The sequence below is a fragment of the Pangasianodon hypophthalmus genome, chromosome 2 (assembly GCF_027358585.1).
Source record: "Pangasianodon hypophthalmus isolate fPanHyp1 chromosome 2, fPanHyp1.pri, whole genome shotgun sequence".
In the NCBI taxonomy this organism is placed as follows: Eukaryota; Metazoa; Chordata; class Actinopteri; order Siluriformes; family Pangasiidae; genus Pangasianodon; species Pangasianodon hypophthalmus.
Window position 1 is genome coordinate 27830098 of NC_069711.1, and position 113796 is coordinate 27943893.

General features: G+C 39.2%; 10 protein-coding genes and 1 long non-coding RNA gene across 21 annotated transcripts; 4 read left to right on the forward strand and 7 right to left on the reverse strand.

Moving 5' to 3' along the window:
• Positions 1 to 6937: 6937 nt before the first annotated feature.
• ino80db (INO80 complex subunit Db) lies at positions 6938 to 17550 on the reverse strand. 2 transcript variants are annotated; one of them, XM_053231158.1, is made up of 11 exons: positions 16565 to 17550; positions 15423 to 15502; positions 14590 to 14836; positions 13830 to 14506; positions 13662 to 13752; positions 11948 to 12166; positions 10950 to 11047; positions 9965 to 10098; positions 8316 to 8548; positions 8077 to 8234; positions 6938 to 7806 (listed from the first exon to the last, which is right to left on the reverse strand). In XM_053231158.1, exons 3-11 carry the CDS (start codon positions 14805 to 14807, stop codon positions 7097 to 7099), a joined length of 2538 nt encoding a protein of 845 aa, XP_053087133.1. In that variant the 5' UTR covers positions 14808 to 14836; positions 15423 to 15502; positions 16565 to 17550; the 3' UTR covers positions 6938 to 7096. The 2 variants fall into 2 exon arrangements, with proteins under 2 accessions (XP_053087133.1, XP_026789026.3); XM_026933225.3 differs by lacking the exon at positions 15423 to 15502.
• A 143-nt stretch (positions 17551 to 17693) lies between these two features.
• Positions 17694 to 29188, reverse strand: ndufs1 (NADH:ubiquinone oxidoreductase core subunit S1). Its single transcript, XM_026933227.3, has 19 exons — positions 29034 to 29188; positions 26937 to 27019; positions 26530 to 26621; positions 26317 to 26424; positions 25502 to 25578; positions 25319 to 25400; positions 25086 to 25216; positions 24056 to 24241; positions 23778 to 23912; positions 23515 to 23629; positions 23220 to 23365; positions 22936 to 23064; positions 22560 to 22689; positions 21394 to 21554; positions 20892 to 21046; positions 19906 to 20081; positions 19143 to 19277; positions 18152 to 18224; positions 17694 to 17986 (listed from the first exon to the last, which is right to left on the reverse strand). Exons 2-19 carry the CDS (start codon positions 27013 to 27015, stop codon positions 17895 to 17897), a joined length of 2202 nt encoding a protein of 733 aa, XP_026789028.2. The 5' UTR covers positions 27016 to 27019; positions 29034 to 29188; the 3' UTR covers positions 17694 to 17894.
• A 621-nt stretch (positions 29189 to 29809) lies between these two features.
• Positions 29810 to 33112, forward strand: eef1b2 (eukaryotic translation elongation factor 1 beta 2). Its single transcript, XM_026933061.3, has 6 exons — positions 29810 to 29971; positions 31478 to 31600; positions 31803 to 31935; positions 32127 to 32190; positions 32467 to 32592; positions 32917 to 33112. The coding sequence occupies exons 1-6, from the start codon at positions 29892 to 29894 to the stop codon at positions 33069 to 33071; spliced, it is 681 nt and encodes a 226-aa protein (XP_026788862.1). The 5' UTR covers positions 29810 to 29891; the 3' UTR covers positions 33072 to 33112.
• Positions 33113 to 33253: 141 nt separating this feature from the next.
• Positions 33254 to 41033, forward strand: zdbf2 (zinc finger, DBF-type containing 2). Of its 2 annotated transcripts, XM_053231150.1 has the most exons (7): positions 33254 to 34317; positions 34631 to 34728; positions 34827 to 34871; positions 35244 to 35277; positions 35642 to 35741; positions 36746 to 36876; positions 38322 to 41033. In XM_053231150.1, the coding sequence occupies exons 3-7, from the start codon at positions 34835 to 34837 to the stop codon at positions 40633 to 40635; spliced, it is 2616 nt and encodes an 871-aa protein (XP_053087125.1). In that variant the 5' UTR covers positions 33254 to 34317; positions 34631 to 34728; positions 34827 to 34834; the 3' UTR covers positions 40636 to 41033. The 2 variants fall into 2 exon arrangements, with proteins under 2 accessions (XP_053087125.1, XP_053087129.1); XM_053231154.1 differs by lacking the exon at positions 35244 to 35277.
• Positions 41034 to 41154: 121 nt separating this feature from the next.
• adam23a (ADAM metallopeptidase domain 23a) lies at positions 41155 to 58495 on the forward strand. Of its 5 annotated transcripts, XR_003403829.3 has the most exons (27): positions 41155 to 41686; positions 42341 to 42564; positions 43344 to 43420; positions 43860 to 43923; positions 44001 to 44083; positions 44385 to 44448; positions 44549 to 44621; positions 44761 to 44846; positions 44948 to 45013; positions 45273 to 45341; positions 45482 to 45648; positions 46084 to 46168; positions 46298 to 46385; positions 46493 to 46544; positions 46690 to 46789; positions 46920 to 46991; positions 47170 to 47256; positions 48801 to 48881; positions 49007 to 49057; positions 49220 to 49283; positions 49387 to 49492; positions 49604 to 49723; positions 51391 to 51559; positions 52620 to 52731; positions 54781 to 54871; positions 56140 to 56336; positions 57083 to 57214. XR_003403829.3 is itself a non-coding variant. In XM_026933203.3 (26 exons), exons 1-26 carry the CDS (start codon positions 41608 to 41610, stop codon positions 57126 to 57128), a joined length of 2376 nt encoding a protein of 791 aa, XP_026789004.3. In that variant the 5' UTR covers positions 41155 to 41607; the 3' UTR covers positions 57129 to 58495. The 5 variants fall into 5 exon arrangements, 4 of the variants coding, with proteins under 4 accessions (XP_026789004.3, XP_026789003.3, XP_026789006.3 ...); XM_026933203.3 differs by lacking the exons at positions 54781 to 54871; positions 56140 to 56336 and adding an exon at positions 52931 to 53021 and having other exon boundaries at positions 57083 to 58495; XM_026933202.3 differs by lacking the exon at positions 56140 to 56336 and having other exon boundaries at positions 57083 to 58495.
• A 247-nt stretch (positions 58496 to 58742) lies between these two features.
• dytn (dystrotelin) lies at positions 58743 to 68460 on the reverse strand. 3 transcript variants are annotated; one of them, XM_053231196.1, is made up of 14 exons: positions 68190 to 68460; positions 66267 to 66341; positions 65045 to 65234; positions 64859 to 64953; positions 64589 to 64689; positions 64098 to 64169; positions 63858 to 64021; positions 63049 to 63160; positions 62661 to 62794; positions 62419 to 62587; positions 62267 to 62340; positions 62018 to 62168; positions 60515 to 61001; positions 58743 to 59834 (listed from the first exon to the last, which is right to left on the reverse strand). In XM_053231196.1, coding segments are annotated over exons 2-14 (1938 nt in total). In that variant the 5' UTR covers positions 66268 to 66341; positions 68190 to 68460; the 3' UTR covers positions 58743 to 59646. The 3 variants fall into 3 exon arrangements, with proteins under 3 accessions (XP_053087171.1, XP_034167205.2, XP_053087167.1); XM_034311314.2 differs by having other exon boundaries at positions 62419 to 62605; XM_053231192.1 differs by having other exon boundaries at positions 62419 to 62605; positions 64868 to 64953; positions 68190 to 68459.
• Positions 67450 to 74156, forward strand: casp20 (caspase 20, apoptosis-related cysteine peptidase). Of its 2 annotated transcripts, XM_026933213.3 has the most exons (7): positions 67450 to 67939; positions 70261 to 70365; positions 70485 to 70557; positions 70668 to 70693; positions 70910 to 71018; positions 71625 to 72153; positions 72728 to 74156. In XM_026933213.3, exons 2-7 carry the CDS (start codon positions 70336 to 70338, stop codon positions 72879 to 72881), a joined length of 921 nt encoding a protein of 306 aa, XP_026789014.1. In that variant the 5' UTR covers positions 67450 to 67939; positions 70261 to 70335; the 3' UTR covers positions 72882 to 74156. The 2 variants fall into 2 exon arrangements, with proteins under 2 accessions (XP_026789014.1, XP_026789013.1); XM_026933212.3 differs by having other exon boundaries at positions 67456 to 67939; positions 70261 to 70557.
• A 2057-nt stretch (positions 74157 to 76213) lies between these two features.
• On the reverse strand, positions 76214 to 84128 carry casp8 (caspase 8, apoptosis-related cysteine peptidase). 2 transcript variants are annotated; one of them, XM_026933210.3, is made up of 10 exons: positions 83970 to 84128; positions 79842 to 80183; positions 78952 to 79051; positions 78676 to 78844; positions 78453 to 78502; positions 78233 to 78263; positions 78017 to 78099; positions 77801 to 77918; positions 77119 to 77611; positions 76214 to 76468 (listed from the first exon to the last, which is right to left on the reverse strand). In XM_026933210.3, the coding sequence occupies exons 2-10, from the start codon at positions 80129 to 80131 to the stop codon at positions 76339 to 76341; spliced, it is 1464 nt and encodes a 487-aa protein (XP_026789011.2). In that variant the 5' UTR covers positions 80132 to 80183; positions 83970 to 84128; the 3' UTR covers positions 76214 to 76338. The 2 variants fall into 2 exon arrangements, with proteins under 2 accessions (XP_026789011.2, XP_026789010.2); XM_026933209.3 differs by having other exon boundaries at positions 78453 to 78505.
• Positions 84129 to 87779: 3651 nt separating this feature from the next.
• catip (ciliogenesis associated TTC17 interacting protein) lies at positions 87780 to 95621 on the reverse strand. The gene is made up of 9 exons (XM_026933211.3): positions 93470 to 95621; positions 91353 to 91538; positions 91167 to 91222; positions 90892 to 90978; positions 90526 to 90693; positions 89107 to 89231; positions 88855 to 88931; positions 88684 to 88772; positions 87780 to 88056 (listed from the first exon to the last, which is right to left on the reverse strand). Exons 1-9 carry the CDS (start codon positions 93567 to 93569, stop codon positions 87826 to 87828), a joined length of 1119 nt encoding a protein of 372 aa, XP_026789012.3. The 5' UTR covers positions 93570 to 95621; the 3' UTR covers positions 87780 to 87825.
• Positions 95622 to 95769: 148 nt separating this feature from the next.
• pnkd (PNKD metallo-beta-lactamase domain containing) lies at positions 95770 to 107165 on the reverse strand. The gene is made up of 9 exons (XM_026933214.3): positions 102559 to 107165; positions 100827 to 100942; positions 99984 to 100096; positions 99618 to 99676; positions 99275 to 99367; positions 98940 to 99106; positions 97094 to 97180; positions 96808 to 96923; positions 95770 to 96621 (listed from the first exon to the last, which is right to left on the reverse strand). The coding sequence occupies exons 1-9, from the start codon at positions 102720 to 102722 to the stop codon at positions 96448 to 96450; spliced, it is 1089 nt and encodes a 362-aa protein (XP_026789015.1). The 5' UTR covers positions 102723 to 107165; the 3' UTR covers positions 95770 to 96447.
• Positions 107166 to 107591: 426 nt separating this feature from the next.
• On the reverse strand, positions 107592 to 112743 carry LOC113538277 (uncharacterized). Its single transcript, XR_003403830.3, has 3 exons — positions 112396 to 112743; positions 108110 to 108195; positions 107592 to 107866 (listed from the first exon to the last, which is right to left on the reverse strand). It is a non-coding gene; the product is annotated as an uncharacterized LOC113538277 (long non-coding RNA).
• Positions 112744 to 113796: the final 1053 nt, after the last annotated feature.

Here is a 113796-nt window from a genome sequence, read left to right on the forward strand (position 1 = left end):
GATGGAAATGGACATGGAAATGGCCGCGCCATGAATGTTTCAGCAGGCGGGGAGCGCGGCACCGAAATAGCACCAGCGGCGCAGCTCGGAGCGCGCGACACAGTACAGCGCGAGAGAGAGCGCGTTGCTAGGTAACGCCTGAGCCAATCCGTGAGCGCTCTCACACCCCCGCGCGCGCTCTAACGACGGAAAGCCCCTTTGCATCATTACCGCCATCATCGAAGTTCCCGCCGCTTATCGCATTATTACTCACGGGTAAGCGAGCGTTCAGCACTCCCACACACGCGTGGATTCGGTGTGGGGGTTCAGCTCGGGCTCTACATGCTCTGTCTGTTAACGATTTGAATCACCTACCGGTTCACCACGCCACAAGTTGACTTATTCTTAGGTACGAGTCCTGTTTAACGCGTGCACGCGCAATACTCTGGCGCCCTCTGCTGTTTGTGCCGTGTATAACACCTGGTGCACTTCAGGCTGTTGAACATGACTGATCAGAGTGAAGGTCGGGGGCGTGGCCACTGAGGTGCACATGTGGACAACTGCCACCCCTGAAATAAGCCTTGCCACCCCAGCTGACACCCACTTCTGATCTATGGGAGGTCTATTACACCATGCAGTTCATGCAGGCATAAAGGAAAAATCTACCCATAATGACTTGCGTATCAATATTTATAATCAATATCTCATCCTCAATTGTGCAATAGATTGATTTTTTTTTTAGTTTAAACATCTTTCATCAACAAGTTGGTCTATTTTCACTTTGGCTAACAGTTTCCTACATTATCCACAATGCTGTTTAACCCGCTGATCGTGGCACAAGTGGGAATTACACACAAAGTCACAATATGCTTTTCAGAGATATCATGGATATTGTGATATATTTTTTTTTTAATTTGACTGGAAGCATCTGATATTATATTGATATTTATATCATCTTTAAAATTGTAAAATGTTAAAAAAAATTGCAGATTTTTACAAATCTTTCTCCTTTTCAATATTAAATATTTATTTATTTATTTGTCATAAATAATTTTTTTAATATGAAAATTAATCCTCAAACTGTTTTTTAAAACAACAGTACTGTATTGCTGGGAAATTGTTCTCAAACCTGTATATCATCATTCATATCATGTAACATAGAAATGCCTTTGAGAATCGTGATATGATATTTTTTTCCATATCGCCCAGCCCTGAATTCATCTCTACATAAAGAGACAGATGCAGCAGTGCTTTAGTTCTTTAGTCAGTCCAGTTCTCTCACCTTCTCATCTATACACTCTGTACACTCAATCAGCGCCATTGTGTGTGTAATCTCATAGATCGCTAACTAGTCAAGCCCATTCTCTGCTGTAACTCAGCACGACTGTGTTGTATAGCTGTATTACATTTTTAAACTTTGAGTCCAATATTTGCCATCTGTACTACTTCTACACTGGATTTCTCATTAATATGACACAGAAAGCTAATGGAAAATAAGAGCTAACAGCGAAATCTGACTGTTATTCCTTGTATATGAGAACGTTCAAAAATTTTCTTCTACTGAACGCCACTGTAACTGCACTAGCAATGTCCTCCTGTGACGCCAGAGCCGCAGTCAAATGCTAACTTCTCAAGGGAATAACATAAATACAGCACCAGCTAATACATTATCACCAGAGTCACTAAGCACATCCTAAATATTTATGAATAATCATATTTAATGTGTCTCACGGTGGAGTTTTCCTTTAATGAATCACATCTAGTTCATGTTATTTAAATTATTATAGTGTTGATATTCTGATTAATCCCTTGTATATTACAAACTACAGTATAGGAAAGCCATTGTGTGCCCAATCATTTTACACCAAGGAACAAATGAAATATTCTGCAAATGCAGCCTTGCCCTAAACATATATAATGCTGTCAGTAGTCCCTGAACCTGAACACATTTTTCCTACACACTTATTTATAATGATAAAGGATGAAGTCGGATAAAGGCAGGCCCTCAAGGTAAAAATATACCCGACAAAGTAGGAGCGTCTTAGCCCTTTCAATTTCCATAGCAAATTGTTGCAAATTATACCACAATTGCTGCAAATTATTTCCATAATAGTACATGTAATGGAGAATAATTTCACTGGTCTGAGGCAGTGCCTTTTTTGGAGGCTGGTCATATTTTTATATAGTAGTTCTATAAAAAAAAGTTGTTGGACAACAGAGAAGGGCAGCAGGTTAAGACAAACTTTTATTCTCTTTATGAAATCCAGATGTATATGAATATGCAAATCACAAACACCCCCAACCCTGAACTCACCCATTCTCGTCCCCTGGTAAAACAGAAGGTAAGCAACATTCTGCATGGCGTGCATTTGCATATTGGAGTATGATAAGCTTTTATATTTTATGATGTAATAATACCTGCTTGTCGCATGTTTAATACCAGCTCAGGTTCTCTGTTTTTTTTTTTTTTTTTTTTTTGAAAAAGCCTTTTTCAACAATTTCACCAGTCTAAGCACTACAATAAAAATAAAATAAAAATATTAAAAATAAAAATAAAATTGTATAAATAAGCTAAGATGGGCTAACTAATGAGCTCATTTGAAGCAGATATTTTAGTGGTTCCTTTTATTGCAGGTTTTAAAATCACTAACAAGCTTTAGTCACTACCAACTTTTTTTTTTTTTCCAGAATACTTCACACAGTTAGCACAACAGTGCTCTATGTGGACCAGACTGTAAATCTATTTTTCTGTTATCTTGACTCAAAATGCATTTAGTGAATACAGTCTTAAAAATATTTGCATGCATTTTTCACTTGTATTCTACCACCAGTGAAACTATGTTTATCTTCAGCCCAATTTGCAAATGTATACATACTTTGTGTCAGGGCTTAGTACATTAAAGTTCAAAAACAATATGCAACGTTCAGATTTATATTGCATAAATAGAGCACCTATAAAGATGCAAAGAGAAAGGTAGAAAGACAGTTTCTCTCTCTCTCTCTCTAGCTCACACACAAATGGATCCTCCACATCGCATACACACAAAATGTTTGTTAGAAGTCTAATAAAGTGTGAGACAAATTTATTATATAAAGAATATCTGCTGTTGCACATAGACTCCAACTGGTGAAAGCTCAGTTGTCTTTCTACTGGACTGTTATCTCAGTAATGCAATTTCACCTCTTTATAGTGCTTTGAAGAACTAAATTTAATGAGTTCCTCTTATGTTCCCAGTCTTATTCAAAGAGCCAATTTTAGCTCTCAAGTTTCATTTTAATTTTATTTGTATAGCTCTTTTAAAAATAGACATCACAAAGCAGCTTTACAGAAATCTGAAGGTAGACCCTAATGAGCAGAGGCAATGGTGGTAAGCACAACCTGCCTCCAAGTGTAATTTACTGTATACTATACAAGTCCAGAAGTATAAGTAAAAACATGCAAATACAGATGAAGAAATTAAAGTGCAAAAGCAAATGACATTTGCTCACCGTTTAGAAAAATCCTGCCAGTGTAAAACTATGTGACTCAAAGTCTTAACAACGAAGCTTCACAGGTTTTGAATGACTCTACTGTAGGTGTAGGTCAGTATGCTTAGGGTAATTGTCCTACTGGAAGCTGAACCCCTGACCCAGTCTCAAGTCTCTTGCAGAGTGGAACAGGTTTTCTTCTAGAATTTCTCTGTATTTGGTGCCATCCATTTTCCCTCAACCCTGCCCACTTTCCCAGTCCCTGCTGATGAAAAGTAGCCCCACAACATGATGCTACCACCACCATGTATCACTGTGAGGATGGTGTTTTCACGGTGATAAGCAGCATTGGGATTTCGCCAAATGTAGTGCTTTGTGCCAAATGGTTCGACTTTGGTCTCATCAGACCACAGACTCAGGGTTTGCTGAATCTCCCAATATGCCTTTTGGCAAATTCCAAACAGGATTTCATATGGCTATCCCATATGGCTAAATTTATTCTAAACTTGAATTACTGGCTGTAAGTTTCAGACCTGTGTCTGTGTCTATGGATGCTTCCACAAAAACCTGTCTTTTGTTTGCCCTGTCAGAGCATGTATAGCTCAAAAAAAAGCTACTTTAACTGCACTTTTACAGTTACAGACCTGGGCGGCTATTGGTACTGTTCTATTCTATTCTATTGGTAGCAACATGCTAGCCAGATAATATTAGTGATAACTCTTATGTTGTTGATTACCTTCTCAAAACATGATTAGTATGGTCAGTGTTATAGATTTAACCAAGTACTGTGTGTATATATTTATTGATCTAAACCCAAGACTGCTATGAACTAATTTAAATGTACAGAAGGGGTACTTTACACTGTTCACAGAGTGCACAGTCATGTTGATTTGATGTAACTTTGTAAACAGGGAAGGAACTGGTAGTTGAGAAGACAACTCCAAGTTGACAAGCTGAAATTGCAAGTTGAGGAGACGTTTTCGGTGGTTTTTACCAGTTATAGGTGTGGAAATTGAAGTTGCAATTTCACCTCGAACACGGCATAAGCCTTCAGGAACTCTTTAGTCACGCTTATTTTGCTTCAGCTGTGATACATAAATCCTGCCCATGCATGTGTTCTAGCTCAGTAACAAACATGGCAAAGCTAAAGGAGCTCCAACAAAAGCTAAGAGAAGAAACTGTTTCATTACACTAAAAAGACAATGGCTACAAGGAGATATCCCAGACAATTAAAGTTCCAAGAGACACAGTTGGCAGCATCATACGTAAGTTGATAAAACTCATGGTACAGCTGGAAACCTACCTGAGAGTGGAAGAAAGAGCAAAATGTTAGAACAGAACAGCTGAGAAAGTACTGCCAAAGACTTTCAGTATGACCTGATGATGGCAGGAACAAAAGTATCAGTGAACACTATAAGAAGAACACTAAACAAGGCAAGGACTTCATGCCTGGGCATCTCGCCACACTCCACTCTTGACCAACAAGCACATAAAAAGTCGACTTGAATATGGAAGAAGGACTTTGGATAGGTTTGTGGAGTTCTGGAAGACAGTTTTATAGAGTGATGAAACTGTTTTGACCCATGGATCAGTAGTATTTCTGGTGTAAAGAAGGCAAGGCTTCAAAAAGAACACCATCTCCTCACTGGACTTTCCAGCAAGACAATGATCCCAAGCATACATCCAGGTCAACCAAAGCTTGGTTCAGGGCTCGGTCCTGGAATGTCCTTGAGTGGCCATGTCAGTACCCAGATTTATATCCTATTTAAAATCTTTGGTGGGGTTTAAAGAAAGTTATGACTGCACAGAAACCAAGGAACATTAATGACCTAGAAGCTTTTGCACACAAGGAATGGGGTCTGAAGCTTGTGAGCACCTATCGGAAAAGTTTATTGGAGGTTAGAAAGTGTAAAGGATGTTTCATAAGATACTGACTTTGGGGGTTCAATAATTTTGCACATGGACTTCTGCAGAGGGAATTAGATTTTTTTTTGTTTGAACTATTAGCAGTAAGCTCAAATTGAGGGGCTGAATAATTTTGAGTGCAACTGTACATATGTGTTTGCCCAGAGGAGCAAACTGAAGAACACTTACAGGTGCTAGATGGAACCTCTATTATTCCTAAATAAAATAAAATTTTAAAAAATTGAAAAAAAAAAAATGCAAACATTTCATATTTTTGGACTAACTGATGTTCTAGTCCAACCCATGTTTTCTCTATAATACTTAGATATTTTAAATTTAATTAAGTTGTTTTGAAGTGGCTTTTTCTGGTGCTCTGAAGTTCTAACAATCCGAAAATAGACTGATTAATTATTTTTAGGAATGGCATTAAATAAACTATCCATGATGTCATTCTATATAGTACTATATAAACCATGCTACTGCGCATTGCTTGACAAGAAAAAAATCAGACATTGTCTAATAGTCATAGCAGATTTAATTTACGCATTTCTGATAAAACAAACAAAAAAAAAAATCGGACACATCTGTGTTTACCACATACCCACATCCACACACTTTAGTAACAAAAAGTAGACAGGTCAAGACACAAAGCAGAGGGGGAGATAAAATTCTATTAGGTTATAATTAACAAATCCTTCCATCATTCAATACATTCAGCGAATACAAGTACAAAAAAAATACCGATCCCAGCTTCTCTGTTTGCGCAGGAATAATATACTGTTATTGACACTGATGTAAGCAGCATTATCTGATACACTGGCAGGCCTATTCAACTCAAACACACTTTTTCGCTGTTCTCATCAGACACCAACTTGCCTTTGACTGAAAATTCATGTGATGTGACAATATGAGATTGGTGTGGTGTTACTGTGAAGATAATTAATACAATCCATTCTTACAGAGGCCTTGAGATGATGCAAGCATTACCGAGCTTTTATCCATGACACAATCGAAAAAACGTCTTCCGAAAATTAATTGCAAACATGAAAGCCAGAAAATATGGATTCCTGGCATCAGTGTTACATTACATATACAGAATGAGATGTTCATAACAAAGACATTTTAAGCATATCTATAGCTCTTCTTTAAAGGACACTATTGATTTGCAGCACACTGATTATGAAAGTTTTACATAGCTTTCTTGGCACTTGACACTAAAAAGCAGAACCCAACAGCAGAACAGCTACGAAAAGCACAAACACCAGCCGCCGATATTACCACTTTAATCGTTACAGGACAGGAGGGGACAACTGATACATTTTTGACATCTTCCGTGCCTTTGTTTTCTTCCATCATATAACCATTCCATATTATTTCTAGACGAGTAACCACATTTCCACCAGTAAACCACACATTTGGACTCATCAATAAAACTAGATGTGCACATCACTACTCTATAAATATATTAAATATGCATATATAAGAATACAAGTGGTGTGCATCCATGGCTAAAATCCATCTAATTTATCTGTCATAGAAAATAAGCGTGCCATATACTTTTGCTTGTGGGGTTTACTTATTGCTCTGGGGTGTGCAAGTGACCAAAAAAAAAAAAAAAAACCCATCAGGATATGGGAAGATAGAGTAGTAGAGTAGTTAAGCTGAAGAACCCATGCAAGTTATAAAATGAAAACCTTCCCTGAATACTAAGAGATGTGCACTTGTAATTGTTCCAGATGGCCTCTTAGGTCTGGTCCATAGTGGGCGCTGGAGCGCTGTGGTGAGGCTGCAGGTCAGCAGGAATTCCGCAGTGGCTGAACAGAGAGGGGAGTGTGTGTCTGAGCTGCCCTGGGAACAGGAAGTCCACCCGGGGTGAGAAAGAGGAAGAGGACGTGACTGGGATGGTTAGGCTGCTCTCGGGTAGGGCGGAAAGCGTGGCGGTGGGTTGGCAAGGGGCTGTTGGCATGGGAGTCGGTGGTGTGGACAATGCTGTGGACATGAGCAGGCCATCTGAGGTGATGAGATTGTGGAGTTGAGTCGAATCGCTGAGAGGCAGAGTGAGGACGCCCCAGGAGCCGTGGGACACGTCCTCGTCCACCAGATCATCTTTGGAGTCATCAATGTGTGCTAAGTGACGCCTCTGTGGACGCGTGCTGTCTCTCAGGTGACTTATGGAAGAAGGGGGGGAACGTGGGGAAGGGGGGAAGGTGTCCTCTGTAGTAGGAAGCAGGCTAGGGTCCAGCTCCAGACTGGACAGGGTCTCAGCTGATAGACGAGCACCGAGCAGGTCCATGACGCCACCCTCCATCCCACGGCAGTCTGAGCCCTCCACCGGCCCGAGCTCAGCTATACTGCTCAGGCACGCCAGGGATTCTGGGTAGGACCCCATGTCCTGCAGGACCCGCACCAGCTCCTCAGCCTCCTCTGACGTAGGTAAGAGCTCACTTTGCTTACCTGTGATCAAAAACAAAAAAAAAACAAATATCGTTATTATGGTGAAAAAAATTAATTGCAGCCATGGTCACACTCATAGATTTTAATCTAAACATTTCTGACACTCTCAGAACTTTGCCGTCGACTGTCTTCCGTCACAATGGCATTAAATTTCCTGCCAGAGAGCATGTTACATAGTTACTGCTGATCTCAACTCACAGCCAAAGAATTCTTTTACAAGGTGCGATTTTTGTCTGCAATAGCAAAAACAAAAATGCACAATTTTGCTACCTTCAAACAGATCAAAGTCTTGCAGGTCGTCTGGGAATCGAGACAGAACATCTGAGAAATCTTCCTGATTCAGCTCCAGGTCATGAGGAATGTCACTGATGTCACTAGTGATGTCATCCGGAAGCTCATCAGCACTCAGATCAGGGGTCAAGGGACTCCTGTCAATATACAGAAATTTGGGCAATGAGGTACACACCAAACATACAAACACAGACACACAAACTCACACAGAACATTACCTCATCCCAGTGGGTTGTGTCGGTAGGCACAGGACAGAGGGCATTCCCAGGTTACCCTGGGGCAGTGCGGGGGGGATGGGTTTCTGAGGGCGGCGTACTGCTCCTCTTCTGCCCTTCTTCTTGTGTTTTTTGCTCAGTGCCGGAAGTTTGGCCTTCTTCAGCCGCCGGCGTTGCTGCAGCTGCTGCTGGTGATGATACGTTCTGCGGCTGACGTCTCCACGAAGGAAGTTATCCTGCTCCATGTGCCAGAGAGTACACGTGACCCACATATACTTCACCCATACTGTATACATACTATATACTAAAACATACTAAAAGACATAGCTAAGGATTATATCTACATATCTACAATATGTGCTTAAATACAATAATTTGTTTGTTCATCTTCAGTAACCACTTCATTCTAGTCAGAGTCATGATTTGAATGAATGATCAGAGTTTAAAAAGTACTATAGCGTTGAATAATTCTGATCTCTTTCTGTTCCCAAAAGTTAACAAAAAGTAGATTAAAAGGAGCAGTTTGTAATTTTGGTGCATTTGAGGAAGACACAATAGGGGTGCAAGTATGGGCAAATAATTAATGATGGGGTGGTGTGTTCCCAATAGTAGCATGTTCTGAAATGATTTATTCCTCTTATACCACCACAGCAACTTCACAAGTGCTAACAAATTTTCCTTTATTAATGAGCTCACGACAAGACAACTTATTTCCTGTTGTTACTTACATTATAGCAGCTATACATTCCCTCACCAGCCTTTCTTTTTTTTCTCTTTCTTGAAACTGAGAAATCAGAAAGCTCAAACTCTCCTCACTTTAAGATTTACCCGTGGCGGCAAACTTACTGTTACAAAGCACTGACACTGGAAACGAATTCCATAAACGTTAAATAAACATTGAGTTTAACTCCGAACAGAAAGCTTCACCATAGGAACTATTATAAGGTTTTTTGTTGTTAAATAACAACACATTTTTAATCTGTTTATTATTAGCCTTAGATTATGTGGATCATCCACTACACAAGTCCCTGTAAATGAAAAGTTACTACAGAAATGATAACATATTATTAGCACTAATATAAGCCTGTGATATGAATTACAGCCAGCACTACTGTCGAAGATGTCAGATTCACCTTCCCCTTCCAAACTACTGACTCCACCACCTCTGAGTAATCTATAAAATGCCACTAGGAACCACACAGTTACATTTGGGAAGTTGTCATGGGGCCGATGTAAAGGAGACCCATTTGATCAAAAATATTTGAGGCCTGATCTCTTCTTAGAAAAAAAAGACCAAGCTAATCAGCTCTGGTTTTGGTGAAAGCGGAGCTAAATTCTGGGCTGAAAAAATACAGAGAAAAGCCAGAAATGAAAAACCAAGCAAGATCCATTGGAAGGTACTACTACAACTGTCAGTGCTTCTAATTTATCTTTGAAATTATTTGATTATTATGGGACTAGTAACACTTTCAAAAATCACTAACTGCCCCTTTAAAATGATTTATAAACAACATATGCTGTCCTGATTTCTCTCCATTTTCATGCTAGTTTAAATAGAGTGGTTACTGAATAGATTCAGACTGTAGAATCTGATATCTGATCCAATTCTGCTTATCAGAGGGTCAGAGCAAAAAAAAAAAAAAAATACCCACCATTTTCTTGGCATGCTCCTGACAGAGTGGTGTCTGATGTGTGATGTCGAAGACTGGGACAGAACACTGTGCCCCATCCGCAAAACGTGCAGTGCAGCTTGAGAACAGTTGCTGTGACCTATTCTGCAGGATATCTGAGCAACAGCATTAAGGACTAACACAGTATACAACACGAAACGCTACTATACACACAATAACACTGTAATACACTGTAGTATAAATACATCATCCCAGGGCTGTACCAAGTGGTAGGCATGGCCCATGGCCTTATATTTATTGTAACCTTCAGTATACAATTGTGAAGCTCTCGCTGTCTGGTTGCAAACTGGTATTGCAATTCGTTTTTAGAATAAATGTGAATGGCTCTGAAATATGCTAGAATGAGCATGAGTGTGAATAGGTGTATCCACGACTAGTTTTGAGTCCTACAATTAAATAAAACAAATTCAAATAAAATATACTTTTACATACAGCTGAGCAGCCAGCAGGTGGCTACAGATATCATTATTGTTTCCTTCTATCAACCATTTAAACAATCATTTCTTGTCCATATGGTGACAGACGTGCCATATTTTTGTTTATAGTTGCTGCTCTCCACCGCCGGCTAATAATTCCCCCTCCTTCACCGCTTGTCGTATTCTCTCCCTGGCTGAAGTGAAAGGAGAGGATTCCTGGCTGGTATGTTTGTTGCCTGGCAAAGCTCATTCAGAGTTAAATTAGTGCTTGATCTACAATGACTAATAATAATAATAATAATAACAATAATAATAATAATAATAATAACAATAATAATAATAACAATAATAAAACATTTTGCAGGAGTTGCTAATTGCAGAATTTTATCTCAACTTCTATTTCACCTGCAGTATCTGTTGCTATAATTTTAGCTGATGAATAGTCAGTGTGGGGCCCTGCATGACAGCCCTTTCTGTCCCCCCTTTCACATGGCCACGCATCAGCCAGGAGGACATCTCTGAAAGGATACGTTGGAGGCAGTGTCTGGTGAAAGGCAAGGAGTGGTTAGTGCAGGCTTTGCCGTTAACCTGGGCCACACACAGTCCTGAGTCTGAGCTGCCTGCAGTACTGTATAGCAAAACAGACACATCCAATGAGCAACACATTTACCTTCACTGACGCTGAAGATGAGTCACATATTTAATGTGTGTATTATAGCATAATTAAACATTTCAAAATAAGTGAGAAACTCCATAGCTTTTAATATTAAAGATTTTTGGATAAACTACATCCATAACATGTCTTTTCTTAGTGCTCTGCAGTAGTAAAAATAGCAAACTCAGCAGGAGAATGTTTATTTTACAGTTTTTGTCCACTTCCATCATATCTTATATCCTTGAAAAGCTTGTTTTCAGGTGTATATTCAACTTAATTAGGCAATTAATTTGTCATTATGATATACATTTCAATTTTCCTTTAAAAACCTTATAAACCCCCACTAACTAGAGCAGAAACACATTAAATCTACATTACATTTTTAAAACTATTTTCTCAAAGTAAAGTTTTTCAGTATTCAGAACCAAAAATCTGTTTCTAGATGGCCTGCATTTATAACATTTTATCTACATTCATTCTTATGAATGAATATGTAAAATTAGAAGGATATAACACCTAATTACAAGGATATTACAAAGGAATTTCCCCAAATACCTTGCATTGTTTTCATACTATATTTATGTCTGCTTAATTTATTTTTTATAAGATATTTTAATTCTGACAACATCAAAAGACAACATCAAAAGACGTTTGCAAATATATGCATATATATTTAGATGATGCACTATTTGCATAAATAAATGAAAAAATAAACATTTAAGTTACAGTGCAAACCACCTGGCCAAAATTGATTGTGATATCTACTTTAAAAAACAAAAAACCTTATTCACCTGTAGTGTCTTGGATAAATAAATAGGACACATTTACATATTAAACCCTGAAGTCATGGAGTGCTCATGGCTGTGTATTTACCTTGAGGTTGCTGAAATTTCTGTATGACGCTGCTGAATTATTTGAGCAGTGTGATCAGGGTCGTGTGTGGCCGCCTGAAGCAAAGCTTTGCGGAGAGTGTGCTGGGACTTCCTCTCTCTCCTGAAGCCTCTTTCCTCCCTGTGCATTTGTCTGTATCTTTGCCTCAAACAGCCGCAAAGCCCCGCCAGCCGTTCCCCACGGGAACCAGAACCAACAGAACTGTTGTACAGAATAAACACAGATTAGATACAGATTAGCATATCTCAGAGACTGTTTAAATAAAACAAACAAGCTGTTTAAATAAGTTGTTTCTTAACCTTAATATGTCAAAAACTCAACCTTTACACTTATGAGATATTGATTTTTCCGTGCTCACGATTTACATTTTTAAAAATGATTTAACCATCTAGAAACGATAGCCTAGAGGAAAAAAAAAGGAAAACGAGCATTTCCACCATTTCAGGTTTACGAAGAGAAGGGGAGGGTGTAATAATATTACCAGCTGTGCAGTCTGGGAACTGCTTCCTGGTAGCGGCAATTGCAAAAACTCAGATGGATAGTGGATTTTTAGGTGTTTCAACATTACATATTCATATGACAGAAAGCAAAAGTGTTAGTGCATCTTTCAAGCAGGAGTGATTACTAATGTGATATGACGGGAAGGGGGCAGGTCTTCCAGGTGTTGTCAGTTAATATCGGAGAATTTTAAAAACTTGTGCAAATCATTACAGATTAATATGCTGGTTGGCTCATCTCCTATTTTATTCCATATTCCATGAGTGATACCTCATACTGGAGTACTCCAATGGTAGATCGCGGTGCTCCAACACAGAAATGCATAAAGGCTAGCAGGGTTGGTAATATAATATAATCAGAGTAAACATCACATACATCATTATATTGCACAAGTCTATCAAGCTTCATACTAAAATATAGAAAATGGTGATTTCCTTGACTGGACTAAAATCATTACCACTGTGTCTGCATTTTGGTTATCGATATGTTTTGACACCACAAGGGTTTCTCTGCCTCTGCATATCAGACATTTGACTGCCTATCTATAAGGATGGTTGGTATAAATAACCATCCTCCCATTCCCTTCATCAGTATAAGGTTTTCATAAAAATAAGGTTTCATTTTTGGCATCTACTTCACATTATTTGCCATTAACAAATGTCTTAAGGTGGATAATTTTGGACATTTTATGGAAACAAGCGCAACAGCGCCACCAGTGGTCATAAGTAAATTACATAGAATGGTATGAAGAAGTGAGGCTGGGGATGATTTCTTTCTAGCCCAGACTGTAACCTCTTCATGCAGCCTATCAGTGACAAGTCATGTCAGATGAAACACTCACTAGATTTCATGCACATTTGGGCAGATATTTTTTCAGCCCATTTGCTGACACAGCTGTAGCACGTCATTAGCAGTGATTGAGAAGGTGCATGTGAAATACAGTCATGGTGCAATGAACACCCAAAATTCTTTTCGAGGAGAAACTAAAAGTAAATCTTACTAAGTAAAAGTACTATCTGTGTTTAATTGTATATTTGTGTGAGTGTAAGTTCTGACAGACCTTGATGTAGTGCACTGATCCGCCCTAATAGCTTCATTATTGAGCTACTGATAAATATTAGATTTTAGCCCTCCCATCGAATACCATGTTCAGCCCTCACTGCCTCATCTAAAGTAAAATTTCCACTCTACTACACACCTTTTGTCCTGCGGGCTCTGATACTTAGACAATGTCACATTCTCCACAGGACTCTCTTCCTCCTCTCCGCTGTCCTCGGACCAGTCCAGCTCTGCAATAGAAACAGTTAATAAAGCTTAAAGGCTACTTAGGTTATCTACTGCAGAGTACAAATCAGTAGTTACACACCGAAATGAGGCCTCAGATCTTCATGCTTTCTTCTCTGTTGCTCCATCAGCCTGTGAAGCTGCAGCAAACATGGAGCCTGATGTTGTACTGGTGCTCTCGGATCCTTTGCTGTGCCCATAAGCATGCCTGCACTGCTTAGAGATGGAGGTACAACTTTCTTGGCGAGAACAAGCTCTGGATGTATCTCTGGCTTGGGATTGGTGGTGGTCAAGGTATGATGACCAGCCTGAGCAGAAGCTGTTGTGCATATTGGCCCTGATTTAGGTTTTGGATGTTGTGAGATGGATATAAGAGGGGATTTGGATACTAAAGGAGCTTGGGGAGGTCCTACAGCCTGTTGAGAAAGAAGAGAGATGGAATGTGGGGAGATGGCTGGGGCCACGGCGTGATCTTTATGTTTCTGTTTAGGATTAAATGAGCGGTTTGTGACTTTCTTCCCCAAGTTAGGGCCTTCTTTCTTCACCTTATCAACCTTGAAGAAGGCATAGGGGTCCAACGGGAGCAGGCGAGTAAGTGAGGAGGGTGAAGATGGGAGTAAGTGGTCCAGGTCATTAGTAGCTTTCAGAGCCAGAGAGGGCACAGTGATGTTGAGGGCCAGAGATTCAAGAGTGTCTTGTTTCTTCTTTCTCTCTTTCTTTGGCAGGACACCCATAACTTGCAGGTGACTGCTGCAAAATCTGATTTAAAAATAATGAACGTAAGTATACTTAAAAATACATATACATTTAATACATTTATATAATATGTAACACAGACTTACTTGCGGTCTTGGGTCTTAGGGATGGGGTTGGTGCAGCGTTGGCTGTTGTACTTGGCTACATATTCACACTGCCTGAAAGGGGCGCTCCGGTCCTCCAAAACATGCCGAATGCAGAAAGCGTAGCCGTTAAGCCGGCGCTGTTTGCAGAGCTTTGGGCTGTATGAACACAGAGGCTTGTGGTCCACCTCCGAATAGTGAATGTGTTTCCCTTCATACATCCCAGGGCTGAAACGCTCTGAAACATCAGCTGGCAGAAAAATATCTGGTTAGAAATGTTCATGTAAAGCACATGTAAGAGCATTCTGTTTTCACATAAGGACTATACAGTAGGGAATACACTCTCAGAACAAGGGGTACTAAACAGTATCCTTAGTATCTTGTGGGCATGAAACGCATGTTTTACTCTAATTAAAAACTAAATAAAGGTCCAATTATGTTGTTATTGTTCTTCCTCTTTTGGCTGCTCCCGTTAGGGGTCGCGACAGCAAATCATTGGTCCGCAAATTTGATTTGGCACAGTTTTTACGCCAGATGCCCTTCCTGATGCAACCCTCCCCAATTTTATCCGGGCTTGGGTCTTGTGCAACCCCAGTGGCTGGGAATCGAACCCGGGCCATGGCTGTGAGAGCGCCGGGGCCTAACCACTAGTCCTCTTAAGGTCCAATTATGTACCGTAAGTCATTTTTAAAAGGTACACTAATACACATTACCATGTAAAAAATACATGGTACCACTCCAGTGACCAGGAAAGGTACAGTTTACTACTTCAGTTCAGAGAGTGTATAGTCTTTATTATAAAAGTACTAATTATCACAACTATTTGAGGAAGCTACCTCTATTAATAGGAAGTCAAATAACCAGAGCTGAACTCTCAGAACTCTTGTCCACTTTGGATAAAAATGTATGAGACGTACTGCGAAAGATTTTAATTGGGTCTTAATAATCTTCACAGATCTTCATGATTTATTTCCATATCACACTGTTTCCAATTATAAGACTCAGGGTAAGTGTCTTTTTAATCTGAATAATAATTAATCAGACATCAGCCACACCCACACCAGGTTGTGTGTGTGTGTGTGTGTGTGTGTGTGAGAGAGATAATCCTAGTCACTTTTGTGTATCTAATTAAAGACTAATAAACACTTATAAATTGCATGTGTGCCTGTATTTAGAGTATATGCATACCCCTAGGGTTTAAAAAAAAAAAAATAATAATAATAATGTGTATTTTTCCAGTGTGTAGTTATAATTGTATAATTATCATGATGGGTATATCATGTGAAATGGGAATGAAAAGCAGGATGCAATGCTAAAAGCATGAGTTTAAAAAAAGAAAAGGATTCTCTGAAATGATATTAATGATCATTGAGGTTCTGTTTAAAGCTACTCGTTTTAATCACTTGGTCAAGCAGGTGCTTTAAGCAGATGAAGGGCTAAATCCTAAAATGTTAAAAAAGAGTAGAGTGCACGGTAGGTTTAACATGCAAAGCGTGTTTAAACGTGCAAGGGGATGGTGGCCACAACTTCCCGCCTCCTGCTCTATCTCACACTTGGGTCGCGTTATCAGTTACTTAAGAGGCCAGGATTAGGAGAGACGCTTAAAGTAGCGCGCGCGGTCACCGTTTGATCATTTAGCTGCGGATGAAAGACGGAAAACGAGCCTGAGAGGAAACGAGCTGATTAGCTAGCTAGCTGGAGTTGGATGGATATAAACACAAAAACATTATATTAACAAATTATATTGATAGTACACTAATTTTCTCTGGTATATGCTCTGGTATATGAGGCGTTTTTTTTTTAATGCGCAAAAATGGTGTCGTGAAACAAAAAAAAAATTCTTGCCGTTTAAAAATCTCAAACGCAAGACTTTAATTAGGACACAAACATTTTTTTTGTAATGGTTATCAAACCAGCCGAGTTTTTCTTCCTGTATGTTTGCCTTTTAATTGTTTGTTAAAGCGAAATTCGTAGTTACCGTAGGCCTACGGAATCCTCCCGAGTCGCGTAGCAAGCAACCCGCTCCACCTCGCACTCGCGCGGCCTTCCTACTCACTCCGACTCCGGTGCTGCGCCAGCTGCTCGCTTCCGGTTTTAGCTTAGCCCGCTAGCGTTAGCGTTAGCCGGACAAGGCTCGCTTTTTCACCCACTATCGACGGCTATTACGGATGACCGGCTTAATCCCGAGGCGTATTCTCCGCGTATATCCGGCGTTGGTCCTGATTTCGGTCTCGCACGCACCTTTGGGCGAAAGTCGCGCGCGTTTGGATGTCGGTTATTTTGATTAAAAGTGCGCGTATACATGGAGCACAGGGTGTTGGTTTGGTCGCCGGATCGAGGCTTCTTACAGCACTACTACAGGCACCGGGGGGACATGACAACAGGCGACAGTGCAACAACAACCTCCGCAACCATTTTGGAATTCAACTTTATGTGTTCGGCTTTATTGTGAAGCCACTTCGTTTCTCAGAGCTGAAACCTGAATGAAGAGTTCAGTGTGATGGTGTTACAAGTGCACACGTGTTAACTTTTGCTCCATTTGACTTCCCTTGTCATTGATTTCAAACTTGAACAGGATCTCCCTCAAGTCTTCCCCAGCAGCCTCATCACCACACGTCTCATTCAAGCTTCACGTGAAATCCTGAACTTGACTTTCAAGGCAATGCGACACAAATCTCACGTAACCATGGCAACACTGTCCCATAATAACTATACCATAATAATAGTATACCATGCAGATAATAAAGATGAAAGATGTCGAAAATCATTAAAGCAAGTACATGCTTCAACATAGAAGGAAAGTGTAAGAGAGGATGCCCCCTATCAACCTCAACATAACGTCATTTTTACAGAATTAAGTGCTACAATTAACGCATACTTCTCTTTCTGCAGTGTGACCACAAATAAAACAAAAATAAAAAAGTTAAGTCATGTCTAAAATATTAAGTAGAGATCTGAATGCTCCTACACATCAGTAGAGGCTGAAAGACAAAACTGAATAAATTTAAAACAAACCACCTCGTAGTTTCTCTTACGCATTAACTCTGATACAGTGTAAGTTCATGTAGTGCTTTTGCCAGTGCAGATAACGTACATGAGAACAAATGTACATCATATAACTTTATTCATTATGAGCTTTAGATAACAAAGCAGTTCTCCCTCGATCTCAGTGTGGGAACGACATGCGTACAACATTCTTGTTAGCGTATTTAAATAAAAGCAAGATTTCTCAGCTGTAGCTGTGGGCTGGATCAAACATTAAATTCGTTCAGTTTTAACACATGGTAATGGACAGGGATGTGTGCGTTTTAGCAGATAGCAGGCTCCTCTACTGCTGCTGCGCCCTCCGTCACTGCCTTTACACACTTAGCCATTGTCTGTGAGGCCCTGCTGATGGAGTCTATGAAGAAGAAAAAAAATACAATATTTGTCAGATTTTAGTTCAAGCATAGTGCTGTTAAAGTAAACTGATGAATTATGCACACAGACATACCATCACACAAAGCCCTGGTCACTATCAAACCAAGTTTACACTGCAATATAGAAAACAAGTGTCATTCGTTACCTGTCATGTAGAAATCTTTCACTGAAAGCTGAGGAGGAACAAGAGGTTCTGCAAGCAGGGACTGATTCACAGCCTGGGAAGAGAGAAGATATATAATCTAAATACCAGCCAATGATGATGACAAGGGCAGGGGTAGACAAATCAGTAGACTGAGATATTATTATTATTATTATTATTATTATTATTATTTTAATTGATAGTTGCCTGGTGGACAAGTAAGCTCCGTAGGCTAGTGGTCACCAGCGGGTATTTTTTTCTCTCAATCAGCAACGCAAGAATGAAAAAAAAAAATCCCCACCGTTGACTTTTTCAAAATAAAAGTTATTTGGTATGTTTATTTAAGCAAAATGCGGTTCACAGTGGTGCGATGTGATTTGGTGCTGTAACTATAGCACACGCTATGCCCAACTAGTAAGATTAATCAGCTTTCATGAATGACATCTAAACGTGTCTGAATCAGGAACACGTATGAAACTGAGCACAATAACGTGCCGCTAGATGTCAAACTCAAATAGTATATTTTATGTGTAAAGAGAAACACCTCAGCTCATAGCTAACGACTTGCTCATTTATTTATTCTTGTCGAGGGTACAAAGACGATGCACTGCCTCAGACAGCTTCTTAGAAAAAGATGACTATGCTTGAGTCATCCCCTACACAGGAATTTATATACTTATTTGTGTCTTTATTAGTGCATCTAACTATGTAACGAGTTTGCCATACTTTATTACATTGCTTGTTACGCTACCATTTTTTGGCCCCCCATCAGTTAGACTTCTGGGCATCAAAAACATGTGCAGCACATTAGAGCTTTCACTTGCCCAGTGGGCTAGCAAATTAATTTATGGCTGGTCCACCCCTGAAGGGAAGAGCACACTTTGCAGTTTTCTCACAATTTAGTCATTGCCAATGACCACCTATAAACACTTTATCAAAAAAAGATTGCTCATATATTCAAACACAAAGAAGGAGAGGAACCAAAGACACCAACCTTAGCAAGCTCATTCGCCTGTTTGAAGTAGTTTGCTTCCTCTACGTCATCATAACGCACCAGGTTGGGGGCCACCTCTGCCAGTCTGTTCCTCACCTCGTCTAATGTCTCGTAGGGCAGAGTGACTCCAGCCACCTAGCACACACAAAACAGATGGTACAAACTGGAAAAAAAAAATCTGAACCAGACAAATAACTCTGAAGGAGAGAACACAATATAAATTAAACTTATTTATTAAAAAAAAAAAAAAATTGAAATCATGATTCGGTTACAGTGAGAAAGCAATTAGACTCAGGTTCACTTCCTGTAGTTGGGTTGATTCAAACATATAGTGTATTTTGGGTTGTTTGCAGCATTTTTTTTTTTTTGTGTAGAAGTGAGCTGCTAAACTGAGCCATAAGGCACAGAAAAACTCAAGATGTGATGCACAACATTTTTTTAAATAGTTATTTTCAGTCTAGTAATTTATTGAGTGCCAGCTCTGTGTTCTCTAATTTTTGCGATTTCTACATGCACTTGGCAAAGCTTTGTTTCCTTTTTTTCCCCGCATTGCCATATTTCTCAGCTGACCTTTTTTTTTTTTTTTCCTTTTTAGGTTTTTTAATTACATGCAGTGTGAAACTAAGCCAAATAAAATGGCAAACAAACCAAAAGTATCTACTTCACTCTGGTTCAGACTCTGCAAACAAACTAATAAGTACACACTCGTATGAAATCATGTGCACGTGCGTACACACACACACACACACACACACACACACACCTCAGAGATGGCTCGGAGGATCTTCCAGTCATCGCGAGCCATACCAGGTGGGGTGACTGCCACTCTGGTTTGCTGGGCGCGCCCCTCTGTATTTACATATGTGCCATTCTTCTCTGTGTATGCTGCACCAGGCAGGATGACGTCAGCCATGGGGGCTCCCACATCACCGTGGTGACCTGCATTAGGTGAGAAGTGATGGATGTGGGATGCTCATTAATGCTCATTACATAATGTACTCAATTATCACACTTACTTATATATTGTGAAATAAGTGTTTAGACACTTTTGTTTTTGTTATTTAATATACTTTCAGGTCATCCTGCAACTTTTTTTGAGTGACTGCTGGTTACTCTTACCGTCCTTATCATTAGTCTGACAGCATGTTGCGAAATCGTGCGTGTCACACCTTTCCGGGGACAGTTAGTTGTGGTTCCATGAATGTTCCACCTGCATATTATCAAACCAATTGTACTGGCAGGGATGGTTAAGGTTTTTGCTATGGCTCTATAGGCTCTCGAGTGTTGTTTAATAATGTTGTCCCTGAGGAATGTCCTTCAGCTTCACTATGATTGCTACTTGTTGCATGAAATCTTCCCAACCAATGGCAACATCTTTTATAATCACACTAAGTGCAATTTTCCTGTTTTTTTTTTTTTTTTTTTGCAGCATTTATATCAGGAATTGATTTATTTTATGTAAGCTTTATATACATGCATTACATAAAACATTAAATGTCTGAATATTTTTATACTTTTTCCTTTATCAATTTTGTTTTTTAAACATATTTTTGTTTATGCTTATGAATACATACATTTTTGTACATATTTATAAAGTACAAAAGACCTGTGTGTAAATTTGAAATAGATATACAAACTGGAAGTAACAAAAACAAAAGTGTCCAAATACTTACTTCCGCTCACTGCAGAAGTGAGTCTTTTTGGACATCTCTCTGGTGAGGTAACCTGTGAAAGACTAGAAAGACTCACCCTGATAGATAATGAAGGTGTCTTTGGGCAGGTCTGCTTTAGTAATGCAGCCGGCATCAGCTCCCAGCAGGAACAGCACTTTCGGGGGGTTCCTCCTGATTGCCTCCACACCAGGCTTATAGCCCAGATCCAGTGCTGCTACTTGACTGGCCACTCTACACACACAAACACACAAAACTCTGCATTAAATCAGCCTACAGATATTGATGTGCAAGTCTGAAAACAAACAGGTCATTTCTAGAAACACTTGATATTTAACACTGCATGCAGCTTACCTTAGATTGACCAGTTAGCTTAACAGTCAAAAAATCCAGTAAAGCTTGGTAGGAAAAATAAACTGCTCTAGGACTAAAATTAACTACTAATGACCAGTCATCTTACTAATACTTTGACTAGGCACAATCTATCTAATCTATAACCAATGTCTGAACATGTACTAGACACAGAGTCTGTCACATTAGACAGTAATTTACGAAAAGGTAGACTTGAAAAACACACTAACCTGTGCAGCACATTAAGGACCTTCCATCCCTCATCAACCCCACTGCTGGCACGGGCATTCTGAGCAATTGTGGATACAGCACTCAAGATGGCAGCACCATCCACCCTCTGGAGACAGGAGCTTCCAACCACCACTACTGGCCGCTTGGCCTGGGCCAGCACCTAACACCAGGAGACAGTGTTATCAGTGTTATAACTGCCATCTTGGATGAACTCAATGTTATACGTAGCCCTTTTTCAACAACAAGGTGTTGGTGCTGGTTCCGGAGCTGGTGCCTAAACCTGATACATTCTTTGCTTTCTGCCAAAAACGAATAACACAAATTACTTCAACGACCACCATTTAAAAATAAAATACATGAACAACGGATGCCATGACGGTGTAGCAGGCTGCATTGCTGCCTTACAGCTTCAGTCTCCCAGTTCGGTACGGTCTGTGTGGAGTTTCACAAGTTCTCCCCATGTCTGTGTGGGCTTCCTCCCACCTCCCAAAAAGGGCTACTACGAATTGCCATAGGTGTGAATGAGCGTGTGAACGCATGGTGCACTGTAGTAGACTGGTGTCTCATTCCAGGATGTGTGTCTGCCTCATGTCCAGCAGGGGTTTAAGCCTCAGGATGAAGGGTTTAAGCCTCAGGCTGTCACGCGATACAACGCCATTTTGATTCTTAAGGCAATTCGATATTTGGCTAGATCAGTGACTCTGCTATGATATGATAAAATTCAATCTAGTAGCTTCCAATCAATACATGACCAACTTTGTTCAGAATCTAGGGTAGTGTTAATTTGTAAATGATGATGATGTAGACAAGGATAATTCTAAATTATTTTACCTTGCCAGGCTTTTACAGATCAATTTAAAAATATGAATCATTTCATACATACCAGTTGTCTCCTCTTTCAGTGACAACTGACATATAATCAGGTATAATTGTTAATAATTGATTTATGACTTTTTCAATCATGGCCTTTTAAACTGATGCATCGATCCAAATCAACCAAATGTTAAACCCGTAGTGTCCATTGTTCCAAAGATCCACACTGATGGTAGAACTCGAGTAATATGTTAAGCTAGAGTAAAAAAAAGCTGATATAAACCCTGATCAACTAGGCGTTCACCGAAACAGATACTGGTTGTGATGGCAGTAAGAAGGTGGAGTTTGTTACCTTGCAGTAAGGGTGGGTTCCGGCAGCGAGCTCCTGCAGAACCTGAGTGGAATCACCCAGATGATTGTAAGAGTAGCTAAGATCCACTGGATGACCCACCACAGAGACTTGCAACTCATTATGGAGCCAACTAGGAAGAGATGGAAACAGTTAGTTCAACATTACTTTAAATGGTACACATTTAACATTTAGTCCAGAATTCTTGGCACACCAAGATGAGTTAAAAGATGAGAAAAAAAAAAAAAAAAAAAAAGTTGTGGGGGAAAAATTTATTTGTAGTTTGCATTAAACCCATACCTGCATTGAAATAAAAATTAAAAGACTCAAATATTTACAATGAATTATAGCAAGTAGTGATATGCTGACAGACAAGCACCTCTTGCGGACGCGTGCGTTGAAGAGAGGAGCCTCATAGCGTGGGTTTGTTCCAATCAGAAGCAGCAGATCACACTCTTCAATGCCAGCTATACGGGTGTTCAGCAGGTAATTAGAGCGCAGGTCGGTCCTGGGTGAGGGACAGAGATCGGAGTGTATTTAATGCACATATTACCCATACTCACACTGCTAAATAATAACATGCACCCTGAATAGGGGGCTTTATCAGAGCTGGATAAAAAGGAAAAGAGAAAAGATCCCTTGAGATTAACTAATGGAACTCACCCAGCACCAGCCATAGGGAAGATCTCCTCAGTGCAGAGGATTTCACTGTCCAGCTTGTTCAGCAGGTCTTTCAAGGCTACCAGAGACTCTGCATCTACCAACCCACCAGCAATAGCTGCAATCTCAGAGGCCTGGACTCCCTGGAGCTGCAAATCCACACAAACACACACACAAATGTAATGGAAAATGCAAAATAAGAGTATAGACATATACATAGTTTAAATAACCAATTAGCTAGACTTCACACAAAATATTTAGCACAACATTAATCCCCAAAACTGTATACGATAATTACCACGCCAGCTACACGTGTGAGAACATCCTCCCAGGAAGTGGGCACCAGCTGACCGCTGGCATCCTTGATCATGGGGTGGGTCAGGCGCTGCCTCTTCAGTCCATCATACGCAAACCTGAGGTAGGGAACAAGAGAGAAAAAAAGAGGAAATCGTGGGAACTGAATTACAACCAAGTGTTACATTTAGAGCATGCACCTCATTAAGAGATTACAGAAGTAAATCGAAGAATCGAATACTATATTTGAATCTGTTGGAAGTTTACCTGGTTTTGTCCGAGATCCACTCCTCATTGACGTCTTCATTAAGACGAGGCAGGACCCTCATTACCTCTCCTCCTCTGGTGCTCACCACGATATTAGAACACACCGCATCAAGCACATCAATAGATTCTGTCTTTCTGTTAACAGAAATAATACACACAATAAATCAACAGGTGCTGCTCTTCATAAGAGGCTTCCTAAACGTTCTTATCTGCCTTCCATTTCGAATCTGGGCCTTAAACTATATTTTTAAACCACCGATCCACATTAGGGATTTTACCTTGTCTCCCAGGGTCGGGCTGTGAAAGCGTAGGGTTTTGATGTCAGCGCTCCAACAGGACACACATCGATCACATTCCCGGACAGCTCCGACATGAACATTTTCTCTACATAAGTGCCAATTTGCATGTCGTTGCCACGTCCTGTGGTGCCCAGATCCTCCACACCAGCGATCTCACTAGCGAAGCTGCAACAAACAACATTACAGTGATTACTCAGGTGTTCGGCAATGGAAATCTTGCAGTGCTACTTCTGCAATGCTTATGTATCCATTCCTCTTCCATATTCATTTTAAACCTAACCTGTATCTGTAATCATAACATTCTTACCAGTCCTAGCTACTATCAGCTAATTAACTAGCCTAGCTTACTACCTAGATTAGATTTATTATTATGAGTAAATAAAAAAATTGTAAAAAGTCAGAAACTCTGGGGAAATATCTGCTGGCGTCACTTTATGCGGTTACACTTAGAGTTACTGGTGATGAAATAATGAATTGAAATAATTTCAATGCAACGTGTCAAATCTCCTCATATTCACTCAGTTCCTACAATCGGAACTCTGATGAGTTGGGAAGTTATTTAAAAAAAAAAAAAAAAAGGCTCTTGACTGAAAAGCTGAATTTTTTTTCAGCTGTGGAAGCTATCCACTGTGACCAGCTTTGCTTTTTGTCCAGTTTTGTTGGTATCACTAAATATAAATCAGATGTGCCATCAACATGATTGTTAATGGCAATTTAGCAAACTACACGAGTGTGGGGGAGGGAGAAATAAATAAATAAATAAATGTAAAAAAAAAAAAAAAAAAAAATCAGCAATACCAAAATGTTTGTAAAAGCGCCTGCCAGATTTTGAAACCATTTACACCCAATTTTAATAAACAATTGATAAACGAGACTCAGTGTTTAATCAAATCAATCTCAACAAATCTCAACGATATAAATTCAGCTCACTTTTACGCCTTAAAGTTTAACCTGAACAAAACAGAATGCAGTGTGCAAGGTGTATGACACTGGGACTCGGTTCACTCACCGCACACAGCGTGTGCATTGAATGCAGCGTGTCATGATTGTTTTGATGAGAGGGCCAATATTTTTGTCCTCCACTGCTCTCTTCCCCTCTGTGAATCGACTTCGGTCCGAACCAAACATCATTGACTGATCCTACAACGAAACGCCAGTTTTCAACAGTCAGGGAACGATTCATTACAATAATAAATTAATTAATTTTTAAAAAAAGGGAGGTGACCAGTAAAGTCTTCCTACCTGCAAGTCACATTCTCCTCCTTGGTCACAGATAGGACAGTCAAGTGGGTGATTGGCAAGAAGGAACTCCATGACGCCCTCTCTAACAAAACCAAATAATTAAATTAATAATAATAATAATTAAATTAAATAATTCGGCAAGAACTAACAAATAAAGCTGTAAAGTTACAGGTGAAAGAATACCTGGCCTTTCGTGTCTTTTCAGAGTCCGTCAGTATGTTCCAGCCTTTCATGACAGGCATAGCACACGCAGCAACCGGCTATCAGTAAAGAACCAAGATATTTTTATATTTTTAGAACGTAATCATTACAACAGTCATACTTCGACTAGAGCTTACAACAAGAGCTGCTCTGGATATAATATTCTTCTAATACTGATCATTTTAAGACAGTTGATTAATAAGACACACTGGCCTTTAATCATCAGTCAAATTTGATCGTAAAACGACCACACACAAATTCCACCAATTGAGTATAATAAAGAATAGGCGTAATAATAAATATATCAAATAATGTTAATAACCACCACTAAATTACCTACTAAAATATAAATATTAATAATGATGATATGCAATTGATATGAATCAAAATGCTCGTATGTGGGTCTTTATCAGTTTCTCAGTGTTGCGGTTGTGTAATAAGCAGATTTGCATACAAGAAACACACTTTTTTCAGACATAATTTCATATCTACACTAATACATATAATTATGTTCATTTTGTCAGTGTGGTTTTTTTTTTTTTAGTGTTTGATTAATTTCTTTCAGAGGTGTGCTTATTTTAAATATTTAGGATGGAAATTTGGCTCACCTATATTCATAAATAAAGCTTTAATTAACATCAGTTAAATCTGATCTATTCACATTTAAAAATGAGGAAAAACTGAGCTGTAAATAGACTACTACAGATTGGCTCAAGTGTAGTATCTTTGGCATAATTCAGTTGCATATGTATTCTGCAGCTCACAGAGTTATGCGGTTATTCAGAAGAAAACGATACCTTTGGAGCTCGTTCGATCTCCACCAGACACATTCGGCAGTTTCCTGCCACAGACAGACGCTCATGGTAGCAGAAACGAGGAATCTGCACTCCAACTTTCTCACAGGCCTGAGTGAAAAGAATGAGCAGTTTAGTACATTTCTATTAAACGCTGAATCGTGAAATGATCAACTAACACCTGTCAGTGAACGCTGCATGTCAGTGATGCGTCACCTGAAGTACAGTCGTCCCGGGTTCCACCATCACAGGCTTGCCATCTACAAACACCTCAACCATGTTACTCGAGGCCCGGATTGATGTTCTTACTGTAATCAACAAAGCACAACATAACTTATCTCTCAAAAATAGCATCTTTCTGTTCTACATCAAATTCCCGAAGAGAACGGAAAGGGATTGGCAAAGGAAGCGAAGAAATTGCGTAGGATAGAAACTAAGACTTGATGCGAAGCTTTAAGTCCACAAACAGAAACAGATTCTCATCTTTACAGTGACATAAGAACAATGTTTCAGCCCTGATGGATCCTCATTACAAGCAAAATGTTCATTTTGTTTTTCAGCGTTTAAGCTCGTCACCTAAAACCAGACTATGTGCGTGTTCTCAGAGATGTGTGTGGTTTTACCATTGCTAGAGGTGGTGAGGTTCCCTTTAGAGTGGGCTGCCCCGGCCAGGGCCCGACCAACTGCTGGCAAACGCAACATGACGCTGTCGAGAAAGAAAAAAGCATCAGCATGTACAGTACATACACATTAGGGATGTAATACAACACTATTATCTGTATTTGTATTCGGATTTAAACTCTAAGTGAGTGTGGCCTAATCTGGAAACAATTTTTTATTTATTTATTTAATATGAACCCTACCACAATTCCTTCAAAAAACATGGGAAACGCTAGAAAAAAGCCCAGATACAAAATGCCAGCACTGTCAATATGATTTGTGAATTTTGGCTCTAACAGTTCCTCAACCTCAGCTACATCACTGGAGGTCATAATTAGAGATGTACGCAGGACTGTTTTAAAGTTTTAAAGATTTAAATCTTGTTCACACAGTTATGTTTGTTTTTACCTGCCCGTGACGTGCTCAAGTAAATTTAGCTGGTTCTATTTCCCAAAACAAACTTGCAGCCTAACGTAATCTACCGAGACCCTGACCAGGCAGTTACTAAGGATGAATGAATGAATGCTATAAACACGTATTAATGAACGTTGTCTTTGTTTGTCCCAAAAGCTTCATATCTGACCGCTCAATCATGCCTGCAGGAAAGTAAAAACCTCCCGCTCACATGATCTTTTTTTTTTTTTTTTTTTTTTTGAGAGCCACAGGATCCCGGTCCCGATGTACATCTCTAGTCTCAACTTTTTTGGCAGAAAAAATAAATGTGCCTCTTATTCATATCTGTTCATTCTGAATAATCTATTTGTATTCATTTTACATCTCTAATACAACATCCATATTCTGTAACTACAGCAACTACAGTCCAAAGGTTTGCATTCCTTTAGTTTGGAGAAGTGATGAAACCAAACATGGCATTAAAGTTTCATAAACATTAAAGTAACAAAAATAACAAGTGTGTTATAAGAGTAAAAATGTTAAAAATTAATTGTATTAAAATAAAGGTTCTGAAAGTGAATATGATCTTTTATTCCGTACAGATTTTCACATCTCCTTCAATGTGGGGTCCGTGACATAAAAAAGTGATGGAAATTATATTTATTATTGAGGGGGGCACAGCGGCTTAGTGATCAGCACTGTTGCCTCCCACCTTCTGGGTTGGGGGTTCAAATCCCGCCTCCAAATTGTGTGTGAAGTTCGCATGTTCTCTCTGTGCTTTGAGGGTTTTCTCCAGGTTCTCTGGTTTCAAAGACATGGATTGTAGGCTGACTGGCATCTCTAAATTGTCTGTAGTGTGTGAATGTGTGTGTGAGTGTGTGTGATTGTGCCCTCGGGGTGTCCCCCGAGTCCCCTGGGATAGGCTCCAGGTTCCCCCATGACCCTGTGTAGGATAAGCAGTATGGAGGATGTATGGATTTATTACTGACTTCCTGTAATTATTAGCTGGGTTGCATGGGTTTCATTTAATACCTCATGAACTCACATTTCTGTCTATAAATAATGTAAACTTGTTGAAGGAACTTTCTGGAAGAGAGAATATTTTTGCACAGATTTAACTAATGAACTTCATATTTAAACAGCTGTTCAGAAATCAGTGCTGGGAAATTATAGTTAGAGTTTTGGTTAATGAAGTCTCTGACTGCAAGATGTTGGAGAATGTCTGGTCTAGGACAAGCAGAGGAACATGACAGCGCTATAGCCGGAGTGCAGAGAGCAGAGTGCTCATAAAGCCGACATTAGGAGGTTATGACAGTTAATACGCGCTAAATGAAACAACAACGAAGTCAAAACTCCTGCGACTCCAAGTGCACACCTATACTGAGCTAAAACACAGGAACAGCTAAAGAGAAATGCGTTTTAAAAGGAAACACTGGTCATTTTAAGTCTTTTCCAGTCATGTCCCTGTGTGTTGACGTTTTGCAGGTTTTAGCATTGCTAACGCTAAGAAGCTAAACCGCTGGTCAAACCAAGGACAGACAGAACGTCTCATCTTTTTACACTTCACACTCATAACAGCACGCCTGTAGCTCTCCTGTATGATATTACAGATCACCATAAGCCAGCTGTAAACCAGTCATACTGTAAAATCAAACCGTGTATCTTACCTTGACGCTATTTGGCCTTCTGGACCAGAACAGCGCAACCGTAATGCATTCACTTATGAAGGAGTTTTAGAAGCGATATGCTTCCCACCTGTATTCCGACAAATCCAGTATCCGGCGCGATGATTGGGTAATTCTTCACGCTCACAGCCCGCCCCCGAGGACGGAAACAGCATTTCATTGGCGGATTCCTTTTTTGTTTCCCTAACCAGCCAATCCTATCAGCTTTTATCAAATACAGGTGGGGAAAAACATTTCGTGATAACGGAAATTGATAATTTAATTAAAAAAAAAACTAGAGTTACAATTTGAATTAAAATACTAAATAAGAGTTATACAAATTAAAATATTTCCTAAAAACGATTAATTATGCGCTGCTGATTTGAACTGTGACCTCTCTTATTAGGTCAGAGGTTAAAGCGTCACTTCCGTTGACCTGGTTTCTCTTCAAAATGTAAAAATAAATCTTAGAACTTAATGTTAACTTAGTACCAGCTATGTGAAAACATGAATTCGTCCTTGATATTATTTTATTATTTCATTTATAAATATTATAAAAGTTTTTATATACTAAATATTAGTTCACATGTTTCGAGTTTAATCCTGAGCACCATGTGACCTTTTAAAGGAAAACAAAATGACATTTTTGCTTAGTTAAAATACTTTGACGTGTTTAGAGTGTTAGAAAAGTAAAACATGTATGAGACAAAAGGAGAAGGAGACGAAAGAGGAGGAGGAGGAGGAGGGGTCATGGCGTCAGCGGTATAAAGGCTTTTACAGGTTCCTTTCTCGTTCCTTCGCTCTTCCTCCAAGCCGCCGAGTTGCTCTCTGTGCACGTGGGCTTCAGACTGTATTTCAACAATGGGCTTTGGTGATCTGAAAACTCCCGCAGGCCTTAAAGTCTTAAATGACTTTTTGTCAGATAAGAGCTATATCGAGGGGTGAGTCACATTACACACGTTTTGATCATAGATTTGTTATATCTTAGCGCACTGGCTAACAGGCCTCTACCTGCATCGCAGCAGAAAACTGCATTGCGCGTATATACGGGGTTTTACGGCAAAGGCGCTTGGGGGCGGGGAAAGCCGTTCTCGTTTAAATCGCTTGTTAGAAACGAAAGACTTTATTTTAAGTTTAAAAACTTGTTAAAATACTATTTGAGAAAAAAATTCTGCATACAGAAATTAATAAACTATTCTCTGCATTTGAATTAAAACGGATAGCGTCTGGTAGTTACCGTAAAACCCCGTATATACGCGCCTCCCCTACCCTGGTTCTCCCTCCTGTACATAAACCTGTAGTTCACTATTTATTACTGTTTGTTGTTACTGAGTAATTGTATGCATATGTATTTTGTGCAACTATGCCTTATTTTCTAATGCAAATTATAAAGAAGGATTTGGTTAAGAAATTAATCTTGCAGGCATGTATTAGGAGTGCAGATAAGTGTATGCAAAAAAAAAAAAAAAACATTTTAATAAAATTTATTAGCACTGAAGACAGTATATAAGCAACTCTTTCAAATACCAGTAGAAATGTATTGATCGATTTTATCGGGGCTTTATTGCTAACCCATGTCATATCTTCAAATCATATTTCTGTGTAAGTGGTATTTTCTAAGGAACATTTAAGTTTTTATATCTGCACTGTGTCTCGCTTTAAACACAATTCTATCTTAAACTTTTTGTAATGACACTCAATAATTTGCAAGTCTTCTGGATATGACTTGCATATGACCTGGATATGTATACATACATGATCAATTTTGATCTTTATTTTTCTACATTGTGTTTAACTTTAAACAAAAAAAAAAAAATGGTTTAAAAACTCAAACATGCTCCACTTATTTTGTGCAAAAATGACCAGTTCCTGTCTATTTTATTTTTTATTTTTATTTATTATTATTTTTTTTTAATTAAAAGAATAATTGTAATTTAAAATTAGTTTCTTGGGTTTTAGTAAAGATGTCGAACTGGAAAAGATGGTGGTTTTTGTCAGGGACCATGTACAAAAAAAATCTCATGAGAAAAGATTCTTTGCACCACAGCTGGCTTCTAGCTAATTTCCATCTGCAGTCCCTGGACAGATAAACGGAGACAAACAATAATGGGCCTACTACATGTCATAAAAAGTACAATCATGATTGCAGCCTGAATTCAAACCCCAAGCAAGTCCAAGTCCCACATTCCTACCTCACCAAACCACTGTCAATACATGACACACAGCAATAGGCATCTATCCATAGTACACACGGAGATGATCATCTACATGGTTAGGAGAGATTACAAAAGCCCATTCAGTGGAGTCACGATTAAAGGAGATCTTCAAGACAATTAATGTAAAGTAAAGCAGTGCAGGAGTATTGGGCTCCTTCAATAATTTCTTTAGAAGATAAGTTAGTGATTGCCTGATGGTACTAATCAATCCCTGTTGCTTTTGTCTTGTAGCTACGTGCCATCCCAGGCTGACGTCGCTGTATTTGACGCCCTGTCTGGTGCTCCACCTGCAGACCTGTGCCATGCCCTTCGCTGGTACAACCATATCAAGTCTTACCAGAAAGAGAAGGCCAGGTAACTATTACTGTTTCACTGCCCAATGAATGCTCGAATCATCCCCAGTTTGTGATGAGTTTTATATCACCATCTTTCGCCTGACTAGATGATGTACACTCATTAAAACGCTGATGTATCTGGGAGGCAGTTGACTCCTTGTGTGACTGTGTGCATGAATGAATGAATGTAGAACTTACTCTGCCTTGTCTGACTACTTCAGCCTCCCAGGAGTGAAGAAGCCTCTGGGTCAGTACGGTCCTGCTGGTGTCGAGGACACGACCAGTGGCGCCGCTCCTGTGAAAGAAGAGGAGGAGGATGACGACATCGATCTGTTCGGTTCTGATGAAGAGGAGGTCAGTTTGAAGGCATTTAAAGATACGTAGTAGCAGGAAGTAGTTCTCCTGGTTGTGTGATGAGTTTTTTTCTCACCATCTTTCGGCTGATGTTGTGATGGACCTTTTCATACCTGATTACCAGTGTTTGTAGAAATAATGTTTAGATCTTGTTACTCTGAGAGAACTAATGTTTTTCCCCACCTTCATAGGATGAGGAGACTAAGAGGATCAAGGAGGAGAGACTAGCAGCCTACAATGAAAAGAAGTCTAAAAGTATGTTTTTGCTCACTTTGCTTTGCACTACAGATTCAGCCTAACTGTTTTATAGCCATGTTTTAACATCCGAGATCTCAAACAATTCCCTGTTAGGGTAATTTTTGGCTGGCTAGTGTAATGATGATCATCTTATCACCATCTTTCGGCTGATACATGGAATGATGGACACCTTTTTTTCTTACCTGAATTCTAGCCAGTTTCCTACTTGTCTGTATTCCTGCTTTTTTGTGATGCTGTTTTTACATGTCAGACCTTTTTTAAATGTTCCTACAGAGCCAGCCCTTATCGCCAAGTCCTCCATCCTTCTGGATGTCAAGCCTTGGGATGACGAAACAGATATGGCCAAGCTTGAGGAGTGCGTTCGCAGCATTGAGTTGGACGGCCTGGTTTGGGGCCAGTGTAAGTCTACGGTTTTAATTAGATTTTTGCTAAACTGGTAAATGAAAAGCAGTCTTGTCTTAAATAGTTTGCATTACTTAAAACACGGGTGTCCAACCCTGGTCCTGGAGTATCCCCAGGCCTGCATGTTTTAGTGTTTTCCCTAATCCCAACACTGGTCAGCTAATTACTTGAGCTAAAGTAGATGTACTAAAGCTGGGACAACACTGAAATGTGCAGGACAGGGGATTCCCCAGGACTAGGGTTGGCAACCTGTGTCTTACAAGATGTGTTGTGGCCATGCACATGGACCCGTCTTGAATAATTGTCTTTATCCCTTCACAGCCAAACTTTTGCCTGTCGGCTACGGCATTAAGAAGCTGCAGATTGCTTGCGTGGTGGAAGACGACAAAGTTGGAACAGATCAGCTGGAGGAGTTGATCACCGCTTTCGAAGACTACGTGCAGTCCATGGATGTCGCCGCTTTCAACAAGATTTAAAACACCGTGAAATTCCTTGCACAATAAAATAGCACTTAAAATTTGTGTTTCTTTGTGTTTTCATTTCATCCACATTGGTCTGGAAAAACCCCAAAGCACAGGATGGGCTGGTCAAGCTGGCAGTCTGTCAGCTTCCTTGTTACTTGAATAAATTGATCAATATATTTGAAATATTTCAAATTTCTTTGGTGTTCCACTGTATTAAAAGAAATGACAGTGTATGATGAGTTAGTAGTGATTTTTATGAAGTGTTTCACTGTAGCAGTTTGACCAGCTCTGCCTGTGGTAGTGACTAGTAGCTTGACAAACTAAGCCGGATATTTCAGCAGGGTAGGAAGCCATATCTAACTTTACTAAGCATTTATATATAGATATAGATATAGATCGATAATTAGTGGTAAAATGTAGCACAGCCATTTTCTAGGCTGTTTATGGTGAAAGGAGGTTGTAGTGTATTAGTGTATGCTGTACTCCATCACTTCATGGTGTAAACAGAGGAACTGACTGATTACTCAGGCTTCCTAGGACATGGAATAGAAATGGAAGGTTTTAAAGACCTGGTAAGGGCCCAGAAATCTGTGTAACTCTGCTTTTCATGGCACATTAGACTCTCGTTAAAGTTTTCTGCTATTAAAATGCGGGCTGTGAGGAACAGGGCGGCTTCCCGCGCTTTCCATTGACGTCACGCCCCGGAAAGAGCAGCTCCAAATACGGATGCCGATGGGATGTGAAAGTAGCATTTCAATCCGGTGAAAGCAAGTACAGAACTCACTTCTTATTTTCGCAACTAATTTTTCATGTGCAGTTAAATAACTCATGTCATTTCTTGGTCTGGCCGCATGTCAAATGCACAAGTTAAGAATAAATCGCTAGACCTGTCGTCGTGCTACACGCCAGTGACGTGCTAATAGCTAATATGGCTGAAACATCTGTTTGTGTGCTTAGTATTACACTTTTTTTTACTGTTATATATGTGTTTTTTTAAAAATAACATTTGGAAAAAGTCAAATATTAGTTGGTGTAACCGGGAAGATGAATGTGTTTAGGAAGTGTCTAGCTAACGAGACTTGTATTACAGTTGATGCTAGCTAAACAATGGCTGCGTCCCAAATTGCTTCTCTGTGCCTATATAAGCGCACTACACTGGGCGGCTAAACAGTGGTGTGTAAAGCCCTGTTTGTGTACCCTATATAGTGCACTATATATCCAGGGCGAGGTATTTGGGAGGAAACCCTTGCAGGCCAAGGTTTGCTGGCTAACCGAGTTAACTTGCCTTTTTTTTTTAGTGTTTATGTAGCAAAATAAGTTGGTCAAGTTAATTTTTATAGCATGTTAAATTGTTGATAAAACTCCTAATTTTTCAAAAACAATGGCACGTTTCAGGAAAGAAAAGTTTCGTTTTCATGAAGCGAAAGTCGAGCAAAATGTGCATATGGAAATGTCATGTGTTCAATAAAGGCTGTTATGGTGCTAAATTTGAAGTCTTTTGAGAAATGTGAAAGCTCAGAGTTCTCCATAAATTTCCTTATTGTCGCTTTTTGTGTGTTGTTTCCTTTTAGATGCGACCTTTGAGTTATCTCACGTGCTTCATTGAGATATTGTGTATGCAGTTATGTGATTTGAAATCCCTGTAAAGTTCACCATCTCTCCTCCTGAGGTGAGTATACTGCATCATCCCCTGAGTTTTCACTTTCTTTTACAAATTTTTCACATGATGTCACAGAAAAAACCTATAATAACTATTGGTGTTTTCAGACAGTAATATGCCTCTGGAGGAGGGACTCGCACCCACTGCTGGAAGTATGTATGATACTGATTTCTTAAACTTTGTCTTTTTTATGTCAACATTCATCTGATTCATTAGGTGGCCTGGGAAAACCCTTCTCATGGTGAATTGTTGACATTTCCTACTGTATATAGTTGTAAACATTACAAGCTTTCCTGAACTGAACTGTTTCTATCTTGCAGTTATTTCAACCAGAAACTATAGTTTGTTTTTTTTTTTTTAATCTGGTTACCCCCAAAAGTTAAAAGCGGTTTTAAAAAAAAAAAAAAAAAGTGACGTCTGTAGCGACATATGATGGGTATTCCCAGATCTCCAAACAATTAGGAAAATGCTTGGATGTAGCGTAAATATTATTATTCGTTTTTAAAATTATAATCTATTTGTAGATGCAGTTAGGGAGCAAGCCAACATGGCCAACAGGTGAGTTTGTGTGATCACACAATAAACAAAACAAAGACATAAAAATTTTTTTCTAAAATATTCGTCTTCCTGGTTGGTGCTGACGCTAGACATAGTTTTTCACGAGCAGTAGATTTTGCCATTCAGCATGGCCAAGAACTACATGCTTTCACAGGAAGGGATCATATCCTGCTCAGGGTCACAGTAGAAACGCATGCAGCATTCACCAGGATTAAAGCGGTTACTGACCATAAATACGCTCTAGATGTGTTGTACTTACCAGATATTAATAATAAAGGACCACTTAATTTTTTTTTTGCTTAGTGTGCACTGGTCATGTTTGAGATTAACAAGTTGTCAATTTTCTTTTTTCTATACAATGTAGGCCCAGCAGCTTGGAACAACCTGTTGCTGGTCCCTCAAACCCCTCACAGCGACAGGGCTTCTGCAGCTACTGTCAGGTCGTGTATAACAGCATAGAGCAGGTATATTACCTCATTATTCTCTTCTGTGCATTGTTGCTTTTAACAACCAACCAGAGCGAAGGCAAACACATACTTCCTCTCAGACATGTAAAGCCAGCCATCCACATCTTTTTGAACTGCTGCTCATGCTGCGTCAGATGGCAGCATAACACACCCTGAGGAAAGTACTGTTCGTCCTTTTCCACATACATGACCACACAGACACTCACAACTGGCTAGTGTCACTGTGATTGACAGGGGAGAGAAAAATGACAGCCCTCCCACCCCAAGAGCATGGCCAGTTTTGCGCTCTTGGCCCCCAGCTATGTATGTAAATTTGTCATGTTTTATGTGTATATATATATATATATATATATATATATATTTATATATATATATATATATTGTTCTTTACAGTAAAGTGGCACACTCAAATTATTAATCTCTTCTGTGGTGTTCTTAATAGTATTTTAATAAGGAACCATATTGACGTAAATTAACAAGCAGCTGCAAACTCAGTATGCATTTGAAAATGCTGAACTTATGCTGAACCTTACACAAATTGTAATGGTTTAAGCATAATTTGTAATGTATGCATTTGTATAAACGAGGCCCCATTGAGGCCCCACCATCCTGGCACTACATGAAAAAAGCAGCAAAGAAGAATTATGTTTATGTATAGACCACTCACAGTTGCTTAACTTAAATTCACCACCATATTGTAGACAATGCAATAGTACATCTCTTATTAAAGCCAGGAAAATTAAACTTTAAAAAACTTTAAACTTATTAAAGTTAGGAAAAATGTTTTGCATACTACTACTAGACTTGCTAGACACTAGGCTTTTTACTGCAAGGCTTTTACCTACTGGGGATGGATGTATGTTTTAAGTTATAACTTAGAGCAGCAGTAAGACTGTGTTAATATGCTGTTTGTTAGTAGTATGTATGTGTAGTATGTTTTTAGTAGTTAATTAAATTTACATTGAAAGTAATCTACCATTTTGTTTTCTGGAATTCTGTAGCACATCCAGAGTACCAGGCACAGAGAAGTAGTGGTACGAGCAGCGAGGACAAACGTGTCCTCAGGAAGCCTGCTGGAGAGATTCCTCCAGGACGTGCTTCATCACCATCCTCGTGGCTACAACGACACACGGTGTGCCTAATAACTCATTCAAAATTCAAAGCTCTTCAGATCTGTCTAATTCCAGCATTATGGGTGAGATGTATGAACTCAGGTCGGATTTGATGTTTTCCAGTCCAATAAAAATGCTGTGAACACAAATGCCTACTACCAGCACATGCTGGAAGATAGTCGGATAGTCGGTCCCGTAACTTAGAGCACGTTTGTGTCAGATCATTATGAGGTAAAAGTTGATACTGCAGATGGCACCGATCCAATACCCATCATCAGTATCGTCCAATTCCAGAAAAAAAAAATGGTGAATCAGATTTGAAAAATAAATTTATTTTTGAAATTGGAAATACTTACATATAAAGAACCTTGACCAGTTTTTCTTTTGTTAGGATTTATTTTATTATATTTATGCTTTATATAAAATATAATATTATTATATTTACAGTAGAAGTGATTATTGTGTGAAAGAGTTGTGAAGTGCTTCAGTAAAAAATAAAACACTTTAATGCTTAGTAGTTTTTAAAGAAAATTATTAAATATGTAACCGTATCTGATGATCTGCAAGGTTCAGGTATTAGAAAAGAAAAAGTGGTATTGTGCCATCTCTAGTTGATACTCAGAGCATTATTATCATTATAGTATTGGAAATAGAAAAATGGAATTTGTGCCTCCCTACATCTGATGTTTCCTTGAAAACACCAAACAATGTTCACAGATAACACATTTTGTTTGTTTGTTTATTTATTTATTACATATATTTTTCTGCATGTAAAGCAAAATGTTTTTGGAGACTACACAGTTTCAGCAAATTCTGTTAAATTTAAAGACTTCTGCAGAAATTATATCCATTCTATGAAGGACTTAAATGTACCCAGAAATTAGAGTTTTAAAAGTATTTGTTGTGTTGACACAAATACTCTGAGCAAATACGTGAAAAGCTAGGAACACCAGGTAAATTAAGTGTGTGATGTGTTTGTCAGTCTTTTGCAGACTGTATTATATGGTTACGTGAGTAACTGCAGTCTCAACCAGCTAAAGTAAAAATGAAAAATAAACTAAGAATGATAGCTGAATGAAAAATAAACTAAGAATGAATACTTGGTGTCAGTTTAAAAGTGTGCCCACAGCTTTCAATGTTAATATTTGCATGGAATTGCTCATTTTAAAATCCAAAAGGGATTCTCAAGCTTATTTGATTTCTCAAGCTAATTTGTTGAAAGAACTATATAGTACTTTTGATGTATGATATTTAAGTTATCGTTTCATAGTTTTCTTCATTAGGTGAGTTTTGTCTGGTAAGATATATATGCCATACTTTTTGGTTTCCACAGTATTCATTCATAATCTTGATCTTTTCGTGATTAACATTTTATACTAATCTTATACTATTTATCTTAATAAATATTGTAATCTTCAAGACCACTAATTCTACACTATCATTTTACATTTTTCTATCTTTTTAGTCCTACCCATGCTGACTTACCTTGCCTGAGTACATTACCAGTTCCAAGAGAAGTATTATCAGAGGTGTACTGTAGATCAGAGGACGATGGGCTCTCTGTTGGGACCAGAGAGGAAATGCTCAGCTCTGATGAAGAATCCTGTCAGATGGTGCAAGCTGAACGCACTACCACATGTAGTAGGAGTCAAGAACAAGCAAGCACTTCTGTAGCCATGCCACTGGGTATTGCGATGGAAACAAGTGAACAAACTGGCCTTAAAACTGTAAAAATAAAAGCTGAACCCCCACTCCCTGAAAGGTATTCCCCCACACAGGGGTTCTTGCATAGGACTAGTAGCGAGTCTGATATAGACAAGCAACACACATCAAAACTGTTGGCACAAACAGTAACTTCACAAATCCAACAGCCTTGTAGCTCACAGACTCCCGGATCCCCAAAGTGTCAGCACAGGAAAGCACACAGAAAAACTAATAAACATAGAGAAGACAACGATTCAAGCCTAGGCACCCCTACATCACCAGTCACAAAGTGCATTACCTCAAAAGCCCAGCATGGGCAATCGCAGATAGCTAGAACTGCAGTGCTACCACTCTGGAAGGGGCCACACAGGGAGCGGTCGTTCAGCGAAAAGTCAGACCAAATACGTGAGGTAATTGAAGAGGTTATCGAGAGGCACTGCTATGGCCGCAGTCCTAAACCCAGCCAGGAGGCCGAAAGTGTTTTCCACCTGAGCTTGCAGTCAACCGAGTCTAAAGACAGTGATGAATGGGACAACACCTTTCAGGCAGCTTTGCAAAAAAACACAGCTGAGGATAAGCGTCTCGCATGCCTTACACAGGTACATATAAACATTGAGGACCAAGGGTACAAAGCCCAGCTGGACACAGCTCTGAATACTGTGTTAGAAAGTGAGAAGACGGAGCCTGGGGTAGCTAAAGAGAACGAGGCTGAAGAGATCATTCCAGATCTTCCTCACATACCACCGTCCTTTGTGGGAAAGACGTGGGCACAAGTAAGGTATGAGGATGACTTAAAGATAGACTGCATGGTGAGAGAGTTCCGACAGGGCCGCTTTCGTTGCTATTTTGACAGTGAGTCGTTGGCTAATTTTGGGAAGCACCACAAGAAAGATAAAAAGAGGAGGAATCAAGAGGAAAAGGTAGCTGATGTTGAGTGTAAAGATGTCTTGCCTCTTATTGAGCATCATGAGGAGGACTCAAAACACCTACCTGTGTTTAGGAAGACTAGGCATCGAACATACCGAATGGCATCACGCTGTCAAGTGGTGAAGGTGAGCCATGGCACACAAACTGCACCCTTGAACTGCCCTGTAGTGCGGAGAAAAACATTACCTGAAACTGGCACCTTGCTCAGTATCTGTGAGACTCAGAAAGACCCAAGTCCTGAGAGGACACCAGACATGAAAACAAGAATGTGTGCAATCAAACTCCCTGCATCTTACTGTAAGATTATGAGTCCTTTGCAGCCTAAAACTGTGGTTTATGTTCTTTCTTCCCCAGATGGTGTGCAGGGTTCCTTTAAGCCCACTCCAGTTAAAAGAGTGGGCAGAAAGCGGAAATCAAGTGATGAGGAATGTACACTTAAATACAAGTACAAAAAGACCCCTCTCAAATATTATGACCCCCTGACCAACAGAATACTTAAGACTCCACCTAGAGGGATGCCCTCAACCCCTACTACCAAATCTCTTTCCCATGTTAGACAGTTATTCCGTAGCCTCAGTCCAGACATCAACAAGGAACTCCATGGTTCAGCGCAGGGACGATCACCTCGAGGCTCTAGAAAGGGTCGGGGTGAGGGTAGCATGGCAGACCTTTGTGCTTCTACCTCTGGCTCTTGGCTGGACAGTGGGGGACCCTCTGAGCCTGGCTCTTCTGTTTCCAGCAGGAAGGCCTTGTTCAGCCGATCATCCATCTCCAGCAGCAGCCGTTTCCTCCTGGGACAGATAAGGTCCTCTGCGTCCCACACAGGCAGCTCCTCGAGATCAAAACCTCCTTCCCATACAGACAGTTCTCTTAAGGTTACAGGGACTAAGCCAAAAGTGGACCATGCACAGGCACACATGGACCAACCACCAAGCAGACGTCGCAAACAGGGTCAGAGAGTTACAGAAAAACCTCTGACTCCTGCAAAGAAACCATCCTCACCTCCTTATAGGACCAAGCGGAAGTCAGTCAAAACCAGGGCGAAGTCTAGGAATGTTCTCCAGCGGAAGGTCAGCGCCCGTGTTGCTTCAGGATGTAGAATGTCCACCCGGAATAAAAATTCCACCAGGGCTTCACCCAGATCATAAGCATCTTCTAAACTGGAGGTCTTGGCCCCTCACTGTATCCTCTGGACTCACTACTTAGCAGCCTATCCTATTGGGTTCGGTGCTGTTAAGCCTACTGTACAACAGGCGCGACATTAAATTAAAACCCAGCATTTTACCTTAACCTCTTTTATATATGTGAGGAACAGACGTGTAGGCAAAGAGCAAAATCTGTTCTCTGTCTATCAATTGCTGTATAATTTTGCACAGCTGGATTTTTAGGTGAAATTCATTTTGTCTGTATTTCTTGTTTCCTAGTCAAATCATGCATTTTTAAAAACGGTTCAAGGGAATATTTTTTAAGTTTTTTAATGAATATTTTTGTCCAGCAGTTAAATATTTAATAATGATTGTACATTAAATTTTATTATACAAATGTATATCTTTTGCATTGTCTTTCTTTGACATTTCCACTTCTGTGAATGTCCTTCCCCAGCAGTAGATCCAGATTTGTTGTTCATTTGAATGAAATGCCCTTATTCAGTATTGGTATTGGTGTGGATATTATTTCCTCCCCATCATGATGTCTCCGAATAATATGAATTGTGAAATAATATGAAAGTGACAGGCCTAAATGTGATTGCCAGGTAGCCTTTCACCTAATAGCCTACTTCTTGGGTCCAGAAATATTACAGTGTGTGCCCTGTGATTAGAGAAGAGGGTGTCTCTGTGCGCCAATGGTGTTCAACGCAGCAGCAGATGTTGGGTAGAGAGCTGGATGCATTGCGCATGCGCAGTGTGTCTCCTGATGTATGCGCTGCTTGGCCACCGCCTTCCAGCCTTACTACCTTCTTTCCCGCAGCTTTCCTGTCGTCCGCGCTACTATCCATCCCGCCATCCTTTAATTTCCCTCTTATTCTTCCCGTTTGCATGGCTCGCGCGACCATGGACCAGGATCTTCGTTGCGATCTGATGCGCTGATGTCATTTTTTTTAATGTCTTCAAATATGAATCATGCGTCTGATATTCCATCCGAGTCTGCTCGCTAGCGTCTTAATTGCACTGCTGCCTTCGTTTTCCTCCGCTTCCCTGGGTACGTACCGTCCACCTGCATTAAATATGACAACATATGTCTTATGATTCATATTTCCACTCAAGGCTTATAATTAGGTGCGCTTGCGTGTTTGACTGCAATGTATTGGAAATGCCTGCGTCGCGGCAGGATATCCTCCTCATCCTGACAGTAAACGGGCTTCTGTGTTGGGAATAAACCTCCATTACCAGTCTACTTACTTGGGTTTATAGCCAATGCGCTTGAATTAGCCAGTCTGTAAGTAAAACATGGATATTTAGCAGGCCTCTGCAACATGAGTGTAAAAGCAATGGATCTTTGATGTACATCTACAATCCCAGTGCTTGCTAAAGAATCCTGATATGGTCATCTTATATTGTGCACTCATATTAAACACACAACTGTGTTCTGTTGTGTAACCTGTACTATATAACTATGTAACCTACATCAGCTATCACTATATTACTAGAGAAGTGGAAAAATCTGAGAGACGCTGAATTTTTCTAAATTAATTATAGTCACTTGGGGTTTCTTTTCGGAATTCTGTTGCTCTGTGATTCATGTTTCACTCAGGGCAATAGCACATTTTCTTGCGCTCAGTGCTGCCTTTGTAGGCCATGTTCATATATAACTGAGGGGTTTCCACTCAGAAGTAATGGCATGTTGGTCCTGCAGTTTCCGTGGAGAATGAGGTTGTCGATGAGAGAGGGTCTGCGACACTGTGGCAAGATGCGACGACAGCACCGGAGACTAAGAGCAATGGGAACGCTACAAGCAGACAGGACAAGGAGGTGGCCATCACGTACCCCTCACGCTTGGTCTACTACGTGAATGAGGAAGCGGAGAGCGCATACCATGACTTGGACACTCGCGCACGAAACCAGGCCACTGAAGGCCAGGTGAGTTAGACCCAGTTGTAGGATCAGGGATGGGTGAGCAGGGGTGCCAGGAGGAATTTTGCATACCTCCATCCCAACTCACATCCTGGACAGTTTTGATTCAGAGGAGTCGCTGTGCATCTCCCTCTCCTTTACGGCACCCCTGGCTGTGAGAGTGTATGTAATTCAGTTTGGATTGGCGATCTGATAGGTTGGGCCGGATTAAAGAGTTTTTGAATCTGAATGCAGATGTTTGTGTGAGTGTATATGTTTGAGTGTATATGTTTGAGTGTGCATGTCCAAGAGTGTGATGGAATGCTGACTGAGCACTTTATTGTTGTGAGGCAAAAACTGCAAGTCCACCTCCCCCTTTCCTCCCTCCCTCTTTCTCGGCAGCTGCTGAGAGTGGTGCATTGTGTACATCATCAAGCCTGGTGCGTGGACTCAAGCTTTTTTTTTTTTTTTTTTTTTTTTGCAAAAGTTGCAGTTTGTTTTACCCCTATAGAGAGGTGAAGGGCTTGCTTGCAGTGCACACATCCTGCCTCAGGCTGCCAGTGCAGCATTTCAGAACAAAACAGCACTGCTGCGTAATTTGAGTGTTTTTTCTGCTTCTTTAAGTTATGTTCAATAATGAGAGTTTTATATAGTAACTGTTTGCTCTGTTATCCTTTTTTAAATGCTTTCAATTATAATGCACACGCAATCTTTTATTGATGTTCATGTCAAGGCTTAAAAGAACACTGCATATATGCCACTATGTGGTTTAAAAAAAGTCTGTTTTTTCTAATAAACTCCTGCAGACCATCCACTTGGCACAGGCAAGCTTCCAGCTGGATGCCTTTGGTTCTACTTTTACTCTGGATCTTGCGCTAAACAAGTAGGTGTAGTGATGTGTTTATTTTCTGTGTGTACAAAGAGAGGGTGAATTCTTAGGCATTCAGTAATGTCAGTCACATAGCACTGTCTCGAAGGAGCTGCAGTTAGTACAACATAGACTGCAGAGTGTGTTCTCCCAGTGAACACTTAACAAACGAAACCTCTGGGATTGAAAAGAGTGCTAAGGGAGTCAGATATGTGTCTGTTTCTTGTGGGTGGTGAGTGGGTGTGCGTCTGTGTGCATATAACCGCAGTGACTCATTGCAGTGTCTGAGTTTTAATATGTAACGTGAACCAAAATAGATTGATAACCTGCATTAGTCTGGGCATCAGTTATAGCCTGGTAGGGTGCAATAGAAATGCAATCAATTATTCAATAGTTTATTATAGTATTGGTATAGTATGCTGATTAATTCATTGCTTTATTTTTTTTTTTTTAGTGATCTGCTGTCCTCCAATTATGTTGAGATCCACTATGAAAAAGACAAACCAGTTTTCTCAAAGGTAAAATCCACATATAGCCCAGTAACACATCCTTTCAGAAAAATGTGATATTAAATTGTGTGTCTATGTGGTTTTAGGGAGGTGAGCACTGCTACTACCATGGTAAAGTGAGAGGGAAAGAGGCCTCTCATGTGGCTCTGTCTACTTGCAACGGGCTCCAGTAAGACACAGTGTCAGTCCTTCATGTTTGTGTGTGTGTATGTGTGTGTACACACAAACCTCCCTAATGCTTGCGTGTGTGTTTGGAGACCCGCTGTGAGGCCAGATGGCAGGTGGGGCTCATGAAAGGCGTTGAATGTCATCATGTTGGTGTGTGGTGGTGGATCACAGAGTGAGGCAGACGGAGAGGGCCGACATGTGCTATGATAGCAATTATGATATTTTGTATTACAAACATGTGAAATTATTCCTCTTGTTTTTGCTGACCGTTAATAATTTTTCTTCCTGTTCCTTTCACACAGTGGAATGTTTGATGATGGAGTGTTTGTCTACCTCATCGCGCCCCTGAACCAGACTCAACCTCCGGTAAAAAATCACAGTTTGCATTTTTCCATTTGCAAAATTGTGCTCTGCATGACTAAATTTTGCAAATTTCAGTCTGCATAATCTGAACTTTGACCTACAGGGCACGGGGCCGAGGCCCCACACCTTGCATCGGACATCGTCACTCCGTATGGGCCGCGACCCTGCTGATTTAGGTATGAGTGCGCTGTCATAATTTTTTAATTATTACTTTTTTTTTTTTTTTTTTTTCCAGATTCCTGGTGAGTTACATGGTTCTTGGCCTGGTTTCCATGGTTACACCTCTCCATCTGTCTATGTCTTTCTCTATTTCAGCTTCTGAGGACCAGGGGGAGGATGAGGAGGAGGAAGAACAGATCTTGTCCGACATGCCTTGGCTCAGGCGGCGCAGGAAACGAGCGGTGAGAACCCATATTGCATTCTTTTGGATTTTTTCTCTTGGATATCTTGGATTTTCTCAGAGTTTATATACTTTGTAGTTATTCTTAAATTTATCTTTTAGGTACCACAGAAGGTGTTCGATGAGATCAAGTACCTGGAGATCATGATAGTCAGCGACCACAACACGGTTAGTTTATATAAACTGTAAAAAGGTTTTTTTTGTATATATATACTCTATACTGTATTACATACATTATATATTATATAATATATTATATATATTCTATACTGTATAATTCACCTGCTCTGATCTGTAATATAGCTGTTGGTCACAAGAGGGCACAATATAACAAATAAATAATAACAATATTATATAACAAATAAACAAGCATAATGGTAATCCCCACGGTTTTGTGTAATATTTACAAAATGTTTTAATTTTCCAGTTTAAGAGACATAAAAGCAAAAAGCATACGAGGAACTTTGCCAAATCAGTGGTGAACCTTGTAGACGCTGTAAGTTCATATTATTATTGCACCAATGCTGCAGCATGGTCTTTTATCGTAATACCAATCCCAAACATATATTATCTATTATGTATTGTATTTTATCCATTTGATCCTCTGATGTCTTCTATTATTTGCCATACCCTCAGATATTTAAGGAACAGCTTAACACGCGTGTGGTGTTGGTTGCCGTTGAGATCTGGACAGATAGGGACAGGATTCCTCTCAGTGTCAAGCCTCTGGACATGCTGAAAGATTTCTCCAAGTACCGGCAGCAGAACATCGGCGTCAACGCAGATGCTGTTCACCTGTTCACGTGAGTGTGCAGTGGGGACTGATAGATCCATATTCAAACAATGGTTCTTTTGTATATAGGGCTTTTCTTATACTCAAGGTCATCTCGAGTACAGCATCCAATGTCATCACAATTGTGACTGTAGATTAATTCAGTTGTGTAAAATAACCTTTTCTGCAGCAGTTAAACAGGTAAGGGTTCTTGTCAATAGGAGTTTCAATCAGATAGTGTAAATAATACATAGTCCCAAAATTGCTAATCACACCACAGTCCCAAAACGTGTGCAAATAAGTAACAAGTACTAAGTATACTGAGGAAGAAGTCTTGTAAGGTTGTGCATTTTTTTCAATTTTTAATATTTAGCAAAGAGAATCAATTTCCTTTCTATTGGAATGTCATTTTTTATTTCCATTCGTTTGGGAGCTATAGTAAAGAAAAATATTGTTGGCATTGCAGGAATGTCACATTTCATTACGGCCGCAGCAGCATGGCCTACATCGGAGGAGTATGTTCTATCGGAAGAGGAGTAGGGGTTAACGAGGTGAGGCTTATACGTGAATATGTTCAAATCAGCTCTAGTGAAAGATTTGCTTTAATAGAACATAAGTCATCATGCTACAAGCCTGTCTATCTCAGTTTTTCCGTCTCTCTTTCTTTCTTTGTCTGTCAGTTTGGCAGCACATGGACGATGGCTGCCTCTCTCTCCCAGAGCCTGGCACAGAATCTGGGCATCCAGTGGGACCCTGTTAGCAGGAGAAGTATGTCTGAAACTGTGTCATACTCCACAATTCTTTTTTAACACACCTCAAGGCGGTATACGGCTTTGATTTGAGCTGAATGTTCTGTCTGTTTTGTGCTTGTCCAGAGGAGTGCGGTTGCATGGATTCCTGGGTGGGATGCATAATGGAGGATACTGGGTATACACACACACACACACACACGTACACAACACGCACACTAATGAAAGTTTAAGCCTTGTACTTCTGCCATAACTGTGGTCAAAATATGATCTATTTTACTGCAAGTGTAGCAATAGTAAAATTACTTTTACTTTCATTTCAGAGTGCAGCATCCTCGCAGGTTCTCAAAATGCAGTATCACAGACTTTAAGAACTTCCTGCTCAAGGGAGGAGCTTCCTGTCTTTTCAACAGACCCAACAAGGTGATCCCAAACACCATGTCTTCCCCCAGACACACTGCAGATCATACAGATCAAATAATTCTTTCTAACCATCATGAATAATCACATCGTCCATACTGTAAGTCAAAGATAATGTTGTGTGTGTTGGCAGCTCTTTGAGGCTACAGAATGTGGCAATGGGTATGTAGAGGTGGGAGAGGAGTGTGACTGTGGAACCAGGATGGTGAGTTAATATACACCATTATTACCACTTATTGTTGCAATAGCAGAACATATGAATCTGCATTAGTGTCACTCCTGTCAAAGCACGGTCTTCTAGTCCAGTATTAATAACATAAAAAATGTATGAACGTTGTAAGAATGCAGCGTGATTGCATGTGTGTGTGCTTTTTCTGGAGCAGGAGTGCTATAAAGACTGCTGTAAGAAGTGCTCTCTGTCTAATGGTGCTCACTGCAGTGATGGGCCGTGCTGCAACAGCACCTGTCTGGTAAGAGCTCAGCACTTCCTGGGCTTCGTTCTCTTAATGGTGAGGGGGGTTGTAGGAAGAAACTCTAAAAGCATCCAGGTCTTATTTATGCTTCTTATTGAATTACAGAAATAAATGTGGTGCCTGCTGAAATTGAATAAACCTATAAGTTCCAGCAACCTGGGGAATTTACCTTAAATGTAACTTATAGAGCATACTGAAGCTTCATCGTCTGGAAAGAGCCAGTCATTTTAAGCTACTTCTAACAATTTTTTTTTTAAATTCAGTTCAGTGATCTGTTGTGTTTTTGTCTGCTTGGTCAGAAGGTGTGGATAAATTTTCTATAACAGTAGCTTTGACAATAATGTCGGCTGTAATTCAAATCGCAGCTATATAATATTAATACGTTATTGTTTCTATAGCAGCAACTCATTTAAAAGAACTTGTATGGAGAATGCTCTACATAAGCTAAGCCTAATAAAATTTTTTTTTAAAAATGGAGAGGGAAAGACTGTTTATAGCTGCTTTAACATAAGTGATAATTTCCCCTTCTAATTTCCCCTTGGGAAAGTGTTTTTTTGTTTGTTTTGTTTTGTTTTTTACATTTTATTTGATCTCTTATAACAGAAACTAGCTTGTCTCAAGGATGCTTCACAACATTAATATAACTATAAATAAAAGTACAACATATGGTTCTTTAATTAATTTTTAATTGTAATCATTAACAAAGGTATAAGAGCAGGAAAACATTTCAGGACATGCTGTTACTTCAGGGTTGTAATAGAGTCACACATCACATCACCCCTCTGTGATTATTTTCCAGTAACAGCATGCCCCATCGTGTTTTATTCCTTACTTATGTATGCTTTATATAATCTTATGGATTCTGTTATTTATTATCATTTCCCTGGGTAATGTTTTCCTTGCAGTTGTAATCTCTTAATTGTTTATTTTTTTTTTTTTTGCTTCTTTTTTGACAGAGAATTTTATTGTTATCTCTTGGGCCCCTCTGAAAAATGAAACACCAGTCTCAGTAGAGCTTCCTTTTCCAATAACAAGCAAATTAACATTTACATGAGGTTTACACTGATCATAAGCAGTACACATGCAAATAATTAGTAGGTTTTTATTAGTTTTGGCAATGGGGTCCAGAAACTTTTGTACCACTTGACAAATGCATGCACAAGTTTGTAATATGTGCACTGTTTTCCTCACATTCTGTCATCTATTAATAAAATACCTTAATGGACAAACTCATGTCTCTATAGCTCCCAAGCTTCTGTAAACAGGAAACTGTTGAGGCATTCTTAGGCATTAGGAGGAAACAACGAATGATGAAGCGGCTGTGTTTGTCTGGATTTTGAGTTTTTAAACAGCTGTCTTCAGCTAACATCTGCTTTAAAAATAGATAATGGAAAAGCACGCGTTCTTCATCCTTTGCCATTCTTAGTCTTATAGCTGAGCAAGCATAAATAAAAAAATTGCCATTTTAAAAAGGTAATGTTCTCCCGGCAACACTCAAAACTTTTTCTCTTATCTCTATCCTCTTCTTTTCTTTTGAACAGTTCCTTCCACGGGGCTATGGCTGCCGCTACTCTGTGAATGACTGTGATATTTCAGAGTCTTGTTCAGGAGATTCAGGACAGGTTAGTACTTGCACAGTCACTCAAACAAATCTCAAGCATGCACATCCATTCCTGCTTATGTTTTCTCCAAGCTTAATGCTTAGGGAAACTAATGAATGTAACTAAAGATGTCTTTTGTCCCGCAGTGTCCTCCCAACCTACACAAGCAGGACGGGTACCCCTGTCAGCTCAACCAGGTGAAGTGTATAGTCTTTAGAGTTCTCAGAGTCCATCTTTCTTTAAAATATGTTGCCATTTACAGAATGATACAGGTGTTTGCAGTCATGCTGTTCTTCACACATGTGCTTTAAGCTTTTCACCAGAGCTGTTGCTTTTTGCTGCACCTTTTGCTGCTCCAGGGCCGCTGTTATGGGGGTGAATGCAAGACCAGAGACAGCCAGTGCAAATACATCTGGGGTGCAAGTGAGTTAGGGAAAAACAGACCAAAATATAAAATGCAGTCAGAGTTAAATGAAAATACTGACCAAGCCACTGGAATATAATGCGTTCTGTTTTTCTCTCTCAGAGGCAGGAGGCTCAGAGAAGCACTGCTATGAAAAGCTGAACACTGAGGGGACGGAGAAAGGAAATTGTGGGAAAGATGGAGAGAAGTGGATCCCCTGCAGTAAACAGTAATCGAGACATTTAACTGTCATTAACTGTTGATTTTGCATGTTGAGCTTCTTCGACAATCTTGACGTGTATGTGTATAAAAATATGCTTTGAATCATCTCCATCTGCAGTGATGTGTTCTGTGGGTACCTGCTATGCACCAACATTGGTAGAAACCCCAGGATTGGGACACTGAAAGGCGACATCACCCCCACCACTTTCAACCATCAGGGACGACTGGTAGACTGCAGGTCTGTACTGCTGTGTGTCTCAAAAAATAAAAATGCTTTCCAATATATAACAGTTCTTTGAGGTGAATGATGCTGTTCTAATCTACCCTAGTTTATATAGTGTATTCAGAATGTATTCAGATCCCCTAATTTTTTCACATTTTCTTATGTTGCAGTCTTATGCTAAAATAATTTTTTTTTCACGTCACTCTACACTCCATACCCCATAATGACACCAGATTTGTGATAAATTTGTGCAAATTCATTAAAAAGAAAAAAATGAAATATTGACCTAAGTATTCAGTCCCTTTGCTATGACACTTGAAATTTAGCTCAGGTGCATCCCATTTCTCTGGATCATCTTTGAGATGCTTCTACACTTTGACTGGAGTCCATCTGTGGCAAATTCAATTGATTGGACTTGATTTGGAAAGGCACACACCTGTACATATAAGGTCTAACAGGGGGGGGGGGGGGGGGGGGGGGGGGGGTATGATTGTCGCATCATACCCAAAAAGACTTGTAATTGCTGCCAAAGGTGCTTCAACTAACTGCTGGGTTAGGGGACTGAATACTTATGTCAATGTGATATTTCAGTTTTTTCTTTTTAATAAATTTGCAAAATTATCAAAATCTGTTTTTTTCTTTGTCATTATGGGGTATAGAGTGTAGAGTAATGTGATAAGAAATAATATAAAGCATTTTAGCATAAGGCTGCAACATAAAAAATGTGGAAAAAATGCACTGTATAGTAGGTCTGATTGAGGGCTTCAGCATGGATTATATTGACTCCAGGTGTATTAGAAACTAAACTCCGCAAGTCTCTTACAAGACTCTGTCAGTCAGAATGACCCTAGCAAACAGCAATCTCAGCAGTATCCTCTATCACACCATGGCTAGTCAACCTAGAAGGGTGAGGATAATATAGCACATGCTTCCACCATGAGACATGAAGCCAGCTACCATATGTTTTTAAATGGCTACTCACAAACTCCTTGAACTGATTTACTAAGCACATTTGTCAGAATTAAACACTCTTCCCTGCTGGACCAGGGGGCATGTGATTCATATATTTTGTGAAACAATCTGCTTAAAAAAAATTCCCTTTGCATATTTTTCTATGGTCTATAAGTCCTCTAAACATCTATTTGTATATCATAACCACCATTTAAATAATAAGTCACATGCATTCACACAGCTAGTATATTAGAGTAATTATTTATTAAGCTTCATTACATACACTTATGCATATGTTTACAGTGCATATAAGCTGCTGCACAAAACTGATGATTCCTAATTTTACTGTGTATATTTTATGTGTAAGAACAAATTTAGACCTTTTTCTAAGCTATGCTAAGAAATGACGGCCCAGGAAGGCTATTTCTTGGTGAAATTTCCTGCAGCTTTATAAGATTTCCTGCTTGAATTAATGAATTGTCAAATTCATTAATTAACAATATTAGATAATGGTAATAATAACAGTGAAAATCGTTTAGATGTGTTGAACAGTTCAAAGCAAACAGATGTATTACACAGTATAAAGAGCGTTTCAGGATTGTGTTTTCAAACCCAGTGCTTCTAAAGCTAAGACTCATGACATATAAGAAGGCTCACATGTTATCTCATGTTCTTCAGTTTATTCCTTCTCATTTCTGTTTGGATTCATCTCTCTCCCTCCACACCTTCAGTGGTGGCCGTGTACTCTTGGATGATGACACTGATTTGGGTTACGTGGAGGACGGGACACCATGTGGCCCCTCCATGATGTGCCTTGAGAGGAAGTGTGTGCCTATCTCCTCCCTCAACCTTACAGCCTGTCCTTCCGGACCCAACGGACGCGTGTGCTCTACACATGGAGTGAGTCACAAAATTTAACATGCCTGTAATACACTTCTTTCAGTCATAGTCCTGGGGAACTTCTCTTATTCATACCACACTGCTATTGAATACTTGAATCTGTTTGGTCAGAAGATGGTTAATTTTCTATAACAGCAGCTCTGACAATAGTACTAGATGTAATTCAAATCACATGTTTATATTAATGCATTCGATCTAATACATTAATGTTTCTCCTGTAACAAGTAAGTCACACTAAACTGAATAATTTTCTTGACTAAGACTAATGATAAAGAAATTTAAAAACTTCTTGTTGTTCAGCAAAGAAAAAACGTCTAATCTTTGATATGGTGAAGCTTTCCGTAAGGAGATATTTATGGAAGGAGTCTCCAGTGTCAGCACTTTGTAACAGTCAGTAAGTTTTTCACCACACGAGAGTCTTCAGGACAGAGCTTTCTGGGGTCTTGTTAATATGACATTTTGTCTTATTAACTTTGAGAGTGTTCTTAGTTAGCTGCTGAATCGTGGCTTAAAGCAGGAAATATGCTAAACAAAGCAAGAAACGAAGGTCCAATGGTCTACTCTAACAACTTTGCTAATCTAACTGTAGACCACAGTGACATGTTTCTAGTTTCAGTTTTCTAATTCTGATTCTTGGAACATCCCTCTAATAATCTCTTTAAGTAGAAATAAAATTTTGTTTTATTTTCTGTGTTTGCTGAAACAAATTGCTGAATTAGCTCCAACCTTGCTAACCCATTGAGCTCTCTTCAGCTGAATCAGGTGCAATTATAGCTGCATTAATGTTAATGAATGCATTATGATGTGCACCAGAGAGAGCCCACACTGTTATTTCTAACATGGTTTTAATGTTAATGGGCTCTGTTGAATGGATCTTGCATCACTGAAGCTCTAAACAGCTGCTATATTGATGTCGTGGATATTTGATATGAGTCTGAAGCATGGGGCAGACAGTGAGGCTGTCTGTTGCTTAGGTTTCACCACAAATTCTTGTCCATCTTTATTCCATCTGTGTTGTGAATGAAGGATCGTTTTTGCTGTATTTATCCTTTATTCTCAGGTGTGCAATAATGAAGCCACATGCACCTGCGACGCCACCTGGGCTGGGACAGACTGCAGCATGCACGACCCGCCGAAAGAACCACCCGCCGTTGAAGACGAGGGTCCCAAGGGTTCGTGATGCCTCCTAGCCTTATTTCCGTTGCACACACACAGCAATAACACGTTAATTGCAGTGATACCCAAATATAGACCCTCAACCACATACAAATCACTTCTTCAAACTGGGCTTCCCTATATGCATATGCATTCTTAGCTTGGGGATTTAACTTACATTTTCTCTTCTGAATCCCCCCTATTTCCTCTGCGCAGTGAGCGTGGCCACTAACAGGCTGATAGGGGCAGTGGCAGGGACCATTCTGGCCCTGGGGGTGATTTTTGGAGGCACTGGGTGGGGAATAGAGTAAGCACTTCTTATCCCTTTCAATGCCACTCCCCCAACGAGCGGGAGGTCTTGTGATCCCTTGTTTGCGTGTCTGTGTGTTTTCTTCCCAGTGGCTTTTGTCCATCGTGGTTGTTGTGCCTGTGCCATGTGATTGATCGGTGTTGTGTAACCTGCTGGATCGATCAGTAAATATCATTTTCTCCCTTTTTCCGTGACTGTAATCACTTTGGATATTATCATTATTACTCTGTGTGATGCAGTGTTGCAGTGCTCTCCTTTCTGGTCCATGTGGGGCATTTACACACAGAAAAGAAAATATAAGAAAGGAGGATAAACAGCAATGTATAGAAATAAGCAAAAGAGTAGGAAGATGCAGAATTTTAAATTGTCAAGCATAGTTATGTACTGAGGTACTCTGTAAGCAGCTCAGCTCAAGAGAGTGCAAAAGTGTTATGGCGTTTGTGAGTGTGTTTGTGTGTCTGTTGCTCAAACTGTGCACATGTGCGTGTGTGTGTGTGTGTGTGTGTGTATTTCTGTATGTGTATGATTCTACTACTTCTACTAAATTCTATAAGAATCAGTAACAGTTAGTATTATGAAACCATTAGGGTTGAGGCTTACAGCATGGGGTCTCATCATAGGGATTAAACAAAAAGGAATACACACTCATTGAAAGACAGATAGGCACAAGTGTTTCAAGTCCTTTAATCATGGTGTCACTTCCTTATAGCAAGCATTTGTAGTAAATAGAATACTATGCATGCTGTTAGCCAGCTCTTCCGTTCAAACTCGTTTCGGCAAAATAACCCACCTTATTCATGTTTGTTACATCCGCTATTGTATTTCATGTGCGCTTTGTCAATCATTGCTGATGATATATCAGTTAAGCAAGCTTGAAAAAATTAGCCCCAGTGCACACAAAACCTAGAATGTGTTTCGTCAAGCGTAATCACTTGATATAACTGTCAACAACTGGGATGAATCTATAGTCTGGGCTAGAACAAAATTAGCCACAGCATCTACTTCATACCATTCTGTGTCTTTTTTTTTGTTTGTTTTTAAATTACTGTTATTGCTGATGCTGTAGTTCTTGGTTCCATAAAAGTAAAAAAATATATATATTTTAAGCCATTTCTTAACAGCAAATACGAAGATGTGGATGGATGGATTTACCTTAATTTTTATGTATTTACTCTTTGAAGAAGAGGGAGGGCTTGGCCCTGCTAAGCAGTTTATACCAGCAGCAATCTTGCGCCATATTTTAACCTTTACAGCATAACAAAAATAAGACTATAAGTTCCTTATTAGTGTGTCTGTGTGTTATTTGCTCAGGTTGTGTCTATGTATATATGTGTATATGTATGTGAGCGTAGTCTTATCAAACCCCCAGGCACTGTTAATATGTCTAAGTCACTAAGTCATGGTGGCTTTAGCTGTTACTTTGTGGATTTCTAATGGTTTATTACTTCACAAACTTGTGCCACACCCCAACCACCAACATCAACATGCTATTGTATATACCAGTGATAAGTTTTTGTTTAATTACTCCCATGATCTCATATATACACTGCAATTTGTATCGTCCTGATTACCATCCAAGACACACTGAGATTCTTACCAAGGCTCTCTAACACCTAGTGCTGCAGCAGCTAATGCAACGGAGCTGGCGATGGAGAATATGACATCCTCTTGCATTTCATGTGTAAAAGCCTGCGTGCTGTGTGTACTGCCCTACACAGCTTACATCATGTCTCTCTCCCATCATGCCCCTCTGCAGGTCCTAGCGCCACCAACCTTATCATAGGCTCCATCGCGGGGGCCATCCTGATGGCAGCCATAGTGCTGGGGGGGACGGGATGGGGATTTAAGTAAGAGTCACACCGCATGCTTCTTACTGCCTGCCTGCCTGGTTCAGGCTAACACACACGAAAACACACATGCACACACATAGCAGCAGCACACATACATCAGGGCCTGAGCTTCTGCTACAGATTCTTACATAGCATAACATGCAAGAGTGGCATTTTAGGTCCCATTTATGAAGATGTGGGCTAAAAGTGATGTGCCATATTATCTGAAATTATGTTCATCTTCATTATTATAATCAATATGTCTCGTAATCAATAACTAGCTAACAGTAATCTGTAATCTGCTAAAAGTTTACTTCGGTTTGGTGAATTACCGTAAATCACATATCTTCCGTAAAATATATAAATTTTACATGCCTTTTTAGCAATCATATAGTATATATATATGTATATATATATTTCAAATAAATGAATTCATGATTAATAATACCTGTAATAAAGGTAAATTACACAGTTAATCAATCCAAGCTGTTTCTAATTTATTCATACAGAAAGTTTTGGGATCGGCTAAGCCTCTGTAGACTGTAGCAGAACCTCCAGAAAACTGGCCCGACGCTTGAGATGCATGCGTGCAAAATGATAAAATAACAGTTATGAATTCTGATGCTATTGAAAAGATAAGTTGATGGGAACAAAGAGGAAGATGTTATTTAACGATCAGCAAATTTGAGTGCAGTTTTCTCAATCGTAAACAAGATGTGTGAAATTTATAATTCCTTTTAATCCAGTCCATAGCATATAAAACAAAATGTTCATTTGATAAAGCTGTCGCACTGGATTTTTAACTGGATTTGTAATGCTTAAGCAAGTGCCTTTTTTTTGCATTTTTTAAAATGTGTTAAATGTAGACATTTAAGTTCATAAAATATGTTAATTATGAAAGAATTTGACAGGAAGTGCAATACAGGTAATAGGCTGAATATTTAGCTAACTTTGGGATTTGTACAGCAGTCTAGGGGGATTTAGCTCACTTCAGCATGCTGGTCTGCACATGGCATCTTGACCACATAGGGTTTGTGCATGTGGACTGGCACCTACAAGGCAGAGCTACAACAGGATGCTGTGTATAAGAGCATTGCACAAAGGCCAAGCTCACCTCGCTGGGCGGGAGGGGACGGTTTTCCAGGGTTCTTGGGGTAGGGGAGGTTGGTTTTTAGGGGTCGGGTTTTGATTTTTTTGGGGGGAATTGGGGTGGGATGACCACTTTCTGACCCGCTCTCCTCGCCGTGACCTCTCTTTCAATCCCTTCCCCTTCCGTTGTCTGAAAGGGTGAAAGTATGAGCGAAGAGGGGTGGAGGTTGTGTCGTAGGCAGCCTTTGTACCATGGCTGGCCGCTACGCCTCTCTCTAACCTCGTGGAAGGCCCTGGCCCCCCCTCGAAAACCTAGAACAGAGCAAGACCCCTCACGCCCCCACCCGGACCCGCCCGACACTGCTGCCTTTACTGCCTGCTTCACTGAGACCTGGTACAGATACGCGCTGCACCGCACCTGCATGCTTCCCCCGAACCTCCTCCTCTGTCCCCCCACACTCAGCGATAGTGGCGTCTCCCGCCTAACCTCTATGTGGACAGGTGCATGTTAAACTGCTGGGATGCCCCACATCACGCCATGCTACAGGGAGATTGTGTCAAACCTCCCTCTGTCGTTGTGACTCTTGTTGCCTTTCTTGTTGTCGCTGGTGGTATTGTTCGTCGTCGTTCATGTTGTGGGTGTGAACATCCTGTTCTGACCCTCAGTGTTGTAGACTGTTTAGTCCCTTTTTTGTGTTTGTCACTGTTCTCTCACAGGAGGTAACGTTGTTTTTCCATTTCCTTCTTTGTCTTTCTAATGCACACTCACACTCAGTAGGAGGGACACTTCTATGTCTCCTCCAACTTCACAGGAGGGCCACTGTTACCCCATGCAACCCAACAATGTCAAACAGTGTCACATTTAATATTCACAGGAATAATATTCTGGAATACATGAGACAGCAGTGTGTGTTAATTCTTAAAATTTAAGATCAAAGCATGCAATTTTATTTATCAAGCTGACCACAAGTATTCGCTCATATGCGGTTGCTTTTATATGGTGATTGCTGGGTTGCTCGGGTTCAGTGGTTAAGTTCAGTGTTCAAAAAGAGATGTTTTGGTGTAAATTTGATGTTTCTGGCATTGCCTACACTAACTCCTGTACCTTCTGTTCCCTCTGCGTTTGGCCACGCCACCAAGAAACGTCAAAAAAAGACGGTACGACCCCAACGCCAGTGCCATATAAAGGACCGGAGACTTCAGCCTTGCCTGGTTTCCCTTGGGATTCTGAAAGTGAGCTACCTGCTGGACTGTACCCTCTCCTGCTGCTAACAGCCAGTTAGCTTTACTTGAACATAAGGAAAAAAAAAAGAGAAGGAAGACAAAAAGATGAGTAGAATATTTTTCAAGTCTTGTACCCAAAGCCTGTCCCAGTCCTTTCTACTCTTCCTTGACCTTTGAACCATTACCCAGTTTAGGATGGGTGTGTGTTCCTGTTCCTGACTTCCTGGCTTGATTTTGGCATGACCATCCCTGGCTGTGGCAGCTGCATGGCAGTGGAGGGTCACTAACTCAAAACAAAGGAAAAAAAAACTGGAGAGCAAATATTCCTAGAGAAGAGCAATCTAGAGCTGAGCCTACATTGAATATGCCGCATTGATCATGGAATCATTGCCTTGTGGGACTCTCCTGTAGTTGTCTTAAGGTCTGAAGGGGACTAGGTCACCTGACCACGCTTCAACATGGGAAAAAAACTCATTCCATTTTGAGACAAACATGAGATTTTGGTCTCATGGTCTCAACATTGTTTTACATGGACATGGATTTAAACTGCTTTTTCTTTCAAGTTTCCGCATGTTGTATTGCAGGCATTTTATGCCGCGTTAATGAAAAAAAAAAAAAAAAAAAAACGAAGAAAGAGCATCCAACAATTTGGCCAGTAGCTTCTTTTTCTGCTTTATGAGTTCACCTTAAATCGCCCCACACATACACAATTAATTATATATGCCTGGTAATGTCAATAACTGCTCCCCTTAATACTTATTATACTGAACCACCATGTGTGGTCTGTCCTATCGGTTAATCGGAGAGCTGCATGAAAAAACTGCACTGGGCGCGGAGCCATGTGAAGCCTGCCACGCTTCTTAAGGTAACTGCATGTCAAAGGAAAAACAGATAACTTTTACTTACTATGCAAAAAGGAAATGTCGCACAAACCCTATGGATCAGTACCATAGAGAAATGATACTAACAATGAAATTGCTATCATTAGGCAGTCTTTTATATGCTTGGACATGTTGGTCTTTTAAATTAATTACTTCTATTTAAAATGAATGTTTTAAAAAAAAAAAAGAACCTCAGCTTCTAAAAATTGAATATTTGTTACCATAGTCATAACTTATGGGGCAGATGAATACAAAAACTTGTAAGTAGTCAGTACCGGGCTATTGATTGGATCGGGAGGGTTTCATTTTGGGTTTTCAAGGGTTTTCTCCACTGACTTAGGGCACCTAATGTCAATTCTCATCTCCTTAATACTTAAAATTCATCTCATTTTCCCATGGAAACACTGACAGAAGAAGTTAATAAAAGTTAATAAAATTTAACAAAAAACGTTTGTTGAAAGTTATTCTGTCTTCGGAATTCACATAATCAGGCTAAAGCACAAACAAAAAAATAATAAAGTGAAAGAAAATCAGTAAGAATGTACAGTTTGCAATGATGATTTTTAGTGCTTTGGTGTATATAGACAAGAAGGTTTCTAGTGTTTGAGAATGGGTAAAAAAATAAATGTTAACACTAAAAATTAAAAATAATTTTTACATATTATCAACTTGACTCAACCACAGTACATGCAAAATCACAGCAATATTTTAATAATAAATTTAAGAACAGAATAAAAAAAATGAATAACTACAGCACTTAATAAATAGTATTAAAAAGGAACAATAAAATAAGTAGGGTTTAAGTTCATTTTTAAGATTATTTAATTTTTAAGTTTCTATATGCATATGACAATCATGCAAAAAGATCACAAGCTACTCGTAAGTGTACGTGTTCAGCTGAAGTGCACCACAGTTCAGTGATTTCTTTTTCACTTGAACCCAATTGAACCCAATAGTTAAGAGTTTTATTGAATTAAATTGAATAAGGTATTTCTGTGCTGGACTGTGGCCCATCAGGACTGGAACTGATGACCCCTGAGTTATATAATCAGAACATTGGCTCTGCAACAACTATTAAAGTAGGGTTGAGTGTTGAGTGGCATGGATTGGTTAAGAATGATTAAAAATGTATTTGTGTCAGGGATTGGGTGTTGGGTAACCAACATAGCTTGGAAGAAGCAGCTTGGCAGCACTAAATACTCTACAATATTACATAATAATACAATAATAATTTTGACGATTTTTAACAGCCTAAACATTTTCACAAAAGCATCAGTACAAACAATAACATGCACCTGTCAGTGCGGGAGATTGAAATCCAGATAACTCCAAAGTCACTTACAATAATTGGCCCTGTTCTCTGGTGGGAGGAATGGCATTTGTCTTCCTCGTCAATTGCAGTCATGCTTGCTTGGCAATAGCAGGAGTCTCTCAGCTCACAGAAACAAAATCGGGCCTTTAGTATGGGATGCGTGCAAATGGGCAGTGACTAAATATGAGTAATAAATTCACACACCAAATTTTACTGATACTGTAAGTCTGCTGTTTAAACTGCCAAATCACTGAAATTTCTAAAGCAAAAGAGAAAAGGTTCCTGTTTCATTGGTGGGAAAATAAACTTGCTTGGTGGAACAAGGCTTTGCCGTGTGGACCACTGTTTGCTGACCCCTGTTCCATGTCCTGTACAGGTGAGTTGATTGATTTGAGAGAAGTAACAAGATGAAACACTGAATCTCCAACCCCTCCTGCTGCCTGTAACAGTGTGTCCGTCTGACGTGAACCACACCCTGTATAGCAAGAGAGAGAATAACAAAATATAAATAAAATGCATGTTTGCTATTTTATGTTACCCTTATTTACATTTACAGTATTTGGTAGACATTGTTATCCAGAATGACTTACAGTAATGCTTTCTAGCTTCCATCCAAAAACTATCCACATGTAAGTACAAATAAGTTAGTTTCTGAGAATACAATCAAGCTAAAACCCTGGTAGAGGGGAGTTAGTGTGAAATAACACAGCAACTATTTCATTAGTGCTCCTTTAAGTGCTTGGTGAAGAGGTAGGTCTTTAGTCTTCATTTGAAGACAGCCAGTACAAAACCAGAGAACCGAGAAGGCCGGTTTATATTCACACTGTGAATGAGTAATCAAACATAACCCATATTAGTGCATAATTTTCATTTCATGATATGTTTAAACACTTGTTTCTTCTCTCTGATGACATTTTCCCATATTCAAATCTGCATTCAAATATGAAAGCTAGTGCAAAATAAAAGGCGAACAAAGCCACATATGACAGCAGTGATCCTTGAGCTCCTTGTGTACAGTAGTACTGTACTGAATGATTTTCTTAACTGCCCTTAAGCATCTCCCGTTACAAAAAACTGGATATTAGAAAATTAAGTGACGTTACAATGCAGCAAATCAGTTCAGGTATGCAACTGACCATCACCCTGTACACTTGCCTGTTGGTGTGGATAGGAGTGCACCATGAAGTCTCTGCACTAGATCACAAAGCTCTTCTTCTTCCTCATCTGAATGATCTGTCCCAGAATCCTCCGCTATGACAGACCCATCTAAGGTTATATCGTTTCCAATAAGCTCTTGTCTGTAAAAGTGTGGCTCCTCTTCCTCCTCCTGCTCTTGTTCAGACTCTCCAACAAGTTGGACCACTTTCTTTGTCTCGGTCACACAGGTTTCAGTAATTACTACATCTATACGCCCTTCCTCTTGCACCTGATTCAGAGTCTCTTTTTCTTTCACTTGCTGTTCTCTCTCCCTCACTTCCCCTGTCGCTGTTTCCTGATCCTTTTCTGTAGCGGAGCTGGTGTATGAAGCTGGACTTTCGGATTCCGTGAACTGCTTCTCACTGGTGTCATCTCTGCTGTGTTGTTGTGGAGGAGGGGTGTGGATGTCACTGCCAAACTCATCTCTTCCTCTCATACTCAATGCCTGCACGGGATAAAAATCAGGACTATTTCACCAGTTAAACATGTATGTTCTTTTCAGCTCAACTTTATTTTTACTAAAAATGGAAGCCTTCTAAAATTATTTACTGATGCTTTTATCCAAAGAGACTTGCAAGTGAGACAGAATACTGAACTGAGCCTTTGAGGTTAAGGGCCTTGCTCAAGGGCCCAACAGTGGCAGCTTGGTAATGCTGGGATTTGAACACACAACCTTACGGTAAGTAGCACAATTCTTTAACAACTGACACACCATTTTGTGTTTAGCTTGGGAGTAGCACCGCCAAATAAAGTAGTCGGTGTAAATATGAACTGAAGTCATTTTTATAAAGTGTCCCATCCCCATTTCTCTCCTGCCATCACGTAACCCCAAGGATATAAAGGAGTCTTGTATGCTTATTTTCAGAAATCATTCATTCATTCATATTCAGCAACCACTTTTTCCTGGTTGATCAGGAGCCTATCCCGAACACTGAGGCAGGGATACACCCTGGATGGGATAGAATCCTACTGGCATGTTTTTGGGAGATGGAAGGAAGCCAGATAATCAGGAGGAAACCCACATGAACACAGGGAGAACATAAGAAACTCCACACAGACAGTTTGTGAGGCGGCAACTCTACCTGGTATTCAGAAATATTGCTAATAATTGAGACAATGTAAGATATACTGTTTTAAAGGAATATTTTCATGAATTTTTCACTCAATGGTATTCCTAAATGACTAATTCTGTATAATTTGAAATGATGCATGGCGTCATAGTACTGTGGGTCTGATCATGCATGCATTGTTCTGGAAAGCATAAATAACTGGAATTACTTTGAAATTTGGTAAAACTACAGAAATGCTTTAGTAGAAGACAGAGATAATGAAAAGATGGCTTACATGCTAAGTAGTAAAGAGAACAAACCAGGATACAGGTTAAACCTGTCCAGAAATATCCCTGAAATGGTTGTCACCATATTTCTCTCTCTCTTTCTTTTCCTGACTTTCTTCACTCACATGTCTGACTTGTCCTAGCTCCTGCTCCAGCTGTTGGTTGTGCTGGATCAGCACCTCCATGTTGGCCTCCAGCTCCCTGCACCTGTCTTCCAGAGACTCATGCTCTGACTGTGCAGCTACTTTCCACACCTGAAATTCTTTCTCCAGAAGACTGATGACAAAGCACACACACATACACACACCATAAGTGTCAAATATGGCCACTGGCACACACCTTATAATGTATACTCAATCCAAAAGCATTACTACCCTTTATCTCTCTGCAGATCTTTCATGACGTTTTGCGTGATGCTTAGGTCCTTCTGGAGTAATGACATCTTTCTCTGTAATACGCACAACTCTCTTTAGACACATCAACAAAATTAAAAGTAGAGAGCACTGCCGCATTTGTAAAGAGCTACCTGAGGCTGGCTGTCAGACTCGTCTGTCTGGAGTGATTTTGACTCCATGTTAAGTTGCAGAGGAAGAGGAGGAGGAGGAGGTGAAGGAGGAACATTTTCAGAGACAACAATGTCCAAACCTTCCAGATTATCCACACACTCCTGCTGCTGCAGCCCTGAGACATGAGCACTGAGGGAAAGAGGACACCTGAAAGAATGATAATGTACATTAATGAATACACACACACACACTTTCTCTGTACCTGTCATGTGTCTCTTCATTAGATCCAGTTATAAGAGGTCTCCTCCTTTCTGTTTCTCTCCTGGTGTAGCGCCGTGGCAGAAGAACATGGCGGGCACTGGATGCCAGTGATGCCACTGATTCCTTCCATGAGGGCTGGCATGAAGGATAATATACTTATCATGTCCAAGAAGATTTAATTTCATGGGAATTATCCAAGATGCTAAGTGGGTCTTTTGAGATGATGAAGAACAGCATTCCACAGCTTAACCTTGTTAGGCATTCCTTCATACTGGAATTACCCAGGATACCATGCTAGCAGTAAGTCACTGTATAAAGACCACTTTAAAAGGGCATTATATTAAGTTTTGCTGAGTATAATCCTACGCTAAATGCACTGGCAACAATACCTGAGTGCAGTACTCCAGAACCGGATGTGAAGGCTTGTGTTTCCTTGTACGTTTCTTGGTAAGGAAACAGTTTTGACACAGGTGGACGTTCAAACACTTCAAACAGCGATACCTGCAAAGAGAACACTGCCCAAGGTGAACAAATACAAACTTACAGCAGCTCACAATACACTTAGGCTTAATCCGTCACATGTGCATCTGTACATGGAAATTTTAACAGTAGCTATTCAGGAAGTGTGAAGCCAGAGTCATAATTATGGGAAGATTCCTAAGAAATTATTGGCAGGGCTCATGTGTGAACGGTCAGTACTGAGAAAGATGATGATGTATTTATCCAATGACCAAATGAGACGTTTTTAGGCAGCTGACTTAAAATATTAGTATATTGAAGTAAAAACATACATTATATAATCAGCATTCCAGTTCCACAATCACACTCCATGCCATTTAGTTGAAGGCACGGTCTGCACTAGAGTCATTGTCATTTCAACCATATACAGCCAGTTAGGACATAGTGAAACAAAACAACGTTCCTCCAAGACCAAGGTGCTACATAAGACAAACACAGAACAACACAGAACTACAAGGGACTACACAAATTTATACATAAAGTGCACAAGTGCACCTTTCAGCAACCTTGACCACTACATTCAATAAACGAAATCATGACATGTATGTAGCACATTATGTAATGTATCAGTGTTCTGATACTGAATTCTACAGTGTGATGTCTCTTTGTACAAAAATAAATTATGTTTAAAAAGAAAAGCAAGGCACATCCCCCACTACACAGACACACACACACTCACCTGAGGCCTATGATGGGGAAGGCCTTGCAGGCGTGGCAGCGCACTCTGTGCTGTACTGCCTCGCTAACTGACAGTCTGTAGAGGGTAGAGAGCCACAGCAGCAAACGAGGCTCCGATTGCAGCCAGCTCACAAAATGCTCCTCCCCTGCCCTCCTATTGATAACCTAGGTAAAGTCGAAAACACAGTGAGTTTCTGGGTGTGTCTGTGACTGTACATCTGTGTGTAGAAGTAGAACATACCCCAGTGAAGCAGGATTGGATTGCAGCCTCCACAGAACCAAACACGTGGCTCTCCTGAACAACAGCTGGTACCTGAACAAGCAGTGATGAGCTTAATTTCCACTGAAGTCAATGGTTTGGCATTAGTGTGGAGAAAGATATCAGAATTTTGAGCAATTTCTATTCTCATTTGGGAACAGTGTCAGAACTGTGAGTGATTCTCTTTAGGTTATATATGCATACGAGCATGGGACCTTTTAGCAGGGACATTTTGTAAGATCATGGTTGCTATTGGTAATTGGAAGGGAAACTCCTGTGGAGGACAGGTCACGTTAGGAAATTTCACTATTTATACTTTTTATTGAAGCAAATTACAGGCATCTAATATGTCTTTAGATCAAAATGCCTTTAGGATCATGAATATCTTACATTCCAATGAGCTGAATCCTAATTTATGACTGGTAATACATATTGTAGATGACAACAGAAATCATTTGATGAGGGATTCTCACCTGACTAAGGTCGTCCAGAAGGTTCCTGAGGCCGGCACGGCTGACAAAAGCATCCTCTGTGCCTTGCCTTCTGCTACAGCTAACACCCAGCTGGAACAGCGCTGCAGAAAAAAAACAAGAAAATGACTCACAGCTGTGATTAATGTATTTTAAACATGTTAACTATATGTTAAATATAGCTGCATGGTAAATATAGCTGTGTATAATTATGTAATATATAAACCCATTATTGGCTACATATGGCAAAACACAAATGAATTTTATACACACGATTCAAACCTCTGTGTTTGGCTGAAAGTGTGTCTCCTGAAAGCACTATCAGTGCCGCTTCCACAGATCTGAGAGGAACAAAGCCAGTCTTCTCCCTACATAAGATATCACAAACCATCCAAACCTAAATGCACATATGACGCATACATATGCAAGCTAACTGAACGGGTAGATGGCTTTTCTTACCTGTCGTACAACTTGAAGAGAAGTCTGGCAGTCTGCTCTGTAGCTTCTGGTACCGCCTGAACAGGTAAATTCTGTAAAACACCCTGGAAGAGCTGTTCTAGACTGTGCTTCAAGCTTTCCTGGGAAATATTCCCCAAGTCCCCTACAGCCCAGAGAGCCGAGCACAAATCCCGGATCAGGACCATATGCACTGAAACACAGACATGAATGATAATAACTAGGGATGTAGTTTATTTTTTGGCCATTGGTGAATGATGAACATTTTTCACCATGTCTCATGGTTTTCTTGTTTTACTTAATGTAAAACAAGAACGGGAGAAAAAAAAAACAAGTCTCATAAAGTCATTCACTGAGCAAAAATTTTTACAATATGAAATCAGTGTATATCCACTGGACCAAATTCTACTGATTTGTCAAGTTATGCAAATATTTTAATGGCCCATTATATACACATTGATTTTACATCAAGTGTTTTGCTCAATATGCACATCCATAAAGTTTTTTTTTTAAGTTTTTTTTTTTTATAATCTTGTAGTTTTGTCATTATTTTCCTTTTTTGTCTTATTAACTTTAAATGAGACAAAAAAGAGAGGCTGGTGAGGCAACAAGTGTTTATATCTACTATAATATGATAACCGGAATTTGTTTTGTAGACATTCCACACCATTAATCATAAATTGATAAAATGTCTACTCTGACGTTCGTTAATAAATAAAAAATTGCTAGCCTTCGCAAATAGCTGTGGAAAGCACTTGGGGATGTGCTGGTGGAAGATAATCGACCTCAGTGTGGTAACATCACATCACCCCATCTGTGATTATTCTTGTATAATAGCAGGCTCTCTCATGTTTTATTCCTTACAAAATTTATGCACTTGTACTAAAACAAGTTAGAAAATTTAATTTAAAAAATAGTATTTCAGACACTGTATTCAGTAGTTCATTGTTTAATAATTCATTACTTTGGTATTCAGCCAAGTTTAAAATTAGTCTTTTGCCACAGATACATTTCATCACTAATAATAACAACTAATAACACATATATAACATATTTGAACAAGTCTGCAATACTTTGGCTAAAAATTGTAAAATATAATGACATATAAAACATATAGAATGTTTTTTTTTACAGGAGGAAAAATACTCATATGATCCCGAGTGTCATGTAAAGCAACATGATTCCACTCTCCAAATGTGTTTACACACACTGAGAGATAACTTACTGTGGCATAGTTTCTGCAGGGAACGAAGCTTCAGTGCAGCACGGTAAACTGCAGGACAGGAATCGTTCAGGCCTTCTGTAGGACAGAAAACCAGAACCACAGATCAAAAGCAGAGCTTGGCGTTTCAAAGACACCCACACACAGCACTATATACAGTAACAAGTAAGAGGACAAAATCCCAGTGTTATAAAACACAGTCAATGTAACTAGGATATGGAATAGCAGGGGATCTATTTGCTGAATATGTCACACTCAGATACACACTAGGCACATTCTCTTGCAATGTAAATAGCAGAAACACACATGCTGATCCGTTAGTTAAACAAACAATCAGCACACTGAAGACTTATCGAACTCACCTATTCCATCCAGATCCATTGCAGCAGCTCATAAACATAAGCCTGTTTTTATTCATAGGTTTACAGTGGACGTAGACACAAATTAAATTATCTGCTGGGTTTGTTATATTTAAAAAAAAAAAGGACAAGAAAAGAAAAAAAAATTCATTTGATAATACATAAACTTAGGGATTAGCCTACATTACATTGTTGGTAACTGGATAAAACTGTTTCTCTCTTGATTACCATATAGATTTGTGAATTGTGGCAGTAAATTGATTCTGGACTGGTCAGATTAAAATGATATTCCTCAGGGCATGTTTGGTATCAATTTAATCGGTATTTCATGGTGAATAATGTGGTGAGATCAAAAGTATTGTATAAGTTTACAAAATCACATTTACAGTATATGATGTTAGATTTAACAATGTGTGCTTGACCTTCTCACACACACATATATACATATTGGAGCAACCTGGTCTACACAAGGGACCTTTAGCCATTGTTTCACAAACTCAATGCCAGAAACCAATGCAGGATCTGCATCTGGATCACAGTCCATTTATATTTATGGCATTTGGCAGACACCCTTATCTAGAGCAACTTACATTTATCTTTATACAAGTGAGCAGATGAGGGTTAAGGCCCAGCAGTGGCAGCTTGGCGGTGCTTGGATTTGAACTCACAACCATCAAACACACATGAAAACATACCACATGCATGGCCACACTGTTTTCCCCCAGAAGTACTGTCACCTGTAGATTTTAAACCATACTAATGGCTCTCCCATCAGATTAATGTGCTTTGTGTTGCTTGCAATATCAATTTTTTCCAGAGAGGTCTCCAAACTCAAGAAACATAACCTAAATACTTAGTTTCGTTTTAATGTAAAGCAAACTCTGTTAAAGCACAGAGTTAACGGACATGTTTGTTACATGTATTAGCAGATAGGTCTTTTAATCAGACTACTTTATATACCAGGCGCTTAAAAAACTTGATTTTGTTAAGGTCTGGCAACCTCGAGAGTTGTGTTTACACTCTACCGGGAAAGATGCGTGTTTCCCAGAAATCATAACCTACGAAGGAGGACGAAATTTAATGTCGAATGAGCGACTTGAGCTTTACCGGAAGTTTAGCTAAACTAGATTAGGAAGTGCCAGAAAAGGCGGCGACACGGATTTCGTGATTATTCTGGATTTGTTTCCGGAAAGAGAAGAAGCAAGGGACCAGCCGGACCCCAAGAATTATCTTAATATCATCTCAAAGCATCTTGTTTCTATCCGGTGTCTTTTACTGACTTTTTCGCGCGCTTTTTCTCTCCTCGCGACGAATGAGGTGAGTTAATGTGTTAAATAAGTAAGTAAGTAAGTAAGTAAATAAATAAAAATAATACTGTGCTTGGCTGTGACTGTGCGTGGCGTGAACCCCACAGTGTTTCCGTTTGTTTAGGTGGTTATTAGAGTGTTATTACTGCAGGATTAATGGCGGCCATGCACAGTGACCTGACTGATACAGTGCAAACACTACAGCTGAGAAATAAATGTGTAGCTGTTTTACGGATAGCTTCTATGACCTACTTATTTACCTTTACCCCAGGAGCCGGGAAGACAGCAGCCTGTCGTCTCCTCACATTGGTTATTTTGTTTGTGGTCTGTTCCAGGCTGCTACAAGCGAAACCCACTTCCTGGCTTGTATTACCTGCTGTTTAAATATTTACGACAGTGCTCGTCTTCCTTGACGTTAAATGCACCTGTCGTTCTCCTCTTGTCTTCTGTCATCAAGCACCACAAACGCTTGCATGAAACAAACAAGTTAGATTTAAAGAGTAACATAAGTGAAATTATTGAAAGGAGTTACATAAATGTGATGTAAAACATACAGAGGGCCCAGGTGGTGAAATCCATAATTTATTATTAATAAATAAATAAATATAAATAAATAAATGGGCACTGTGGCTTAGTGGCACTGTTGCCTTACATCTCCGGGGTCGGGGGTTCGAATGCCCCTGTGCCCGGAGTGTGTGTGTGCAGAGTTTGCATGTTCTCTCCGTGCTTCAGGGTTTTCCTCCGTGAACTCAGGTTTCCTCCTCCAGCCCAAAGTCATGTGTTGTAGGTTGACTGGCATCTCTAAATTGTCTGTAGTGTGTGAATGAGTGTGTGTGTGTGTGTGATTGTGCCCTGCGATGGGTTTCGCACCCTGTCCAGGGTGTCCCCTGCCTTGTGCCCCGAGTCCCCTGAGATAGGCTCCAGGCTCCCCGTGACCCTGTGTAGGATAAGCGGTACAGAAAATGGTTGGATGGATGGATAAATAAAAAAGCACGGCCACAAACTGTAGACATTTCAAAATACAATTTCTACCTAATCTAGAAGAAATTTCTTTATGCCATAACCATTGAGGGTCACATTTTTGCAATTGCTTTGCAACATCTATCCATTCTCTGTACAGCTTATCCTACACAGGGAGCCTGGAACCTATCCCAGGGGGGGTCAGGGCTCAAGGCAGGGGACACCAACCCACTGCAGGGCACAATCACACACAGTGTTGACAATTTAGAGATGCCAGTCAGCCTACAACACATGTTTTTGGACTGGGGAAGGAAACCAGAGTACCCAGAGGAAACCCCCAAAGCACAAGAAGAACATGCAAACTCCACGCACACAGGGGGGAATCAAACCCCCAGCCCTGGAGGAGTGAGGCAACAACGCTAACCACTAAGCCACTACACCCCTTGTGTCACACCACCCTGACCATCCTGCTTAAAACACTTCTTTCTGCTCGTCTTATCTGACACAAAGAGAACACAGAAAATCAGGCCTCGTAAATGTACTGAGACCAAAGTAGTGGTGAGAGGTTTACTGATATAAATGAGAAACCAAGTATTTCTCTTAAGGCATAATGTCTTACAAAACCGCTGATGTATGAGCATTGTTTCTGAACTCCTTAAAGCTAGTCTTTTTGTTTGTTTGTTTTTGTTGCTTTTATTGATATCTATCAGTATATTTTGTTCTCCTGAACCTGGAAGTAGTATACTTTGGCATTAAGTGTCATTTAAAACTTCCTCTTTTATATTAGCCAAAGTCCAGCACCAAACCAACAAGTTAACCCCTTGAGAAATGGTGCCATTAACAGAGCGATAAAATTGTCTGTATTGGACCCCAAGATTGCTATAAACGTACTTTAGCATTTCATGTAATAAAATAAAGTTTATTAACTTGACGGAATAAGCTTATTGTACACGTGTTGGGTGCAAAAGGAGCACATTTTAAAGCAGTGGGGTTATAATGCATCAATAAGCTTTCAATTCTTAGAGTACAACATGCGCTTGACTCCCGTATAAAGCAAAAACAAAGACGCAGGAGAGACAAGACATGCCGTGTTACAGAACAAAGTCTTTCTGCCATTAAGTTTGTCAAAGGCACAAACACAAGTCCTGATCAATTAAAAGACTTGATAATTTGTTGATAATCTGTTGAGTATTTGTGAATAAAATAAATAACCCCCGGTGTTCACGTCGGGTCAGCTAGCAGTGGTGATGTTTGAACACAGGGGCATGACAACGGAAAAAAAGGCTGCTAGATTTGCTCTTTAAGAAACATTTAATACATTCTTAGACAGTCAGAAGTTACTCAAATGTGCTGTCTAATTCCTTCTTACAGCCATGCAGACTGTGCTCGAGAAGAAAGTCTTCCTTATCAACACCCTGTCTGCTGACGCCAGCTTCATCTTACAGTATGCCCAACAGGATAAAATCATCACCAAGCGTGAATACAGCAATCTTAACCATAGTAACCACACACAGGAGAAAATTGTGACTAACCTTTTGGACACTGTGATAAACAAGGGTGATGCGACATGTTGCAAACTTGTGGATCTCCTGCAGAAAGAAGACATTCAGGCCAGTTTCCCTGAGCTGCAGAAGCTTTTCATCCCCGCACCTACATCACGCAACCAGGGTATGAGAACAAGACCTAGATGTCATCATGACATTTTTTTAGCTGTGAGTTGGGATATAGCAGCAGTGGGTGACACATATGTTCATGTTTTTTTTTTCTCTCTCTTCCAGAGGATCCAGTCAAAGCAGCCGATGAGGTAATTCAAATTCCTTCCTGTATGATAACAGTTCAGTTCAGTCCAGTTTGGCATATTCCCTGCTCCTCCATATCAGATTGAACTCTTCTGGAAATTGCAATGTGTAATAATAGTGTTAGAGCGGGGGTATCACCACACGGTACTGTGTGTAGAAATGTGTACATTCCAACACGAGTCAAATGCATAATGTTTAATTATGGAAAACTCTCTTTTCAGATTACTGAATACAAAATGTCCAGCAAACCTTGTGGTCTCTGTGTGATCATCAACAATGTGAATTTTGATCCACCCCTCAAAGACCGCTATGGAGCTCATTCGGATGAAGGTTAGTCTTTTTTTTTCATCCTTTTCCAGACATTGTCTGAATTTTACTGTTAATCAAATGAATGCTTTTCGATCCTATACTCTCAGAAATAAACGTACCATACTGTAATTTTCCTTGTTGCTGGGTTGCTACCAACAAGGACACATTTGCTGTACCTTTAGTACATGAGAAGGTGCATGTGCTGTACCTTTAAATGTATATTAGTGGTCCTTAAGGTCCAATTTTAAAAGTACGGTATATTCCCTGAATGAACCATATTGTTCATTCAGGGAATATAGATCGCCATATTGTTGGATACAGAAATTTAAAAAGGTCATGTCTTCTGTTTTCCATTTGTTTTTATTTATTTATTTATTTATTTATTTTATCACGAGCATGACAACAATTGAACTAATTGAATCTGTGCATTAGCAAAATTTGAAAGGGGAGACATTTAAAATACTTAAACAAAAATAAAATGAAAATGGTCATATTAGTATAATAAAGAACTAAATACTCATTGTCTTAACAGTGGATCTCTGATTATTACTACAGTATAAGAGTTAGTTTACTCTAAAACATGAATCAGTTGTTTGAAAAAATGGTCTCCTTCCTCTTGTTCAACAGAGTCTCTTAAAATGGTGTTCCAGTGGCTGGGTTTCAGTCTGCGTGTGCACAAAAACCAAACCGCAGAACAGATGAAGGACCTGCTGAAGACCTACAGCCAGCAACAGCACGATGGCGACTGTTTTGTCTGCTGCATCATGAGCCATGGCTCCAGTGACGGGGTGCATGGCACAAATGGAACCATTGTCTCCAGAGATGACATCTTTGGCCCGTTCAGTGGAAAGTCATGTCCGAGTCTAATCAATAAACCCAAAGTGTTTTTCATCCAGGCTTGCCGTGGAAAGGAGTACCATCTGTCTGTTGAAGTCCAGCCTGATAGCTATGAGGAAGAGGAAGTGGAAGCGGATGCGGAAATGGAGGATGAAGCATCATTCGAGACGGATGCTGTCGAGATGAGCACCTTACCAGCTGATGCAGATTTCCTCGTGGCGAGGTCGACCGTTAAAGGATACGTATCTTTCAGGGAAACAATTTCGGGCTCTTGGTTCATCCAGTCCTTGTGTAAGCAACTCAAAAAGTACTGCCCAAAGTAAGTACTGAACAAATGTAAGTTCTGCTCCTGGGGCTGTATTCAAAGAGAATATTAACTTACCAATAAGAGCTCCCTAAGTGGTATTAAAAGTTCCTGGCTTCTTTCTTTTTAAACATTATTCACGAAACTGCTCAGAGGAACTTCCCCTCAGCTAAGGAGGGAGGCTGGCATGTTTCATGAATGAATATCAGCAGTGATTGATTGGCTGATGTGGTAGTAAAAACAAATGAAAGCACAATGGCCTAAAACAACAACATGAAAATGTTCAGATATACTAATAAATCTAAATCCTCAAATCAAATATATGTTCAGCAAATGAACATTGTGGCATCTAAGTGTGAATTAATGAAAGAATTTGTATTTTAATTTTAAAGTATCGATTTAGACAGCCTTTATGTAGCAGACTGTACAATAGTTTAACCATTACTTTGTAGATTTAGAAACTTTTTCTCTGCCATTTAGGAGCTACTTTTAGCCTCTTTGTGAATAAGATCCCTGAAGTCTACAATCATGCTGATTTGATCCCTTAGCCCTCCAAGGGGTAATGTGCATTTTGTTATCTGTTTTCTAGGGGTGAGGATGTTCAGACTATCCTGCTGTGTGTCAATAAGGAGGTCAGTGAAAAAGCTGCCAGACTCCGAATCACAGGTATCGCTAAACAGATGCCTGTCCATAAAGTGACCTTGAGGAAGAAGCTGGTGTTCCGTGTGCCAAATCCGCAGTAGAACGTTTATAATGAGCATTTCCTAATGAGCATTCCACATCCACCTGTTTTCAAGTTTCAATGTTTATTGTTCTTGTTAAGCTCAGTTTTAGCTAATACTTTATATTTGTTTGATTGATGCAAGTTAAGAGTAAATTTAAAGTGAATCTGCAATTACAAATTTGGTTTTGCTTTAAACCCTGTCTGAACCTTATTTTTTATTCAAAAAAAAAAATTAACCTACTGCTAATTATGTACCATGAGTCATAATTATGTATAAAATAGGAAGGAAACATCAGGAATTTTTATGGAAAATTTTTATATCATTATTTACATTCGTCATATTTTCATGTAATTTTTTTTAAATTGATTTTTGATTTGTACCTGAAAAAAACATGTATCTCTAAAGCACTCAAAAGGGCTTTAGTCTCAAAAGGGACAAATAATGCATGCGAATTGAACTGACTTTGATTTATAAAGTAACAAACATTCAGCTAAAATAATGTTTGTTCAGTGTATTCATGACTAAATTGTCCACGTTGTCGAATTAAAGAGAAAAATTAAAATGTCTTTTTTTTAAGAAATATGGACATGACATATTTGAACATTATCAGGCAAGTTCATGTTTCTTTTTTGTTTAATTTCATTAATTTCTTTTCCAGTCTATCTATATATACTGTATGTCCTATAATTTATACATTTCATTATAGAGAAAATATAACCACTTAAGAGAAGTAAATGAAGTAAAACTGTTTAGCCTTTTTGTTTAACCTAATAAATTTCTAATAAAAACATTTTTATAAAAATACTTGTAGCTATTAAAAATATATAATCTGTAGTCTCCTATAGGATATACAAAGCTGTGCTCTAAACCTAGTGATGTATTAATCATTTCATATAAATGGATATCAATTTATAAGACTGTAATGCAGCTTACATCCATTTATTAAGTATTTTTTAACAAAAAGTACATCATTTATATGAAAATATTTTCTATAATTCTGTTTGCCATCCGAAAGAATGACACTTTTTTTCCTTTTGTCAAAAATATAACTTTATGGATTTCTTTAATATGAGTGTGACTCAAAAACAAACAGTATTTTTTTTTTTATTTTTGCATTGTTTATTGCAAATAATTGTCACAACAGTGCATCATTTTTCTATATAATCTTTGTTTTGATCAATGCAAGTGTTTCAGGATTTAGGAAAAAAAAAATCTTGTGAACCTTAATCTGAAATTAAGGTTTGCACTTGATTCTCTCGCATACATTTATAAAATAAACATTAGGGTAAATAACTATTCTCTTCTCTTTTTTTTCACTTTTATACATGTAAACAGTTCAGCATTTCTAAAATCAAACAATCTTTCCCTCAATATGCACTTTTTATAATAAGCACTTGAATTCATTTAAAGATATACATAAGTGTGTGTGTGTGTGTGTGTGTGTTTGAGGACATCACACACTTCTTATCTAAATGTGAAAATCATTGTTGGACAATTGCCCAAAAGAGACACCCTGGAATAAATATTAGGAACCAGCAGCAGTGCATTATATGTCAAATGGTTGGGTACAACCAAATCAAAGGGTTGGGAATAAAACTGGGTTGTCAGTTTGCTGGCCAGAAGTGCTTTATGTTTCCTGTCCAAGCAGAACACAACACTCCCACGTTCCGTGATGTAGGGAGGATGTATCTGTAGGGAGCAGAGGCAAATCTGTGAGTGACGAGTGTGATGAAACACTGGCACACTTTCACTGGCCTGCAAAATTCCCTGATGTCAATCCCGTAAAAAAACTCATGGGATTATTTGGAACAGCTGAAATACGAAAATATGGACCGTAACGCTAGGTGAATTCTACATACAGTCAAAGAATGGGCTAAAAATGATGAGCACTCAGGAAAATCACAAGATCTCAGGATTGACCCATTATCTGACAGGATTAGAGATGTAATTAAGACAAGAATTAGGGAGTATTAGTCAATGATGAGACTATTTTTTGGTCCAGGGAGCTTATATTAATTAGTTTAAGAAGCCTATTTAGTTCAGATTTATTTACTACACAAACTGAAATCAAGCCAGACTATAATTCTAAGCTGAGCATTAAACATTTGGCTAAACATTAGCTCTAACATTGAGCTATATTTTATCAGAGCTATGGACAATGTACAATGAGTTTAACAGTAATGTAATGGCACCAGCATAAGAACAGAATGCACAGAAAATTGGCAAACATTCGAAGAGGTATTTGTCTGTATATACACTCACTGTCCACTTTAATAGGAACACCTGTACGCCTGCTTATTTACGCAGTTATCCAATCATTCAATCATGTGGTAGCAGCACAGTGCATAAAATCATGCAGATACAGATCAAGAGCTTCAGTTTATGTTCACATCAAACATTAGAATGGGGGGAAAAAAAGGTGATCCCTGTGATTTTCAACATGGCATGGATATTGGTGCCAGATGGGCTGGTTTGAGTATTTCTGATACTGCTGATCTCCTGGCATTTTCACACAAAACAGTCTCTAGAGTTTAAACAGAATAGTGAGCAGAGGATCTGCAGACTGAAACACCCACCAGACTGGTTTGAGCTGACAGGAAGTCTTTAGTATCTCAGATAAGCACTCTTTACAACTGTGGTGACAGTTGAAGAACGGAAAAAGACCAGGTGATTTTTTTCCCCCCTAATCTTCAACTGTCCTGTTTCCACATCAAGGTTTGATGTGTTGTGCATTCTGAGATGCTTTTCTGCTCACCACAGTTGTAAAGAGTGCTTATTTGAGTTACTATAGACTTCCTGTTGGCTCAAACCAATCTGGTCATTCTCTTCTGATCTCTCTCATCAACAAGGTGTTTCAGCCTGCATACCCTCTGCACACAGGATGTTTTTTGTTTTTCACACCATTTTGTGTAAACTCTAGAGACTCATATGTGAAAAATCCCAGGAGATCAGCAGTATCTGATATACTCAGAGCAGCTCATCTGGCACTAACCTCCATGCCACGTTTAAAGTCACAGAGATCACACTTTTCCCCATTCTGATGTTTGATGTGAACATTAAATAAAGCTCTTGACCTGTACCTGCATGATTTTATGCATTGTGCCGCTGCCATTCAACATGACTGAATGATTGGATAACTGCATAAATGTGCAGGTGTACAGGTATTCCTATTAAAGTGGACGGTGAGTGTAGTCTGCATATAGCAGTATTGTTATGCAATGGTGGAAATTCACATTGCAGATGAATTTAACGATACAGCATTCTGAACTCATGCTCAACAAAGGAGCACATGCTGCTGGGACCCTAAGTATCAAAGAGATTTTTTTTTTTTTTCCTTTTCAATATTTAAATCACATGGCCAGTTGGCCAATTAACCTGAGTGCCCCAAAATCTACATGATGATTGAGTTTAATGGAAAATTAAGGCTAATAAGGTGTAACGGAAGACAAAGACTGATCACAAAAGGCTTTCTAGCTCAATCCATGGGTAGCAGTAGTTTCTTGGTAAGAGTGTAGCGAGGCTCAGGCATCTGCTTGTGTTTGTTTAACTCTCTGGCGCTCACGCTGCGGTTCACCTTTGTCATAATTGACAGGATGTCTTCATTCCTGTTAAAACAAAACAAAAAGTATTCAATTCTTATTTTATTTCAACTTGTCACATCAAAAATTCAAGAACATTTATTCTAGTTAACAATGAACATTTATTGTTAAAGACAAGAAGAAATTTTAAATTACAGATAAAAAATAGCCACGAGGGACAAACAGTTTGAGATTATGCCCGCTCATAAATGTAGGGGCAAAAAGTAACTAAGATAAGAGTGGGTGAGTGTTCTGTTTTCGGTATAAGTAAATAAATGCATTCATTAAACCGATAAACAAAGGTTTGCATTTTGACCATTTGCTTTTATTGTTTTTATTATAATTCCTAACTAGAGTGTGATCTCAAAATCCTTCGTATTAGGGTTTCTGATAATTTACTAGTACTTGTTTTTAACAGACATTTAAGGACAACCCAAAGCAAGTATGATTCTACACATATGGTAATCCAAACAAGCAAATTCTAATGCTATATAGCCTCGGAAAATGTCTTTACACACTTATTTAAATGTGGGTTTGATAGGGTTTGATTTGTGTATGGATTTGCAAACAGTGGTATATTCAAAAACATTAAAAGACAAATCATTTCATATTTTGCTTTGTAGAAAAGATATGTTCTAAGAATAATGAATCCAGGTTTTTCCTCCCCTCTCACTTACTTGGGACAGCCTTCCTTCAGGTGTTTGCACAACTCTTGGATGAAAATGGATCCTTCTTTTGTGTGACGGAAAGACTTGTAGGACTCTACAGTTGCCATCCCAATCAGGAAGTCTGCTTCAACAGGGACACGGGGGGGATCAGCTTTTTCAGCATCTTCCTCATACTCACCCTCTTCAGGTCCATCTTGCCTCAACACACCCAGCTGCAGCTCATTACCCTGACACGCCTGGATGAAGAAGAGTTTGGGCTTGCCCGTGAGTGTCGAGCAGCGGGCAAACGGTTGAGTGAGTTCACGGATCAGAACAGATTTGCCGTCAGTCCCTAGCACGGTACCCTTCTCACCATGTGAGAGGATGCAGCACACGAAGGCATCCATTCTGGAGTGATCCTTTTCTGAAAACTCCTTCACTGTGTTCAGCATGTCTGAACTTGTAAGATCTCTTCTCGCTTCCACTGAGAAATGCATCCTCCCAAAAACATTTGTTAATGCAGCTAAAAAACAGTAATAAAGAGGCTGTAAGAAAAAGAGAAAGATCTATTCTAAATTATAAGTAAGGACTAAAACAAAGCCATCAGAGCTGATGTTATAGAAAATTTATCAACACCTTCTGACAGAATCCAGCATTCAATAATGCTGTGATACATAATCCAATTAGCTCTGTTGTAAATGGAAAGAAATACCTTTGTCTGCATCCGTCCCTTTCCTATTGTTGAGTTTAAAAGTCTTTTCAAAGTTGTAGTTGTTAATAATCAGACAGTGTCCTAAAGGCCGCTGGGTCATGGGATAATAGTCATCCTCCTTGGGGAACACACAATTTGTTATAGTCATGTCATGTATTAATAAATTACCTTTAATGTTATAATATTGTGCTATACTGAATTGGATTTTAAACAAACATCGATTGCAGCCGTTCTGGAGACTGGCCTTCCACGTGAATCTGTGTCCACTGTAATCTCACTCCGAGACAAGGAACCCGTCCCTGTGGAGAATGAATGAGATGGGGAAATGGATAATGACAAAAGGATAGCATGAGATTAGTATCTGCTTGCAGTGTGAAAATACTGCACATTTGAACATCTGCAGAATATTGAAACAAAGGAAGTCACACTTACACTGTGGGTGTGTTTCTGCTATGGACATATTCTGCATCGAGTCCCAGAGGCACACCAAAGAGAAAAGAGAGAAATATAAGAAAAACAAGCTAGGCATTCTGTGGTGTATATATAATGTACAGCATCAGGATCTTCACTGATAATTTGTAGAATCCTTTAACCATTAAAATCAGAACTTAATCATATTTTTCTGGTGTAAGTTATGTGGCCCTTCACGTACAGGCAGACTGATGAGTACCTCCTGATGTGGTACAGACAGACGAGTGCCTTCTTCTATGCGATAAAAACATAAATGGATAATATAAGTTTTAGACCAAGGAAATAAAAAAGGAATTAAGTAAGGAAGCATTGGAAAGATGGAAAGAAGCATTCCAAGGAATGAAGGAAGGAAAGAAGAAGCTAGGGAGGAAGGAAGCAAGCAAGTGATGGAGAGACAGAATTACCTGGTCTTGACATGCGATCAAGTTCCCTGGTCCCACTTGTGCTTTTGAATGTCTGTACCTTATAAGCGAGCTCTTTACTGCATTTACTCAGAACATTCTCTAGTTCATCCAGTTTGTCTTCTCCAAGCAATTCCATTTTCTCCATCTCAGCCAGGACGTCCAGAAATGTCTGCAATATTCAGGAATGCATAAAGCAGAGTCATGTACTGACTCACAATATTAATCCATTAACTTCTCAAGCTCTCAAACAATAGAATTTGAGCTTAATATACATACAGCAGAAGCCAGTTTTGCTTTAGGTAGGTTGTTCAGAAGGAACTTTATGTTATGAAGGTTTTCATCTGTTACGTCTTCAGATAGCTGATAGAGCATCTTCCTAAAACACACAGTAGCAATGCGTCAAAGAGCAGGTACAACTTTATGAACTTTATGTATGTTTGTTATTTTTTATTCACAACGAATGCACATACATTTTAAAGAATACTATAATATGATTAAAAATATTTCATACCACAGAAGTGAATACTTAAATATGATACGTCAGAAGGTGTCAATTAATTTGGTGTGGGGATGGTCCAAATAATGTAATCCTAATTAAAAACGGATTTAAAAAAAAGAGTTTTCTAACAAAGAAAAACATATAAGAATTGATATGAAGCTTACTTTAAGGAGCTGTATCTTGACTCTAATGTCAAGCTCATTGTAACAGTCAGAGGTAAAGCTGTAACTTTAAGTGTTCGCCTTGGAAAGTCTAAGGTAGGAGGACAATGCACTTTGCAGGTTTTTTTTTTTTGGTAACAAGCTATATGTAGAAGAGAAAGTGAGGGAACAACTGTTTATAGCTGTTACAATATTACCAACCAGAAATCTATCTGCTTTGCAGACAACATTAAATGTAACTATAAATGGATAAAAAGTATGTCATGTTATACTTTTATAGAATAAAGGACGTGCTGTTATTGGAAAATATTCAACTTCAGTGTTGTACCCACAACACTCCACCCCATCAATGATTATTTATTTTATAACAAGCTGCACTGTTGCGTTTTATTCCTCTGTAAATATTTCATTACACAATAACATTCATTTTGCGGAACAGCAGATTAGTCTATATGCTTATACCAAAGATGTAACATCCCAAATTAAATTTTCTTGTCTGTTTTTACCTGTACGCTGAAACACCAGAGCTCTGAATTTGCAACAACCTGCTGACATTATTTTTGTTAGTGCCCAGGATGGGAAGTAAGTCATAGCGGCCAATAGTGTAGAGCAAGTCAGAGAGGAAGAGTTCATCATCAAGCAAGGCTTGCTCCGAGAGCCGGAGGAACAGGTCTTTCGCATCCTTGACGGTCTCCAGCCGTTTCCTGCCGAGGTGGTCCATGCAGAGAAACTTCAGTGCTGCGACCTCACTCTTTGTCAGCCCCTCATCAATCTCATGAAGTTTACTGAGGTCCATGTTGAGCAGAGCCAGAAGTAGAACCTGCCGAGATAGGTCCTAGCCTGCACACCTGTATATAGAAGTATTGGTGAGAGAAAATTTAGAACATTTAATAATGAGTGGACTGCTGATGAAGCTACTGGGATGTATGGTAGAGAACATTTTAAGATGCTCAAACTGCAATCAGATTTTAAATTATGTCAGGTTGACCTGGCACATTACACAAATATGGTAATATTATTTGGCATCTCTGCTATTATTCTGCCCCCTAGGCCCTGCTACCTAGTCTTGCAACCCAGAGATTGGTGCATTTCATCACTAAATGATATTTTTCATCACTAAACTCAACACTACCACTTTACTGTTGGAGGATATACATACATTTGTGTTGAGAAGACTGTAGATAAATTACACTATATGCCCAAAAGTATGTGGACACATGACCATCACACCCATATATGCTTGCTGAATATCCCATTCCAAAACCTTGGGCATTAATATGGAGTCGTTCTCATTTGCTCTTCTGGGAAGGCTTTCTACTAGATTTTGGACTGTAGTTGTGGGTATTTGCCCATTCAGTCACAAGAGCATTAGTTCGTTTTGGCACTGATGTCAGGCGAGAAGGCCTGACTCACGGTGGACATTGCAATTTATCCCAAAGGCATTCAGTGGGGTTGAGGTCAGTGCTCTGCGCAGGCCACTTGGGTTCTTCCACACCAACCTCGGTAAACCATGTTTTTATGGACCTCGCTTTGCACTCAGGGGCATTATCATAATAGAACATGTTTGGGCCTGTTAGTTCCAATGACAATTCTTAACGCTACAGCATACAAAGACATTCTAGACACTTGTGTGCTTCCAGCTTTGAAGGAGTCTGGAGACGTTCTACACATGGGTGTGATGGTCAGGTGTCCACATACTTTTGGCTATATAGTGTAGCTAGCTAATAGCTTTACTATGGTTTTCAATATTAGAATCTCAATCTTATTTTCAGTCCACTGCAGTCAAATAAAAATTTCAGATTATCACAGGACTGCTTGTCAGTGGCAACTTGCTCAATTGTAAAGGGTCTTTTTAAATGTAATGACTAGTTTTACTGTAAGCTCAAGACAGTGAAAGAGTTGATGGACTTTTGTTCTAGCTAGACAGCTAAGGCATTTTCATTTATGTTCTAACTTGGTGAAAAGCTAGTGAATGATACATGATAGCAAGCTGATTTATCCTCGTTACGGAGTGTGTATCGTAACCCAGCCGGGAAGTTGCTTAGCTGGAGAACTCATGATAGCTGTCTAGTAACTAATGGGAGGTGTTGGTATTTCAAACTGTTACATCAGGCAAGAGTGAGTGATTCAAGTCCTCTGGTGGCCTGATCCATGTTGGGTTTTTTTAAAAAAAAAAAAAAAAAAAAAAAAAACAGAAATGACCACATGTTGTCTGATACTGTGAAACGACCAATACTGTATTTTTTACACTATTTTAGCTAACTAGCTACAAGTAGTTGGTGATACTACATACACAGTAACACCATATTATCAGTGATGCACAGGCACTGCTGCTTGATCAGGCAGCAACAGTGACAGCTAAGAAGACAAGCTCTTGTTGAGAGGTTTGTGATAGTCATGTTGATGTGCACAATAAAATTATTTTATTCTCATTAAAATTCTATAATACTCAGCCAATCCAAGTCATGATTACTTGGACCGTGTCACACAAGTCTTTTATTTTAGCTCAGAACTAAAATGTTAACCAGATTGTTACCAAAATCCTCACACCATATATAATATGTAACGACTCTCTATAACCACATCCTGTGTGCTGATTCTACCCCGGCCACATACTCATTTGATGACACCATGTACACATGACAACACTGATACCACAAGGGTCTACTACCTACTGTGAAAAGATATCTAGGTAAAAACTTCAGCCTAAAACCAAAACTGATACTGATGTTCGTTCACGTCCATGTTCAAATTGTGTATCATGTGAGGTAAAGTGCGCTTTAGGTTCCACTGCACATGGAGTTTATTTTAAGATTAGATTATGCAGCTGAATGATGTTTGGAGCAAGTATATGAACATGTATTACAAAATTCAAATTTGATATGATACAGTGGTGTCTCAATATGAGACATTTTCGATACAGCAACTGCCTGAATATGCACCTTAGGTTTCCATTTTCAATTGATTAAATCATTCAACATGATAACAAAAAAAAGCATAACAACTGAAACTTTATAATAACAGTGTTCATGTGATCCATTCAGACTCTTAGCAGCATACAATGAAACAAACGTTGTGTATTAGAAAGTAACAAAATTAAACACTGGTGTGACATACAAACGGTTGTGTCTGGAGCATGTTTTTTTTTTTGCCATTCTGCTGTTAGCTAGCTGCTCTGTCAGTCTCGTAGCTCTCTCTCATTGCTGTGTCTACGAGTGTGCTTGTTCTTCATGATTATGTCTAGTCTTAGAGAGCAACACAGAAGGGAGATCCCAAACATGTTTGTGGTATTAGCGTCACTCTGCTAAACACATATTTGGCTGATAAGTTTTTAAACTTTCAGTCCACAACTTACTGGCAGGAAGCCAAAGTGTTTCCATACACCAGATCTTAAGGATTTGAGGTAATTTTCCAGATGCTGCTTGCCAAAGCCATCGCTGTTGTTCTCGAGATAACACGCTACCATGCTAGTATGCTGTGCTTAGGAGAAGTGTGTTTTTTCTTAAATCACTGTAAGCACTCCTGATTCAAGATCAAGGGGAAGCAACTTTTTCAGAGGTTGGAGTGTGGTCATGATTAACCTTAAATGTTCATTACGATATTTTATGATGAATAGTCTACTTTATTATTCAGTATATTGAATGTATTATTCAATACACCGACACATGGAATCGAGAGCCTACTGAACAAAATGATACCATATGTTGTATTGTTACGGCCCTAGTATTTATTTATGCAAAGGATTTTGAGTGTGATACATTTTCATGACTTAGCTACATAGTCTCTGCAAATGTTAGATACCAAATATGTCTTGGCTCATCAATCACACAGCGGGTAAGCGGAACTATGTGTAAATGTGATTTCACACCAGGGTCCTCGGTTTGATCCTGAGTGTGGATGTTCTCTCCATGTTCTCTGGTTTCCTCCATCCTCCCAAAACATGACAGTACTTGAACGGGATACATTACGAGAGAGAGAGAGAGAGAGAGAGAGAGTTTTTGTGTGTGTTTGTGTGTGTGTGTGTGTGTGTGTGTGTGTGTGTGTATGTGTGTGGTGCCGTGTGATGCACTGGCATCCCATCCAGGGTGTGTTCCCACCTCACATCCAGTGGTATCCAGGGTAAAGTTACTGAAGATGAAAATATTTATTTTATATTTATTTATTTAATTGCTCTACATGTCTGTATGGAGAATGGGGAACATTTTAAGATTATCAATTGACAAAAGGTTGACAAAAGACTTCTCAGGTTTTTTTTTTTTTTTGGACAAAATACTGGGTAGCAACATTTTAAAATATCGATGAGCTCAAATGAAGTATTAGTTAGACAAAAGTTTGCCACAACTTTCTCCCGGAAACAAACAACCAACCGCAAAAACTGTCACGTGATCCTGACGATAAACAACCAAGGTCAATAGCTTTTGTAAAAATAAATAAATAAAATCTCTTCTCGTAGTTTTTTTTTTTTTTTTTTTTTGGGAAAAACAAGCCCATGACAGTTAATATTCACCAGACAGAGTTAAACGACAACTTCCTCCCGGAGAAAATTCTAGTCGACTGGGTTGGGCGATATAGCCAGCTAACTAGCTAAATACTACTGAAAGTGGAATTAAATTTATTTTAATGAATTTTCTTACCTTCACATTTAGAAAAGGACGACGTTTAAGCGGTTTGGCTTGAAGCAGTTTCTCGCAAAGCAACTTGAAAAGAACAGAAAAGAAAGCGTTGACGGTTTTCTTGAAGTTTGACAGACTTCCAAAACGCTTTCAGTTTCAACGAGGAAGTTAAAAAGAATGACGCGCACACCGGAAGCCTCTCAAGACTCACTCTGGTGTCGGGTTGTGGAGAAAATATACCTCCGTGCAATTTATTACAGTGCACCTACATTGTACAGCCACATTTTGCCAATTTTATCAGGTATATCTACCATGTAGGTCACTATCAACGCTGTCATTTGTATTTTCAGGGGAATATAGTTAATGCATGTTCAAAAAAAATAATTCGCCAGATGACGCCATGAAGTAATTTGCATATTCATAGTTGCGTCATGATAAACGCCTGGCGGAAATGACGCAGGCCAAAGCTTCTTACCTTCTTACGCATGCACAGGGTAGGGATGTAAGCGTTTTCAGACATTTCAGTGTGGACGAGCAATTTTTGGAAAACGTTAGAAAATGCCAGTGTAGACGAACAGCGTTTTAAAACGAAAATCCAGATTATCCTGATTATCCAGATTAATGTGGACATATCCTCAGAATGCACTCAGAATTGAATAGAATAGAGTTTGTTAGAATAAAAAAAATATGTTTATGAAATATCACATGAGCATGAGTGCTGTTGTAGTGAATATCAGCCCAGCTGTTATTCAGCCACAGGTAATCACAGCTGTGCTGATATCATCAACATGATTGCAAGTGTTATATTGCTTTTTTAAGCAATGGTTCTATACACAAGAAATTAATATTGAGTAACTGACATTTCAGACACAATATGGCCGAATATTGTTTATTTTATAATTTCTATCAAGAACACAGAGAAAAAGAAGCAGTGGAACTGAGTAGTCAGGAAATAAACATGGCTACAGATAGAATAACTCACTTTTATTACTTGTGAATATAGCCAAGATGCCAGTTAAAAGCAAAGAACAAAGAAGTGTGCGGGTAGGATCAGCAATAGTGATCAGTTATTGTTCACTGGGAACAGTGGTGTTCAGTGCAAGCACAACTCCATCCGGCTTTACACACTGGTAGTGAATCAACCGAACCTGCTCTCTCGACTCATAACCAGCAACTGGGATGTGAACTGGAGAACCCTATCAAATCTAGGACAGTTGCTAATGTCTGCCCTGAAAATCTCTATATTTGTCACTAAGCTCTTTTGTTTTTAAATAAAGTTGTTAACAATGTCTAAGAAGTTACCAAATCTAGTGACTAATTTGCTAAGTTGGCAACACGGGTCATTATATGTTAGTGATCCTTAATGTAGGGACTGGAGAGTCCCAGGGGTCCGTGATCTTTATTTATGCTTTTGCAGTGGCAGAAATCACCAACCACCATTATGAAAACTAATACATTCATTATTAATCTATAGTTTGATTAACTATAGTTCTTATAGTCATTTGCCTATTTGACTGGGCATTTGAATTGAATGGGTTTTTATACAAAACCTCAAAAACAAGTGGATGGAAAGTCCAGGAATTGTACACAATTAAATAATAAACCTAATGTCTGAATAGTTGGATTATGTGCATATATAATCTGTGCTGATGGTTTGTGGAATTTATTTTACAGTAAAGTGGCCTTGGCTGCAAAAAGTTAGAAAACCCCTGCTGCAGTTGCACAATATTTAACTCTGGCCCATCAGTTGCTATGTACAATTTGTACATATAAATATATACATTATCTTGCAGAAGTATTCAATGCCCTTAAAAGTTATCAGATTCATCTGGATTACAAATGGTGCTTACACAGTTTGTTCCAGCCAGTATTTTTATTGCAAACCAGTATACTCTTAAAATAAAATTTAAAAGTCAGAATTTGTTATTTGTCAAATAAAAATAAAAAAAATAAAAAGTGCTGCTTGCATAAGTATTAAATTTCTTCAGACTAGTACTTGGAATAACCACCTTTTGCAGCAATAACAACTTTAAGTCTGTAGGGGTAAATTTCTACCAGCTTCACACATTGTTTGAGTTATTCTTTCCCATTCTTCCTGGCAATTTGGCTCCAGGTTCTTTTGATTAGTTGGATGTTGCTGTTTTTTGAGTGCAATTTTCAAACAGTGCCACAGATTCTCAATGTGATTCAGATCTGGACTTTGCCCTGGCCACTGTGGAACATTCACCTTTTTGTTTTTAACCACTCCTGTGTTGCTTTGGCATTGTGTTTGAGACCATTGTCCTGCTGAAGTTTCTCCCAGGCTTTAGTTTTCCCCAAGTTCTCTTATAATATCTCCCTGTATTTTTCTCCATGTATTCTCTCTACATTTTTTAACAAGATGCCCAGGTTCTGAGGATGAAAAGTGTCACCAGAGCATGATGCTGCCACCACCATATTTCACTGTAGGGATGGTGTTAACTGACATACGGCCTGCGTTAGGTTTGCACCACAAATAGCGCTTTGAAACTTGCCCAAATTCAGTATCTTGTTCTTGGTCTCATCACACCAAAAAACACATCTTCACTGGGTCGCTCTTGTGCTTTCATATGGCTCTTCTTGGGCAAAGGTTTCTTTCTAGCTATCCTCTCAGGACCTACAGTTAATTATGCAGAGCTCATGGTTGTCTGGTGCACCTTCACTCCACTCTCAGCCAATGTACTCTGTAACTCTTTCAGAGTGACTGTTGGCCTCAGTGTGGCTTCCCTCACCAGTCTCTGTCTTCGTTTTGCACTGAGTTTTGAGAGAAGGCCTTGTCTAGTTAGTGCTTGGGTGGTGTGATGCAGCTTCCACTTCCTCAATATTGATACAACAGTGCTTACTGTCCAACTTCATAGATATATTACACCCTATTCCTAAGTTATGAAATTCTATTACCTTATTTTTAACTTCCTTAGAATGCAGAATTCAGACTAACAGTCTCTTCAATGACAGTTCAACTAAGGGTTTTGTTCAGAAAATGGAAGCTGCTTATATTACATTTCACAGGTGAAGGCCAATTATAAGTACATCGTGTCCTCCTTAAGACAATATCTTTCATCTGGAGCTTCCAGAACCTCAGGGTTGAATATTTATACAAGCAGCATTTTTCAGTTTTTGATTTTCTTTGAAATATTTACTCACCAGTAATTTATTTTGACTTTGAAAATTCACTGTAAGAGCACATGAGTCTGCAATAAAATACTGACAGGAAGTATATGTGTATATATCATTAGTTATTCAGACAAATCTGATCAATTACAGGGGGACTGAATACTTTTGCAAGCCTTACTTACTAACTTTTGCATGTTTACTTACAAATGCATGGAAATGTGTGTGCTTGGTGCCTTATGTTGGACTGGAGTCCCATCTAGTGTGTACTCCTGTCTGTCTTAAAGAATGAATGAATGATGTTACAGTGGTTTGAAGCTTATTATAATCACTGTGTTCATATGAGAAAAATTTTCAGAATTTTGCTTTTATCTATTAAATATCAACTGATTTGGAGATTTTGGTGAACAAAAAATATATTTTGACAAATGTTACTTTCTATATTTTTTAAACCAAAAGGCAAACTGGACTCCTTAGTTGCAGGTATCCTTGTTTTAGTGCATAAGGAATTAGACTACCCCCGGGGGTTTTAATATACTCAGTGAGTAATACTGCATGTGGCCAACTGTTTTAGGATTGGGGAAGTCAAAGCTTTGATTCCACTGGAAACTTTGATAGAAAGAAAAGGAAAGAGTCAGTCCAAGAAAATGCTTCAAAGGTTTTGGTCATGTCCAACAACACCATAATCAGAGAAGGTTCATATCTGGCACAAATGGAAAAGCTTTATTAAAATATTCACTGCAAAACATTAAAGCCTGACTGGCTGGGACTTCTCATCTTGTGCAGCTGTTATATTTTGTGATGTGTTGAAGGTGCTGTCTGGTGGGCGCTGAGAGTCAAAAGGAATGAAGACGTCACGGGCAAAGGAGAAAACATCCTGAGGCTTTCTCAACAGCAGCATTTGCAGGAAGTCAGCCAGTAGTGCTTTAAGCTCAGGGTGCTGTCTAACATAGGACGAGTGATCAGCCTTCAGCTCTTCCTACAATGAAGAGATCAGAAGGGACAGAAAGACACTTAGCCTGTGTTCTTAACATGCAAATCAGTTACTATTTTGGGATAGTGCTATTCTTCTCTCTAACACAGTCCCAGTGTACACTATGCAGTTTTTATAATCTGTTCATGGAGGCTTGGTAAAAGGTTATTATTTTAGTTATTACTGACAACAGAAGTTTCTTTAAAATTAGGCTCCTTTGAATACTCTTTTTAACATGAACTCTCTGAATTTCCCACCAATTCCCTTTTGGGGAAATCCCTGCCACCATCAGTCACGTATGCCAGATGTGATGATTGTGAAAGTCAACATGACTGTAGACTTGAGGAGCAGAACTTGCCCAAAAGGCAAACATCTGTGGCAAACATGGCAGCTTGAATAACTGTCATTACTCTGCTAGCTGATTAGCAAGCTGGTAAGTGCTCTGCTATGCACTACTGAGTCATATGTGGATGATCATGTGGGAGTGTGAAAAATAGTATTCCAGCGTTAAGAGACTTTCTAACACATTGGCTACATTATAGGCAATAGTAGTATATGCTGTTTCTCTATTGTTGGTACAACATATTCTGGTTTCCGTCATTTAAATCATTGAATTTAATCATGGATAGCTACCTTTCTGTCAAAAAACTTTGAGTACAGCTCGATGTCCTCTTCCCAGACCAAGGGCTTCTTCTCACAGACTGACTTATGATCTCTCTCATCTGAAAACAAAAAACAGATGATTTTGTGTCATGTTTCGGACATAGATATAATCACTGGAAAGAAAGGGAACAATATACAGACCTTCACTGACTACAGGAGGAAGCTGTAAGAGGCTCATTGTTACTGATGAGCCCACCTGCACTCTGCTGGCTAAATGTCTGGAGTGAAAAAAAAAAAGTCATAAAAGCAGATAACACAAGTCTCATGACCCGTTCATGAGTTAATATATTTTATACTGTGACTAGTTACAGTAAACAGACTGTGTGACTGTTTTTAGTTCCTGAACAGACCCAGAGTTGTATTCCTTAATCAAGAAAGAGGAAGAGGTCCTACCCATCTGGGAGGAAGTAGCAGTGCCAGGTTGCAGGGTTTTTTTCTGCCGACGAGACAGTCCTCTCAATGCCAAACACCTCCACCACCTCTTCGCCAACCACCTGCTTCTTGACCTCCAGCTCCCTCTGAATTACAGTGAAGCAGGCTTTTAATTATTACGCTTATTGTAAATTATAAGAGTAGAGAATCAATGGATATATTGTGTTAAGGGTAGCATCATGAAGACCAAGGTGCTATCACAACAATTCCAAGAAAACACTCTGGAAAAGTATCAATCAGTGTTTGATTATTTAAAAAAAAAAATCCCAAACTTTGAACGTCCCAATCCCAAACTCTGAACAAAAGTCAGTGAGCAGGTAAGGAAAGCATTAGTCAGAGATCCACCCAAGAAGCCAAGGGTAACTCTCAGTATGGTGCTACCGCCACAATGCTTCACTGTGGGGGATGGTGTTCTCTGGGGGATGAGCAGTATTGAGTTTCCATGCAAAGTAGAGTTTTTGCCATGCCAAGAAATTTCAATTTTGGTAAAATCAGATGAAAGAACTTTTTTCCTAGAGAACTTTTTTTCCTAAAGAACATGATTTTGTATGGCTTGTCACTCTTCCATACAGCCCAGCTTTGTGGAATGTCCAGTCTATGGCTGTCTAGTGTACAGCTTCTCCCATTTGAGCTGACTATCTATCCTTGGTTACTTCTCTGAATAATACACTCTTTACCCAGTCACTGATTATTGTTTTTGTTGGATGGCCTCCTCTAGGAAGAGTCATGGTTGTGTCATATTCTTTCCAGTTTTATGCCTCTGCCACTAAATGGTAGCAGCATTTTTTTTTTTTTTTTCAGGTTGTTCATGTGTGCGTCCATCCATCCGACTGAGATTCTTGTAATAAGTATTCATAAGTATTTATCCCTCAAGGGTATCTCTGATTTTATTTGCCATATACATTAAAAATGGATTAGGAATTTATCTTGGTGTACGGTCCCAGCACACCACAACAAATAAAGCATACCATATCAGTCAACATACAGTCAACATGCATATACTCGTATATTCCACATAGAGTAGTATGAAAACTAAATAATACGTAAGCAAGAAAATAAGCAGCTGTTTGGTAAATAAGCTGTGCAATTGTGCAAGTTTAACATGAGTACTTGCCTATCATGATGAACAAGTGGATTTTTTCCCAGCTTCATTGGGAGAAACTGTTCATAGGACAAACATAGACAGAAAACTCCACAAAACTATGCTTTATGAACTCATATGCTTTATGAGTCCCTTTCATTTCTAGGTTGTATGACTGAAAAATGTGAAAATGTGAAAAGTTTCAAGGAGGGTGAATACTTAAGGCACAATAACTCTCATATTCTCACATGAAAAAATACGGGCAGTAACAAAAAAAAAAATCAAATATAAATACATACGTAGGTTGACACGCCAATCTGGGTGTCAGCATCAAATGACAGGAATGTCAAATTTTCTGGAACTTTCTTCTGTTGGGCCAAAATGCGCTGGATCAGGAGGTTGGAGGCCTCAGACACGAAACCTTGTAGAGAATGCAGAGGGAATGTGAATGCTTGCTTCTTCACTTCCTACAAGAAAGCAGAAATGTACGAAAATAGTTAACTGACTTTGGTCCTCTGGATATTTTTAATTACAGTAGAAAAAAAAGACAAAATCATGCACCTACTATAATCTTATTGTAAGGTTTTACTCAAGCCTCAAGTAAACACATGGAGATGACAGTTTATTATTTATGTAGCATTAGAAAATGAAACCACTGTTCTTACGTCTTTCTCTGTGATGACTCTATTCACCACTAGATGACTGCCTTGCCTCACTATGTGTACCTTCTTGTCCAGTGTGTGTTCCTGCAGCTGTAGCATTTACAACACAACAATGAATAAATAAGCTACATGTCTGAAAATTCTCGAGGATTAAGTATTACTGTGATGTGAAGTCATTTATGAACAACACAGATGTTGAAGAACATAGCTATAATATATAAATAAATGAAATGATATAATGCATAAATGAAAATTCTAGATAGATAGATAGATAATACCTTCATATATTCATTATGATTCTCCTCTAGTGTGTCAAGGCTCCTGGATACATAAGCTGTCAGTTGTAGGTACAAGTACAGTTAATTATAGTAAAAAGATTTGCACAGAATGACAAAATAACTCCGCTGATTGGAATTTGTGGAACCTTACTCAAAGAAGAGGCCATGGTACTGTGCTGGACTCACCCGTAATAGAAGTGCCACATGGGATGTTGTCGATTGCTCCATGGCTGTTAGCGTGTACCAAATAACAAGGTTCATCATTATAGCTGGCCTTCTGTACACTAACACAGAACTCTCCTAGCTCTCTGCCAGTGTCAGAAACAGTCACCATAGAGTCCACAAACAGGCACTGATCTACATCTTTAGGTCCTGAAAGACCAATAAAAAAACAACAACAATTACCAAGTCCATTTTAATATAATTTGGACATGCTGATCAAGATAGCATTGTTTTTTTCTATACTTGGATTGCATTCCTGCTTCACTTGTAAATCATGTTGGATATGCAAATACTTGTCTGCCTAATCAATATAAATGTAAGCACCCACAATGATTTAAAGGCTAGTGCCAAGTTTATGGAAGTTAGCGGAACCTGATTTGAAACTCAAAACCCAAACAAATACAGCCCATCCCTTCTGTGCTCCTAAACCCATGCCACCAAAACACATGTATGCTGCTGGCTAGACTAGAAAAGCTGAACGCTAATGTTTGAATTTTCATTTAGAAAAAGACAGCATTTATTGTCACATATTCAAGTACCGTGAAAGTTCATTTCTTTGCTTCTTTGTTTATCCTAGCTTGTTAGGAAGCTAGGGTCAGAGGGCAAATAAGGGCCCAACAGTGGCAGCTTGGTAGTGCTAGGGATTGAACTCACAACCTTCTGATGACCTTGAGGAGTCTGGAACACTATAAACACTGGAGTCTAAGCTGCCAAAATGTGAGGAGAACATTGACAAATTACAAATGTTCCAAATTGAAAAACCTCTGGTCTTGTGCTGCAACTATAACACTACAATGTGCAGCAGGAGCAATAAACTACACTATATGCCCAAAAGTATGTGGATACATGAGTATTGAACATCCCATGCCAAAACCATGGGTATTAATGTTGAGTTGTTTCCTCTTTGCTGCTATAACAGCCTTCACTCTTCTGGGAAAGTTTTCCACTTGATTTTGGAACGTGGTTGTCAGGATTTGTGCCCACAAGAGTTTGAGCAGTGATGATTCTGTGCAGTTTGGGGAAGGCCCACATATGGGTGTGATGGTGAGGTGTCCACAAACATTTGGCCATATAGTGTAGCATTTCAATAGATAAGAAGATCTTGTAGCCAAACATTCTGATATGATATAAAATGTTACAATAAAGGATAGATAGAGTGATAGACAGACAGACAGAGTATATGGGAAAAAATTATGTGGACACCTGACCCTCACACCCATATGTGGGCCTTCCCAAAACTGCTGCTACAGAGTTGGAAGCACACAGCTGTACAGGATGTCTTTGAAGGCTGTAGCTTTCCCTTCACTGGAACTAAGAGGACCAAACCTGTTCCAGCATGACAACCATGAAGGTCCATAAAGACATGGTTTGCCAAGGTTGATGAGGAAGTGTCCTGCACAGAACCCTGACATCAATCCCACTCAACATTTTTGGGATGATCTGGAGCTCGGACTGCACCCCAGACCTCCTCACCCAACATCAGTGTCTGTCCTCACTAATGCTCTTGTGGCTGAATGAACACAAATCCCCACAGCCACACTCCAAAATCCAGTAGAAAGCCTTCCCAGATGAGTGGCGGTTGTTCACACAGCAACTAAAGGAGGAACTAAATCTGGAATGGGAGGTTCAAAAAAGCACATGAGTCTGATGGTCAGGTGTCCACAAACTTTTGGCCCCACAGTGTAGTTCTTGTCTTGTATCACAGTTTTGATATATTGCATCACTACAAAGATAGCTGAAAACACAAATCTGAAATAATTAGCCAATCTGTAAGTTATTTCTTAGTATGTGCATCAATGTTTGTGCATCATCTCACTGCAGAAAATTGCACCTAGTTAGTATGAGAACTAATAATAAAGTAAAGACACTGGAGCAGGTGAAAGGTCAGTGGTAAGAGTACAGCTCAGTGCCTAAGACTTCTGTCATTACCAGATGGCAACTGTTTCTACTAGTAGTAGAGATCACTGATCCCAGAACAGGCAGCTCTGATAAAGGACCATCTCATAAAGTTTAGACAGGATTCTGGGGTCCAAGTATAAAGATGATGATGATGATGATGATGATGATGATGAGTCACTTACCAATGCTGGAAAGAAACTCTAATGCTTCATTCGAGGCTTTCAGTTCTTCTGTCTTTTCAGTCAGCGCTGCAGTTTCCTTCATATCTTTCAGTTTAAACATGGACTTTAAACAGCTTACAACAGAGTGCAGTACGTCTGAATCATAAGTTTCTTTAAAAATCCAGCTAGTTAACTGTGTTGTGTACAAATAGCAGATATGTGCAGCTTTATTAGAACCTTTGTTGTGTTACATACAGATGCAAACTGACCCTATTCAGCTAGCTCCGCTGCTTGCTAACAGTAAATGTGCTAAGATTTAACAAACTAGCTACATTTACAAAAGAGCAGGTTTGAGGAAGCTCCAAAATACCGGTATAACGATAATAAAAGTTAGAAAGACGTGAAGTTGCAAAGATGTTGCGCTCATCTCCCAAACTCGCTCGAGTCCTTGGTATCCATGGCGACGATGAGGCGAACGTGTATATACCTTACCGTAAATCTGTTTGTAGATGCGCAGCTGATAATCCTGCAATTCGCAACAGCGAGTTTGACTATAGGTCATAATGCATTAATAAGTAGAGTATAATATTATGAAATGATGGTATTTACTACAGTAAGCCGTAAACAGGTACAATGTTTATGTTTTTTGTTACCGAATTCGCGGATAAATACTAGCACAAGCACACTTCCGGAATTCTTATTGCTGTTACCATACACCTGCTAAACGCACCGCAGAGACAACAATCAGAGTTGCTCGGTTTAATGTTCACAGAGAGGAAAAAGTGGTGTGCATTTCGTACCAGTACCATTGTTCAAAAAGCTCATTATTAAAATCACTACATCTCCGTTTACAATGGCCTCAGTATTAGGTTAGCTTTGCACAGAACAATAACATTTTTAATTAAGACCTACCTAATAGGTGCACACTGTAGGTGTACAGGTACACTATATAGCCAAAGGTATTGTGCACACCCCTCTTAATTATTGAATTTTGGTGTTTCAGCCACTGCTAACAGGTACATAAAATCAAGCACACAGCCATGCAATCTCCATAGACAAACACTGGCAGTAGAATGGGTCGTACTGAAGAGCTCAGTGACTTTAAACGTGGCACTGTCATAGGATGCCACCTTTGTCACAAGTCAGTTTATGACATTTCTGCCTTGCCACATCTGCCCCAGTCAACTGTAAAGGGTATTATGGTGAAATGGAAGCATCTAAGTGCATCAACAGCTCAGCCATGAAGTGGTAGACCATGCAAACTCACAAAGCAGGGCCGCCGAATGCTGAACTGTGTACAATGTGAAAACTGCCTAGCCTCTGTTGCATCACTGACTAGAGTCCCAAACTGCCTCGGGAAGCAACATCAGCACAAGAACTGTGTCGGGAGCTCCAAGAAATAGGGTTCCATAGTCAAGCAGCTGCACACAAGCCTAAGGTCATATGTGCAATGCCAAGCGTTGGCTGGAGTGGTGTATAGCACATTGCCACTGGACTCTGGAGCAGTGGAAATGTGTTCAAATCACCATTCACTATCTGGCAGTCTGATGGAGGAATCTGGGTTTGGTGGAGGCCAGAACACCATCTACCAGAATGGATAGCGCCAACAATAAAGTTTGGTGGAGGATGGATAATATTCTGGGACTGTTTATCATGGTTTAGGCTAGGCCCCTTAGTTCCAGTGAATGGTAATGTTAATGCTTGAGCATACAAAACCATTTTAGACAATTGTATGTTTCCAAGCTTGTGGCAACAGTTTGCCAAAGGCCCTTGCCTGGTCCATAAACACATGGTTTAATGAGTTTGGTGTAGAGGAACTCCAGTGACCTGCACAGACCCCTGACCTCAACCCCACTGAACACCTTTGGAATGAATTGGAAGTCGATTGCAAGCTATGGTTTCTCATCCAACATCAGTGCCTGGCCTCACAAAAGTTCTTTTGACTGAATCCCCACAAATTTCCAAAGACACAATCAAAATTCTTATAGAAAGCCTTTCCAGAAGAGTGGAGGCTGTTCTAACTGAAAAAAGTGGAGGGAAGGCAAACTCCATATTAATGCCCTTGGTTTTGGAACGGGATATCTAACAAGCTCATATATTGTAGGTGTTATGGTCAGGTGTCCACATACCTTTGGCCATATAGTGTACTTATTGTAGCTCATTTAATCCTGTGTGTAATTCATCATCTGTTTATCAATGGAAATGGAAGACCATGGGACCATAACAGTCTTCCATCCTGAAGACTTTCCCATGGTGAAAAATTTACTGTTCGAACATGCTGACACTGGAGACTCCTTCATTAAATGTTATATAAACATCTCTTTAGAATCCATTAATATTATTTTATTACATTCATTACTAGCTTCAGATTATGTGTAGTGATGGCCATGTAAGTGCTGTGTTGAGAATGGTCCACTGCCCAAACAGTATCTGGTCGGTAGTGGTCTCTCTGGTTGGTTGGATGGGTATCCAACCAATTGTGCGTAACAGATGGGCTACCGTAAGTAAGTGTATATATACAAAGTGCCTCTACATTGTAGGTATACCTAATGAAATGGCCCATGGCTGTAGGTATAAGGTAGATATACATAATACATAAGTGCCTACTAATTATATAAACCAGTTCATGTGTTAGGTTTAATAGAAAATAAACATGGAGAGCTGTTCTGTGCAGAGCTAGCAATGTTTACATTTTCTATATTTTAAATATAGAAACTAACCTAGGTTAGAATAGAAATCACTCTACAAAGTCTGAAAAAACTCTCACACAGTCATTTTAGCCTCAGTGTTCAACCAACTGTATCTCAATAATGCCCATATATATAGCTTAGTATCAGTGTGCAAACTCTAGCCTTTACATTTCACTTCAGAGCCTACATTTCTGTGTGTGATCTCCATCTGGAGCAATACCAGGCACTCTGAGTGAGGAATACAACAGGGCCACTTGGATTGGGTTTATATCGGTTTCTTCCTTGACATCAAAGCACCTTTCGTGGCACCTATCGGCCCTTGTAAATGTCCTTTCGTCTGCGTAGCTCCTCTAAAACTCGGGCCCTATACGAGGTCCAGTCCTCATCTTGGTTCTGCTGCAGGCCCAGAGCATGGTGAAGATCCAGAGCATGGCTCCTCAAAAACGGATTGTACTGCTTCTCTTCTTCCAGAGTAGATGGGCTCTAGGATGAGGGAAGGATAATTTTTTTTTAAATGATAACACAGGGGACATGGACATGTAGGTTAACTGTGGGATATGTTCCAGTGAGACCATATCTTCATTCCTAATTTATCCATAAAGATAGAGGCAATAAGAGTAGTAGTTTTAATAGGAGTAAAGCTAAATGAACTGCAGAAGACTCCCTCACTGTGCACAGTCGTTGACCTCGTTGTTGCAAGACCCACTGTAACTTCTGTTCACGCACCACATTACCAGGCTCCACCTCTGCAGCAAACAGCAGGTTATCTTCAGCATACTCATGGCCTAAAAAAGAGTTTAGGTTATAGAATTCAGCTTTACGACATAAATTCCTTCACTATCCCTCCTCTCTTGCCCTAACTTGGGCACTACATGAGCTATTGCTATCATCACTGGAAGACAGATCAACCGGAAAAATTTTAAAATATGTTAGATGCATAACACTAGTGCCTTACCAGGCCAGAGCAGAGTGTCTTCCTTCAGAGAGCCAACTATGTCCAGTGATGATAACATTGTTGAAGCAGTGCCTTCAAACATTCGCCCTAAAAAGGCAAAGAATGTTTTAAAGACCCTCATGGCTTGGGACAGGCTTTCAAGACATTGCCATTTCTACAAGGCATTTTGTTTAACTCTAAACATGTATAAAAATCTAATAGCAATCCCAAATTCTAATATAAGTAGCTACATAAGTGTAACATGTGCATATTAATATCTAACTATGACGCTACATTTAATAGACTGGAGTTAGAAAAATCTACAAATTAACATGCAACTAATGGATACAGATTAGGTCTCATTTATCACACTGGATGCAAATGAATATATTCGTAAGTCAGGAGCATTTACACAAGAAATGTCATATTTATAAAAATCCAGTTTGTCCAGCAATACATTTGAATACTACTAGAGGCATAATAGATAGAGAGTCGGACTTGTAAGGTCCGGCAGGGATTGGGGGGGGGGTGTGAATGACCAGCGCTCTCTCCCACCCTCAATACCACGACTGAGGTGAGACCCTTGAGCAAGGCACCGAACCCCCAACTGCTTCCCGGGCACCGCAGCAAAAAAGGCTGCCCACTGCTCCGGGTGTGTGTTCACGATGTGTGTGTGTTCACTACTGTGTGTGTGCACTTGGATGGGTTAAATGCAGAGCACAAATTCCGAGTATGGGTCACCATACTTGGCCACAAGTCAGTTCTTCTTCTTCAAAGCTCCTGAGTTTGTGTAAATTAACATATAAGAGACTCAGTGTCAACCTCAATTGATAGGCTTCAGATTGTATGACTGGAGTGAGTTACTGCAATGTTCTATACAGATTATGTTGACAAGTTTAAATAGTTTATTTATTTTAATTGCACACTTTAATTTAGTGCAAATTTTGTAAAACATTGTCATTTCGTATAAATGACTTGAAGGAACAAAACAAACCCATAAATTAAGACAAATTAGAATAGCCAATCAATAGTACAACAGAAATGGTGTCAGAGTTAGTGTGTCTATTGTAGCCGACCAGCTGCAATGGCTGTGTGGCATTACTGGAATATTTAGCTCACGTCACCCTTAGGAGGTGCTCTTTCACCATTTGTTCGCCATTTTGTCATTTTCAGCTCTGTGTGCATTGCCTTTTGTGGAGTTTTGTGGCCGACACTAAATGAGAATCAGCTGTGCTTTGATTGTGCTTGGTAATCTATGGCTGACTGGCATTTTGTCAACATACACATGTCAGTATGAAGAAAATTAGTGTTACCAAACCTTTTGTAAATCTGACAGTAAGCTTTGACATGGTTTGGCCTACAAAAACATGTACATGCACCTTTACTAAAAGGTTGATAAATGAGGCCCATTGTGTGTATCCAAAGACAAGAGTGTTGATATGAGCTCTTACTGACCAACGTGCTACTTTCTTGGACGGCTGTATGAGACTGTATGACCACTCAAAATTAATGACATCAAAAATGAACTGTCATTTGGAACTTTTCTGGTACAGACTCCAAAAAGAGATGAATTGTAGCATTTGGAGCCATGAATACAATTCCATGAATACTACATCACAAATACTTCAGCTAGTCTTATCTACAGAAAGCGCAACATAACGAAGTGACTAAAGTCTTCTTGACGTCCAAGTAGCAGCAAAACAAGTAGCAGTTTTATAATCAAATTTTGGACCTGACATGGCATGAAAGCAATATTTAAACGACAATTTTTGACAAAACTACTAGATGCAGCCTTTTGCCTTAGTAGAAGGGCATTATCGCATGCAGTTAACTGAGGTGTTTGGATCCTTGACATCTTCAGACTTACCACATCCTGAGAGGAAGAGCAGGTCTCCTGAGAAGAGGCTGCTGGGACCCCCGAAAGTTCTGCCATCCAGGAGGTAGATCATGTGACCCACAGTATGACCAGGGGTGTAGAAAGCCCTAAACTGTAGCCGTGTCCCAACATCTATGACATCTTTGTCTGTTAGAGGGCTAGACAACACCGACAGAGAGCTTAAAGTTATATTTAGCAGCACTAAAAATTATAGTACCACTACTAAGCACAGCAGTGTCTGGCATAAAATTGTTGAGGTAATGTGGAGCTCTTTAAAGCACAAGTATGAAGCTGAATGTCAGAATCCAGTGGTGAAATGCACTTACTGTGTAAGGCCAGGGATGTTATCCATAGCATTTCCATACACCCTACATGAGCTGTGGTGCCTTTTTAGAGCTCTGTTTCCTCCACTGTGGTCCCTGACAAAGAAACATACGCACACACATATGTACCGTATGTTTACATAAGGTAATCGTGCACATAAAAATGTATGCTTGTGAGAGAGATCTACTGTTTACATTCCACATTTCTGTCCTACAAGCACATCAATCCAGATGTGGATTTATTTCCTCGACCTTGACTTGGCTTATCATGGCTTAGATTAGAAGGCGACTCAAAAACTAAACTGTATAAACTGGTACAAGGCCAGCAGCTCCTTTCTCTACTCACCAGTGTTTGTGTGTGCAAAGAATGGCTTCTAAAGTCACCCCTTCCTCTTCCAGACAACTCTGTGTGGAGGTAAAGTAGCAAATCATGAAATCAGATAAAGGATCGTCTATGTGTATACGTTTAAAAAAAAAAGGTCTTATGTGTGTACCCAAAAATCTCCAATAATTAGACTTAATCAGGCTTACAGTACAGCAAGAAGAAACAAAATCAAATCCCAGTGCTTTCACTATGGAATTGCAAACACAAAGGTACAAGACAATTAAAATGGGTATAAATTGAAACCCCTTGGAAAACCTTTGTGACAAAGCAGGGACGTTTTATTCCAAACCGCTTCCTCCAACAGTTTCAGAGGACACGCAGCCTTACCTGGACAGAGCGAGGATCAGCAGGGTCCACCACCACGGCGAGATCCGATGCTGTGTCAATGATCACATAGCTGTAGTTGTCAGACAGGATGGGTAATGGAATGATCTTGATACCTACAGTAATATAAGCATAATAACAATTAAGAATGTGTTTAATCAAGTATATATACGCTGGTAGTAATGTGCAATAATAAGTCTTATACCACAGTGCTGGTGAAAGCTCAAATCTCAAAGTCTGGATAAATTTTCTATAACAACAGCTCTGACGGTAGTTCTCAATGTACTTCAGATGATAAGTTTATATTAACGTGCTCATTCTAATACACTACAGTTTCTACAGTAACAATCCATTAACATGGACTTGCATGGCAGACATTCCTTGTAATCTAAGCCTAATAAAAAATGGATTAAAACCATGTTTTTATTTAACAAAGAAAAACATAATCGTTGATATGGTGAAGATTTCTGTAAGGAGACATTTATTTAAAATTCAAGGAAGGAATCTCAAGTGTCAGCACTTTGTTACAGTCTGTAATTTTCCTGCCACAGAGAGTCTTCAGAACAGAGGACTTTGTTTCTCAGAAACACAACAAGTTGATTTTTTTTTTTCTTATTAACTTAAAGAGGGATTAAAAAAGAGAAGCTGGTGAGGGAATGACAGTTTATTGCTGCTATAATGCAAGTAATAACAGGAAATTACTTGTCTCTTGGACATTCCATGACATGAAATATAACTATAAACGATTAAAAAGCAAAACAATCCCTCCACATTGTGAATTTTTGACATTTTCTACTATATATATAGTTTTGAAAACTACAGACCACCAAAGATATTACTCCTCACCATTTATTGTTGTGGGCTCAGTCTTAGAGTGGCCAGTTGGGTACTTCTCCCTTGCTTTTCTCATCTGGCGTTTGTAAAACATGTAGCCGAGTTTGGTCCGTGTGTATAGAGAGTACCTGGACAAGAACAAACCATTATGTCTTTAATACTGTGTTAGAAATTCTTCTTCTTCTTGACTTAATGCTGTTTAACAACCTTAAAACTTTGTGGGAAAAACCCTATTAACCCTAAAATAACCCTAAAAAAAGTATTCTCAGTGTCATCAGCATATTATCATAGCTTATACAGGTGACATGTTATACATGTGATATTTAATGGCATGTGTTACCTCCTCAACACATCAGATAGCATCAGATCAGATATCATATTGATTTATTAATAACATTGACCTAAAATACCTTTAAGACAGTGCAACTGAATGTGATTAAAATAAGATGCTAGTAATAGAGGGAAATGACATTCTATCTTATAAAACCAGAGATATAAAACCTGTGATACTTCATCGACCGTCGCCTCAATATCCCTGAGCTCAGGCTTTCACGCAGAAATGGAAAGATGCATGATTCTGATTAGCTAGTCCTGTTTCTCACCAGTGGACAGCTAATAAAATGTGACTACACAAACTAAGGGACAGGACATTTGCTCATTTGAGATTTGGAGCAGTTAAATATGGAAGCATAAATGTGATGACTCTGCTAACCTTTTATCAACATCATTATTGTGCAGCTGTTACTCACAATATGTTATTTGATGACAAGTGAATAACATTGTGTGACATTGAATTTGTGAACATTGTGTAGTAACTGCACTATAATGATATACATAAAATATAATGAATATTTTAAATATCATTATATATATATTATATTTCATAAATATATATAATGAGCTATACTGTATGTGTGTTACGTTAATTATCCACATGTAACAATTTGGAACTGGACAATATTTCATGGGGAGTTCAATCCCAAAATCCATCCCAACAGCTACACGTCTATGGGGATAGATGGTTGATGTCGAGTCTGAGGATGCTGATCTGCTCCATATCCAGGGTGAAATGGGCATGTTAATTGCAGAATTGACTCATAATAGGTAAAACAATTATTTTCTGCAGTTTTAGCGTACAGTTTGGGAACTGTAGACTGTGCATTTGATGTGAATAACAGTGTCATTAAAAGTCCAATGTAGGAATTCAAATTAAAATTAAAATACTCCCTTTTTTTTTTTTTTAACAAATCACATCTTGCTTATAACGACAATGTGATGAATACTGACTATGTAAGCTTTAAAAAGAACAACAATTATTGGATTTCTATCTTGTTTCCTTCTGTTTTTCTATTTTAAATATACAAGGACATCCAAAGACACGTTTGTACAAAGATTTTGTAATATTTTTTTCCTTTAAATTCTATCACTAGTTTGTGTGGAGGGTTTCCTCCCCCTGAAACCGTGATATTTTAAGACTAGGTTATAATACAGTAAAAACATCAGACCTTAAACATCCCTGCTCTCAGGATGCATGACTCTGTGTACACACTCTGTGTGTGTGCACTGATGTCTGACCTAATCACGCCTGTCTCTGGAATCATCCCATTTCCCGGAAATGAAACGACAAATACGGAAGCTACAATATAAATAAACATTCACATAAAATACCGCTAATTCTGCTAATTCTGAGGATAGAAATCAATGAAGCCATGAACTATACATCAAGCAGGATATACCGACTTACGCTATCCAAAACAGCGGTTTCTCCGTGCGTGCCATCAAATCCGCAACAACACCTCTTTTCCATGAACTTCTCGCAGGACTTCTGAGGAGGCGGTAAATGCAAAATCCTCCACAGATCGAGGCTGCAACACCAAGCAGACACACCGTCCAGTCCGGAAGCGCCATAACAGTGGGCGTGGCCTCGGTTGCGTCACTATGCGGAAGTCCGGCTAAATCCCAAAGCGCTTATATCCAGCACTCAAGTCCACTACATAGTGAGTAGTAGAACACGCTCTATTATTATTATTCAGTGCGCTTATATAGAGAGCAGGAAGCCATTTGGGATGTAACATCCTTCATCAAAAGCATAGCCCAGTTTATTTGGTAGCCAAAACTGGATGGAGCTGGTTAGCTAGGATGGTGTTCTACAACAAATGCGACATAAATTTAGCAATAAATACAGTTTGTAGCCCTACTAAATATGCAATAACCTGATTTATAAACTCCAATTCAGTCCTACTGCAGTCTAGGTGATTAGATATAGGGTCAAATCAGGTAAATGACACCTCTAATTTATGCATTATAATCCTCTATCGAAATAGCATACATAATGCATTAAGAAAATATTTGGGCTAATCAAAAATAAATTCATAAGCCCTACTGCTATTGAAGTCAGCTAGAATATAACAAATATAGAATTAATGCATAACGTTTTAATAAACGATTTTCTATTTAGCTAGGTTTCCTGTTTACTATAAATACTTTAATATTTATTTTATATATTAATATATATTTTATTTTAAGATTTATTATAAATATTTTGTAGGCTAAAAAAAAAAAAAAAAAAATCAGAAATCCTAGTGCCTTAGTGCCAGCTCTCACTCCAATAGAGACCAGTGCTGAAGGCATCATTCTGCACATTCTTTGTATTGTACTTGAAAATAGAATAATCAGATATTGTGTTTAAATTAAATCCTTTCTGCATGGAGATTTGTGTGTGTGATGAGGTGGATTTTTGGGGTGTTCAAACACCTGAATATCATCATATGTAGGCTAATAAATATACTGTACGTAGCCTAATAATACAGCCACAAGCAGCGATCTACGGGGTCCAAGCACCAGACCCCCAAGTGGCCAGTTATTGCTAAGTTACAAAGAACACTAAAGAAACTATAGATGAGCATACTGTTTGAGCTTCTTGATGGTTTGTATTCTTAACCCTATTAAATGCTTGCCAAACACTGAAGAAACATGATGTGTTTTTTTTTTAAAGTAACCCTGTTAATTTTAGAAATTCACTTACAGTTCAGAACCCCAATGCAGTACACCGAATTTCAGTTGGCTATTGAATATACCCTCAACGAGCACTTTATTAGGAGCACCTGTACATCTGCTCATTCATGCAATTATCTAATCATGTGGCAGCAGTGCAATACATAAAATCATGCAGACAGTGGCCAGCAGCTTCGGGTAATGTTGACATGATCCATCAGAATGGGGAAAAATGTGATCGCAGTGTTTTTGACTGTGGCATGAGTTTTGGTGCCAGATGGGCTGGTTTGAATATTTCTATAACTGCTGATCTCCTGGGATTTTCACACAACATTCTCAAGAGTTTTCTCAAAATGGTGCAATATTGAAAAAACATCCAGAGAGACACAGTTCTGTGGACAGAAACGCCTTGTTGAGAGAGGTTAACAGAGAATGGCCAGACTGGTTCGAGCTGACAGAAAGGCTACAGTAACTCATAACCACTCTGTACAACTGTGGTGAGCAGAAAAGCATCTCAGAATGCATAACATGTTGCACCTTGAAGACCACCTTGAAGTTCCACTTCTGTCAGCCAAGAACAGAAAGCTGAGGTTGCAGTGGGTACAAGCTCACCAAAACTGGGCAGTTGAAACTGGAAAAACGTAGCCTGGTCTGATGAATCTCGATTTTACTGAAGCACACAGATGGTAGGGTCAGAATTTGGCGCTAACAGCATGAACCCATGGACCCAACCTGCCTTGTGTCAACAATCCAGGCTAGTGGAGGTGGTGTAATGGTGTGGGGAATGTTTTCTTGGCACACTTAAGGGCCTGTTAATACCAATCATTCATTGCTTGAATGCCACAGCCTATTTGAGTATTGTTGCTGACCATGTGCATGCCAATACACCATGTCACAATGCAAAAGTCATCTCAAACTGGTTTCATGAACATGACAGTGAGATCAAAGTTCTTCAGTGGCCTTTCCAGTCACTGGATCTGAATCCAGTAGAACACCTTTGGGTTGTCATATATCGGGAGATTCGCAGCATGAAAGTGCACCTGAAAAGTCTGCAGGAATTGCATGATGTAATCATGCTGACTTGGACCAGAATCTCAAAGGAATATTTCCAACATCTTGTGGAATCCACGCCATGAAGAATTGAGGCTGTTTCGAGAGCAAAGGGAGGCCCTACCCAGTACTAGTGTAGTGTTCCTATTAAAGTGCTCAGTGAGTGTAAATAATATTAGACACAGGATGGCACGGTGATGGCAGGGACAGCGCTGCCAGCTTACAGCTCCAGGGTCCCCGCTTTGATCCTGAGCTCAGGTTAATGTCTGTGTGGAGTTTTGCCGGTTCCCTCTGTGTCTGCGTGGCTTTTCTGTGGGTACTCTGGTTTCCTCCCAACTACAAAAAATATGCCAGTAGGTGAATTTGGCTACACTAAATTGCCCCTAAGTATGAATATGTGTGTATGCATGGTACCCTGCAATGGACCCATGTCCATTCCAGGGTGTATTTCCACCTTACTGAAGATAAACTGAAGATTAATAGATCATCTATGCAATGTAAGCATCACATATTCAGGATTGAATACTCAGCCTTGAATATTTGAATCGTTTTTAATAATAGGATTCAACAAAAGTGTTATGTTTAAGCTTCACATCTTATTAGGTTTTTAGGATATTTCCCAAGCCAAATACTATTGCACTAAACAGTATGTTAAAATAATATGAGATATACCTAACAAGAGTATCTTGGTAACCACCAACCAAATAAATTTTGCCAGAATCTTTCACAACAAAATAATATTTAGCCAACATCAATGTTGTTAATTTACTTATTAATGTTATCTACTTATCTAGAGAGCCAACAGCAAAAAGCAGGAATTATTTTGGAGTTTCACTGTTGCTCACATAATTTGTCAATATGAGCTGATCAATATTAAATTATATGGTAAAATCAATCTTCATACTTATTCCTTAATATAGTGTACATATTGCATGAAGAAATATGGAAGTAATGGATTTATTCCTGTGTAAAAGTGCCCTCAAAATAATTTCAGGTCAAAAATTACCCAAGTTAAAATCTAGAAAAGTTTTATCTAGAAGGATATACACTTATTGGGTTAATTTTTTTTTAACAATCACTTTTTAAAAATCTTTTATTTCACTTTCCATCCATTTCATGCATTGGTTCAATGTCACAAATTATATTAGTGCTACTGACAAATGATTTTACTTTTGAATAACAAAATTGCTATCATAATTCATGACCTAAAATAATAAACATTTTACATATATATACAAGCATTCATACATACAATCAGTGGCCACTTTATTAGTTGTACCTACCTTGCATTTACACTGATAATCAGGTTCTGGATTATTTGTTGGCCCCCTACCCTGTCCATCAATGGAAAGTGACCACCATTAGACCAGCAGCAATCAGATAATATTTGGCCTAAAAAGTGCACTTATACCATGAGTCTATGGAATAAAACAATCAGTGCATGTAGATACATTGTAGATGTACCTAATAAAGTGACCACTGAGTGTATATGCACATACATACACAAAACAAATCAAAGGGAAAAAAACAACAACAAAAAGGATTTTAGGTATATAAGGTGTTGGGCCACTATTAGCCACAAGAACAGCTTCAATGCACCTTGGCATAGATTCTATAAGACTCTGAAACTGTAGTGGAGGAATGAACACTGTTCTTCCAAAAGTTTTTCTATCAGGTGTTATTTTGATGATGGTGGTAGAGAGTACTAACATACTGCTCCAAAATCTCCAATCTCACATCATTTTCATACAAACCTGTGGATGGGGACATTGTCATTCTGGCAGAGACCACCCCATCAGGATAGAAGGGTTTCATCATAGGATAAAAGACAGAAAGAAGAACCTTGTACTGATCTGCAGTGATGTTTCCTTCTAAGACGACAAGTGGAGCCAAACCACGCAGCAAAATAATAACATGGATTAAGATTTGGTGGGTGTGTAAGCCACTGAAATACACTCAAGTCGATGTCATGTTTGTTGAAACAGCTTGAGATGATTTGTATTTTGCAGCAGTGAGTTAAAATGCTGGAAGCAGACAGTAGAATACTGTGGCTGTATTGTAGAGATACATGCTATTAAAAATAAATAAATTAACAAAAAATAAAAACTTAGGTAGTGTGTGGCATTTAAACAAAACTCATTTGGTATTATGAGGCTTAATTTGTCCCCAGAAAAGAGAAAAAAAATAAAAAAAACATTGCCCATTGCACTGCACCACCACCAGGCAAACCGTTCATACAATGCAGGATGAATCCATGAAACCATCTGCAAATTGAGATTTGTCGGACCAAGTGACATTATCCTTACTTCAGCTATCCAGCTGTGGTGAGTCTGTGTCCATTGTAGCCTGAATTTCCTGTACTTGGCTGACAGGAGTAGAGCCGCTGTAGCCCATCAGCTTCAGGGTTCGACGTGCTGTGCGTTCCGAGATGCTTTTCTGTACACCACTGTTATAACGCATGGTTATTTCAGTTACTGTCGCCTTCCTGTCAGCTTGCACCAGTCTGGCCATTCTCCTCTGACCTTTCTCATTAACGAGGCGTTTTCGCCCACAGAAATGCCGCTCACTTGATGTTTTTTCTTTCTCGCGCCATTCTGTATAAACTCTGGAGACTGTTGTCCGTGAAAATCCCAGGAGTTCAGCAGTTTCAGAGACGCTCAGACCAGCCCGTCTGGCACCAACAACCAAGCCACGGTCAAAGGCACTTAGATCAGATTTCTTCCCCATCCTGGTGTTTTTTCTTAAATTTCCTTTTGAAATTTAGAGTTCAGAAAATGGAGAACCAATTAAACAATAACCCTGAGTTAGTCCATGGATCTGCTGCAAATAACCACCAACTTTATCACTGTTTTTACAGATAAGGGCACTGCAGTGAGAAAAGCTCACTTTTCTGTCTTTTGGAGGGGGAAGGAAATGGCATCATTTTCTGACTTGCCCCAGACAGGTCTTTATTTCATGTGCTTCTGCTTTATCTGTCGGTTTTCCTTTAGGGCAAACGTTGATATAAACTGAAAGAAGAAAGCAACACAGGTGGATTTTTTTATATACATATGTGATCGGAAATCCTGTTAATTAAGACTAAATTTGTTTAAGACTGGAACTTAACTATGATATTAAAATCAAAAGTGACCAAAACACTTATTCTTCATGTTTGTATATTGTTTAACATAACATTAGCTAGTATAGATATGATTCTCAGAGACAGAAAGCCAAACAAATGTAACAATAATTACACAGTTACACAGCCTTACTTCACGAGGACATGCAGCTGCAGTTCATGTGGCTGTTTTCACCTCGCTGTGCCTTTAGTGGAGTCAAATGGAAGTGCAGTTAGTGCCTGGAGAGTACAAACAGAACAAATTATATATTATAAATTAATATTACTCTAATAAAAATAAGCCAACACACAGGGTGTGAAACTGAAATGCTGTAATTATGAAACTTGATTCTTGTGTATGTGTTGTGTTTCCAGCACACTGTGCATTGATGACTTAAACCTACTCCTAAATGCAATGTGTAATCACTCAGGAGGTAGTCTTTTCCAATCAGAGCCAATGAGTCATAAGAATGCCTCGTGTTACAAACCAAATTAGACTGTAAATAAACTAGCCTCAAGGGGCAGCGTTTAAACACCTGGCTACCTTCTTGTGCGCACACGTCAACACCTTTATCACGAAGTCACCAAAGTCACCTTTTAAAATAACACTGTCAATGGCCTTTGTTACGTCACACACATCAGGCTTTTTGATCTATCTGCAAACCAGCATGTGACTATGGCTGGAGCAGCTGGATCAATTCACAAGGCACTTGCCTCACACTGATGAGCTTGTGAAGTTAATGCCATAAATGGACATGGACAAATAAAAACTGCAAAAAGGAACTCCGTTAACTCCAGACGGGTGATCAAATTAGCCATGGTAGACTTCGATGGACCTCCCAGAACCACTGAAGCAAAAACAGTGCTCTTCCAGCAAAATCCAAAAGGTAGATCAGAACAATAGGTTCACATAGTTCTTAGTCCAGAAGAACAACAGTGGTCCTCATCTGTAAAGTCCTTCTGTTACACTGGGTGAGGCTTTGTGATGCACCCTTCATGCCCTCATCACTCTGTAACACACTTCCTTTTGGGGTTGCCTTTTCAACAACAGGCACTGACAGGTAAGTCAATGTCTTACTCTCTGCCTTTTCTTTAGAGCAGAGAATACATACAAACAGTCCTGTCACCTCTGGCGGCCAGAGGCATAACTCTACACCATACTCAGCTGATGAGCTCCGACTGGCCTCCACCAAGGAGCAGGCCATCTGGGACATGTCCACCCTCTTGCGCACATTACGTCGCTCAGTCTCATGATGACCGGGGAAGATCCCTAGTGCCAATGTAGACCATATGATTCATCATAGTGAAGCTAGATTCACTCCTGTAAGGCAGGCTACTATGGGCAGTTCCAGTAACCAACTTAGAAAAATGAGGAAAGAAGGCCCATCATCCCTTTTTTATTTAGGGCAGCCTGGCTGGTAGGCTTGGGACGATTGTTGATAGTATCTGGAATAGCTGATAGATTCCAACTATTGCAATGTCTATCATGTCAGAAGATTTAAATGTCTGTGGGAAAATGTGGTGTTTGGAGCTTTAAGATTGACAAAAATAAAGTGTGTTGTATTTCATAATATGTGTTTCCTTTTCTCCTGTTTTGTATCCTATACGACCCTTAAAAACCTGCTGTCTGACTTCAGAGCAGGGTAACAAAACATCTTTCTCTGATGCATCTTAGTTTAGCAGATAAAACCGTGAGTGCCTTTGCTCATAAAACATGAACAGGTTTAAATTAAGAAAATGAAACAACATTTTGTTTATCAGGGCTACGTCACTGTATAAGAATTCATTAAGTAACTCTGCTGTTCAACACAGAGCACATGCATGTGCCATTTAAGTTATTTTCTTTATATTTTATAATAATCTTAGTTACAGTTAATAACTCGTTATGTTTATATACAGTCCCGACTTCAGTTTTGCAGCATTCCTGACCTTGTTAACAGGTTAATGCTAATAATAATAATAAAAAAACTGACTAAATGTTAATGCTAGCAATTGCAGCTACTTGTAACCACCTTCTGGTATTTTTCCACTGTTATGACGTAACATACATGACACACGTTATGTATGTCTAATCACCTCAGTAAAGGGCTAGGAGAACTTCAGGTTCAGGGGAGACCTTGCTGAACCCAGGTTAGGTATCTCAAATTTGTGAAGCTGGTGATGTAGGAGTGTTCTACAAGGGACAATCTGCCAAATGTTCCCTACCATGTCCATGACATGCCTTACTGAGCTATTTGAGTTGCACAGCTGCTATTTGGGCACAGAATCATCTATTCACCTGACACAATGCACGTCTAAGCTGGGTTTTGTGCCACCAGTGCAGGATCATCACCACGGCCTAAAAGCCCAGCCCTACAGTGACAGGCTACACCACATGGAGTGTTTCATTTGACACTATGAGAGGCATGCTGATCCAGAAGATCTGTGCAGTTACTTGCACATCACCATAAACCTCTTCAGATTTTATAAGATCAACACAAGATCTTCTCACAGTGAGTGTAGCAACCATATCCAAATGCCTGTCAGTCTTAGGGTGATTTGGTTCCTTGTGACCTACTGATATAGGTTATCCAAGTGTTAGAGCACAGTTAAAATCCTGGTGATTAGGAGGAGTGAAATAGAACGCTAGGTTATGTATGTAACCGGATAACCACCAGAGTTCCCCATCACTTGGACCCAAAGCTGAACTTGGCGAGAAGGTTCAAAAGGGAATAACAGCCATTGACAATGGCATTCTATAAGGTCACAAGTTCACAACATGACTTTGTGATACAGGTTTCTACATGTGTACACACTAGGCTTGTGCAATATAATGATTTAATTGTCCAGTGATGGATGATATCCAGTGATGTTTATTCTGTTTATATTATATTATCAGACATCCCAAACTTTAAGTATTCTGCGTAGGAGCTCTGCGTTTTAACAGCTGGGTGGGCTAAAACATGGTATCACTCAAAAATATGCCAAACGAGCAGACTCTTTCTCCAATAAACAGGAGATGAGCCAACTGTCATGAATCTGGAATGATTTGTGCAGGTATTTTGAATTCTCTGATATTAGCTCAAATCCCACACACATACAGTACAGTGAAAAAGTCTTAGGCACATGCAAAGAAATGCTGTAGAGCAAAGACCCATTCAGAAATAATGAAATTAAATGTTTCTACATTGAAATAAATAGTAGAAAGAGCAGTAAACAGTAATAAATTAAACAAAGTCAATATTTGCTTTAAAAAAAAAAAAATTAGTAGTCCCAGGTACAATTCATGCAGTTTTATAAGGAAATTGGCTGTAAGTTTTACTGAGCATCTTGCAGAACCAGCCACAGTTCTTCTGGAGACTGTGACTGTCACACTCGCTTCTTATTTTTGCAGCAAAATCCAGCAGCCTTCATTATGTGTCTCTTATGTAATATGCTGCTTTCTTTACTGACATACAAACATTTTTCTGTAACATTTAATTTTGTGCTGGAAAACTAATGTTTGAAAATCTCAAAAGTTTCTGTACAGACTCAATAATGTAGAAGTCATAAAAGAAAAATCTATACAAAGTTTAGAAAAAAAAAAAAGAGTGCCTAAGACTTTTGCATAGTACTGTATATACTTACCATCAGTTAAAATCCACCATCCAGGTGAGTTTTTGTGATTGCCGCTGCCAGCAAGCAGTTCCTGACTGCACAGCTGGAAATATTACTACGCCCTCCTTAAACCTGAAAACGTGGAAATTCTAGTTTTCCTGTCTGGTCCTGGATGATTAAATTGTTAATTGGGATTTTTTTTAAAATAGTAAATCGAGAGCAGAGAAAAATCAATATGATACATGTCTCATGCACACACAAAAGGTATCCAGATGTTAAAACAGTGCTCTTGGTGGTTATCCGGGGTTCATGAACATATGTGAAGTTTTCAGGATTTCAGGCTTCACAATTTTTTTAAACATGGTCATCTGCATTTTAACTTATTAACCTAAAGAGAGGTGGAAAAAGAGAGGTTTGTGACGAAACGACTTTTTACAGCTGCTACAATGTAAGTGATAACATGAACTAACTTGTTTTATTAACGAATAAAACATATGACGTGTCGTTTTGTCACAACTGAACTGTTCTCATGGGCAAGTTGTTGTGGCGTAAATAAAAGAAAACACTTCAGATGTGATGTTTTTGGGGGAAAAGCATTAACTTTAGGTTGGTAACAGCATCCCACTACCCCGCTGTTTTGTTTGCAGCACTGCACGCGCTGTCCTGTTTTATTGTAGCTACACAGCTAGCTAGCTCAGACCTAAGCTCCTGTCACAACAAAGATTTACGCTCTATTTATAAATACACACTACACATTCTGTCATATAATATACTATATAGTCAAACTGATCATGAACCATTAATGTTTTGTAACGAACAACGCAAACTATATGAATTAGTGTTGTTATTAAATTAGCCACTCACCTCTGCTAAAACCGCAGCTGCTTCTTCTTCTTCTTCTATTTAATGGCGTTATGGTGCATTACTGCCACCAACTGGGCTGGAGTACAGAAGCCATGTTAGATATTACAACATAATGCCTGGTATGTTCTGTCTGAGTTATTAGTTTCATGAATGTGATATTTTATGCCCTTATTTGTTCTTTGCCCTAATTTGTTAATCATAACCTCTCTTTCTGCTTTGCATACTCCACTGTCTCAATCCTACTGGGTGTTTATTCTTTAAAAATCTTTTATGTCCTCCATTCTTTTTTTTCTCCAGCCCTCACTGTGCCTACCTGCCTCTTTATTTTATACAGGTGTCTTCCCATTTCCTTCCAATCACAGAGCTAAGTTTTGGTCATAACTTATCTTTGCTACAATTTTAATCAATCTTTCATTGGCTATTCCCTCATTCCCATGTACCCCAATATAGCCTAGTATCCATAGTAGACAAACAATCCTGCTGGTGTAATTTGTATAATTGTTGTAGCACTCCATACATGATGTCCTGTCTGCATTCAGACCTCTCTGTAATCCTGATAATGAGTCTGTGCCATTAACAACTCTCCCTCATTTAACATCCGCAACCAACCGAAGAGCTAGGAGAAGTGCTATGATTCATTCATTCATCATCAGTAACTGCTTTATCTTTGTTAGGGTCATGGTGGAGCCGGAGTCTACCCTGAGAACACTGGATCGAATCAGGGACACTGGAGCTGTGAGGCGACAATGCTACAACTCATTTTGCGTTCAATGAAACGTCAATTCATACGTTGAACAGACTGCTTTATTTAAGTAGACATTCTATTCTGTGTGACAAAAGAAACAGCAGTGACAAAAGAAAACATGTAAACAAACAAAAGAACGAATTGACACTAATTGCTTTTCTTAAACACTCTTAAGCTTGGCTTCGATTGCAGATGCACATGTGCAAGGTTTTGACTTGGTTACTTCTAGAGTAATTACATTCAAAAACAAAATTAAAGCATCATCAATTCAAAAATTATGCTTCTATGAAGTGTGCACCCTCTGATTTGGTTGTTATTTTTGCATATAACTGTCTACAACTTCAGGCATTTGTATAAATATATACATTTAAATCACCTATTACATTCGGACGTAATGGGTAATTTAACTATCCTGCACATGGCAGAATGGATTACTCATTTTATCTTAATACTATATGAAATAAATGGGCCAATAGAAAAAATATTATTAAAAGTATTAGGTTATTGGGGCAAAAGAAAAAGCCACTATGACAGCTTCAATGCACCTTGACAGTAATTCTACAAGCCTCTGGTACTGTATTAGACAGATGAACACCAAAAGACTTTTATTCCAGAAGATATTCCCTCATTTGGTGTTTTGATGATTGTGGTGGAGG

Excerpts from the sequence above, each read along its gene's own strand:
- dytn (XM_034311314.2), bottom strand. Across the intron at positions 63,161-63,857 it reads TTCCCCATCATAGGCCTCAG|GTATCGCTGTTTGAAGTGTT; the intron begins GTGAGTGTGTGT and ends TTCTCTTTGCAG. Across the intron at positions 59,835-60,514 it reads ACTCCTATCCACACCAACAG|GGTGTGGTTCACGTCAGACG; the intron begins GCAAGTGTACAG and ends CTTGCTATACAG.
- eef1b2 (XM_026933061.3), top strand. The coding sequence starts at position 29,892 with ATGGGCTTTGGTGATCTGAAAACTCCCGCAGGCCTTAAAGTCTTAAAT. Across the intron at positions 32,191-32,466 it reads CAATGAAAAGAAGTCTAAAA|AGCCAGCCCTTATCGCCAAG; the intron begins GTATGTTTTTGC and ends ATGTTCCTACAG. Across the intron at positions 32,593-32,916 it reads CGGCCTGGTTTGGGGCCAGT|CCAAACTTTTGCCTGTCGGC; the intron begins GTAAGTCTACGG and ends ATCCCTTCACAG.
- zdbf2 (XM_053231150.1), top strand. The coding sequence starts at position 34,835 with ATGCCTCTGGAGGAGGGACTCGCACCCACTGCTGGAA. Across the intron at positions 34,872-35,243 it reads ACTCGCACCCACTGCTGGAA|ATGCAGTTAGGGAGCAAGCC; the intron begins GTATGTATGATA and ends ATCTATTTGTAG. Across the intron at positions 35,742-36,745 it reads TGTATAACAGCATAGAGCAG|CACATCCAGAGTACCAGGCA; the intron begins GTATATTACCTC and ends GGAATTCTGTAG.
- ndufs1 (XM_026933227.3), bottom strand. The coding sequence starts at position 27,015 with ATGTTGCGTTTGCCAGCAGTTGGTCGGGCCCTGGCCGGGGCAGCCCAC. Across the intron at positions 26,425-26,529 it reads CCGGGACGACTGTACTTCAG|GCCTGTGAGAAAGTTGGAGT; the intron begins GTGACGCATCAC and ends CTTTTCACTCAG. Across the intron at positions 17,987-18,151 it reads GAAAGATTTCTACATGACAG|ACTCCATCAGCAGGGCCTCA; the intron begins GTAACGAATGAC and ends TCTTCTTCATAG.
- casp20 (XM_026933212.3), top strand. The coding sequence starts at position 70,263 with ATGCAGACTGTGCTCGAGAAGAAAGTCTTCCTTATCAACACCCTGTCT. Across the intron at positions 70,558-70,667 it reads ACCTACATCACGCAACCAGG|AGGATCCAGTCAAAGCAGCC; the intron begins GTATGAGAACAA and ends TCTCTCTTCCAG. Across the intron at positions 70,694-70,909 it reads CAGTCAAAGCAGCCGATGAG|ATTACTGAATACAAAATGTC; the intron begins GTAATTCAAATT and ends CTCTCTTTTCAG.
- casp8 (XM_026933209.3), bottom strand. The coding sequence starts at position 80,131 with ATGGACCTCAGTAAACTTCATGAGATTGATGAGGGGCTGACAAAGAGT. Across the intron at positions 78,506-78,675 it reads TGATCGCATGTCAAGACCAG|AAGAAGGCACTCGTCTGTCT; the intron begins GTAATTCTGTCT and ends TTTATCGCATAG. Across the intron at positions 77,919-78,016 it reads CCAGAACGGCTGCAATCGAT|GAGGATGACTATTATCCCAT; the intron begins GTTTGTTTAAAA and ends GTGTTCCCCAAG.
- ino80db (XM_026933225.3), bottom strand. The coding sequence starts at position 14,807 with ATGTATGAAGGGAAACACATTCACTATTCGGAGGTGGACCACAAGCCT. Across the intron at positions 8,235-8,315 it reads ACACAACCCACTGGGATGAG|GAGTCCCTTGACCCCTGATC; the intron begins GTAATGTTCTGT and ends GTATATTGACAG. Across the intron at positions 7,807-8,076 it reads AGACTTTGATCTGTTTGAAG|GTAAGCAAAGTGAGCTCTTA; the intron begins GTAGCAAAATTG and ends TTTTGATCACAG.
- catip (XM_026933211.3), bottom strand. The coding sequence starts at position 93,569 with ATGTTTAAACTGAAAGATATGAAGGAAACTGCAGCGCTGACTGAAAAG. Across the intron at positions 90,694-90,891 it reads GAGTCATCACAGAGAAAGAC|GAAGTGAAGAAGCAAGCATT; the intron begins GTAAGAACAGTG and ends GCTTTCTTGTAG. Across the intron at positions 89,232-90,525 it reads AGATTGGCGTGTCAACCTAC|AGGGAGCTGGAGGTCAAGAA; the intron begins GTATGTATTTAT and ends ACTGTAATTCAG.
- adam23a (XM_053231171.1), top strand. The coding sequence starts at position 41,608 with ATGCGTCTGATATTCCATCCGAGTCTGCTCGCTAGCGTCTTAATTGCA. Across the intron at positions 41,687-42,340 it reads GTTTTCCTCCGCTTCCCTGG|TTTCCGTGGAGAATGAGGTT; the intron begins GTACGTACCGTC and ends TTGGTCCTGCAG. Across the intron at positions 43,421-43,859 it reads CTGGATCTTGCGCTAAACAA|TGATCTGCTGTCCTCCAATT; the intron begins GTAGGTGTAGTG and ends TTTTTTTTTTAG.
- pnkd (XM_026933214.3), bottom strand. The coding sequence starts at position 102,722 with ATGGCGCTTCCGGACTGGACGGTGTGTCTGCTTGGTGTTGCAGCCTCG. Across the intron at positions 100,097-100,826 it reads TGAGCCCACAACAATAAATG|GTATCAAGATCATTCCATTA; the intron begins GTGAGGAGTAAT and ends ATATTACTGTAG. Across the intron at positions 99,107-99,274 it reads AACATCCCTGGCCTTACACA|CCCTCTAACAGACAAAGATG; the intron begins GTAAGTGCATTT and ends GGTGTTGTCTAG.